The 121,946-nt window shown below is 69.8% G+C and overlaps 17 protein-coding genes across 17 annotated transcripts; 9 read left to right on the forward strand and 8 right to left on the reverse strand.

Annotated features, from left to right (window-relative positions):
• The first annotated feature begins 6,391 nt into the window (after window positions 1–6,391).
• ZBTB7B (zinc finger and BTB domain containing 7B) lies at window positions 6,392–8,287 on the forward strand. Its single transcript, XM_075724524.1, has 2 exons — window positions 6,392–7,410; window positions 7,867–8,287. Exons 1-2 carry the CDS (start codon window positions 6,413–6,415, stop codon window positions 8,285–8,287), a joined length of 1,419 nt encoding a protein of 472 aa, XP_075580639.1. The 5' UTR covers window positions 6,392–6,412.
• A 1,793-nt stretch (window positions 8,288–10,080) lies between these two features.
• Window positions 10,081–14,014, reverse strand: DCST2 (DC-STAMP domain containing 2; the record flags this gene model as incomplete). The annotated part of the gene is given in 17 exon segments (XM_075724578.1): window positions 10,081–10,180; window positions 10,268–10,507; window positions 10,603–10,696; window positions 10,778–10,893; window positions 11,065–11,195; window positions 11,275–11,375; window positions 11,478–11,645; window positions 11,760–11,924; window positions 12,027–12,184; window positions 12,272–12,485; window positions 12,588–12,653; window positions 12,746–12,940; window positions 13,051–13,152; window positions 13,285–13,455; window positions 13,553–13,932; window positions 13,934–13,989; window positions 13,991–14,014. Coding segments are annotated over 17 exon segments (2,481 nt in total), but the record flags the coding sequence as incomplete, so codon positions are not given.
• Window positions 14,015–14,049: 35 nt separating this feature from the next.
• DCST1 (DC-STAMP domain containing 1) lies at window positions 14,050–17,816 on the forward strand. Its single transcript, XM_075724579.1, has 16 exons — window positions 14,050–14,128; window positions 14,215–14,340; window positions 14,421–14,495; window positions 14,596–14,724; window positions 14,811–14,950; window positions 15,039–15,216; window positions 15,378–15,521; window positions 15,677–15,798; window positions 15,875–16,032; window positions 16,194–16,293; window positions 16,389–16,484; window positions 16,563–16,689; window positions 16,819–16,935; window positions 17,056–17,198; window positions 17,315–17,428; window positions 17,571–17,816. Exons 1-16 carry the CDS (start codon window positions 14,050–14,052, stop codon window positions 17,814–17,816), a joined length of 2,094 nt encoding a protein of 697 aa, XP_075580694.1.
• Window positions 17,817–19,454: 1,638 nt separating this feature from the next.
• ADAM15 (ADAM metallopeptidase domain 15) lies at window positions 19,455–27,136 on the forward strand. The gene is made up of 25 exons (XM_075724426.1): window positions 19,455–19,536; window positions 20,238–20,341; window positions 21,152–21,228; window positions 21,595–21,673; window positions 21,786–21,862; window positions 21,937–22,120; window positions 22,189–22,251; window positions 22,335–22,403; window positions 22,511–22,680; window positions 22,758–22,842; window positions 22,914–23,062; window positions 23,142–23,319; window positions 23,486–23,578; window positions 23,678–23,873; window positions 23,948–24,056; window positions 24,130–24,280; window positions 24,351–24,428; window positions 24,499–24,610; window positions 24,718–24,856; window positions 25,224–25,277; window positions 25,534–25,639; window positions 26,090–26,158; window positions 26,440–26,511; window positions 26,680–26,801; window positions 27,094–27,136. Exons 1-25 carry the CDS (start codon window positions 19,455–19,457, stop codon window positions 27,134–27,136), a joined length of 2,661 nt encoding a protein of 886 aa, XP_075580541.1.
• A 1,614-nt stretch (window positions 27,137–28,750) lies between these two features.
• Window positions 28,751–32,958, forward strand: EFNA4 (ephrin A4). Its single transcript, XM_075724440.1, has 5 exons — window positions 28,751–28,860; window positions 31,555–31,847; window positions 32,487–32,555; window positions 32,726–32,785; window positions 32,870–32,958. Exons 1-5 carry the CDS (start codon window positions 28,751–28,753, stop codon window positions 32,956–32,958), a joined length of 621 nt encoding a protein of 206 aa, XP_075580555.1.
• An 8,153-nt stretch (window positions 32,959–41,111) lies between these two features.
• EFNA3 (ephrin A3) lies at window positions 41,112–54,469 on the forward strand. Its single transcript, XM_075724580.1, has 6 exons — window positions 41,112–41,190; window positions 45,013–45,442; window positions 53,102–53,391; window positions 53,914–53,979; window positions 54,137–54,214; window positions 54,348–54,469. Exons 1-6 carry the CDS (start codon window positions 41,112–41,114, stop codon window positions 54,467–54,469), a joined length of 1,065 nt encoding a protein of 354 aa, XP_075580695.1.
• A 5,134-nt stretch (window positions 54,470–59,603) lies between these two features.
• EFNA1 (ephrin A1) lies at window positions 59,604–62,377 on the forward strand. Its single transcript, XM_075724438.1, has 5 exons — window positions 59,604–59,716; window positions 61,279–61,574; window positions 61,654–61,719; window positions 61,991–62,041; window positions 62,249–62,377. Exons 1-5 carry the CDS (start codon window positions 59,604–59,606, stop codon window positions 62,362–62,364), a joined length of 642 nt encoding a protein of 213 aa, XP_075580553.1. The 3' UTR covers window positions 62,365–62,377.
• A 3,647-nt stretch (window positions 62,378–66,024) lies between these two features.
• On the forward strand, window positions 66,025–67,515 carry SLC50A1 (solute carrier family 50 member 1). Its single transcript, XM_075724439.1, has 5 exons — window positions 66,025–66,101; window positions 66,237–66,360; window positions 66,438–66,599; window positions 66,669–66,788; window positions 67,414–67,515. The coding sequence occupies exons 1-5, from the start codon at window positions 66,040–66,042 to the stop codon at window positions 67,513–67,515; spliced, it is 570 nt and encodes a 189-aa protein (XP_075580554.1). The 5' UTR covers window positions 66,025–66,039.
• A 2,975-nt stretch (window positions 67,516–70,490) lies between these two features.
• On the reverse strand, window positions 70,491–70,769 carry DPM3 (dolichyl-phosphate mannosyltransferase subunit 3, regulatory). Its single transcript, XM_075724442.1, has one exon. It carries the CDS (start codon window positions 70,767–70,769, stop codon window positions 70,491–70,493), a length of 279 nt encoding a protein of 92 aa, XP_075580557.1.
• A 1,189-nt stretch (window positions 70,770–71,958) lies between these two features.
• KRTCAP2 (keratinocyte associated protein 2) lies at window positions 71,959–73,372 on the reverse strand. Its single transcript, XM_075724441.1, has 5 exons — window positions 73,340–73,372; window positions 72,914–73,068; window positions 72,770–72,833; window positions 72,374–72,440; window positions 71,959–72,125 (listed from the first exon to the last, which is right to left on the reverse strand). Exons 1-5 carry the CDS (start codon window positions 73,341–73,343, stop codon window positions 72,005–72,007), a joined length of 411 nt encoding a protein of 136 aa, XP_075580556.1. The 5' UTR covers window positions 73,344–73,372; the 3' UTR covers window positions 71,959–72,004.
• A 612-nt stretch (window positions 73,373–73,984) lies between these two features.
• TRIM46 (tripartite motif containing 46) lies at window positions 73,985–79,262 on the forward strand. The gene is given in 12 exon segments (XM_075724427.1): window positions 73,985–74,047; window positions 74,910–75,089; window positions 75,091–75,166; window positions 75,270–75,613; window positions 75,730–75,873; window positions 76,015–76,110; window positions 76,230–76,483; window positions 76,600–76,721; window positions 76,976–76,982; window positions 78,058–78,350; window positions 78,447–78,744; window positions 78,887–79,262. Coding segments are annotated over 12 exon segments (2,253 nt in total).
• Window positions 79,263–83,123: 3,861 nt separating this feature from the next.
• On the reverse strand, window positions 83,124–87,401 carry MUC1 (mucin 1, cell surface associated). The gene is given in 10 exon segments (XM_075724582.1): window positions 83,124–83,197; window positions 84,296–84,377; window positions 84,379–84,420; window positions 84,526–84,644; window positions 84,955–85,097; window positions 85,209–85,282; window positions 85,509–85,556; window positions 85,558–86,205; window positions 86,395–86,486; window positions 87,350–87,401. Coding segments are annotated over 10 exon segments (1,374 nt in total).
• A 2,289-nt stretch (window positions 87,402–89,690) lies between these two features.
• THBS3 (thrombospondin 3) lies at window positions 89,691–97,515 on the reverse strand. Its single transcript, XM_075724425.1, has 23 exons — window positions 97,419–97,515; window positions 96,136–96,342; window positions 95,694–95,950; window positions 95,480–95,582; window positions 95,185–95,211; window positions 94,786–94,868; window positions 94,625–94,676; window positions 94,392–94,540; window positions 94,048–94,188; window positions 93,793–93,870; window positions 93,557–93,709; window positions 93,321–93,431; window positions 93,088–93,195; window positions 92,702–92,861; window positions 92,468–92,586; window positions 92,270–92,322; window positions 91,883–92,076; window positions 91,629–91,807; window positions 91,465–91,513; window positions 91,086–91,282; window positions 90,837–91,009; window positions 89,929–90,068; window positions 89,691–89,749 (listed from the first exon to the last, which is right to left on the reverse strand). Exons 1-23 carry the CDS (start codon window positions 97,513–97,515, stop codon window positions 89,691–89,693), a joined length of 2,889 nt encoding a protein of 962 aa, XP_075580540.1.
• Window positions 97,516–98,669: 1,154 nt separating this feature from the next.
• Window positions 98,670–102,160, forward strand: MTX1 (metaxin 1). The gene is made up of 8 exons (XM_075724437.1): window positions 98,670–98,750; window positions 98,847–98,916; window positions 100,078–100,157; window positions 100,307–100,399; window positions 100,796–100,978; window positions 101,163–101,239; window positions 101,697–101,851; window positions 101,934–102,160. The coding sequence occupies exons 1-8, from the start codon at window positions 98,670–98,672 to the stop codon at window positions 102,158–102,160; spliced, it is 966 nt and encodes a 321-aa protein (XP_075580552.1).
• A 1,970-nt stretch (window positions 102,161–104,130) lies between these two features.
• LOC142595671 (lysosomal acid glucosylceramidase-like) lies at window positions 104,131–106,697 on the reverse strand. The gene is made up of 10 exons (XM_075724435.1): window positions 106,631–106,697; window positions 106,284–106,475; window positions 106,049–106,195; window positions 105,786–105,919; window positions 105,433–105,605; window positions 105,099–105,336; window positions 104,795–105,019; window positions 104,555–104,718; window positions 104,339–104,464; window positions 104,131–104,260 (listed from the first exon to the last, which is right to left on the reverse strand). Exons 1-10 carry the CDS (start codon window positions 106,695–106,697, stop codon window positions 104,152–104,154), a joined length of 1,575 nt encoding a protein of 524 aa, XP_075580550.1. The 3' UTR covers window positions 104,131–104,151.
• A 3,418-nt stretch (window positions 106,698–110,115) lies between these two features.
• LOC142595670 (lysosomal acid glucosylceramidase-like) lies at window positions 110,116–113,581 on the reverse strand. Its single transcript, XM_075724434.1, has 10 exons — window positions 113,515–113,581; window positions 113,136–113,327; window positions 112,907–113,053; window positions 112,649–112,782; window positions 112,133–112,305; window positions 111,797–112,031; window positions 110,784–111,008; window positions 110,543–110,706; window positions 110,333–110,458; window positions 110,116–110,255 (listed from the first exon to the last, which is right to left on the reverse strand). Exons 1-10 carry the CDS (start codon window positions 113,579–113,581, stop codon window positions 110,150–110,152), a joined length of 1,569 nt encoding a protein of 522 aa, XP_075580549.1. The 3' UTR covers window positions 110,116–110,149.
• A 4,419-nt stretch (window positions 113,582–118,000) lies between these two features.
• LOC104026514 (lysosomal acid glucosylceramidase) lies at window positions 118,001–120,893 on the reverse strand. Its single transcript, XM_075724429.1, has 10 exons — window positions 120,830–120,893; window positions 120,450–120,641; window positions 120,227–120,373; window positions 119,973–120,106; window positions 119,714–119,886; window positions 119,375–119,612; window positions 118,979–119,203; window positions 118,516–118,679; window positions 118,237–118,362; window positions 118,001–118,103 (listed from the first exon to the last, which is right to left on the reverse strand). The coding sequence occupies exons 1-10, from the start codon at window positions 120,891–120,893 to the stop codon at window positions 118,001–118,003; spliced, it is 1,566 nt and encodes a 521-aa protein (XP_075580544.1).
• Window positions 120,894–121,946: the final 1,053 nt, after the last annotated feature.

The following is a 121,946-nucleotide window of genomic DNA, read 5'->3' on the forward strand; positions in this document are numbered from 1 at the left end:
GGCCACCCACGGGCGAGCGGGTGGCTGTGGGACCCCCCTGTCCTGGCAGGTCGGGGTCCCCTGCGTCGGGACGCGGTGCGGGAGATGGGGATGTCTGTGGCCGGGGTGCCTGTCCTGCCAGTGGGAGAGGGACGGGAGCCAGGATGCTGCCAGAGCCCGTCCCGGCTGCGTGCGGGATGGGGCCACGTCCCATCGCTGGTGACGCTGGTGAGGGTGCCGCTGGCCGAGGCATGGGCGGAGCGCAGAGGAGGATGGATGACGGTCAGCCCATCCTCCCCAAAGGCTGGCACCTCAGCAGCTCGGTCCCCCCTGGGTGGGCACCCTGGGTGAGCAGCAGTTTGCGGCCGGCATGGGCGGTTGCGACACCCCCAGGGTGGGGGGGGACACGTGGTGACTCACCCCAGCGGGGCCTGGCCACCAGCGGGAACCCTGAGTCAGGGCTGCGTGCCCATGCTGTGCCCCTCCCTGCCCGCCTCGCCCACCTTATCTCCCGCCCTTAGCACCTGGCACACCTGGGCCAGGGGGGGCTGGCGCCGTTCCCCTCCTTTATGGGGAGCAAAGGGCAGGCGGAGGGTTGGCAGGCAGGTGCCGTGTCCCTCCCTCTCTCCCGGGGACGCTGGCCTGGGGCTGTGCCCCCCGCCATGGTGGCCGGCCAGCCTGCGGCATCGCGGCGGGCGAAGCTGCCCGTGCCGCTGCTGTCTCCCGGCCTCGTGCTGCCCACGCTCCGGGCATCGGGCTGACCTGCGGCGGCACGGCCGGCCCCCACCCGGCATGTGGTCCCTCCCCGGTGACGGCGGAGGCGGGATGCCATGCCGGGGTGCATTGGCCCGCACGGGCGAGATGCCGGCACGGCTGCTGCCCCTCTGCCTGCCTGCTGGCCCCGCTGCCCGCCTGTGTGGTCGGGCTCTTGCACAACCCGGCTCTTTCCGCAAACGTTGCTGGGGCCAGAGGCCCCCTCCCTGCCCGGCTGTGCGGCCGCGCTGGCACAGGGCTCTTCCCCTTTCTGCCCGGCCTTGTGCTGTCGGCAGCACCGGCACGGCTGCCCAGAGCCCAGTGGGCCAGCCCCGCCGCAGCACCCTGGCACGGCCCCGGCCAGGCTGGTGTGGGCGGCCGGGGCGGGTGCTGGGTGCCGGCGGTGGGGTGTGGGGAGCACTCCCCGGGCTGCTAATTAATTGCTGTTTAGCTGGGGATGCAGAGGGTGTAATTACGGGGGGGGGGGGGGATTACACGAACCTGCAGCTGGCCCCAGCGGGGCTGCAGGGAGACGGGGGAGCTGTGCCCCTGCCCGGGGAGTGGAGGGGACCGGGGGACGCGCTCCAGCTGGGGCTGTCCCCGAGCCCCCTGCCTGGGTCACCACATCCCACATCCCCCCCGGGACCTCGGGGACCCGCTTTTGGCGGGGGGCAGAGCAGGACGTGCATCTGCAGGGTTGGGGGGCGGCTGTGGGGCTGGCTGGGCAGGCCATGGCATGCCGCGCCGAGCCCAGCCCTGCGGTGGCAGGCCCACTCCCGCCAAGCTCAGGCGCCCTCCCGGCTCGGCCAGGGCCAGCCGCGGCCGGCGGCGAGCACCCAGCGCCCTGCCCCGCGGCGGCAGGAGGGCGAGGGCCCCGTCCGATGCCTCGGCGCGGGGGGCCGGGGCAGGCGGCAGGGAGGTGATGCTGGTGGCGGGGAGGGGATGCCCGCGGCACAGGGCGCCCGTCGTGCCGGCGCTGGGAATTTCCTCCTGCGGGAAGGGGCTAGGGGATGCCCCCTGCCCGGTTCCGGGTTGGCGCCCCGCGGCATGGCGCCGGCCGTGAAGGGTTAATGCCGTGTGTGTTCTGGGAAGCGGGGCTGGGAGGTGCGTGACCCGGGGTGTGGGCGTCGACTCCTTTTGAGGTGGGATCCTGCGCTCAAGTGCAGCGGGGAGCAGGGCCAAGTTCACACAGCACCCTGCCTTCCCCTCCCTGCCGCTCGCGGGCCGCCGACCCGGCCGCGGCGCAGCGCTGAGCCACGCCGGGACACGCGCCAGGTGAGCTGCACACCCACCCCCCGCCCCCCCACCACCGCCAGCCATCGCAGCGGAGAAGGTGCCGGGGCGGCGGGGACCCAGCGTGGTACCGCCGGGAGTGGGGAGGGCTGGGCACGGCTGCTCTGGCACCAACCGGTAGGCTGCCGGGATGCTGGCATCGCCGGAGCCCTGCACCGCCCTCGCTGCTGGTGGGATGGGATGGGACGGGATGGGAAGGGAAGGGACGGGACGGGCGGCGAGGTCCGGGTCACTGCGGCCTGGCAGAGCAGGGCCTGCACCCTGCGGCGGCGACGACGATGCCCGGCGGTTGGACGTGCCTCTGCCTGGTCTGGGTGGTGGGGAAGGTTTTGGCAGCGGGAGGGGGCTGTGCTCCCAGCACAGGGCTGGCAGGCAGGGGGCTGGCGTGGGGGCCCGGCTGGGTGGGCGGCTGCTTGTCCCCACAGCGAGTGCCGGGGTTGGCAATGGGGACGCCACCGGTCCCGCAGCCTTTTGCTCCACCGCGGCAGGGCTGCCTGTGCCCAGCCTCCAGCCTGGCTGTTGTGCCAGGCTGGCACCGGGCCTCGGCAGCTGCGCCGGGTAGTGCTGGCCGGGCGCGGAGGCAGACCTGGGCCGTGGCGCTCGGAGCCCCTTCCCCAGAGCTGATGGCTGCCGTGCCTTGGCCGCGGCGCGCGGCCGTGCCTGCCAGGCACTTGAGGTGCCTGGGGACCAGGAGCTCTGCGGGTGGCACCGCGGGCGCCAGAACTTGGACGGCAGCGGGGGGCCGGGAGGCCAGGGTGGTGCCGTGGGGCTCGGTCCCCGGTGTCGTGGGGTGGGGGGGTCTGTTTATCCTCTTCTCTCTTCAAACCATTTCCTTTCGGCTCTGCTCGCTCTTTTCTTCTTTCAAAGAGCGGGACCGCTTTCCCCCGCTTCCTCCCCTCCAGCACCGCGACCCCCGGCACACCGCTGGCACGTGCCTGCTTCAGGGCCACCAGCCCGGCCGGACCGCAGCCCACCATCGCCCCTGCTGGGCGGGCAGAGGGGCTGTGCAGCCCCCCGCCCCGCAGCTGTGCCACCTCGCTGCACCGCAGTGGTGGGTGCCGGGGCCACCGCTGCTCCCCGCCAGCTTCGGGCAGGGTGATGGGTGGGGGGGATGCACGGCCCGGACACCTGGGTCCCCGTCGCAGCTCCCGAAGGGTGAGGGGCCCCTGCGGGGTGAGGGGCCGGGTTGGTGGCTGGCGCCGCGCTCCCCTTCCTGGGTGACTCATCCTCCCCAGTGCGGCTGTGAAGTCCCTCGACAGCGTTTGTGACTTGTGACCAAAAGCAGCGGCGCTCGGTGGCAGCCCGTGGTGGGGGCCGCGCTCCCCGGGACCCCTTCCCCCCTTCCCCGTGGGGGAGCAGGTGGAGGGACCCACCCCCCTGTGCCCCTTCCCCACCCCACATCTCCCACCGTGCCCAAGCTGGGGCCGGTGCCCGGCACAGGCTGGCACCGTGCCCGCGTGCAGGGTGCCATCCCGGCTCGGTGACGCAGAATGCAGCCAGTCCCCACGCAGGGTTGGTGTTGCAGGGCCAGGGGACCCCCCCTCCACTCCCACCCCCCCAAAACACTACATGTGGCTGTGCCGGGGCGGCCGGACCCCCAGGGCCGGGGGGGGGGGGGTTGCTGGCAGGCGAATGGGGGCTGGTCGTGGTTGTGCTGGGCAGCGCGGGCCGGCGGCGGGATGTCAGAGTGACCTGGGCAGGCATTGTTCCCGCTGCCACCTGCCCCGCTACAGGAGCCGGCTCAGCATGGGGAGCGACCCCTCCTTTTCCCCGGCCCCGTGCGGCTGCCGCAGCCGAAACAGGCCCAGCCGCAGGCATTGACGTAACTGAGAAAGCCCTGGCACAGCGGGGGCACGGGCATTGCCGCCAGCCCCTTCCCTGGCCTGTGCCCCCTGCGCCATCCGCTCCGGCGCTGGCCAGGGAACGCTGGGGGGCTGGGGGCGGCTCCGGCACCCTCACACCTCGTCCCCCCCCATTTCCTTATCGCCGCTGCGATCTCCTCGATGGCAGCACCCGCTCAGCATGTGACTTCGCTCCAGTGGGGAGGATGCGCGGGGGGGCAGGGGGTGTCGGGGAAGAAGCTGTAACGGGCGGTTTGGTGCGATGGAAAATCCCCCTCCTGCCGCTGCCTCGCCCCCGCCCTGCTCCAGCCCCGCGCCCTCGTCCGCAGGCATCCGGCCCTGTGGCCGCTGACGGGGGTCCCGGCTCCCTCGCCGGGCTGAGCCCTTGGTGAGCTCCACTGCACCAGCAGTGCCGAGGCTGCTCCCGCCTGCATCGGGGCACAGCAAGGCTGGCGGCCGTGCCGGTTCCTCAGAGCACCCCACCACCCGCTGGGGTATGGCCGGGGCCTCGGCTGCTGCGCTGGGCCCGGGCACCCCCCAGCACAGGAGCTCCCACGAGGGCACGTGCCAGCGGGTACCAGCCCAGCTGTCTCGTGGGGCTGGGGGGGACAGGGAGTCTGTCCCACTGCCATTGGGGTTTGGCCGGGGCAGGCAGTGATGGAGGATCTGGGTGAGATCCCATCCCAGGACCACTGTCTGTGACAACCCTGGGGGTCCGCAGGGCTCCGGGGTGTCCTCAGCAGGTGCCGTGTCCCTGTCATCCCCCCCCGGCTGCCCACGCTGTGGTGCAGGGCGCTCACCTCCCCTAATCCTGCCCCCGCTGCTAATCCTGCCTAATCCAACTGGGGGCTGTCGCTGCCTGTTGGCTCCCGGGGCCCTGACAGCTTAATCGCCCCTAATCCGCTCGCCCCTGCCGTGGCGGGCAGCGGGGACCCCGGCCGGCGGCAGGACAGGGCTCCTGGCAAGGGGCTGGGGTGGGCGGCCATGGGCGCTCGATGCCGGCGCCGGCATCCCGGGCGGTCGGCACTGCCCGGCTCCCAGTTTCAGGGGCGGCTGCCGCCTGCCCTGCCGGTCGGGCCTGCTCGGCAGCGGCTGGGGCGGCTCCGCAGCCGGTTGCTCCGGGGCCGTTCCCAGCCGCCTGCCGAGGCAGCCCCAGCTGGCGGCCGCCCAAGCGCAGGGAGCGGCCGGCGCGGGGATGGGCCCCTGCGCCGGGGGCCGCCGGCCGCACCGCCCCTCCACGGGCAAGAGGGGGCACGTCCCCCGCGCCCGCCGACGGCACAGCGTGGCTTGGCACGGACCAGCACGGTGTGGCAAGGTTCAGTTCAGATGGGCCTGGCGTGGCTCGGTGTGGCCTAGTGCGGCTCGGCGATGTCCAGCGCCGCATGCCACCATCCACCGAGGCTTGGCTCGGCTCAGCATGGCACAGCACGGCTCTGGCAGCACCAAGAGCCTGGATGTGGCGGTGCTGTGTGCCCGCTTCTGCCTTCTCCAGGGTGCAGGCAGGGCTGCAGCCACCGGATGGGCCTCCCGCCCCAGTGTCACCCAGCGGCACCAGACAGCCGGGAGGGCATTACCCATGGCTGGGCCTGGGGTTGCAGGCCAGGTTGCCACACCAGAGCTGCTGCTGCTGCCTGTACCCTGCCTGCGAGTCAGGAGGGCAGCAGGCTCCCTCTTTCCACGGGCTCCATCGCCCACCCGTGCCGGCTCCGTGGGGACGCGCGGGTCCCCAGTGCAGCACCGTGGTGGGGACCCCGGGTGCCACTGCCGGCAGCGCTGGGTTTATGGCTGAGGCCAAGCCCTGCCAGCACCAGCGTGGGAAAGGCCCGGCTCGCACAGGCAGGGCTTGGCTGGGCGAGGAGCGGCCCCGGGCTGGGGCAAAGGGGGAGGGAGGGGGCCGGGCCCCCACCGGGAGCGGGGGCAGGAACCGGCGGCGCGGGTGCTGATCCTAATCTGCGGTGGCAGGAAGCGTGGCCCCCGTTCCCAGCCCGGCTGGGCTCCGTGGGGCGGCCCCCGGCCCTCAGGGCCCTCTTCCCGGCACTCGCTCGCCCGCCCACCTGCGCCCGCCGCCGGCGAGGCCCGCGTTCCCAGGACGGGGCTGCCGGGAGCCGGCGGCTGCGCCCGGCCGTGCCGGGAGGCCAGGGGGCCGGGGGGGCGGGTGGGCTGGTGCAGGAAACGCTGCGCCTCGGCGCCGTTCAAAGGCGCCACGCTGAGATTTTCCCCCTTTGCTGTGGTGGCGCGGGGGGCGGCGCGGGCGGCCGGGTGCCGGCGGTGGAGGAAGCGCAGGGGGCTGCGGTGGGGGGCCCTGCAGCCCGCCAACCTTGGCACCGGGTGTGGGGAGGGTGAGGGCAGCCCCCGGGCCCCCAGCCTGCCCTGGTTCAGTCTCCCACCGAAACCCCGGTCCCTGGTGCCACTGCTGCCGACCCCCATGCGACGGAGGTTTCCTCGCACCCCGGCTGATGCTTCGGCTGCGGCGTTTCCTCCGAGCGCCGTCTTTATGCTGGTTCCTGTGCCGGTTGGCAAGCATCCCATCCTTCTCGCAGGTGAGGATGATGGCCAGCCCGGAGGACGACCTCATCGGCATCCCCTTCCCCGAGCACAGCAGCGAGCTGCTGAGCTGCCTGAATGAGCAGCGGCAGCTGGGGCTGCTCTGCGACGTCACCATCAAGACTCAGGGGCTGGAATACCGCACCCACCGCGCCGTCCTGGCCGCCTCCAGCCGCTACTTCAAGAAGCTCTTTGCCGGGCCGGGGCCGGGGCAGGAGGTCTGCGAGCTGGACTTCGTGGGGCCGGAGGCACTGGGCGCGTTGCTGGAGTTCGCCTACACGGCCACGCTCACCATCAGCAGCGCCAACATGGGCGAGGTGCTGCGTGCCGCCCGGCTGCTGGAGATCCCCTGCGTGATCGCCGCCTGCGTGGAGATCCTGCAGGGCAGTGGCATGGAGGCGCCCGGCCCCGACGACGGCGACTGCGAACGCGCCCGCCGTTACCTGGAGGCTTTCGCTGCCTTCCCCGAGGGTGAGGCGCCCGCCCCGCCGCCCCCCCGCCCCGCTGCCCGCCGCAGCAAGAAGACCCGCAAGTTCCTGCAAGCCCGCGGCGCCCAGCTCAACAACCACGCCGAGGAGCCGCCTGCCGAGGCCGAGGGCTGCGGCAGCCCCCCGCCACCCCCCCAGCCGCCCTCACCCCCCCTGCCCGAGGGGCTGCCCCTGCCCTACGAGAGCTTCGAGCTGCCCGAGGAGGAGGAGCTGCCCCCACACCCCTTCCCCTTCCCCTACCAGCCCCCGCTGTCCCCCGAGGAGGCCGCCTCCGACGAGGACACCATTGACCCTGACCTGATGGCGTACCTGAGCTCGCTGCACCACGAGTCGCTGGCGCCTGGGCTGGATACACCCGACAAGCTGGTGCGCAAACGCCGCTCGCAGATGCCCCAGGAGTGCCCCGTCTGCCACAAGGTCATCCACGGCGCCGGCAAGCTGCCCCGTCACATGCGCACGCACACGGGCGAGAAGCCCTTCGCCTGCCAGGTCTGCGGGGTCCGCTTCACACGGTGAGTGCTGCCGGACGGACCCTCCCCGCTCGCTGGGGGATCTGACAGCGTCCCCTGTGGCGCCGCCGCTGCCAGTGCTGCCACTGCCTGGCCGCGTCCCCTGCTGTGGTTCGGTGTGGGTCCGTGGGCTCTTCTGCACCCCATGAGTGCTGCCAGACCCAGCCTCCCTGCCTGCCACCCAGGGTGCCGGCAGCATCCCCTGCCACACCTCACCTGCCTGCGCAGGTTCCCGGTGCGGTACAACACAGGGACCCGTTTCCCACCACCGCCGGTGCCGCAGCCGTCCCCACATGCCTCAGCCAGGCAGCAGGGACATGGTCCCCTGCCTCGCTGGAGCACCCGGCCCCCCGTGCCCCGCGGAGCGTCCCTGCCACGCAGGGCTGCTGGCACTGGCCACGGCGCTGCTTCCCCAGGGACGCCGGCTAGCCCATGCCGACGCCTGCCTGTGTCCCCCAGGAACGACAAGCTGAAGATCCACATGCGCAAGCACACGGGTGAGCGGCCCTACTCCTGCCAGCACTGCAGCGCCCGCTTCCTGCACAGCTACGACCTGAAGAACCACATGCACCTGCACACGGGCGCCCGGCCCTACGAGTGCTACCTCTGCCACAAGGCCTTCGCCAAGGACGACCACCTCCAGCGGCACCTCAAGGGCCAGAACTGCCTGGAAGTGCGGACCCGCCGCCGCCGCCGCGACGAGCCACCCCCGCCGCCTGCCGGCCCACCTGGCCTCGACCTCTCCAACGGGCGGCTGGAGGGGCTGCGCCTCTCCATCGCCCGCTACTGGGGTTCGGGACGGCCCAAGGAGGAGGAAGAGGAGCCGGAGGGCGAGGAAGGGCCACAGCCGGACGGCGCCGTGCCGGTGGAGACGGCGTAGGGCCGCTGCGACGGCGGGTGCTGTGCCGTGGCGTGCCGTGCCAAGCCGTGCCGTGCCCACTGGGGTTTCTTTTCCCGTTTTTCCCGTCACGGTTTGTTCCCAGTTATGCAAAGGGGGAAACTTCCCCCGTGGCCGATTTGCACAATGGGGTGGGGGGGTCCCCACCGCCCCCGCCCGCCGTGCCCGGGTCCCCCACCGCCGTGCCCGGGCGGCAGAGCCCTGGTTGGGGAGGGGGGATGGGGACCAGGACCCGGGTGCATGTGTCCCCCAGAATCCCCCCCGTGGGTGCCCCCCCCCCAGCGGGGCCGGGACCGGGCAGGGGCACCCACGGACCGAGCCCCCTGCTTCCCACAACCGGGGAGAGCCCCCCCTCACGCTCTCCCCAGTTGGGGGGCAGGGGGCCACTGCCCCACGCTGTACATAGCTTGTCCCCACCCTTTCCCCATCCCAAGCAGCCCCTCCCCGGCGAGCCCCCCTCGCCCCTGCACTCCCGGCTGCTTTCTCTTGGTTGCACTATTTGGGTGAGCTCACCCGGGTGCGGGGCAGCCCCGGCCCCCGCCCGCCTCCCCCCACCCCAAAACCACCCCGGCCCTGTGGGACCCCCCCCCCTCTCCCGGGTGGCCGGGCCCCAGCGGTCACCCCTCTGCCCTTTGCACATGCCCCCCCCCAGGGTGCAGCCCCCCCAGGGGAGCAGGGGACCGGCACTATTTGCCTAAAATAAGAGTTTATCTATATTTAAAAAGATGATGTAATATATTCCACCCCCCCCCGGCCCCTCCGCTGCTGCCCGCCAGCGCTGCCCGGCCCCCGCGTGTCTGTCCCTTGCCATGGGGTGCCGGGAGGGGTGATGGGGACAAGGGGCTCGGCTCCCGTCATGGCTTTAAAGTGCCTTATGGTGAACTTGAAATTTTCGGCTACTTGAACCTTTCTGGTGTCAGGAACCAAACGAATAATCGGCGGGCGGCCGCCCCCCCGCCCTGCCGGGTCGCCTCTGTGTGTTTGTCTGTCTGTTTGTGTTTGTTTTTTTAAAAGAAGGCTGCTTGGTAATAAATGGAGAAGCAGGGACCCCCCCCGTGCCCGGCTGTCTGCCCGCCCTGTGCCCCCTCCCCAGCATAGCTCTGCTGAGGCCCAGGGCAGTCAGTGGGGCTGGGGGCACAGTGGGGCTGGGGACAGGGACACTGCAGGGCTGGGGGCTCTGAGGGGCTGGGGACAGGGACATCGAGGGGCTGGGGTCACCGTGGGGATGGAGATGGGGGCACCGTGGGGCTGGGTACAGGGACATCAAGGGGCTGGGGACAGGGACATTGAGGGGCTGGGGTCACCATAGGGATGGAGATGGGGGCACCATGGGGCTGGGGACAGGGACATTGAGGGGCTGGGGGCACCACAGGGACGGAGGTGGGGGCACCTCAGGGCTGGGGACACGGACATCAGGGGGCTGGGGGCACCACAGGGCTGGAGCTGGGGGCACCACGGGGATGGGGGCCACTGTGGGGCCAGGGCCAGGGCTGGGGGCACCCTGGGGCTGGGGACACCATGGGGCTGGGGGCACGGCAGGGATGGAGCCGGGGGCAGCCCAGGGCTGGAGGCATCATGAGGTTGGGACCACCACGGGGTACCAGCGGCCAGCTCAGGGCACCGGGACAGGGGCACCTCGAAGCCCAGGTGCTTTATTCACCAGCCCCTCCCCACCCACCCCGGCAGCTCCTGGCTTCCACCGCGCTGCTCTGGCTCCAGCCACGTCCCTGGAGCCTGGCCCCACATCCTCGCCGCCGCGTGGCACTGTCCTGCCGTCACCGGGCCCTGCCCTTGCTGCTGGGCGGCTGCAGGGCCACCACCTCCTCCAGCTCGCTGCCGCTGCTCTCGGGCTGCTCCTGGTAGCCAAAGTCCAGGCTGGAGCGGGGAGAGCGGTGTCGGGGACCGGCACCCCCAGTGCTGGGGGGTGCCAGGGCCATCGCCACCGCCATTGCCAGCCCTCACCTGGAGAGCGAGCTGTCCTCGCTGTCCACCCCGCTGCTGCCCCTGTCGCTCTCCCCGCTCATCTCCTCCTTCAGCTGGGCTCGCAGCCAGGCTGCCAGCTTGGGGGGCAGCCGCCGGCTGCCCCCCCGGCCCCCCGCCACCTCCCGGATGCGCTGCCGCAGCAGCTGCCCTTGCTCCTGGCCCTGCAGCACCCGCATGGCACTCAGCCACAGCCCCACCGTCTCCTCGTCGCTGGAGTCCCTGCAGGGATGGGGTGGGGGGTGGGCTGCAGCCCCCCTACACCCACTGCACACCCCCCCGGGTTCCAGTGGGTTCCCCTGCACCCCCCTGCTCACATCTCCTCATCCTTGGCATCCCCGTAGCTCAGGGGACCCATGCAGACGGAGCAGATGTTGCTCAGGGTTTGGTAGCACTCGCTGCAATACAACCCTGGGGAAAACGGGGCCGTGAGAGGGGCGGGAGATTTTGGATTGGGGGTACCCAATCTGGGGGGGGGGGGGGCGCTCCTACCTTTACAGTTGGGCGTGATGCACGCGATGAAGTCCGGCTGCTCCAGCATCCCACAGGCCAGGCAGCGTTTCTGCTGGATGCCGAAGAACCGAGCCAGCCGGGAAATGGTGGGCAGCCTGTGGGCAGGGAGCTGGTGCTCCATGGGGCAATGCCATCCCCCGGGGTTCCGCGGCAAGCAGACAAGGGCAAGCCCTTGCCGCGGACCCACGGGGATGTCATTGCCTTTTTGCAATGCTTATGTGGTCAGGATGGTGCCATGGATGCATCCATCCCCCAGGAGAGCTTACCTGGAAGTGAGGAAGAGGAGCAGGTTGCCTTGCCCGGCGTCAGCCGTGCGCTGCATGGCAGCTTGGCGCAGGGCACGCGCCAGCCCTGCCCGCCGTGCCAGGATGGTGGTGTGGAGGAAGGCCGTGCGCTCCTGGCATGGTGGGGACGGGGTGAGGATGGGTGGCTTTGCCAAAAAGGGTGTGGAGAGGCGGGGAGGGGGAGCTTCTCACCTGCTCACGGCACGGGTAGTAGGCAGCACACACCACCCGGCGCAGGCGTGCCACGTGGCTGCCGAAGACAGCGATGAAGAGGCAGACACCGTACAGGAGTCCTGGTGGGAAGAGGATGAGTCACGCAGGGGCTGCATCCCCCTGCACATGTCTCCCCCACCCCACCCCACCCAGCACGCTGAGGGTGCAGCACCCCCGGTCACCCATGCTGAGGTAGGTGCTGTAGTCGGGCTCCACGGGCTGGAGGAGGCAGCGCTGGGACAGCACCGAGATGTTGCCCTGCTGCAGCATGTCATAGGCAGAGACTAAATCCCGGAAAATCTCACTGGTGTAGCCCGTGCCGTTGACGCTGACGCCCAGCACCGCCGGTGCTGCGGGGAGAGCAACTTAGTCCTGCGGAGCAGAGCACCTGCCACCCCAGAACCCCAGCCCGGAGCCAGCAAAGCACCCACGGGTGCTGCTGCGGCATGGTGGGTGCCGCTCACCCCTGGCGACGATCTCCCCGCGCAGCTGGTGCTGGATGAGGTCGAGCAGCCAGAAGAGGCTGTAGTCGGCCAGGACGATGCTGACCCCCAGCAGCACGTGGCGCAGGACCCCAACCAGCTGCAGCCCGTACTGGCGCCGCTCCTGCCGCGACAGCAACAGCCCAGCTGGGTGGGCATGGGAAACACCGTGAGACCATGCCGTGCTGGGACCCCTCGGCTCCCCGCTGCGGGGTTTGGCTGGGGGATGCCCCCGAGCATGGGGCTGACCCGGGGCGATGTAGCGGCCGCTCTCCCAGGCTGTCAGCGGCAGCACAGTGGGTCTGCCTTGCTCCGCCCGCCGCAGGTCCAGCTCCACAAAGCGCCGCGTGATGTAAACGTTGTCGAAGGTCTCATCCTGCAGGTACCGGTGACGGTACCGCAGCGCCCTGGGGACACAAGGGGGGGATGCTGGGCACCAGCATGCTGGGTCCCCGTCCCCACGAGGGGCCAGAGCAGGACCCCAGCCCACTCACTGGAGGTACATGTAGAGGATGCCGCAGAAGGAGATGTGCAGGAAGAGCCCCAGGGCCTGGCGGGTGGGCTCCATGTGCTGGCGCACGCCCTCCATGATGTCCAGGGCCACCTCCCCCAGGCTCTTGCTGGCGTTGAGGCTGACGTCGAAGCGGTGTGTGGCCGAAATATTGAACTCGAACTCCTGGCGGACACGGTCCAGAGAGTTGCTGAGGGCTGCTGGGGGTGACAAGGGGCCGCACGGTGCTGGGGGTCAGGGCGAGAGCCAGGCAGAGAGGGGGCAGAGAGGGACCCCCCCTGCAGCCCCGGGATACTCACGGGCTGCGATTCTCCTCCTGAGGAAGTTCTGGATGTACTCTGGGATGATGCAGAAGACGAGGACAACTGTGGAGAGGAGGGGGTCTCTGCGGGGGGGCCCTCACAGTGGGTAGGGGTCCACCCTGCACCCCGCCCTCCCCGCAGAGGGACCCACGCACTGCTGGCCAGCCCGCAGAGGGGCTTGAAGGTGATGATGATGTAGCAGAGGAAGAAGAGGAGGGGGATGGCGCGCTCGCACTTGTCCTTGGCCTCATTGAAGATGTGCAGGCAGCGGCGGTATGGCGTGCCCAGCTCCTGGTTGCATATCCTGCCCATGTTTGCCAGCCACAGCCAGACGTTGTGCAGGGCTCGGGCTGTGGGCAGGCAGCGGGAGTTGGGGGGCAGGCGATGGGGACAGGGACAGACCAAAAGCAGGTTGGGGTGGGTGCTGGAGCCGGGGGGCCCCTCAGGGACCCCCACTCACCAATGTGGCTGACAGAGTCCATGATGGAGCGGAAGAACTTGCGGACACGGTCGCCCACCACTTTGGCTTTCTGGGCAATGTCCTTGATTTTGGACAGCACGTCTGCAGAGAGGGGGGGACCCCTGACCACACCCCGAGGGGCGAGGGCAGCCTGGGGCCAGCCAGCGCTGCTGGGGCTCCCCCGGGGAAGGGACCCCCCCCATCGCACCGCATCCCCCCAGCCCCTCCTCTCACTCAGCAGCGGCTCCTGGGCACGTTGCAGCCGCTCGGCCGTCTGGTTAAGGGCAAGCTCAGCCCCACACGACAGTGTCTCGGTGGCCCGGGAGAAGTTGTGCAGGATGTTGGTGCAGGGGCCTTGCACGGCCATGCCCAGCGCCAGCAGCAGCAGCAGCATCTTCCCCTCGTCTGCGGGGACAGGGGGGTCCTGGGGCTCAGCTGGGACCTGGCACCCCGCACCCCGGCACCTCCCTGGCTCCTGGCAGCGGGACCCATGGCTGCTTACTGGTGAAGATGTGGGGCAGCGATAGCAGCACAGTGGCCCGCGCCTTTACAGAGAATGCCATGCCCAGCCCCAGTGCCGCGCCCAGGCTGGTGGTGGTGACCACGCAGTACCAGACGTTGTGGCCCTGCGCCAGCAGCACCAGAGCCCCGTACAAGCTGGCCAGGGCCATGCCCAGCACGAAGCCACCAGCACTGCGGGCCAATTCCCGCGACTCGTTCGCCTCCCCGGGCCGGTGCATCTGCCGGGGCCGCTCGCCCCCAGACCACGGTGCCGGCTCCTTCCCCTGGCGCTTCAGCCCCTGCAGGGCTCTGCCCAGCCACGAGACCAGCCCCATGCCGCACTGGGCTCTCCTGGGCTCCTGGTGCTCGCTCAGGTGCTGGGTGTCGGAATACGGCGGGTGGAATGGGCGGCTCACAATGCGCTGGTTCCGGGGCAGCGTCCCACCGTTGTGGGTTCCAGTGGAGCAGCCCACTGTCGCCAGGACAAGGCACAGAGCCATGGAGCTGGTGACGGCTCCTGGGCAAGAGCGCTCGGCTGGGACAAAGGCACTCAGGAGGCAGAAACCACCCAACACGAGTGAGATCCCCTCCCACCCCGCTCCTGGCCAGGGCTGCCCGCAGGCAGCGGGAGAGGGCAGGGCTGACGCGTCCCTCCCCACCCAGCCCTGAAGCGAGCGGTGGTCTCGCTGCTGCCCGCCCCGTGCAGCCGGTTCCTCTGGAGCCGGCCAGACCAGTACCGCAGCAGCAAGTTCTTCCTGGGCGCTGGCATGGGGACCCTCCTTGGCCTTGGTGAGTGTGCCCTGGTGCCGGGTATGGCGGTGGGGGGCCGGTGGCACCGGGGCCTCAGGACACATCTGTGGGTGTTTCAGGGCTCTGCCAGCTCCTCATTGTCCCCATGAACATTACGGAGATGCGCAAGGTGCAGATCTCCTGTGGGCTGACGGGTGAGGACGGAGCCAGGAGGGGACTGGGGTGACGGGGGCCATCAGGACCCCCAGGGGGGATCTCTGTGGGACTGTGGGGACAACTCTCTGCTCCCCACAGGGGTGACAGCCTTGGGCTGGGCCACGTCCCCGCACTTTCGCTGTGCCAGCCTGCTCGTGGCCCCCAAATTCCTGGGCAAGGAGGGTCGGGTCTACGTCCTGTCCTTCGTCCTCGCCGCTATCTATAATGGTAGGGTCCCCCCGTGTCCCTGTCCCCCCCCCAGCAGGGTCCTGAGGGCTGAGGGGGGGGGTCTGAGCCGCCCCTGCCGGCACCAGGGCCCGTGGCCAACACATGGCACAACCTGGAGGAGGTGACGCGCTCGCTGGGCTGCGTGGCGGAGCTGCAGGTCAACCACAGCCGCCACCTCTGGCGCTTGTCGACGGCCCCGCTGCGCACGGTGATGGAGGACATGGCGGTGAGGCAGGGGGCCGGGGCGGGCAGCGGGGGAGCTGGGGGGGAGCGGGGCCGAGCCTGTGAGCCTGTGTGTCCCCCTACCCCGGCAGCGGAGCGGGCGGATGCTGAGCACCGAGATGCAGAACATCTCGCGCGCCTTCGTGGGGCTGAACGACGAGGTGGCCAGCGAGGCGGGCTATGACCTGCAGCAGCACCCACAGCCGGACACCCAGCCAGCCCCCAGCACCCAGCAGCTCTATGAGAAGAAGACCAAAATGCGCTGCATCTGTGAGTGGGGCGGGCAGGAGGCCGGCAGCGTGCAGTGCAGGCAGCTGCCAGCCAAGGGATGGGGCAGCCCCCCGCGCTGGCCTCACGGGGCACCCAGGACGGTGTTGGGGCCAGTGGGGCTGGGGGTGCACAAGCAGCTGAGGGCTCCTGTCCCCCCCCAGATATGTTCAGGCTGGGCATGCAGCGCTGCCGGGACTGGTTCAACGCCAAGCACAAGGCTTGCATGGCGCACGTGACCGTGCCCCTCATCAGCCACCTTGTCTGCCTGCCCATGACGTTCAAGTTTGTCTGCCACATTGCTGACGGTGGGTGATGTGTGGGACCCCTGCGCTGTCCTCCCACGGCGGGGCGGCTCCAGCTCTGCACCCTGCAGCCCCCGGGACGGCAGCCACAGCCCATGCCGGGGCGATTCCCCGGGGGTTTCGGCTCTGCCAGCACCGTCCCTGCTCCGTCCCCGCAGCTATGCGCAGCTGGTGCTGGGACAAGATCCCCGTGGAGGGCAACTTCGGGCAGATGTACGACCTGGTGAACAACTCCGTCAGCAAACTCAAGGAGGACTTCAGTGCCAGCGTCGTCTCCCAGGTGGGTGCCTGTCCCCTCCGCCCGGGGCTGGGGTGGGGGCTGGATCCTGCCTGGCCCCACGGTCCCTCGACCGCAGGAGATGAACCGCGAGATGCTGCTGGGCACCAATGTGTCGGCGGAGCAGCTGATGGAGGAGGTGACCTCGCACCTGCGGCAGCACGGCACCAGCCTGGGCCAGGCTTTCTCCTTCTTCCGCCTGCTGCTCTCCTGCACCTTCCTCCTCGTCTTCATCTCGTGAGCCCTGGGATGGGTGGCGGGGAGGGAGCATCCCCGTGCCAGCCGCAGGGCATGGAGGGTGGGGGCCTCCTTTGGCTGCGGGTCTGGTGGGGCACAAAGGCAAGGGGGGGGGTCCTGGGGGGCTGCAGCTGGTCCCTGGACCCCCTCCCCGTTGCCAGGGCTTTCTTCTACACCAAGCGGTACTGCCAGGACATCCGCTTCGACAACATCTACATCACCACCTACTTCCGCCAGATCGATGCCCGCCGCAGAAAGCAGGTGAGGGGCGAGAAGGGGGGAAGGACAGCCCCCCCCCCCCCCAGTGGGGGCTCCCGGGGGGCTGCACTGAGCTGCCCCGCTCCTCCCTCACCCAGCACAAGCGGACGCTGCTGCCCCTGCTCCGGGCAGAGATCTCAGCCGTCATCTTCCCGTGCCGCCTGGCCGTGCAGCGGCCCGAGCTGCAGAGCATGGTGAGGGGCTGCTGGGGGGCTGGGGGGCCGGGGGGCTGGGGCTGGGGGCCAGGCTGTGGCAGACCCTGCTCCCCACAGGTGCTGGAGCTGCTGGAGTGCATCCCGCCCCTGCTCCTCCTCCTCCTCGCCTGCGGCCTGGACCACACGCTCTTCACCATGCTCAGTGTCATCCAGCAGCACTCCTTCGTGCAGTACTCCTTCCACAGTGAGCCCCCAGCCCCACGGTGCCGGGGGGGGCAGCCCCCAGCCCCATGGCCCCACTGCGCCCTGCAGAAATGTGAGGGTGTCCCCCCCCAGCCCCGCAGCCCCCCCCAGACGTGCTCCTGTCCCACAGGCAGCCACCACTTGGCCGTGGAGGTGACAGGCACGTCCCTGATGGCTCGGCTCCTGCGGAGCACCATCGGGGCCCTCAACACCTCCTCTGACACCCAGCTGGAGATGTCCAACTTCGGTGAGCCCTCTCAGGGGGTGGGACCCCCCCCAGCGCCATGGCCTGGCCGCCCCTGCCTGAGAGAGGGGCCGGCGTGGGGGGGTTTCCCCGGGGGGCTCAGCGCTGCCGCTTTGTTCCCAGCCTGCCTGCCGCAGCCCCGGGGCATGACGAGGCAGCAGTACGTGGGCAGCTGCCTGCCCCTGGCCGTGCTGGCGCTGCTCTGCCTGGCCCAGGTCTTCACGTACCGTCTGCGCCGCGCCATCGCTGCCTTCTACTTCCCTAAGGTGAGCGGCAGCCCCGGCGCCAGCCAAAGGCCTGGCACAGCCCGGCCCGGCGTGGGGGACGGTTTTTGGGGTGGGCTGGTGCCCCCAGCCACCCCTCACGGTCTTCACTGGCACAGCGGGAGAAGAGCCGTGTGCTCTACCTCTACAACAAGCTGCTGCAGCAGCGGCAGAGCTTCGTCCGCCGGCAGCGGAGGCGCATTGCCCGGCAGGCACGGCAGCACCCGGGACTGGTGAGCAGGGACAGGGACGCTGGGCTGGGACCACACCAGGGTGCCGGGGCGCAGGGGGCTTCACTGTCCCCCGATCCCAGGTCTGTTGCCCCATGGGGCGGCCGCTCAGCCTGCGCCCCACACGGCCCTGTCCCTGCCGCAGGGGACGTCGCTGCTGGAGTGGTGCTGCCAGCGCTGGCCGCGCTTGCGCCGCTGGATGCGCCGGAGCTGCACGGTGTGCGGGGCCCCCAAGAGCCCTCGGCACCGGGTCTGCCCTGCGCCCGCCTGCGGGGCCCCGTACTGCGGGTCGTGCTGGAGGGAGGTGGGCGGCACGTGCCTCCTCTGTGCCCCCAGGGACCGCGACCTCTCCCAGGACAGCAGCGAGGAGGACACGGGGTACGCGGCCTGAGGGCACCCAGCAATAAAGGCTGCGACCCCCATGCAGGGCGCGAGGTGGGGTGTGTGGGGTGCATCTGCAGGGGTCTCCGCTGGAGTGGTGAAGGGGGGTGGGAGGGTGATGAGGGAGGGGTGGGTGGTCTTCTGCGTATGGGTTGGGGAAGGCGGGGGTCTCGAGGGTATGGGGTGATGAGGCAGGGTCTCCACTGAAGGAGGTGGTGAAGGTGAGGTCTCCAGTGTACAGGGTGATGAAGGCGGGGGTCTTTACTTTATGGGATAGTGGAGGCGGGGGTCTCTGCTGTACAGGGCAATGAAGGCGGGGGTCTCTGGAGCACAGGATGGAGAAGGCGGGGGTCTCCACTGTCCTGGGTGATGAAGGCGGGGGTCTCTGGAGCATGGCATGGAGAAGGCAGGGGTCTCTGGAGCACAGGGTGATGAGGGCGGGGGTCTCTGGAGCACAGGGTGATGAGGGCAGCGGTCTCCGTTGCACAGGGTGATGAAGGCGGGGGTCTCTGGAGCATGGCATGGAGAAGGCGGGGGTCCCCACTGTCCTGGGTGACAAAGGCAGGGGTCTCCGGAGCACAGGGTGATGAAGGTGGGGGGTCTCCGGAGCACGGGGTGACAAAGGTGGGTGTCTCTGGAGCATGGGGTGATGAGGGCAAGGGTCTTTACTGTATGGGATAGTGGAGGCGGGGGTCTCTGCTGTACAGGGCAATGAAGGCGGGGGTCTCTGGAGCACAGGATGGAGAAGGCGGGGGTCTCCACTGTCCTGGGTGATGAAGTCAGGGGACTCTGGAGCACGCAGTGATGAGGATGGGGGTCTCCACTGTCGTGGGTGACAAAGGTGGGGGGTCTCTGGAGCACAGGGTGATGAAGGCAGGGGTCTCTGGAGCATGGCATGGAGAAGGCGGGGGTCTCCACTATCCTGGGCAATGAAGGCGGGGCTTTCCACTGTCCTGGGAAATGAAGGTGGGGGTCTCTGGAGCATGGGGTGATGAGGGTGGAGGTCTCTGGTGCATGAGATGGTGAAGGTGGGGGTCTCCAGTGTACAGGGTGATGAAGGTGGGGGTCTCTGGAGCACGGCATGGAGAAGGTGGGGGTCTCCACTGTCCTGGGTGATGAAGGCGGGGGTCTCTGGAGCACGGGGTGATGAAGGCGGGGGTCTCTGAAGCATGGGATGGTGAAGGCGGGGGTCTCCGGAGCATGGGATGACAAGGGCGGGGGTCCCCACTGTCCCGGGTGACGAGGGCGGGCATCTCCATCGCATGGCACGCAGCAGGCGGGGGTCCAGCAGCAGCAGCAGCAGCAGCAGCAGCAGCAGCAGCAGCAGCAGCAGAAGCTGCCGCCGCCTCCCGGTGCTCCCGGAGCCGCCGCCGCTGCGCGGAGCCCCGGAGCCGCCCGAGGCGCGGCCGCCCGGGCCCCCCCACCGCCGCCGGCCGGGCTGGGCGTCGCCGGCGGAGCGACGGAGCGGCGGGCGGGGCCGGGCGGGGGCCGGGCAGGAAGTTCCTCCCCCCGGGCCGGGCCGGGCCGGACCGGGTGACCGGTGGCGGCGGCGGCGGCGGTGCCATGCGCGGCGGGGGCGGCCGCGGCGGGACAGCTCGGGAGCCGCCTGCCCCGGGCCGCCGGGCCCCGCTCGGGCTGCGGGAGGGCGATGGGGACGCGGGGGCTGCGGCTGCTCCTCGCCGCCGGGCTGCTCCTCGCCGCCGGCACCGGGGCCAAGGCGAGCGGCGCAGGTGAGCGGGGACCGGCGGGGGGGTCCCGGTCCGTGTCCGCCAGCCCGCGGGGGTCCGGTCCTCGCCCGCTCCGGGGCATCTCGCGGGGCCCCCCGGGGACCGGCAGCGGCCGTGCGGGGCCGTGCGGGGCGTCGGGGGCCGAGACCGGGCCGGCAGCGGGGGCCGCAGCCCCGCGGGGTGCTTGGGGGGGACGGGCGCTCCCCGGGCTTGGGGGGGAGCGGGGTCCGGCGGGGGACCCCGGCCCCTCCAGCATCCCCCGGGCCCCGGGAGGGCGGGGGTCCCCCGGGGGAGGCGGGGGCGGGCACTGAGTCAGCCGGGCCGCCCAGCCCGGCCCCGCTCCCCGCGCTGGTTGTACCGGGCAGCCGGGCCGGGGCTGACGCAAGGCCTGGCCGGGGACCCCGGGAGCCCGTCCCAAGGCGGGGGCCTGCGCTCCCCGGCCGCCTCCCGGCGCGGGGTCACCTCCAGGAGCCCCCCGGGCCCCCCTGGGAGCCGGTGCCGTGGGCGGTGCAGCCGGGGGACGCTCGGGGCTTCGCCCGGGGGCACCCCGGGAGCTGCTGGGGCGAGCGTGGGAGTCCCCGCTCCTGCTCCCCACCCCGAGCCCTGCCCTGGCCCTGAGGGGCCGGGATGCGACGGGTGACCGTGGGGGGCCGGGATGCGACGGGTGACGAAGCTGTGATGGAGTGGCTCTGGGCCCCGTGCAGGTGACAGCTCGCGGCAGCGCCGTGCCGATTTGGGACACTCCTGGCACGTGACTCCGTGGGTCCTGCGGGACGACCGGACACTCAGCCTGGCAGAGGCGACCCAGGTGAGCCCCTGCCCACGTCCCTGGGGTGCCTGCGCCACGCAGGGGCTTGTGACTGTGGGGTGGGGGCTGCCTGCACCCCGCTACCTCCCCTTGCCCCCTTCCTGAGGCAGGAAAGCTGGCGGCCAGGTCCCCTGGCCCCAGGTCCCCTGGGGTCTGAGCACCGAGAGCCTCTGGGCACCCCAGGGGCAGTGGGGAGGGGGCCCCCAGCAAATCCCCCCCTTCCCCTCCTCTCCCGGTGCCGGGAGGGACCTTGCATGGTCGGGGCACCCACCCTGCGCCCGGCACTCCTCCCGGCTGCGGCGGAAGGGCCCAGCCCGACCCGTGGCCGTTGGGAGTCTCTCCGGCGTTTCCGCCGCGCTGCACCGGGCAGGAAGCACAGGGGGTGGTGGTGGGGGGCCCGGCTCTGTCTGACACCCCCTTCCCCAGCACAATGAGCCCGGGAGGGAGGGACGCTTCCTGCGGGGCGCGAGGGTGGGGGCCAGGGCAGGCAGGGGTTCCCTTCCGCCCCCTCCCTCCAGGCACGCGCCAGGGCCAGGCGGGTCCCCCAGCCCCCCGCCAACACCCCACCAGGGGTCACAGCGTTTTGGAGGGCGTGTGGGGATGGGAGGGGACCCGGGGACGGGAGGGCACCCATGGCTTGGCCCAGGGTCAGGTCCCCCAGCCCCCTGCCAACACCCTGCCGGTGGTCACGACATTTTGGAGGGTGTGTGGGGACAGGAGGGGACCCGGGGATAGGAGGGGACCCACGGCTTGGCAGAGGGTCGAGTGTCCTGGGGCAGGGGGTCCTCCCGTAACCGCTGCCTGTGGCAGGGGGGGTTCCCCGCCCGGCTGCGGGTGCTGCTGGAGCTGGAGGGGATGCGGCTGGTGCTGGAGCTGGAGCAAAACTGGTGAGTCGGCAGCTGGCTGGGGCAGGGCAGGGGTGGGAGTGGGATGGGGGTCCCAGGGGTCCCGTATCCATGAATGGTGCATGTGGGTTGGGGGTCCCATGGGCTCCATCTCTATCCATGGCTCACAAGGGGTGGGGGTCTGGGGGACCCTCTCTCCGTCCATGGTGCACGTGGGGTGGGGGTCCCTTGTTCCCCTTCTCCATCCGTGGTACACATGGGGTGGGGGTCCCAGGGAGCCTGTCTCCATCCGAGGTGCCCCTGCAGCAGGCTGGTGGGTATGGGGGGGTCCCCATTTTTGTCAGCGGTGTGCTCAGTGTGGGGTGAGCTGGGGGGTCCTGCTGTGGGGGTGACGCGTGCCTCTGGCAGGGAGCTGGTGCTGGGCACCGGGGCGCTGCTCTACTACCTGCCCAATGGCACACGGGTGACGCAGGAGGCCGGCGAGCAGGTAGGGCCCAGGCCCGTCATGTCCCCGAGAGAGACGAATGTCCCCAAGCTGCCCCCATGCCCTGGGGGACCCCGGTATGGGGCTGGCTCCTGAGTTCCCATCTCCACTGCAGGAGCACTGCTGCTACCGGGGGACGGTGCGGGGCTTCCCCGGCTCCTGGGCCAGCCTCTGCGCCTGCGCCGGACTCAGGTGAGCCCCCAGCCCCGGCGGTCCCCGAGCCCAGCTCCCACCGTGCCGCTGATGCCTCCTCTCCCCTTCCTCAGCGGCCACCTCTGGCTGTCGGAGACCAGGAGCTACGGGCTGGAGCCGGAGGCTGGCAGCCCCCTGGGGCGGCACGTCGTGTACCGGCCACGGGAGGTCCGGCTGGCACTGCGAGCCTGCGGGCAGGGCCCCCTGGACCCCCCCCAGGCAGAGGCGGAGGAGATGGAGCCCCCCAGGCCGCAGAGGGTAGGTCACTGGTGGGTCTTGCTGCGCCAGAGAGGGTCCCCACACCCTGATGCCCTCTCCTCCCCCAGGGCAAGCGGGCGGCGGCGGAGCAGCGGTTCGTGGAGCTGGTGATGGTGGTGGACCACGCCGCGGTGAGTACCAGGCAGACGTCCCTGGCACAGGGGCCGCCCTGCTCCCCTGCCGACTCCCCTGACGCTCCTCCCTGTGTCCCCAGTTCCAGAATTACCCCAACCTGCAACACATCCGCACCCGGACCCTGGAAATCGCCAATCAAGTGGACGCGGTGAGTCACCACCACCATGCGCTGGGCACTGTGCTCCTGGTGCTCGGCTCAGCTGTGCCCTCACTGCTGTGCTGACGGGGGTCTCTGACCGCCCCCGTGCACCCCAGTTCTTCCAGCCGCTGGGAGTGCGGGTGGCCTTGCTGGCGGTGGAGGTCTGGAGTGAGGGCGACAGGTTCGTGGTGGGCGGCAGCGCCCGGGCTGCACTGGAGCGGTTCCTGCGCTGGCGTCAGGAGGAGCTGCTGCCCCGGCTGCCCCACGACAACGCCCAGCTCCTCACGTGAGTTGGGGATGGGGATGGGGGACGGGGACGGGGCATGCAGGCAGCCCTCCCCAACCCCTGCGCTCTCTCCCCAGGGGCGCCCGGTTTGACGACGTCTCGGTGGGGATGGCGGCTCAAGCCTCCATGTGCTCCCCCGCGCGCTCCGGGGGGGTCAGCATGGTGAGTACCCCCCGTCCCCGTCCCATCCCCCCCGCTGCCCGCTCGCCCTGACCCCCCGTCCCATCCCGCAGGACCACTCGGTCAGTGTCCTCGTCGTCGCCTCTACCATGGCTCATCAGCTGGGGCACAACCTGGGCATGCGCCACGACAGCGCCGGGCGCTTCTGTGACTGCAGCGACCTCCGGCAGGACCGCGGCTGCATCATGGCGTCACCCACGGGGTGAGGGCAGCGGGCAGGGCCATGAGGGGCCAGGGCCCAGCCCCCTCCCCACCTCACCAGCCCCTGTCTGGCTCCACAGGCTGACACCCGGCTTGAGCTTCAGCAACTGCAGCCAGCAGGACCTGGAGCGCAGCCTGCGGCAGGGACAGGGCTGGTGCCTCTCCAACGTCCCCGAGCCCCGGCGCCTGGCCGGGAGCCCCCGCTGCGGGAACGGCTTCCTGGAGCTGGGCGAGGGCTGCGACTGTGGCCTCAGCGTGGTATGGGGAGCTCTGGGCGGGCTGGGATCCCCGCTACAGCCACCCCACTTCTGCTGAGCCTGCTCGTGCCGTGGCTCTGCACAGGGGTGCCGTGTCCTGGCCCTGCCATGGGGCTGGCAGGGGGGACACTGGTGCCGCTTGCTCACCGCAGCCCTTCTGCCCTCAGGAGTGCGCAGATCCCTGCTGCAACAGCAGCAGCTGCCAGCTGATGCCTGGGGCCGAGTGTGCCACAGGGGATGCCTGCTGCCAGGACTGCCAGGTTCGTGGGGATGGGCAGCCGGCAGCACAGGTGCTCCGGCCGCTCCCTGGGGTGCGTTTCCCGGGGGTCCCCATTCATCTGACTGTGCCCCCCCACCAGCTGCGCCGCGCCGGACACCCGTGCCGGGAACCCCATGGCGAGTGTGACCTGCCCGAGTTCTGCGACGGGGTCTCGCCGCACTGCCCGCCTGACACCTTCCTGCAGGACGGGCAGCCCTGTGCCGGCAGACGGGCGGTCTGCTATGGTGGCTCCTGCACCACGTACGAGGGGCAGTGCCAGGAGCTGCTGGGGCCAGGTATGGCGGGGCTCGGCTGGGGGCCAGGGGCCAGGTGGGGGTGCTGAGGCTCGCTGCCCCCCTCCCCACTGCAGGCGCCAGCCCCGTCTCCAGCTCCTGCATGGCCTCCCTGAATGCGAAAGGGGACGAACGTGGGCACTGCGGGCAGCTCCCCAACGGCTCCTACATCGCCTGCGCCCAGAGGTGAGTTCTGTCCCCTGCCCCGCTGTCCCCCGCCTTGCTGTCCCCCCCTGCCCCGACCCCTCTGTCTCGGCAGGGATGCTGGCTGTGGGGCACTGCAGTGCCAGCGCGGTGCTGCCCAGGGGAGCACATTGGCAACGTCCTGCCAGGGGACCCTCCTGCCCGGGGACAAGGACGTGAGCGATGCAGCCATGGTGCTGCCTGGCACCGCCTGCGGCCCCGCAAAGGTGAGCACGGTGGCAGCGGGGAAGCGGCCGGGGGATGCTTGCCCAGTGCTGACAGCCCGTCCCCCGGCAGGTGTGCCTCCAGCACCGGTGCCAGGATGTCTCCACGCTGGGTGACCAGCACTGCCGGAACAAGTGCCACGGGCACGGGGTGAGTGCAGGGCGGCTGGGGTGGGTGCTGGAACCCTGCCAGGGGCTGAGGTTCGGTGTCGCCCACCCAGGTGTGCAACAACCACGGCCACTGCCACTGTGAGCGGGGCTGGGCCCCCCCAACCTGCGAGAGCCCCGGCGCAGGGGGCAGCCAGGACAGTGGCCCTGCCGCCCTGGAGCGAGGTGAGGGCAGAGGCAGGCAGTCGCTGCTGCAGCACGGAGAATGAGGCTTTGTGCGGCTGGAGCCGGCGTGGGGTGCGGCGGGGGGGCTGACGTGCGGCTCTCCGCAGGGGGAAGCGCCCTGCCTACCGCCCTGCTGCTGAGTGTGCTGACAGGGCTGGCCCTGGCGCTGGGGCTCTGCTGCGCCCGCCGCACCCAGCTGCACAAGCACCTCTGCCAGCTCGGCAAGGGGACGTCCTGCCAGTACAGGTAATGGAGCCGGCGGGAGCAGGTGGCACACGGGCATCACGCGCGCCTCTGTGTGTGCCATGGCAGGCACTGGAGCTGCCTGCCTGCATGTGGGCACGCACACGCGTGTGGTGGGTAAGCGGGACACGTGCATGTGATGTTTACACGCGCGCGTGCGTCCCGTGGCGGCTGACCGAGCGGAGTGCACACGTGTGTCCACGAGCAGGTGATGGTCTGTGTGTGTGTGCGCATGCGTGCATCCCCCCGGCGCAGGTAGTGGACCCTGTCGTGCATCGTCGCCCTGTGTCACTGTGTGTCACCGCGGTTCCTCCCCTCCCCCACTACCCCCCCGGCCCCAGGCTGAGCCCCCCCACTCTTCTCCCCACAGCGCTGAGACCCGGGTCCGATTCCTGGGTCCGGAAGCCCCAGACGGCTGGAGCGGGTAACGTCGCTGCCGGAGCCTGGGCGTGGGGCTGTCCCTGAGCCGTCCTGCTTCGCGAGGCCTCTGGTGCTGCAATCTTCCCCTGGCAGTGCCCGGGGGGTGTGGGGCAGCCCCAGGGTGCGGGGTGTCGCATCTTCCGGTGCCGAGGGGTTCGTTTCTCTTGGGCTTCTGCTGGTGTCTGTGTCGCTCGGTCACCGTGCGGGTTCTCCCCAACCACCCGGAGCGAGCAGGGCCCGATCCTGCCTCTCTCCTGCAGGATCTCGCAGCCAGAGCCCCGGTCGGGCAGCCAGGGCCCCCCCCAGCGCCCCCGGCCCCCACAGCGGTGTCAGGCCACGGAGCTGCGGGTCATGCACAGCAGCAAGGTGAGAGCCGGGGGGGGGGGGGGGGGGCTGAGGATGAGGGGGCTGCTGGTGAGGGTGATGCTGTCGCCGTGGTAACACACTGCGGTTGCCGTGGGTACCGGAGTTGGGTCTGGTTGTTGCCAAGGAGGCATCCCTGGGTGCCAGCTTGGAGCCATCCCCCTGTACCAGGGCTGGCCCATTCGACGCTGTGGCACCCCGGGACAGGAGCAGCCTGGCACCATGCTGGACCGCGCTGCTCTGGTGCCCTGTGCTGCGCTCGGCACTGGCTGCGCTCCTCCGGGATCTGTGCCCGGCCAGGGGCCGTGGTGGCCACCCCAGCCAGGATGCCGAGTCCCGGAGCCACTGCTGTGGGTCTCAGCTTCGCGGTGGGAGGGGGGTCTCCGCATGCTGCACGGCTTGCCCGGCTCCAGGGCTGCATGGCGCTCCTGCCCCCTCTCCCTCTCTCCGCAGCCGGCTGCCCTCGGCTCGGCCCGCCCTGACCCGCCCTCCCGGCCTCTCCCGCCGGACCCCGCTCCCAAGGTAACGCCAGGGTGGGGGTCCCGGGCAGCACCTCCCCAGCCGCCAGCCACTGCCGCACGCCTGGCTGCGCACCAGCTCTGGGGGACATGCGCGCTGCGGCCCCTCGGCAGCACGGCTCCCGAAGCCTGCTGCCCGGCACAGCCGGCTCCCCCACCATGGGAGAGCCCTGGCCCCCCCAAAAAATCCTCCTGCGCAGTGGGAGGCTCAGCCCCACGGCCGCCGGTCCCCGACCTGTCTCACTGTCCCCCAGCTGTCTCACTGTCCTTGCTTTCTCTGCCCAGGCCCCCCCCTCGGACAGGCCGCCCCCCCCCACACGCCCGCTGCCCGCGGACCCCATGGTGCCAGGCGCTCAGGTAATGGTGGCACGGCAGCGGCAGCACTGGCGTGTGGGGCAGGACGGTGTGTGCCTGGGCCGGGCCTCCCCCTGCCCCACCTGGGGCAAGGGAGGTGGTTTGGGCCCCCCCGAGCCCATCGGGGGGGTTGGCCTGAGCTGCAGCTTTGACACCCCCATTCTCCTGCAGCCCCCAGGTCTGGCCAAACCCCCCCCGCCTCAGCGGCCGCTGCCCTTGAACCCCCCGGGGCCTTCGCTGCCCTGCAGCGAGACCCCCCCCGGTCACCCCTACGTCACGGTGATTCCCTCCAGGTGAGTGGGGCTGCGGGGGCCAGAGTGGGGTGCATGTTGGGGTGGGGGCCAGGGTGGGGGTCTGGGGGGGCAGAGTGGTGTGCAGGTGGGGGCACTAGGGAGGGTAGAGGGGGGAGCGAGGAGGGATGGAGGGCTAGGGTAAGGGTCTGGGGGGGGCAGAGCAGGGTGGGGGCTGGGGGGTGTCAGTATGGGGGGCTGTGGGGGGCCAGGGTGGGGGGCTGGGGGGGTAGAGCAAGGTGCAGGCTGCTATGTTGCGGCCCCGGGCCCGTCACCGCCCGCTTCTCTCCCCCAGGCCGGCTCCCCCGCCGCCCGCGGGCACCCAGCCGGACGCCTGAGCCGCGGGCCGGGACCGCCGCAGCGCTGGAGCCGCCGGGCCGGGCCGGGCCGCGGGGAAGGCCTCGCCCAGACCCCCGTGGGGCCTCGCCGTCCGCTTGTCCCCCGCCGACGCCAATAAAGGGGCTGTGAGCTGCCTCCGCGCTGCCTCCGCGCTGCCTCCGCCGGACCGGGGGGCGCGGGCCCAGCCGCGCCGCCCCAGAGAACTACAACTCCCGGCAGCCCCCGCGGCGCCCGCCGGAAGCGCCGCCTCCCGCGCAGGAAGTGGCTCTCGGCTGCCAGCGCCCCCTGACGGGGACGGTGCGCGCAGCCGGGCGGGGCGGGGGCGGCTCCCTCGGAGCCACGTGGGCACGCGCACGTGCAGGGGCCGCCCTGTGTGCACCGACATGCGTGTGCAGGAGCCGATCTGTGTGCGTGGGCACACGTGTGCAGGACGTGCTCTGGGTGCGTGGGCACACACGTGTGCAAGAGCCACTACACCTGCACACACACGTGTGCAGGATCTCCCCCGTGTGCACAGACACGCGTGTGCAGGAGCTCCCCCGTGTGCACGCACACACGCGTGTGCAGAAGCTGCCCTATGTGCACGCACACACACGTGTGCAGGAGCCGCCCCGTGTGCACAGACACGCGTGTGCAGGAGCCGTGTGCAGGAGCCGATCTGGGTGCGTGGGCACACACGTGTGCAAGAGCCACTACACCTGCACACGCACGTGTGCAGGAGCTCCCCCGTGTGCACAGACACGCGTGTGCAGGAGCCGCCCAGCGTGCACACACGCGTGTGCAGGAGCAGCCCGGTGTGCACACACGCGTGCCCAGGAGCCGCCACGCCTGCACACACACGCGTGTGCAGGAGCAGCCCGGTGTGCACGCACACGCGTGGGCAGGAGCTGCCCCCAGTGCACGGACCAGCACCGTCCCCCCGCCGCGTCCCGCTTGGCCGGTACCGGTACCGGCGCCCGGGGGGTGCTGCTGCCCGGCGGGGGCGGGGGTGGGCGCGGGGAGCGCCCGGTGCTGCCGGTGCCGGTGCCCGGGCCGTGCCGGTCCCGCTCGAAACCCGAGGTACCGGTTGGGGCGGGGGGAACCGGGCAGGTGCCGAGGATGCTGGTCCCGGGGCGGTGCCGGTCCCGGTGCCGGATTGGGGCGGGGGGGTGTGGTGTGGTGGTGTGCCGGTCCCGGTGCCGGGGGGTGCCGGGGATGCCAGATGGTGCCGGGGTGCCGGCCCCGGTGGGTGGTGGGGTGCCGGATGGGTGCCGGGGTGCCGGTCCCGGTGCCGGGGGGTCCCGGGTGGGTTCCGAGGTGCCGGTCCCAGCGCCGGGGAGTGCCGGGTGGGTTCCGGGGTGCCGGTCCCGGTGCCGGCGGGTCCCGCGTGGGTTCCGAGGTGCCGGTCCTGGTGCCGGGTGGGTTCCGAGGTGCCGGTCCCGGCGCCGGGGGGTCCCGGTGCCGCCCCCCAAGGGTTAATGGCGCTCGGGGAAGTTGCCGGGCGGCGGCGCGGCGCGGATTGGCCCGAAGTTGGCGGGGCGGGCCGGGCCGTGCCGAGCCCCGCCGTGCCGGGCCGCCCCCGCCCCCCCGCCCCGGCCCCGGCCCCGCCGCCCCCCGCCGCCGCCGGCGGAGCCATGCGCCCCGCGCCGCTGCTCGGGCTCCTGCTCTGGGCGCCGCTGCTCTGGGCGCCGGCCCCGGTGCCCGGCCTCCGCCACGGCGTCCACTGGAACGGCAGCAACCCCAGGTAGCGCCGCCGCCCCCGCCGGCCCCGCCGCCTTTGTGCGCCCCGGGCCCCGCCGAGCCCCGGGCCCCGCCGAGCCGCCGGGAGGGTCGGGGCGGCGGGCGGTGGGCTCCCGGGAGGGGCGGAGCTGGCGGGCAGCGAGCCACCGGGCAGCCCCGGTGCTACCGGGCACCCCCAGGTGATACCAAGACGGTGAGTACCTCCCGGTGGCACCGAGACCCGGCGGCACCGAGCCGCCGGGCACCCCCGGGCGTTACTGAGGCGGTGAGTAGCTCCAGTGGTACCGAGGCACCGGGCACTGCCAGCGGCATTGAGCCCCAGGTGGGAGTGAGCAGGTGAGTATCTGCCAGTGGCACCGAGCTGCCGGGCACCCCCGGGCGTTACCGAGCCGGTGCGTACCCTGGGTGGTGCTGAGCCCCAAGCAGCACCGAGCCCCCGGGCATCCCTGGGGGTACCAAGCCGGTGAGTACCCGCAGTGGTACCGAGCCACTGGGCACCCCTGGCAGCACCGAGCCCTGGGTGTTACCAAGCCGGTGCGTACCCTGGGTGGTGCTGAGCCACAAGCAGCACCGAGCCCCCGGGCATCCCTGGGGGTACCAAGCCGGTGAGTACCCGCAGTGGTACCGAGCCACTGGGCACCCCTGGCAGCACCGAGCCCTGGGTGTTACCAAGCCGGTGCGTACCCTGGGTGGTGCTGAGCCACAAGCAGCACCGAGCCACCAGGCATCCCCGGGGGTACCAAGGGTGCCCCAGGGTGGTACTGAGCCACCGGGCACCCCCAGTGGCACTGAGCCCCGGGTGGCACCGAGCTGCCGGCCATCCCCAGGTGATACCGAGCTGGTAACAACACCCAGGTGGTCCTGAGCCACCGGGCACCAGTGGTGGCACCGAACCCCAGGCATTACCGAGCTGGTGAGTACCCCCAGGTGACGCTGAGCCCTGGGGGGGTTCCAAGCTGGTGGGCGCTCCTGGTGATGCCAAGTCCCCGGTGGTACCAAGCTGTGCTGAGCCCGGGTGTCCGGGGTGGTACCGAGCTTTGGGCATCCTCAGTGGCACCGAGCCCAGGCACGCTTGCTGGGCGTGGGGCTGGTGGGCAGCCCTGGGATGCTTGCTGCTGGTGGGCACCGCGCCTGGGGTCACCTCGGGGGGCATCAAGGCGGTGGGTGGCACTGCCAGGGCCGCGGGTCCCCATGGCCTATGGCCCTGCTGGTGGGAGCCATCGGGCACGGCCCAGCCGCTGCCTGGTCAGGGGTGCTGCCCGCATGCTCTGCCATCACTGGTGGGCCGGGGTCTGGCCCCATCCCTCCTCCTGGCCTCCTCCATTTTGGGCATTTCCCAGCTCGGGGCTGCTCAGGCCCCGGGGGAGCAGGGAGGCAGGGTCGGGTGTTGTGCCGGGGGCCCAGGGGCTGCACCCACCCCACAATGCTGGGCTGGGGCAGGTGGGCACGTTCTGGGCAGGGCTGGGGGCACCGATGCTGCCCCCGGGAGCGGGGACCCGTGGACAGGAGACGTGGAAACCCACCACCCATGGGTGCCCCAGGAAGCGGGGGGCCGTGTGCCCCTCCGCAGGGTCAGGGCAGGGCCCCAAGCCCCCGGCAGCCCTCGGCCCTGCCCGGGCTCGTCCCGGCCAGCGTCGCCCGGCGGGATGCTCTGAGTCAGTGGGGAGCCTGCGCCCGGTCCTGTCCTCGAAGAGCCCCCGGCCTGGGGGGGGGACAGCTGGGGCCCAAGCCTCCCCGGCTCAACAGCACTGCCGGCCCGGTGATTAATGCACCAACCTCTGCCGCAGCTGCCAGGAATCTGCGCCTGGTGTAAACACTGCTGGTACCTGCACCGGGGTGGGAGGACAGGGCTGGAGCCGGCCCTGGGGTCTCCCCGCCGGCCCCCTCCCCAGCGGGATGGGGCGACCCGGCCAGCCGGGCAGCAGCTCGGCAGCACCGTCCCTGCCGCAGCGCTGCCAGCGAGGCTGGGGCCTTGCCGGGCTGCTGCGTGCCCGGGCCGCGGCAGGATCCATCCGGCTGGGAGACGTGGGCGCAGGGTGGAGGCTGCCGCCCTGCTGGGGCTGGGCAGGGGGAGAGGGGGCTCCCGCTCTGTCGCCTGGCCCGGGCAGGACCAAGTGTGTGCACATACGTGTATGTGTGCACATGTGTGTGTGCGTGCACGCATGTGTGTGCCTGCAGTGGTGTCTGCTCCACCCCGGCCTGGCTGCACATGCTGTTTGCAGCTGTGAGCTCCTGCCGGCCCAGCGGCCATGCCGGTGCCCGCCTGCCTGCGCAGGTGCCCGGGCTGTGCCCTCTCCCCGCCCACCCCGCCAGCAGACCCCCCCGTGCCCCCTGCCCCAGCCAGCCGCCCCGCTGCGAGCGCTGCGCCAGTGCAGGAGGCATCACGTGGGGCAGCCCCCCGCTGTGGTGTCAGCGCTGATCAGCTTCGGGGACAGTGAGGCGGGTGCCTGGAGCGAGGGGCTTTGTGCCCCGGCCGGCGTGGCTGGGCTCCCCCTGGCCACAGTGGCCAAAGCCATTCAGCTCCAGCAGCCTGCGGCTAATCCGAGCTGATGCCTGGTTGTGTAGAGCGGCCGGGTGCCCAGTAGCTGTTTTGGCAAAAGCCCGGCCACCGGCTCTGCCGGGGTGGGAGGTGGCAGGGCGTCACTCCCGGGGACAGCGGGACCCCGGCGCCTGCTCCCCGGCTCGCCCTGCCCGGCAGGTTCCTGCGGGACGACTACGCCATCCAGGTGGCCATCAATGACTACCTGGACATCTACTGCCCGCACTACGAGGGAGCCGTGCCCGCCGGCCGGGCAGAGACCTTCACGCTCTTCATGGTGGACCTGGAGGGCTACCGCGGCTGCTACGAGACCCCCGGCGCCTTCAAGCGCTGGGAGTGCAAGTGGCCCCAGGCGCCCTTTGGGCCCGTCCGCTTCTCGGAGAAGATCCAGCGCTTCACCCCCTTCTCGCTCGGCTTCGAGTTCCAACCTGGGGAGACCTACTACTACATCTGTGAGTCACGCTGGGGCCCGGGGCGCAGCGGGGCTGGGTGCAGCCGGGGTTGGGTCCCACCAGGGTTCACCTGCACCCAGGGGTCCGGGTGGAACCAGGTTTGGGGCACGCAGGAGGGTCGGGGTGCACCGAGGACCTGGAAGCAACCAGGGTTGGGGTGCACAGGGAGGGTCTGGATGGAAGTAGGGGTTGGGGTGCAACCAGGGTTGGGGTGCGTGGGGTGGGGGGCATCCTGGATGAAAGCGGGGGTTGGGGTGCAACCAGGGTTGGGGTGCGCGGGGTGGGGGGCATCCTGGATGAAAGCGGGAGTTGGGGTGCAACCAGGGTTGGGGTGCACGGGGGGGTTGGGGTGCCCCAGGGGTCTGGAGGAAAGTGAGGGTTGGGGCAAACAGGAGGGGTCTGGATGCAACCAGGGTTGAGGTGCATGGGAGGGGGGGGTCCAGCTGCACCTGGGGGTCGGGGTGCACGGGGGGGGCGCATGCCCGGGGGGGGCGCGGGGGGTGCCGGCGCCGCCGCCCGCCGGCAGGGGGAGCCCCAGGCCTGGCCGTCGGGGGTCCCGTCCCGGGCTGGGGGGGCCGTGCCGGGGAGCGGGGGGGGACACGGACAGGGACCCCCCGCTGATGTGTCCCCTCTGCCCAGCTGTCCCCAGCCCCGAGAGCGCCGGGCGCTGCCTGAAGCTGCGTGTCTCCGTCTGCTGCAGAAGCACCAGTGAGTCCGGCCTGGGGGGTGGCTGCACCCCAAAAATCTGGGGCTCCCCCTCCCCTGCCTCTGGGGCAGCCTGGTCCCCGCTGGGGATACTGGTTTGCACTGGGGCCCTGGGGGGGGACACCTCCTCCCCCAGGGGAGCCGATCACTGACGCCGTCGGGGTTTGTTTCAGCGCCGGAGCCGGTGACAGAGATCCCCAACTCGCAGCCCCGTGGGCGCGGGGGGCCGGAGGGTGAGTATGAGGCGGGTGGGGGCACCGGGGGCCAGCGGGGGGCTGGGGGCCGCCTCGCCCTGACCTCTGCTCCTGCCCTGGCAGACGCCGTGCCTGCCCGGGGCATCGCGGCCTCGCTGCAGCCCCGTGCCCCGTGCCTGCTGCTCGTGCTCCTCGCCCTGCTCTGGATCTGACCCGTGGCGCTGCCCATGGCGGGGAGACGGGCTCCTCTGCCCCACTGCTTCCAGACTCTTCCTCTGCCACCGTCTCCCCCGAGCCCATGGGGCAGCCCTGGGCCACAGCTCACCCGCCAGACCCCCCCTGGAGCCGAGCCGGGGCCGGGAGCTCTGGGCTGGAAGGTGAGGGGGGTACGGGGGGCTGCCCAGTGGTGGGTGCCCCCGGGGGCTGGTCCCCCTTGCCGCAGCATCCCCTAATGGGGCTCTCCCCCTCCCAAGGGACCTCGCTTCCCACCGGCATCACCGCGCACCAGCCCTGCCGGCCACCCTGCCCCGGTGCTGGGCTCCCCGCGGCTCGGCGGACACCTGCTCTGCCCCAGGGCTGTCGCCTCATCTCCTGCCTTCCCCTGTGGACCCTCTGCCCCGGGGGGCCGGGGAACCCCCAGGCCCTGGAGCGGGGCGGCAGCCCCTCCAGGCGGGCGCCGGATGGAGACAGGCGCCTGGCCCCTCCGCTGCCTCGTCCTCCGGCGAGGACACACCGATCTGTCTTCTGGGAAGACGCCCTTCTCTGTGCCGTCACCGGCCCCTACGGTTTGGTTTTAACCCCTGGTAGTGACTGAGCTGAGCAATACAGTATTTGCAAGATTGCTGCGCCCTCGCACTGCCCGCGGTGCCCTCCTGCCTGTGCCCACCTGCCCGCGGTGCCTTCCCGCCTGTACCCAGCTTCCCACGGTCCCCTCCTGCCTGTACCTGCCTGCCTGTACCCACCTGCCTGCAGTCCCCATCCTTGCTGGGGCATGGGCTGGGGCAGCTGCTCCCCAGGGGTCCCTGCGCCTCTCACTGCGACCTTTCAGGCCGAGGGTTTAATTGCAGCGATTTGATACTGAGACGTCAGCTCATGTCACAGGGAGAGCTTTAATTACAGCTGAGCTGCCTGCAATTGGTGCCTGGCAGCGGGACCCAGAGCTGGCCACCAGCGCCTGCGAAGGGACAGGGATGAGGGGCGTCAGGGCTGGGGGGGTCACTCACCCAGAGCCCCCAGCCGGGCACCCTGGTCCCACTCGCTGCCCTTGCCAGGGCTCAGGCTGCCCGCGGGGGTGGCGGTCCTGCGTCCATCTGTCTGTCCCCCCCACCCCGTGTACATTGGGATGTACGGCAAAGCAGGGGGCTGCGGGGGGCCATGGTTGGGGTGCCAGCCACCCTTTGTCTCCGGGGCACCCAGGGTGCCAGGGTGCTGCGGGGGCCCTTTTGCGGTGCGGCCGGGCCCCTGCCGCCGGGGTCGCGGCTCCAGTGCAGCCGGTGGCCGTGGCACGCAACCGGTAGCGGGGTGCCCCAGGTTGCTCGAGGCTCCCGCAGCGGCCGGTGGCTCCTGGCCCCCCAGCCCGTGGGTGCAGCCCCCCCAAGTGCCCAGCCTGGGGGGCCCAGCCAGGGCTGAGCCCCCGTGGGGCCGCCGGCAGCCGGGGCCCCGCAGCCCCCTCCCCGCGCAGGCGGTGCCTGCCGCAGTGGGGCCGGGCACGCCAGGCAGGTTTTATGGCTTCTCCGGAGAAACTGCTCGGCGAGAAGCTGAGCGAAAGCATCGACCGCCGCCCCTCCCCCCCGCCGCTGCCTGCCCTTCCCCCACCGCACCCCGCACCCCATCCTCGCAGGGCAGGGGCACCCCGGCCCCGCGGGGCTCAGCGGGGCCCGGCCCCACCGCCCACGGGGCCTGGAGGCTGCCCCGGGTAGAGGGGTCTGTGCCCCGTGGGACCCCCGTGCGGGGATCCTGGGGGGGACTGTGCCCTGTGCCCCTCCCACCCCCCCGCGTGGGAATGGTGCTATTTCGGGGGGGCCGTACCCAAGGGACCCCCATGTGGGGATGCTGGGAGCAACCATGTCCCAAGGGACCCCCATGTGGGGATGCTGGTGGGGGGGGATCACCCAACAGACCCTCCATGCAGAGATTCCGGGGAATGATGCCCTGTGGGACCCCCACGCAGGGATGTTGGGAAAATGGTGCCCTGTGGGACCCCCATGTGGGGATTCTGGGGGGAATGGTGCCCTGTGGGACCCCCACGCAGGGATTCTGGGGGAATGGTGTCCTACGGGACCCCCACGCAGGGATTCTGGGGGACTGCCCATCTCGCTGCCCCAGCCCCCCGGGGCTTTCCCAGGTAAGGCCAAGGGTCCCTGCAGGGCCCCCAGGGTGGGTGCCAGGTCTCGGAGCAGTGGGGCCCTGTCCTTGAGCAGGGGTTGCTTGGTATGCGGGAGCTGCTGCCGGCTTCAAATCCCATCGACTTCCAATGAGCAATGCCATCAATAAAAGCTAATTGATGGCACGGCCGCTCCAAATCAGATTCCCCGTCCCCTGAATCGAATTGATGGCTCCGCGCCCCGCAGCCAGCCACGGCAGAAATTGAATCTATTAAAGGAATAGGCTCCATTAGCCCGTCCCTTCTGTCTCGCAATCTCCCGGCCTCGGGGCTCCCCCCCACCCCAATGCCAGCCCCCATGCTGCCACCCACGCTAGCCGGGGGGCTTGGGTGCCAGGAGACCTGGGTCCCACTGGGGAAGGGCATGCGGTGAGGGTGCTTGGGTGCCCTCAGACAGCGGGTCTGTGCCCCACGGGGCAGCTTCGGGCGCCGTGGGCAGGTGGGAGTTAAACCCTCAGAAATTGGGAAGGAAAAATTTATCACCGGGAACAGAAAATGATGCGAAACGGTAATAGGCAGCCCTGAGATGAAGAGGGGGATAAAGAGGCGGCAGGTTGTGCCAGCAGCCTGGGAGACGCGGCGGTGCGGTGGGGGGGTGAGATGGAGGCACGGTGTGGCCGTGCCCAGCCCTGTGCCCCGGCTCGCTGCCGGGATGGGAGACTGTGGGTGCACGGTGGCACCGGGGTGAGCCCAGGCACAGGCCCCAGGCTCCATGGTGCTCCCGGCAGCACGTGAAGAAGCTCCTGGCACCGCGTCCCCCAGTCCCTGCCATGCTGCTGGGGTCCCCTCACCCAGCCATGCCCGGACAGGGGAGCTGGTGCTCCCCAACACCCCTCACTGCCCCGGGGTGAGGAACAGGTCGGGCACCGTGGCCGTCCTGGGGGGCAGCCCCAGGACACACAGGGCAGGATGTGGGGCTGGCGGCCCCCCCGAAGGGCTGGAAAGGGGAGGCATGGCCCCACCCGGGGCAGCGAGGCTGTGCCTGCCTGTCTCCTATGGGCGCAGGGCAGCGGCTGCAGCCCCCACCCGAGAGCTGCCGAGAGCATCCTGGAGATGGGAAATGGCTCCGTGTCACCATGGCAACGGGGCCACCGGCTCGCCATGCCAAGGGGACACGCCGAGCAGAGGGGACATGCGTGCCGAGCCCTGAGGAGCACAGCACCGGGCGAGCCGGGCACAGGGCACCATGCACTGGGCACCGGCCACAGGCTGCCAGGCACCCTGGGGCCACGCCACAGAGCCCATCACCTGCCTCGGTCCTGCTCTTGCAGCACCCGGCATTTGCGGGCGCTCGGTGGGATGCCACCCCAGCGGGATGCCACCCCAGCCAGGCAGCTCTGCACCGCTGCACTGGTGCTCAGCACCGGGTGCACGGGGCCGGAGCTGGCTGTTCCCCAAGCAGCCGCCTGATGATGCGCATCGTCAAGGTTATAATTTAGCAAAACACTCAGCAGGGGCTTTGGAGGGAGCCGGCCCGCGCCGGCTAATTAGCCAGAGCTACACGCACTGAGCCCGCGCCTGCCATAGCAATGAGGGCGCGTGCACTGGGCGTGCTGGTTCACACCGGTGTGGCACACGCATGCAGGGGCCGTCGCATCCCACCTGCATCCCACGAGGCTGGGGCAGGGTGCCGGGTGGGCAGCTGCATCTCCGCTGGCCAATTCCCACTGCCAGGGTTGGAGCGGAGGGCACCGCTGTTTCTTTCTGCTGGCCCGGGGCCAGGGCAGCGGTCGGCGCAGCGGGGAGAGTGCATGGGAGTGTGGGGCACGTGCTCGCCAGCCCAGGCACAGGCGCCTTTGCGCACCTGGGACTACGGGCGCAGGCAGATGCTGCATGCACGCATCTCTGCCGTGTGCTGGAGTGTCTGTCCGTCCCTGCCTGTGTCTGTCTGCCCATGTCCCTGTGCGTGCCGGGGTGCTGGCAGCAGGCTTGGCAGGGCTGCCCACCACCCCCCCCACCCAGCTCACTGTAATCCTGACGGACAATAATCCTGCTGTGCCGGAGCTGGGATGGGCAGGAGCTGCCCTTGCAGCAGCAGCACGGTTCAGCTGCCGGCTCTGTTGGTGCTGCCTGCACCTGCTGCATACTAAGGGCCCTGGGTGCTGGAGCCAGCTCTGCTGCGCCCTGGGGTCCCTGCGCCAGGACCTCTCTGGATCCCTGGGGATGGGGCTGGCAGCCCACAGGAGCCCCAGCCCGCAGCGAGGGATCTGCCCCATGGGCAGGGTGCAGGCAGGGCTTCCACCTTGGTTTTAAGCCTCCCATCCTCTTGCCCCTCGTTAGTTTTAAATGGAGCCAGGTCCATCCCAGGACTATCAAGCGGCACCATCACAGCTGGTGGGAGCAGAGCGGAGCCGCAGCTCAGCAGCGGTTGCGAGGAGGATGGGGACAGGAACGGGTTGGTGCAAACAACACAGCATTGCCCCCCAATGTGCTGCAGCCAGGCTGGAGGCTGGGGTGGGTGCCCACCCATGGCAGCATCTTCCAAGGGTACCCAAAGCAGGTGCTGCAAGGGTCGGCCGTGGGGCTGGGTGCCAGGGTTTCACCACAGCCCTGGCAAGCGGTAGCTCACAAAGTGCGGCAGGCGCACGGCCCTCACTGCCGGGCACACGTCCATCTGGGAGGATGCTGGGGGTGACAGAGGGGCCCCGGCACCAAGGGCGGGAGCTGTGGGCTGTGAGCCCCCGGGGGGCTGCAGGGCAGCGGGGAGCTGGTGGGCTCCTGCACCAGGGTCCCTCCTCACACCAGGGGCCCCGGTGCAGGAGCCCTGCGGTGCCTCTGTGCCTGCTCCCCATGTTCATTGATCCACCCCTTGCTCCTTTGATCATCAGGCTGCTAACGAGCTTCCCTGGCAAAGACCTCGTTAGCCGCACAAGAGCCCCATGCTGCCTGGCCAGCATCTGGCTTTGGTGGGCACGGGGCTGGTGTGCCTGGCTCCGCTGCGGGCAACTGCCTGCATCCCTGCCAGTCCCAGCCCAGGGACGGGGACAGGCGAGTGCCAGTGGCTGGCAGGAGCGTGGCGCGGGCAGCCCGTGACCAGAAGCAGGAGCAGCAGGAGGAGGTGGATCGATGCGCTGAATTATTTAGCAAGGGAGCGCGAAGCAGCTGCGACGGCAACACCCTGCATGAGGGCACGGGGCCACGCTCGCACCCAGGCATGGGACCCCCTCGCCAGCCCAGACGGGGTGGCCAGGCACCCGCTGCCGGGCTGCAGGTTTGGTGCACCCACCCAGGGTCCTCTGCCACCCCCTTGGGCAGTGGGTGCCAGCAGCACGGGGCACCCCACTTCCCCCCCAGCACCTATCCATGCTCCGATGGCTGCGCCAGGCTGTCCCCGGGTGGTGCCACCGTCCCCAGCCATGCGCCCCTGCAGCAGCACCCAGCTGGCACCATGGGGTTGGCACAGGCCCCACCGGATCCCGGCGGCTGCAGCTGGTGGAGTGACCACCCGTTTTTGCCAGGACCCCCACCAGGCTGCCGTGCCCTGGGTGAGTGCTGAGCCGTGGCCGCCCTCACCCCGCGCCCCCGGCCCCTCTCACAAGCCTTTTATAAGCGATGCATTATTAAAACTACCCCGCGCCATCGCTCACGGCCGGCGTGACGACGGGTGCCGCATCAAACCTGATGAATATTTCAGGCCCTGAAATCTCCTGCGCCTGCATGCTTTATCCTGAGCCCCCCCGCCACCCCCGCAATTTATTAGCTCATTTGCTTCCTGTGCTTCTGCCCGGCACCAAGGGCGCAGCAGAGCGGGGTCACCGCACGCACCCGGACCCGCTCCCCAGCGCCAGGCCGGGGGGTGACCCACCTCCGCGGCTCCAGCCCAGGATGGACTGGGACAGGCTGTCCCCAAGGGGCAGGTGGGCGATGCCGGAGCTGGTTGCACATCCCCGGGGCAGAGCCAGAGCAACGCCGCACTGCCGAGCTTGATGCCAGCCAGGAGTCCCCAGGATGGCTCTCATGCCCCCCGGGACCCCTGCACCCCTCCCCAGCCCTCATTTGGCAGTGAGGGTCTGTAGTTCCCCTGGCATCATTGCCTGCGGGGTCAGGGCAGGAGCATGGGGACAACCCTGGCCAGGTCACAGCATGGACCTGTCCCCATCACCCCCAGCCTGGCACCCCCCCTGTGTCACCCCTTCCACCTCCGCCAGCACTCCCGGTCCCGGCGGCTGCAGATGCTAATTGTAGTGTGATCTATGTATGGCGGGAGCAGGATATTGATGCTGCCTGTCACCCCTCGATCAGATTAACGTCACTTAGGCACCGGTAATGGGCGGCTCACAGATCTGCCACCGGGCCTGGAGCGGGGCTGGCAGGAGCTCCGGCACCACCATCCTGCACCAGCGCAGGTGCCGGGTCCAACCTGCCACTGCGGGCCAGGTCCCTGCCCAGTCCCACGGATGCTCCGCCAGCTCCATCGCCCCTCACACCTCTCCCGGCACCCCCGGTGAGCTGCCCCATGGGGTTTCCCCCCCGGGGCCACGGCACCACGTGCACAGCTGCCAGCACAGTGATGCACCGGCGAGTCCCTGTGCACATTGACGGCCCCGGCACACGCGTTCCTGCGCACACCCACGCGCGCTCCCCCTCAGGCGGCACGTGGCGCCCTGGGTGCGGGCAGCAATGGCACAGCCGGCACAGCCTGGGCACGGGCAGCGTTTGGGGAGGGCGAGATGCCACCATGGCTGAGCCCCAGGGATGCTGTGAGCCCTGGTGAGGGTGAGACTGGGGTGCGGGGTCCCTCGGCGGGGCTGGCGTGTGCAGTGGCCCCGTGCCCGCCGTGCGCTCCTGCGGCTGCTGGAAGCAACGGGGCTCAGCGTGGGGTGTTTACGGCTCCTCGTGGCCCAGCCGCACGTGCTGTCAGCCTGGTGCTCAGCTCCCCATCACTGCTCTGCCCACCACCGCTGCTGCCTGCCTGGGTCTGACGGGGGCTGCAGCTCCCACCCCACATAGTGCCTGCTGCAGCCCCCACAGCCCCCAGCCACCGTCCAGGGGGCACCAGGGCGGCATGGCCGGGGCGAGCAGAGCGTCCGGCTCCAGCGTGGGCAGGGATGAGGCCGGCAGGGAGCTGAGTGCCAGGCCCAGCGGCTGCAGACCCAGCTCCATGTCCTTGTCCCTTCCCTGGGGAGCTGTGGCTGCCGCGCTGCAGCGGGGCCAGGTGCCAGCCCCCGCTGCGCTCGCCCTGCCCAAGCCGGACGGCTCCATCCCGGCACAGCCCTCGCAGCCACTGGTGCCTCCTTGCCATGGCCATGCCAGAGCAGGAGAGGGGCTGGGCTGGGGCCAGCGGGGCCAGGGCTGCTGCCGGTGGATGATATTGGAGTGATCTTGAGGCCGGGAGGGAGGTTTGCCATGCGAGAGAGGAGAGGAGAGGAGAGGAGAGGAGAGGAGAGGAGAGGAGAGGAGAGGAGAGGAGAGGAGAGGAGAGGAGAGGAGAGGAGAGGAGAGGAGAGGAGAGGAGAGGAGACGGCTGAGTCACCCAGTGCCGGCTGCTGACTCAGGCACTTCCTGCCAGGTAGCCCTGCCGCCGGCATGTGGGCTGCCGGGCTGCAGGATGAGGCAGAGGGAGGCAGCTGGGACCCCGGCACCACTCGGCACCCCAGTCTGGCACCCACAGTGTCACAGGGTGGTCCGAGGTGAGAGCGGTGGGCGCTAGTCCCTGCCTCGCAGCGTGGCGACCTGTTTCCACCTGGGATCACCTGCCAATGGCACAGCCACGTGCTGGGGCGGCGTGGGGGGACCACGGCTGCTGGGCCGTGGGAACCATGAGGAGCTGGCCGCCTGCACCTCCCACCCGGCACGTCTGGGTGCCCACACGCCCAGGGCTGGTGGGATTTGGCACGGCAGAGCCCGCTGGAGCCAGGCTTCCGGCAAGCAGGCGCCCGGCGCCCAGGGCAGGGACCCTGCGGCTTCCTCCCCGCCGGGCAGCGGGACCAGCCCCAGCACCGTGAGCCAGCCCGGGGCTGCCAGGCGGCGGGGCCGAGCGCCATGCACAGCTTCATCCGGCGGCTCCGCGAGGAAGCTGATTTCCTCCGACAGCCCGGCTCTGCACCGCCGCCGCCACCCGGTGCAGCTGCCCGCTCGTGGCCGTGGCTGGGCTGCTGGCGGACGGCTTTGTGTTGGCAATTAACCCTCCTCTGCGATCCTGCTGCCGTCAAGCTCCGCATCAATTAACTCAAGCTGCTGAGGTGCTAATTAACGAATCACCCCCGTGTCCATCTGCGTAGCGGGGCTCACCTCCAGCCCCCCATGGCGTGAGGCGCTCTGGCCGGACCTGTGGCTTGCCAGGGAGGTGGTCCAGTGGCCGGTGGCACTGCCATCCATCTTCACCTCCCCTGTGCCACATCCCCGCCCTGGCTCATGCTGCCATCGCTCCACACCCAGCCCCAAAGCAGCCCCAGGAGGTCCCATGGGATGTTTCCAGGCCTGGAGGTCCCCTCTCTCCCTGGGCATTGGGGGGGGTCAGCACCCCATGCCCTCACCGGGGCGGTGCTCGCCAAGATGCTGATGCTGCGCGACCATCTGTGAGGCCTTCATTCAAATTTAAAGACAGACATGGGGATAAAAAAGGAAAAGGGCAGCGAGGAGCAGGGTGGCTGCGAGCCTGCGGGCGTGCGGTGTGCGGTGAGCCTGCCCCAGGCGTGCTGGCAGACGGCGGCGTGCCCAAGCACCAGCGCGGGTCTGCATGGGGCTGCCCAATTCGTACGGCTAAGCGCTGCCAGGAGGGGCTGGCAGGAGCCCGGGGCTGCTCGGCTCCATGCAGACATGCGGGCACCACCGGCTACCTGCTCCCCAACCCATGTGCCACGTCCCTGTGGCTTTGGCTGCCCGCTTTGCGTGCCATTAGCATGTTCTTGCCATGTCCGGCTGGACACGTGCCGGCACCTGACTCCTCCCGGCAGGTCGGGAACCCTGAGCTCAGCATGTTCAGGGCCGTGTAGGTGTGACTGGTGAATATTTCATGCCTGCGTTCACCGAGCCCTTTCTTGGTTACACTCCTGCCTCCTCCCCGCACTCTCGCCATGTTTATTTATTTAATGAATTATTTATCGGCTCCCCCTCTTGCTCGGCTGGGCGCTGCTCCGCCGCTGCCCCCCCGCTTGCCCCCCCCCCCCCGCTCCCAGCCCAGCACGATGATTTATTGAATGCCGGCTCTGCTCTGCGGTTGCGACATGCTGTCACAGGAAGCCGCGGTTAAATATTAACCAAGGCGGGCGAAGCAGGTCCCCTGCCCCGCTGGGCACGCCGCAGGACACCTGGGCCCACCCCACTCCGGGCATGGTGGCCACTGTGGCCAGTGCCTGTGGCTGCCTGCTCCGTGCGGGAGGTGGGGGGCTTTGCTCTGGTCCCCCCTGCTTTAAAGCAGAAACGTGCTGGATCTCAGTGCGATGGGCCCAGGGCAGAGGAGACGGGGGGTGTGCAGAATCGGAGGGGGCGAACCGGGGCTGCTTCACGCCCCAGTTCTCCTGAGGAGCTCGAGGCCTCTCGTGTCCCCCTGAGAGCAAAGCCACCCGGCTGGCTGTGACCCCAGCGCAGACGCCGTCTCCTGTTGTGGTTGCCAAACCCAGCCAAGCCCCTCCTGCGTGCCGGCTGCCGTGGCCAGGCTCTGTCCCCGAGCCCCAGAGGTGACGCCCGGTGGGTGTTGGCGCCGGTGCATGGGTGCACACCACGCTGCTCAGGGCACGTTCGGCTGCCTGGGTCCCCCTGTCCCCGCAGGAGCACTGGGTGCACCCCACTGCGGCCCCGCACATCGGGGTGCCCCAGTGCCGGGTCCCCCCCCAGCGAGCGCAGCCGCGTGCGGATGCTGGTGGTGGCCTGCTCGTTGCCATGAGCGGGGGGTTTCCATGTGGAGGTGTGTGTTGCCATGGGTTTGCCGAGCCAAAGCGTTTCCATGGCGGCAGCGCGGTGCTGCCGGGCCCTTCCAGAGGTGCGCAGCCCCCCGGGATGCCCCAGCGCCAGGGTGCTCTGGGAAGGAGCCGCCGCCACCGCCGCCACCACTGCACCCCGGCACCTGGGTGCCCTGCAGTCCCTCCTGCCCCTGCCCCCCCCAGCACCCCCCGCCTCCGCCCCCGGGCCAGCCGGAGCCCTTTTCCACGTGTTGTGTTTTCTTCACTTCACTTCTCCAGATGAATAATTAATAGAGGCTTTTTTTGGTCCTCCGGGCCCTTCCGCCAGCCCCCTCCCCCTTCCCGGCAGGGCTCTGGCAGGGGCTTGGCCCCCCAGTACCGCCGGTGCGGGTGGGGGCTGTGGCAGTGCCAGTGCTGGACCCCCCACAGCGCTGAGTGGGACCTGGGGGGGGCCTCAGCAAGACCCTGGCCACCGCCGTCCTCGTCCCCCTCCGCAGGCTGGGGCAGCATCCGCATGTCTGAAGGGTGTTGGGGTGCCCGAAAAGGGGCCCCAAGGGGGGAGCAGCTCCATTCCCACCCCAAGCTCCCCCGGCAGCTTTGGGGAGCTGGGGAGCCCTCTTAACCTCGGCGCTGGGCAGCAGATGCCCCAAGCCAAGGACTACACCACGTCACCGGGCCTGGGAGCCACCGTGCCTGGGCGGCGGGGCTGAGGGGATGCGGCGTTGGCCCTGCACCGCCCTGGCCATGCTCGCCGTTCCAGCGAGATGGCTCCCAGCGGGAGCAGCCAGGGCCGGCTCAGCAAGACCAGCCGTGGTTTCGATAGCCTCCCAGTTTCGTTTGCAAGCTCCTTGGGCTGCCAAGTCTCCAGGTCATGTGCAAAGCCAGCGCCGCCGGAGCAGGGGCTGTCAGGTTGGTGCCGGCGGCTTGCACACGCTCAGGCGCGCTTCCGTGTGGGAGCTCACGGTGAGCTGCGTGTGCCTGCGCTGGTACGAGCGTGCTCGTGTGTGCACACATGTGCTGGGGCACGGATCACCTGGCACACGGGACCGCCGGGCGGTGCCGCACAGCAGTTGCTAAGGGATTTTGCCAAAGATGGGCGGCTGGAGCTGGCACCCAGCTTAATTCCTTCCCACGTGGCCGGCGGGGACTGGTGTCTGGGGAGCACCCAGGGTCCCCGCGGCTGCTGCTGTCCCCCCACATGGACCCTCAGGGGGAAACGAGGCAGGGGTGTGGGAAGAGCAAGGGGACCGGCCCCACGGGTGGGTGCTCAGCCACGTGCCTCCTCCGGCACCCGGGCTGCCCTGGCACGCTGGCCACAGCCCACCCGTGCTGGTGGCGAGTGGCTGGGCGCCCACCCTGCTGCCCACTCCCGTGTCCCCGGGGCAGCCAAACCCCCCTGCAAACACGTGTGACCCCCGTGGTGCTGGCACCGTGAGGACCCTCCGGGGCCCTATGCCCCCAACCCACGGCTCTGCCAACCACAGGGACCCATGGGGACCGGTGCCCCGAGCCCCAGTGCTCCCACCCAGGGAGACCCCAATGTCAGTGGGACCCGGCCCCAGTGCCCCTACCCGTGGCGGTCCCGGTGAGACCCCAGTGTCAGTGGGACCCGATCCCAGGAGGACCCAGCCCTGGTGCCCCCACCCATGGGGGGCCCAGTGAGACCCCAAGCCTGGTGGGACCCAATCCTGGTGGGAACCAGCCCCAGTGCTCCCACCCACCGGGGCCCGGTGAGACCCCAATGTCAGTGGGACCCGATCCCAGGAGGACCCAGCCCTGGTGCCCCCACCCATGGGGGGCCCAGTGAGACTCCAAGCCTGGTGGGACCCAATCCTGGTGGGAACCAGCCCCAGTGCTCCCACCCACCGGGGCCCAGTGAGACCCCAATGGCAGTAGGTCCCGGCCCTGGTGCCCCCACCCACGGGGGGCCCAGTGAGACCCCAATGTCAGTGGGACCTGATCCCAGTAGGACCCGGCCCCGGTGCCCCCACCCACGGGGATCCCGGTGAGACCCCAATGTCAGAGGGACCCGATCCCAGTAGGACCCGGCCCCGGTGCCCCCACCCACGGGGATCCCGGTGAGACCCCAAGCCCGGTGGGACCCGATCCCGGTGGGACCCGGCCCCGGTGCCCCCACCCCCGGGTCCCCGCCGCCCGGTGCCGATGTCGGTGTTGGTGCCGGTGCAGGCGGGCCCGGGGCGGTGTCGGGCGCGCGCGCGGGGGCGCGGCGGCGGCGGCGGCGTCGGGCGCGCGCGGGGCGGAGCTGGGCGCCGGGGGCGCGGGGCGCGGGCGGCTCCGGCTCGGTTCCTCCATTCATCGGGATCGCGGCGGGCTCCGCGGCGGCGGCAGGATGGCTGCTCGGCTGCCCGCGCTCCTGCCCCTGCTCCCGCTGCTGCTGCTGCTGCCGGGCCGGGGGCCGCCGGGGGCCCTGGGCAACCGGCACGCCGTGCACTGGAACAGCTCCAACCTGCAGTGAGTGCCGGGGCGGGCGCCGGGCCGCGCGGGGGAGGCCGCCGGTACCGGTACCGGGAGGTGGTGGCGGCGGCGGGGGTGTCCCCGGGACCGGGCGGGGCGGGGGGCACCGCCGGGAAGGACGCGGCGGCGATCGCGCTGAGGGATGCGCGCAGCGGCGGCGGCGGCGGCGGCGGCGGGGGGGGGGGGCGGTACCGGGAGGAGGGGGGAGGGAGGCACCGGGCCGGGGGCGCGCGCGCCGGGACTGCGGGACCCCCCCAGTACCGGTGCCCGCGCGGCGCCCCCGTGCGGGCGGGGCTGCGGGACCCCCCCGGTACCGGTGCGCTGCCCCGCCCGGCCCCGCGCACCTCGCCCTGCCCGCGGAGGCGGGGGCCGCTCCGGTGCAGCCGCCCGCCTGGCCCGACCCGACCTGCGGCGGCGGCTCGGGGCCCCGGGGCCGCGCGACCGGGCGGGGCGCGGCGCGGGCACCGGCGGGGTCGGGGTCGCCTCTGGAGCGGGGCTCGGCGGCTCCCGGGGCGGGCGCGGGTGGGTCGGTGGCACCGGGAGCCGCTGCCCCGCCCCCGACGGCGCTGCCCCGCCCCGCGGCGGGCACCGGGGTGCAGCGGGAAGGGCACGGCCGGGCCCCCCCCCGGTGCGGCGGGCAGGGGGTCCCGCTGCGGCCCCCCCCCGCCAGACGCGCCCCCCGCCTGGCTGAGTGCGGGAGCGGCACCGGCGGCGGCGCGGCGGGGGGGTCCGCCGGGTGCCCCCGCCCCTCCCCCGGTGCGGCGAGCGGCGGTGCCATGCCCGGGGCTGCAGCCGAGGGCGGCGGGGCGGGGGGCTCCCGGGGGGGTGCGGGGGCGATGGGGGCGGGGGTACGAGCAGAGGTGTGGAAATCGCCGTCACGCCCACGACCACCGGCAGCGGAGCCGCTGGGAGCCCGGGTGGCTGGTGGCCACGGACCAGCAGCACCTCCCTCACGCCCTGCCCTCGCCCAGGCGGGCGCCGCGTGGGGCGCGTGGCCCCCACACCCGGGGCTGCCATGGCCGCACCGGAGCGGCGCGGGCACCGCACGGACTTTGGGGTGGCAATGAGCACGGCTGGGCTGGGCCCCTCCCGGGGCGGGGGGGCTGCGCGTCCGCGGCAGGTCTGTGGCCCCCTCCACGGGGATTGGGATGCTGCGCCCGCTGCGATCGCCCATCTCCCCTTCCCTTGCCGGCATGACCGCTCCGGGGCGTGGCGGGGACGTGCGCCTGGCCAGAGCATCCTCCGGTACCCGTTGGTGCCGGGGGTCCCCCAGACTCCCCCCACCCTTTGTGTGGGGAGGGAGCGTCCCCCAGCAGCTCCTTCCCCTCCCATTGAGATTGTGTCGCCAGGCGGAAGCCTGGGCCCCATAAATTGTGCATGTGTGCGACGTGCCGAGGCGCAGCACAATGGCGAGGTGCTCGGCTCGCCCCGCCGTGCTCAGGCATCCCCCCGTGCCCCGCTCCTCTGGCCGGAGCCTCGCTCGTCTGCCAGCCTCATGCCCGCGCCGTGACATTGCCAGTACCTCGGCGGGTGGGAGACTCCCTCGCCCCGCCGCGACCGAGCGGCCGCCTCTCCCCACCCCATTGCCCGCAGCCGTGCACTGTGACCCGGTGCTGCCCCGGCACCTCCTGAGGGACAGGGCGGAGGGGGTGCTGGCTGTGCCCCCCGCTGTGCCAAGCCAGGGGTGTCGCAGCCAGACGCCCGCGCCCGCTGCACACGCTTCTCTGGCGCGGCCGTGAGCGTCCGGCTCAGGGCACGGGCAGCATGGTGGGGGCGGCTGCGGCAGAGACGTGTCCCAGGGACTCCGGAGCGCTGATATTTATTGTTAGGCAGTGCGGCAGCTCGGCCGCAATTATAGCCGCGCGGCAAAGTGTCTGGATTAGATAAATTATGGGGGGAATTAGGCTCCCTGGGCCGCAGCCTGCAAATCCCAGCAACCCCGCTGCAATCAGAGCAATAAACAAGCCCTGCGCAGCCCCGTGGGGCTCTCCGGGGAGGGGGGGGGCCGCCGGCAGGCTCAGCTGCGGGCTGCTCCTCGGGGGCTGCGCCAGGCACCCCAGAAATTTATTGCATCTCCTGCCACGCCGCCCCGGGCTGGCTCCCCTCGGCAGGAGGACGAGGCGAGAGGCTGCCCTGTGGAGCCCACCTGCGGCACTCAGGGTCCCAGCAGTGCCTTGGGGAGCGGGGGGCCGGTGGTGGCTCGTCTCCCTTGGGTACACGAGCGGGCTGCTCTAGTCCCCCGGCTACCGCGGGGGACGGCTGGTGGTGCCGGGGGGCTGGGGAGGGCCACTGAGCAGGCATGACACCCTTCCACCCTTCCTGGGGCGGGTTAGGGGTGCCGATGGCAAAGCCCAGGGGAAGCGTGAAGGCAGGATTTGAGGCTCGGGGCAGCGCAGGTGCCCGCTCCTGCTCGGCCAGACTGTTGATCCAGCTGCGCTTTCTGTCTGTTCTGCTGTGTCTGCTGGCTGCAGCCCGTGAGCCCCGGGGGCGTGGGATGATCCTTATCTGGTCCCTGCCCTCCGCTCCCAAGTCCTGCCGGGAACAGGTGTGGTGGCATGGGGCAAAGGTGTGAGGCGGCCACGTCCCACCCGGCGCTCGTGTTCGGGGGGCTGCGTCCCTGGGGTGCCCCTTGGTGTGGGGCTGGGGGCTCCTAGGGGCATCCCCAGCCGAGCCAGGCCCCGGCGTGTGGGTGCACATGGATGGGATGCCACTGCCCTGATGGGTGCCCCGGATGCCGAGGTGGGAACAGCGGTTTGTCCCTGTGCACGGGCACAGGCACCTTGAGCTCCCCCCTGACGCTGCCACAGCCCCCAGGAGCCCCCCAGAGCAGGTTGGGCTGAGCCATGCTGCGCCCCTGGCTCCAGTGCGGGGACCGAGGGTGCTGGCGCCAAGGCCTTGGGTTGCCCGGTGCAGTGGAGGGCGCAGAGCGGGGTGGCTGCAAGACGGGGGTACGCGGGGTGCTGGTGCCCAGCCGCGGCAGGCGGGTTGGAGCCCACCTGTGCACAGGGAGCATCGCCTGTGGCCCCCCCACCGCCGGCACCGCCGCCACGCTTGCCTCTTCAAGGCGGCTTTTATCTGGCTGACTTTGTGTTCCAGGCGGCGAGAGCTGGAGCGGGCTCTCGAGAGCCCTTGTGCAGAGCAGCCTCTCCCAGGGGAGCATCTCGCGCAGGAGAGGAGCCGTGCTCCTGCTCTGTGCCTGCTGGTGGGGTCTGGGGGTGCCTGGACTCCTGGGTCCTCTGCAGCTGCGGGACCCCGACACGCCGGGGCTGTGCCTGGCCGGATCCTTCCATCACATCTGCTGGCACCCGTGGGGCTGGAGGTGAGGAATGTGGTGATGACACCTCTCGGCGACTGGTTACCCAGCCCCACTGGCTGTGGCATCCCCGGGCGGGCTGGGGGGCTTCACAGCCCCCCAGCTGTGCCGCTGGTCCCTGTGGGGCACAGAGCCCCTGGCCACCCGTGGGTGCTGGCTGCGGTGCTGGCGGGAGCTGCTGCCCCGGGGCAGAGGGTGCCGTGCCCCATGAGTCACCGCGCCGGGCGGCACCGAGCCCCGGCAGCGCGGCTGGGGCCCGCGGGGTTCCCGTGGGAGAAGGGGCCGTGGCGTCAGGGTGCGGGGGCTGTCGTGGGGTGCAATGGGGCCGCCCGCTCCTGCCCAGGCTGGTAATTGAGTCACTGGTTGCAGATTGATGGTTTAATTAAAAGCCAATTAGAAACCTCATTGATCTTGTTAGCAAAGTGGGAAGGTACGGGCTTTAGTGGGGATTAAAGGGATCGCGTGGCCGGCGGCAGGGGGACGGCGGGCGCGGGGGCACCTGTGGGGCAGTGCTGGGGGTCTCGGGGTGCTCGGGGGGGGCTGTGCCCCTCACCCCCGTCCCTTCGCCCGCCGCCGCATCCCTGGGGAGCAGCCCCCGTCTCCCCAGGAGCCCCGATTCCCTGAGCAGGGAGGCAGCCCTGGGGACGCCATGTGCCGGCGATGCCTTTTGCGATGCCCGCACCTTGCGGCTGCGCCAGGCGTGTTGGGGGGGGGGCCGTGCCGTGGCGCCGTGCCACCCGTGCGCGTGGGCTGCGTTGCAGGCGCTGTCTGCCGAGCCAGCGCGCGTGTGCGCGGCCGTCTGGGCGCCGTGACTGTGCAGCGCTGCCTGCGTGGGGAGGGCTGGCATGGCGGGGGGGATACACACGGGCCACCCATCTCCCCGGTGGCTGAGCAGTGGGTGCAGGCAGTCGGTCTGTCCATGCATCCCTCCGTTGGGGCGGACCGGCTGCGGCGATCGATGCGCCTTTGCCTCTCGTCGCGCGGGGTGACTGGAAGGGGATCGCGTAAATCAATGGCACTTTTTTTGTTCCCCGGCTGATCGATGGGCCCTGGACGTGCCGAAAGGGTGAAGCTGCCGGAGCCAAACAAAGGGGTTTGGCTTTTGGGGGGGGGGGGGGCAGTCCACCGTGGCCCCTGGTGCTGGGGGCACCACGCTGTCACCCGCATCGGGGGATGCCCCATGTCACCCCAGTCCTCACCAGTCACCACCAGCATGGGATGCTGAGCCTGACTCCGGTTCCACCACCCTCCAGGCCTTTCCTGCGCTGTGGGGACGAGCCTCCACGGCACAGGGGGCCAGGCGGGGGTCTGGTGTCCCCCCCCGTGCCGCTGCTGCCGGGGCCGGGGCATGCTGCAGTGCACCAGGCGCTCCCTAGCAGTGCATGAGCGAGCGTGCGGCGCTCAGCCCAGATTTATCACAGCAGATGGGAGCGGAGCAGCCGCCCAGCTCACCAGTGGCTGCGGTTTGCCAGGTAGCCAGGGTCCCGCCGGTGCGGGGCCGGTGGGCGCCGAGCCCAGCCTGCGCTCGGGATGGTTCTGCCAGGGGACATCCATCTGCCCAGTGCCGACAAGCTGCTGGAAGGTACCGCTGCCTCGCAAAGCCCTGCTCTAAAAATGCAGTCGTGCAGAAGTGATGCTGCCCATTCTGCTCCCGCGCTTAACCCTTCGGGCACTGCCGGAGCCCGCCATGCCCCACCGGCCGCACCGTGGCTGCCAGAGCCTGGGAGGCTGGGGGGGTCTGTCCTGACCCGGGTCGCCTGTCGCTGGGGCTTCCCGACAGCCGCGGCGGCTGGCAGGGACCGAGCAGCCCGAGCCTGCTCTGGGGTGGGTGTCAGTGAGAAGGGAGCTCCAGGTGTCTGTTCCCATCCTCCTGCCTGAAAACAGGGCCTGTGGGCTCCCTGCCTGCTGCTGGGGTTGGGCTGGGCGCGCAGCTCTGCCCACCCTGCACTGCCGGACAGTGCCGCAGGCAGAGCGCAGGATGCTCTGGCGATGGCTGCCAGGATCTGGGGGCACCCAGCTGTGTGGGGTGTTGCCGTGCGCCCACGGGGCTGGCGGTCACGGCGCAGGAGCCGAGCGCAGCAGGGATGCAGCATCTTGGCCGAAGCTGCTGCTGGAGTCCCCTGGACGTGCCCTGGGACATGGTGGCCCCGTGGCTCTGCCCGTGTGGGGCTGCGCTCCAGCCCCTCCCAGCCGGCCGCGATGCTCTGACGCCTGCGAGCTCCCAGCACACGGTGGCCAGCGATGCCTCTAGGGCTGGGCCGCCATGGGGAGCAGGGCAGCCAGCCCCCGCCACCCCGTCTGGGGTGCCCTGTACCTGCCCGTTGCGGTGCTGGGGTGCCCCGGGCCGGGGGGGACCACAGTGCCGCGTGGGGCAGCGCACGTTAGCGAGGCTGTTTACCAGGAGCTTCCTAATGAGCCCCAGAGCGGGGTCCCGGGGGGCATGGGGCGTGCCTCGGCGCTGGGTGCCGCAGGGGAAGGGGGCGGTTAGAGCTCCCCGGCACCCCAGGACAGGGTTTCCCCTGGCACGGTGGGCAACGGAGCCGGGTGTTGCTCCCGCGGGATGCAGAGGCCTGGGGCCCGATCCTGGGGGCTGTGCTTCCTCCCGACTCCTTGCTGCCCCGGCACAGCCATAGCCTGGCTACGGTGAGCACCAGCTGCCGGCTCGGAGTGCGCTGGTGTCCCAGCCCTGCGTCCCGCACGGAGTTAATTGCAATTTTCTCCTCAGGGCCATTTCTTTAATAACAATCCTTTTTCTCCCCCTGCTTCCCACCACATCAAAGGGGGAAGATGAAAGGTCCTGGCGCCCGGCGGAGCAAGGGTGGCTGCCTCAGCACCTTGCTGGTGGAGGAGTTGCCCGGCGGCCAGCGGGTGCCGGGCTGGGCTGGGGAATAGCGGCTGCGCGGCGAGGGAGGTGCCGCGTGGGGCTGCACTCCCTGCCCCACGGGTGACGAGGTCTGCTGTCAGCACCCCCACGGCCCCCGGTGCAGGCGGCAGCCCCGGGCGGGGAGGAGTCGCTGCTTGGGTCCCCCGTGCTGGCAGACGCCGGGTCGCCCTTTGGTTCTCTCTCCGGCACCTGGCTTCTGGGGCGCTGTGTGCTGGGGTGCCGCGGGCCCTGGCAGGGTGCCGGGGCTCCCCAAAGAGCGCCGGGGGCGTTTGGGCAGGGTGGGGTGTCTGCACGCGCAGCCCTGCCCGCTGCCTGCCCAGCCCTGCCGGGGAGACCCGAGAAGCCGGCTCCGCTGCAGGCAGGGCCCGGGGGGGCGAGGGGACCCCAAGTGCTGGGTCAGGGGCTCATGCACCCAGGTTTGCCCTGACAGGGGCCCCGAGCCGGAGCGATGCGCCGCGGGGGAGCCCGGCCACGCGTGCCGGGATGCTGCGGCCCACACCCCGGGGGAGCCTGGCGAGGGGACCCCTCCCAACACAGCGGGGTGCAGGGGCCGCAGCAGCGCGGTGCAGGGGGGCACCGCCGCTGCTGGGCTGGGCAGCGGAGCGAGGTCTGGTCGGGGTCTGGTGCTGCCGCGGCAGCTCGGTGCAGAGCCAGCACCTCGCAGCGCTGGCTTGTAATTAATTGGCAGGAGCAGTGGGTCAGCGCGGCGGTGAGGATTACCGCGGCCGGGATTTCCATCGGGCGCGGATTAGGAGCCAGCAGAGCCTCTCTTGAGTGGATCTGAGGGGATTGCTGCTCCTAATCAATGTAAATGAGGCTCCCCCAGGGCCACCCTTTACGGCATTAACGAACTAACGGGATTAGCCGGAGCAGGGTGAGAAATCCTCTCTGAGCTGCAGCGCGTGGCGGGGCTGGGGCCATGGTGGGCGGCCGCGGGGGGTCGGCTGCAGGCTGCCGGAGCCAGGGACCGCCGGGGCCCCGGGCCCCTCCCGCGTGGCCGGGACCAGGGGCTGCGTCCCACGGGGTCCCCGGTGCCTTTGGGACCCTGGTGTCCGTCAGCCCTGTGGCCGGGTTGGTCTGTCCATCCTGCATCCCGGGAGGGCCCAGCAGCGCCGTCTCACGCGTCTCTGCTCTCGCAGGTGTCCCACCCGTGCGCGTGGCTCGGCACCCGTAGCACCCGTCCCCAGCGGCGTCCCTCCCGCCCCAGGCCGCCCCGCACCCTCCGAGACGGTGACGTCTCACCCGCGCTGCGGGTCCGTGGGGCTGAGATTGCGCAGGGGTCCCGGTGTGTCGGGGGGCTCCAGATGGAGGTTAGGCAGGGGGATACTGTTGCCCCCCGGGACCCGTGCTCCAGGACCTGCCCCGTTCTTCAGCCTCCAGATCCCTTTGGAGGAGGGGCCCGTGTTTGGGAAGGCGCAGGGGGTGTCTCTGACCCCCCTGTCCCCCCCTTCCCTTGCAGCCTGCGGCGGGAGGGCTACACAGTGCAGGTGAACGTGAACGACTATCTGGACATCTACTGCCCGCACTACAACGCCTCGGTGCCCGAGCACCGGCTGGAGCAGTACGTGCTCTACATGGTGAACGCGGAGGGCTACCGCACCTGCAACACCAGCCAGGGCTTCAAGCGCTGGGAGTGCAACCGGCCCCACGCGCCCCACAGCCCCATCAAGTTCTCGGAGAAGTTCCAGCGCTACAGTGCCTTCTCGCTGGGCTACGAGTTCCGCGCGGGGCAGGAGTACTACTACATCTGTACGTGGGTCCCCTGCGTCCCACCCCAGCTGGTCCCCCTGCACCCCCCAAGCTGGGTGGCTGCAGCCCCTCCCCAGGAGTGGGCACCCTGACCTTGGGGGTGGGGGTGTGGGGAGGGTTGGGGATGCAGGGGGGGGGCGTGGGGAAAGATAGGGGTGTGGGGGAGCAGGATGGGGTTGCAGGGGGTGCTGATGCAGATGCAAAAATTAGGGTGCTGATGTAGGACTGGGGTGCTGGGGGGGTGCCGGGGCAGGACAGGGGTGCAGGGTGCTGATGCAGGCTCACCTTCAGAGTGCTGATACAGGACTGGGGTGCTGATGCAGGATGGGGATGCAAGTACAGCTTCAGGGTGCAGGATGAGGGTGCTGCTGCATCCCCCCAGCCTGGAGCGCGCCCCCGGGCAGGGGCAGAGCCAGACCCCAACATGCCCAGACCCAGCAGGTGGCAGCTCACCGGGCCGCCGGGTGCTCAGGGCTGGGGTCACCCGTTCCGGAGCCACCCCAGCCCGCTCTTGCCTTGCAGCCACCCCGACGCACAACCACCGCCGGGCCTGCCTGAAGATGAAGGTGTTTGTGTGCTGCGCCTCCAGTAAGTACCCCCCGTACCCGCCCCGGGGGCTGCGGGCGAGCGGGGGGCAGCGTGGCCTGCCGGTGGGTGCCCCATCCCTCCCGGGCGGGCTGGGGGGGCTGCGGCGCGAGGCGGCCAGGGAGCGTGACCCCCCCCATCCCCTCTCTCCCTCTTGCAGCATCGCACTCTGGGGAGAAGCTGGCACCCACCCTGCCGCAGTTCACCCTGCGGCCCGAGGTGAAGATCGAGGACCTGGGTGAGTCGGGCAGAGCCCCTGGCCCCGCAGCGCCGTGTGCCCCTCCTCCGCCGCCCGCGGGGCAGCCCCAGCCACGGGGGGGGGGTTCGGGGCTGCCCCGGTGCCACCCTCACCCTCTTGCTCTTCCCCACAGAAAACTTCAACCCGGAGATGCCCAAGCTGGAGAAGAGCATCAGCGGCACCAGCCCCAAGCGGGAACACTTGCCCCTGGCCGTGGCCGCTGCACTCTTCCTCATGACGCTGCTGGCTTCCTAGCTCCTGGTACCGGCGGGGGCCCGGCCAGCGCGGCTCTGCCGAGCGGGGACCCCCCCGAGCTGCCACCCCTCGCGAGAGCCGGCGGGGAACCACCGTGGGACTGCCTGGCCCCTCCGCACTGCCACCCCCCCTGCCCGGAGAGCCGCCCCGCGGGGCAGGGGGCCGCGGCACGCGCCGATCCCAGCCGGGACTCGCCCCCTCGCCCTGCCGATGGCCATGGCCACATCCGCGAGGATGCGGCTCGGTGCTGCCGTGTGCACCACGCCTTCCGCCAACACCATCCAGAGAGCGTGGAGTCCTGCCCGCAGCCCACCTGGTGCCCCGAGGCTGGAGGCAGGGCTGGGCTGGGGAGCCCAGTGAGGGCCGGGACCCCCAGGGCCGGGCAGCCTGTACATACCTATATAGAGATCTATACATACTGTACAGAGAGTGACTCTAGAGCTATATCTATACTGTACCATAGGCAGCAGCGCCGGCCCCGGGCTGGCTTGTACATAGTTGAACGTGTTGGATTTTCCTCGTCTTCCGTGAAGACCCGACCTATGCAAACGCACAGACACTTTTTGGGGAAAAAACAAAACAAAAAAACAAACTCAACCTTTTTTTCAAGTGCTTTGGCTGGTGATTTTCATATTCTGCTCTTAGTCTATTAAAAAAAAAAAAATAATAAAAGGATAAAAAAACTGACCCCTGTCACGGCGGCATGCAGTGCTCCCGGTCAGCCGTCAGCCAGCTCTGCTCTCCAGTGCGGTGGGCTCTGGCCAGCGTGGGGGTCAGGCGAGGGCAGCGAGAGCCAGGTGCCGACCTTCGCCGTGCCGCCCGCCTCGCCGGGCACGATGGCTCCGGTCACGGGCTCGGCGCCACTGGCAGCGAGGGCGCCCCGGGGGGCGCGGGGTCCTCCCCTGGCTCTGCTCCCCGTTGACCCCAGGCACCAACACAGAGCATCCAGGAGGGACCCGGCGCAGGAGCACGGTGCAGCGCGGACAGCAGGCAGCACCCTCAGGTAAGGGCAGTGCAGGGCCGCGGGCAGGGCCCCTGGCACGCATCACCGGGATCCCTGCGGGGTGCTGGGCTGCGGTGGCTGGGGGCAGGCCGGGGAGGAGTGGGTGCAGGAGACCCCTCCTCGCCCTCCTTGCCGGCTGCACAGAGCGAGCGGCCATGGGCGGGCACCCCGACATGCCCGGGGGCCCCGTGGGAATCCCCACGTCGCCCCCACCGGCGCGTCTGCCTCTGCCGGGCATGCCGGCTCCTGCCGGTGTCGGGGGGATCTGGCAGACGCCTGTCTGCGTGGCAGCTCCTGCGGGATGGGGGGGACACCCTCAGCTCCCCCCCCAGCGCCTCCAGTGAGGGAAGGGGATGTGTGGGGAGGGGGCTGCACCCAGGGACCCACTACAGATGGGGTCCCACCTGGGGGGCGTTGCTGAGGAGTGGGGTGCACCCAGCCCCATAGTGGCACCCCACAGCCCCGGTGGGTGCAGGGGAGCAGGCTTGTGGGTCCTGAGCCTGCTCCCCGCTGGGCTAGGGGGCCTAGTGCCCCCAGGAGGGGGGCAGCCACTCTCCCCTGCGTGGGACCAGGGGGGCTGCGGCCCTTCTCCTGGTGTGGACAGACCCGCCACGAACGCAGCCTGGCCAGGGGGTCCCCACAGCCATGACAGCGGGGTGGCCATGCTCCCCCCACCCCAGCAGGCGCTGCTGGGCGGTGGCTCGGCGTCCCGCCGGCCCGGGCTTGTCCAGGTGCAAGAGGAGCTGGCGAACCTGTCAGACAGGTCCTCGCAGCGCTCCCGGCAGGCGCCAGGCTCCCCACGTCCCGCCCTGCGCTCCCGCAGGCCTGGCCCGCTGTGGGCCCTGCCCTGGACCCCCCCTCCCCGGGGACTTGGGGGTCTCGGGGTCCCTGGGGAGCCGGCACCCAGCTGCCAACGCCAGGCTGGAGCTGCGTGGCGTGGCCAGGGTCCAGCTGGTGCAGCATCGCTCAGCGCTGCCAAGGGCCACGTCCCCTGCAGACACCAGCTGATGGGGACCAGCCACAGTCCCCATCCTGGTGCGTGGCTGTGCCGGTGGCACACGGCAAGGTGGGCTGGGGAGCCCAGTGTGGCTCTTTTGGCTGGCACATCATGGCAGGGAGCAGGGGACTGAGTCAGCCGCCCCGGCACAGTGCGGCACGGTGAGCTCCGCTTGCAAAATCCCTCCTGCCTCTTGCCTCGACCTTGGCACCGCTCCCGGTCAGGTGTGCGGCGCTGCCACCAGCGTGGTGGGGACCGGCCACCCAGCCCTGCTCTGCTCTGTGCCCTCGGGCAGGGCGCACCGGGGGCAGCCGGGACCAGCCGGGAGACTCCTGGGGTGCTGGTATGGGGGATCCCCAAGCCCTGCTGCCCCAAGGCAGGGGGAAGCCCTTGTTGGGACCCCAGCGCTGGGGCTTGGGTGCCCCCAGGGTGCTGGAGGGGGGGCTTCCGCAGCCCCCAGCAGCAGGTCCAGCTCTGGGCAAGGGGCGTGTGCCTGGACCAGCCGTGCGGCACGAGGATCGGCATCGCCCCGCGGCAGCATCTGTCCTCCATGGGCAGGGCTGGGTGCATCCCCGCTCTCCGGCCAAACGTGTACTGGCCTGGCGTGGCCAGCTAGCCTCAGGGACGCGGCTCTGCCCCTGCCACGCGCAGCCTGGCGTTGGGCCGTGCCTACCTGCTGGGCTGCACGCAGCCAGTGTGGAACGTCACTGTGGCCTTCGCTCCCAGCTGCGGACTGGACGGCTCCTCTTCCTCCCCCGGCCTCGCGGCCGGTGACGTCAGCGCAGGCAGGGGCTGGGGTGCACCTGGGTGTCCTGAGCTGAGAAACCATAAATAGTTTGTCACGAGCTCTGCGGCCTCTGGCCGGCCCCACCTGCCCCATGCCGCTCTGCCGCAAGTGTTTACGGCGCAAAACAGCTTCACCTTTGTCCTGCAAACCGCAGCTGGCGCGGCAGGAGCCCTGCCTGCGCAGGCACTGACCCCGTCCCACGGTCACCCAGCGCAGCCCCCAGCGCCACACGCACCAGGCGGTGTGACCGTGCGCACGTGTGCACCCCCAGTGCTGCTGCAGGTGGGTGCCCGCCCTGCACGGGACGCTGCTCGCCCTGCACGGGACGCTGCCCACCCTGATGGTCACCCCGTCCCCGCCATGGCTCTTTCCCCGCTGTTGAGCCCTGGGTGATCCAGTATGGGGAGGTAACGGGGCACCCTGCAGCCCCGGCTTGTCCCTCGGGCTGTCCCCAGGAGGGGACACGTGCTTCTCCTTCCTCCCTGGTCCAGCTGCCAATGCTGGCGCTGCCCTTTTGCCGCGGGCCAGGCAGGGCAGCGACGCTGGGACTCAGCCAAGTCCCCGTGGCCTCGCTCCCAGCCCTGTCCCCAGCGCTGGTGGCCCTGCCCTGGGCTGGGGACCGCAGCGGAGGGGATGGGGGAGCCCCTCGGCCAATGGCGCTCTGTACCGCGTCCTGGTCCCATGGGACGGATCCGGCGCGGTGCTCGGCGAGGCTCGTTGTCCCCCAGGGCTTGCACCAGCCCTGCCGGGGGGTGGGATGGCCTCGGGCGCTGGGCTTTGCCAGGGGCTGCACGGCCTCCCCGTCGCTGCTCCCTGCCTCAGTTTCCCCAGGCAGCTGGCATAGGCACAGCCCGTCTCTGCCATGGTGGGGGCAGTACCGGGGCGATGCCGGGACCCCGGGGAGGGAAGCAGCTGCAGTGCTGACCGGCTCCCACCCCCATCCAGCTATGCCCGTCCCCATGGCTTGCACGTGCCACGCTCTGGCTCCGTGATCCCGGCGGGCTGCGGCCCCTGGGGAGCTCCTGGGAGGTGCTCCCCTGTACAAGCCATGGCAGCACCAGCTTCCCGGGAGCGGGAGGCCTTGCGCAGTCATTAAGGTGCAGGGGATGATGTCAGGCCTGGCCGCGATGAGGGAGGATGAAAGGGAAGAAGCGGGTCTCCCTCCTGCGGGAGCCAAGGGTGGGGAGAGAGGCCGGGATATGGGGGGTGTGGGTGGGATGGAAGGCACCCAGTCCCGCAGCCTCGGCCCCGTGGGAGCCCTCGGCCACCGGAGCCAACAGCCGCTCTCCAGTTACAGCCGCGGTGCCGGCGCCTGCCCAAGCCCCTCCAGCGTGCCAGGGGAGCGCTCCTCGCACGGCTGCAGCGGCGGGCATGCAACATTACCCACAATCAATGGATCATTATGTAATAAACAAGAGGAAAGTTGTTTTGCAAATGCGGCTGAGTTATCACTTCACAACACGGCGGCAAAGCATCTCTCCGCCGAGCTTAACAAGGATGGATCGGTGTTGGGGGCAGATGGGAGCAGATAGCGAGCCGCCGCGCTTCCCGCCAGGCAGCCGGCAACGCGCCTGCTGCGCCTGCAGCCCCCCGCTCTGTGCCGGAGGGTCACGGGGGAGGGAATTTCACAATATCGAGCAAACAGCGAGTGTGGGGAGCGGCGCGCGGGGCGCGTGCGGGGTTTGTCTGGCGCTGGAGCAAAGGCCCTGGGAGAGCAGAGGCAGCTGATGAGGGCAGGAGTGTGTGTGGGGGGGCTTCCCCTGCCACCCCCAGGCCCTCCCGACCCCGGCACCCTTTTGGCAGCCGCCGCAGCTCCCCAGGCCCCACTCACCCAGGGGCTCCTGATGTCCCCCAGCATCTCCGATAAGGGGGTTCCCACGGGGAGGGCGGGGAGGGGGACAGGCCTGCAGGGTCCCCCCCCCCCTCAGCTGGCCCCCACCGACACCCATCGCCCCCCCAGCGAGGAGGGGACGGCCACAGCTCGCAGCCTTTGTCCTGAGCCCCCGGGGGCTTCCACGGCCTCCCGCGGGCAGCAGCCCGGGCATCCCCCCATCACCACCCCTATCACATCACCGGGTGCCCACGCAGGACCACGGGTGGCCGGTGCCACTGGCTTTGACCTGCGCGTGTGTGCCCCCCGCCGCCGTGTCCCGTGTCCGCCGCCCCCCCGAGCGCGGAGGCCCCTGCCCGGTGCCGGTCACGCGTGGGGCCGCCCCCCCCCCCCGCCCGTGTTGTTGTTGTGTCTCGGCCCCGCGGCGCGGGGCGGGGCGCGGGGCGGGCCCGGTGCCCGTACTTAAGGCGGGGGCCGGGCCCGGTGCCCGCCCGGCGGAGCGCGGCCGCGGAGCGCATGGAGCGGCGCTGGGTGCCCCTGGCCCTGCTGGGGCTGGGGCTGGGGCTGTGCTGGGCGGCGGCCGCCGCCGCCGAGCGCCACACCGTCTTCTGGAACAGCTCCAACCCCCGGTAAGTGCCCGCCGGGACCTCCCCCACCCCCCTTCCCTTCCCCAGCCGGGACCCCGAGGGCGCGGACGGTGCCGCTCCCTGCCGGGCTGGGCGCTCCCCGGCCGCCTTTGTCCGGGGACGGAGCCTCGGCGGGGCTGGGGGCTGGCGGGGGGTCGGGGGGGGGGTCGAGCGCGGTGTTTAACCCCGGCAGGGCTGGTGCGGAGCCCCGGCGGGGCGGCCCCCGGGGCGCAGCCCGGCAGCGGGGCGGCCGGTTCCAGGTGCGGGCCGGGGGCCGGGGACCGGGGGGGCCTTTCCGTTCCCAGGCAGCGAGGCCTCTTCCTTCCCGCGGGGGTGGCGCGGCGCCAGCCCCGGCGCCGGGGCCCAGGGCAGCGTGTTGACAAACACGGGGCTGGCGTGCAGGATGTGCAGGGGGGGCTGACCGGGACCGGCCCCCCCAGCCCCCCGGCTGTGCCCGGGCACCGGCCCCCGCCGCGGGCCGGGGCTGTGGGGGTGACCCCACCGCAGGCATCAGCCCCCCGCCCCCCGAGGCCATAGGGGTCCCCCCCCACCCTGGGCCATGCACCCCCTGCTTGTTGGGGTCCCCCCCCAAGGCGCCTAGACTGTAGGAGTGCTGCTCTTGGCTTTAGGGGTGCCCACCCAGTAGGTACCAGCCCCCCTGCCCTGGGCCATGACCCCCAGGCTGCAGGGGTGCCCCCCCCAGGCAGCAGCCCCCTAGGTTTTGGGGTTGTCCCCTCCACAGGCTGTGTCCCTGCAGCCTGTAGGGGTGCCCCCCACCAGTAGGTACCAGCCCCTCAGGCTGTAGGGGTGCCTCCCCCAGGTTTTGGGGTTGTCCCCCCCCAAGCACCAGCCCTCCAGCCTGTAGGGGTCCCCCCCCCAAGCACCAGCCCCCCAGGCTGTAGGGGTGCCCCATGCCCTGGGCAGTGCCCTCACTGTCTGTAGGGGTGCCCCCCACAGGCCCCAGCCCCCCAGGCTGTAGTGGTGCCCCCCCCCCAGGGGGTCGGGTCCCGCAGGGTTTTGAGAACCCAGGGCTGGCCCCAACGGGCGGCCGTGCCTTCCCAAGGCCACCGTGGCCGGCGAGGTGACGGGACCCCACAGAGGCCCCAGCCGGCTGCTGGCCTGTCGCCCCCCAGCCGGGCGAGGGGTGGGGAGCAGCGGGTGCTGGAGTCAGGCCGGCTGCCCCATGGGCGAGGGCTGCCCACGCCTCCTGGCTCCGGGAGCTTTGGGACGGGCAGGGCACGCACCCCAGCGGGTCCCCTCCCTGCTCCCCGGCTGCTGGGGAGTGCTGGGAGCGGGGGTGCGCTCCATACCGGCGTCAGCTGGGTGTGGGGGGGCCGATCTGGGGGGGCTTTTGCTCCCAAAGCTGGCCTGGGCACTGCCAGGCTTTGCACAGGGAAGGGTGGACCAAAGGTTGCTGGTCTTGGGCTCTGAGGAGCTGCGGTGGGCAGGAGGCCGCTCTCCCTTGGCCTTGTTCATCAGTATGGGGGATTTGGGGGTGCAGGAGAAGGGGGACCCCCCCAGGCCTCTCCCTACTGGAGCTGACCCCCACCTCCCTCTGGCCGCAGGTTCCTGCAGAGCGACTACACGGTGGAGGTGCGCCTCAATGACTACCTGGACATCATCTGCCCGCACTACGAGGAGGGGAGCGTGGACCCCCGTGCCATGGAGCGCTACACCCTCTACTTGGTGGAGCCCGAGGAGTACCAGGCCTGCAAGCCCCGCTCCAAGGAGCAGATCCGCTGGGAGTGTGACAAGCCCAGCGCCCTGCACGGCCCTGAGAAGTTCTCAGAGAAGTTTCAGCGCTTCACACCCTTCACGCTGGGCAAGGAGTTCAAGGAGGGGCACAGCTACTACTACATCTGTGAGTGCCCGTGGGGCTGGGGTCCCTGCCAGGCTTCCCCCTGCTCCCTGCCGCCCCTAACCTGCATCCTCCCTTGCAGCCAAGCCCATCCACCACCACGGGGAAGCATGCCTGAAGCTGAAGGTGACAGTGGCTGGCAAAGGCAGTGAGTATCGCCCAGACCCCCCGGCTCCCCCCCCATGCCGCCCGTGCCCCCCACTTCCCGCTTGTGGCGTTGGTGCCTGACTCGGCCTTTCCTAAGCTGAGTCACGGCCGGCCGTGGCCCCCTGCCAGCCCCAGGGTGTGGGTGCGTGCGGTTCGGCCGGGAAGGTGCTGGTGGCCCGGGGCGGGGGGGACGGCCCCCGGTAAAATCTGGCTGCGGGGGGGGGGGTCTGGGAGCTGCTGTTCACTGCCCTGACCCTGTGTTTGCTTTGCAGCTCAGGCACCGCCTGTCCCGGCCCCTACCCAGAAGGGGAGGATCCAGGCAGGTAGGTTGGTGGCTGTGGGCGGGCAGACGGGTCCGGGCGGCCGTGGGGCTGGCAGGAGAGCAGGAGAGCCGGGCTGAGCCCAGCCACTCTCCCGGGGGGGAGATTGGGCAGCGGGGTGGGTGGCAGCCCCTGCATTGGGCTGATGCGGTGCTGGCTTGGGGCACGGCACCTCCCCTGGGGACGCTCACGGCTCCTCTCTCCCCGCAGATGATGCGGCCGCTCACGTGCTGAGGAGCGTGGGGCAGAACTCGGCGATGAGGGGCAGCAGCCCCTTCACCTTCATCAGCCTCCTCCTGCCCCTCCTGGTGCCACAGGGGCTGTGAGCTGCCCACCCCGTGCCCGGACAGACTGAGGCTGCGGCCGTGGGGGACAGAGCCGGGATGCCCGGGACCCCCGTGGTCCTCGTGTGAGCCCCGGGACAGCCTTCCCTGCGCGCGTCCTGGCGAGGAAAGGATTTGTCAGTATTACAGGGCCAGAGGGCCCGAAGCTGAGCTGAGCAGCCAAAGCCCTCGGGCCGGCCCTTGCAGGCAGGATGCTGCAGCCGGAGATGGAGCGCAAGCCTGGGGCTGGAGGGGCTGCGTGCCCCGGACTGGAGGGGAGCGGGGGGCTGGCACCCCTGCCCCAGGAGCTGAGCTTGCCCATGGACAGCCCTTGGGTCTCTCTCCGTCGTGGGCGCAGACTGTGACATGTCCTGCAGGCGGGGACGCGGTGGCTGCGGCAGCACCCGGGGGCATGGTCCCTTGGCTCTGGGAGCCTAGGCGTGCTCGGGATGCCTGGCAGCCAGCGGAGCGGTCCTGTAGGAAATGGCCCCCTCCCTGCTGTGCTGCGCCCCTTCCCCACCCTTTGTCCCACTGCATATGGGGGTGGCGAGAGCAGCCCCCACCCTGGACCCCCCCCATCCCCTCCCCTCTGCCTGGTGCCGGGGGGCACCCCCCAGCAGCACCCTGCGTGGTGTTTCGCCCGCCCTCATTTGTACAGCTTTCTAACAGGAGTTTTTATACGATTGTCTGGAATAAATAACCAAGACCACGCTGAGCACCTGGGGCTGGGGGGGGGGGGGCGAGGGCTCTGCTTCAGGGGGCTGAGCGGTGCTGGCCAGGCCTGGCAGTGGAAGGAAGGTTGGCCCATATGGGCATTTGTGCTGGTTAATTAATTAATTGGCTGATGTTTGCACAGGGCTTTGAAGTGGAAAAGTGCCACAGCCGGGCTGGCGCTATCAGGTTTTTATCTGGTGATACAAAGCCCTCCCAGGGGCTGGGGGGGGGAGGGGGGGTCCTCCCTTCCCCCTGCGCTGGGATGAGCATCTAGGCCTGGGGCAGTGGCTGCAGGGATGGGCCAGACCTGGGGGGGGCTGAGCCCCCGTGGCTGGGGGCAGAGATGGCCTGGCTGCACCCCAGGACCCCCAGTGGGGTGCTGGCTCCCTGGGAATATGGGATAGAGGGATGTGGGACCTCAGGGCATTGGGATCACAGAGATTTGGGACCCCTGAGGGGTTGCAGGGTCCCTGGGAGATGACATCTTGGGGAATTGGGGTTGTGGGACGCTGTGACCCCAGGCATAGGGTACCTGGGGGTGGGGGGTCCTGGGGATGCAGGCTCCTGGGCAGGAGGGGACCCAGGGATGGGGGGGTCCCAGGGGCACAGGCTCCTGAGGAGGGGGGGGGTCCCAGGGGTGCAGGCTCCTGGGCAGGGGGGGACCTAGGGATGTGGGGTCCCAGGGGTGCAGGCTCCTGGGCAGGGGGGGGTCCCAGGGGTGCAGGCTGCTGGGGAGGGGGGGTCCCAGCGGTGCAGGCTCCTGGGGAGGGGCGCTCCCCTGCACTGGGGACACCGGTGTGGGTGTCCGCACCCGTCGTGGGGGGTGCCCCATGGGCACGACCCCTGCCCATCGCCGTGGTGTCAGGGCTGCTCGGCCCGGCGCGGCGGGGCCCCCGAGGGCTGCGGGCCCGGCTCTCCGCGGTCCGGCCCGGTGTGGCGGCCGGTCCCTCCCCGGTAGTGCGTCCCGCCCCGCCCCGCCCCGCCGCGGGCAGCGCCGCCCCCGCTCCGCGCTGCCGCCGGTGCCCGGTGCCGCGGCCCGGCATGGCCCCGCTGCCGCTGCTCGCCGCCGCCTGCCTGGCCTGCACCCTCGCCATGTTCGGGACCGGCCTGTGAGCGCCCGGGCGGCCCCGGGCCCTGCGCGGCACCGGCGGCGGCGGCGGGGGGGCAGCGGGGCCAGGCCGGGGTGCGGTGGGAGGTGCTGGGGCCAGGCTGGGGGTGCAATGGGGGCCTTCGGGGGGGTCTGGGGTGCAGTGGGGGGGTGCTGGAGCCAGGCCGGGGGTGCAATGGGGGCCGGGGGGGGGTCTGGGGTGCAGTGGGGGGGTGCTGGGGCCAGGCTGGGGTGCAATGGGGAGCCGGGGGGTCTGGGGTGCAGTGGGGGGGTGCTGGGGCCAGACTGAGGGTGCAATGGGGGCCGGGGTTTTGGGGTGCAATAGGGAGGGTGCTGGGGCCAGGCTGGGGTGCAATGGGGAGCCGGGGGGTTTGGGGTGCAGTGGGGGGGTGCTGGAGCCAGGCTGGGGTGCAATGGGGGCCGGGGTTTTGGGGTGCAATAGGGAGGGTGCTGGGGCCAGGCTGGGAGTGCAATGGGGAGCCGGGGGGGTTGGGGTGCAGTGGGGGGGTGCTGGAGCCAGGCTGGGGTGCAATGGGGGCCGGGGTTTTGGGGTGCAATAGGGAGGGTGCTGGGGCCAGGCCGGGGGTGCAATGGGGGCCATGGGGGGGTCTGGGGTGCAATGGGGGGGTGCTGGAGCCAGGCCGGGGGTGCAATGGGGGCCGGGGGGGGGTCTGGGGTGCAGTGGGGGGGTGCTGGGGCCAGGCTGGGGTGCAATGGGGAGCCGGGGGGTTTGGGGTGCAGTGGGGGGGTGCTGGGGCCAGACTGAGGGTGCAATGGGGGCCGGGGTTTTGGGGTGCAATAGGGAGGGTGCTGGGGCCAGGCTGGGGTGCAATGGGGAGCCGGGGGGTTTGGGGTGCAGTGGGGGGGTGCTGGAGCCAGGCTGGGGTGCAATGGGGGCCGGGGTTTTGGGGTGCAATAGGGAGGGTGCTGGGGCCAGGCTGGGGGTGCAATGGGGAGCCGGGGGGGTTGGGGTGCAGTGGGGGGGTGCTGGAGCCAGGCTGGGGTGCAATGGGGGCCGGGGTTTTGGGGTGCAATAGGGAGGGTGCTGGGGCCAGGCCGGGGGTGCAATGGGGGCCATGGGGGGGTCTGGGGTGCAATGGGGGAGTGCTGTGGCCAGACTGGGGTGCAGTGGGGGCCGGGGGGGGTCTGGGGTGCAATGGGGAGGGTGCTGGGGCCAGGCCAGGGGTGCAATGGGGGCCATGGGGGGGGTCTGGGGTGCAATGGGGGGAGGGCGCTGGGGCCAGGCTGGGGGTGCAATGGGGGCCGGGGGGGGGTCTAGGGGTGCAATGGGGAGGGCACTAGGGCCAGGCCGGGGGTGCAATGGCTGTCTTGGGGGGGGTCTGGGGTGCAATGGGGAGGGTGCTGGGGCCAGGCCAGGCGTGCAATGGGGGCCATGGGAGGGGTCTGGGGTGCAATGGGGGCTGTGGAGGTGTCTGGGGGTGCAATGGGGAGGGTGCTGGGGTAGTTTGGGGGGGCAATGGGGGCCAGTTTGGGTGTCCAAGGGGGAGCACACTGGGTCCAGTTCAGGCAGTGCAATGGGAGGGGAATTGAGGGCTGCAGTGTGGCAGGCACTGGGGCCAGTTTGGGGGGGGGTGTGGGGGGGTGACAAGGCTGAAGGCAAAGGATGACAGGGAACGGGGAGTCTGGGGGGACACTGAGGGTGTAGGGATTGGAGGAGGGGTGGTCACAAGTGGGGGTGGGGGGGCTGGAAGTATTTCAGGGTGCACATTTTGGGGGGGGGGGTGCCTGCTGGATGCAAAGATTGTAGCCCCCCCCAACACTGCATGCTCCCCCTGTGGAGCCGGGCACCCAGGAGGCTGCTCCGCTCTGCTCTCCCTAGGTCTGATCTGCGCCAGATGTTGGCAACCAAGAGCGTGGAAAACATCCAGTTCCTGCCCTTCCTCACCACCGATGTCAAGTACTGGGGGGGCGAGCCGTGGCTGGGGTGTCACAAGCAGTTGGCGGGGGGAGGGGGGGGGAGGTTTACATGGTGGTGGGGGAGGGCAGAAACCCTGAGCCATGACAGCAAGCGCCTGTGCCCTTCGCCCTGCAGCAACCTGAGCTGGTTGGGCTACGGCTGCCTGAAGCAGGACTGGACGCTGATCACCGTCAACACCATCGGGGCGGCCCTGCAGACCCTCTACATCCTGGCGTACCTCTACTACAGCCCGGCGAAGGTGGGCGCCGGCCCGCCTGGGTGGACAGGGGGAGCGGGGAGACCCTTGCCCTGACTGTCCCCCTCCCCTCCGCCCAGCGCCCTGTGCTGCTGCGGAGCCTGCTGCTCCTGGCCGTGCTGGCCGCAGGCTATGGCTACTTCACCCTCCTGATTGCGGATGCACGGACACGCCTGGCACGCCTGGGGCTCTTCTGCAGCGTTTTCACCATCAGCATGTACCTCTCGCCACTGGCCGACCTGGTGCGTGGGGCTGTGGGGGCTGCGCCTGGGCTGCCCAGCCCGGGACCAGCCTGACACTTGTTTCTGCAGGCCAAGATTGTCCGGACCAAGTCAACGCGCTGCCTGTCCTTTCCCCTGACTGTCGCCACCTTCCTGGCCGCCAGCAGCTGGACGCTGTACGGCCTGCAGCTCCGTGACCTCTACATCATGGTGGGTTGGGGCGGCGGGTGGCCAAGGCATGCTCTCCCGTCCCATCCTAGCCATCCCGTCCTGTCCCATCCCTTCCCTTCCTGTCCTGTGCGATCCCAGTCCATCCCATCCTATCCCGTTCTGTCCCATCCCATCCTAGCCCATCCCATCCTATCCCGTTCTGTCCCATCCCATCCCATCCCGTCCTATCCCATCCCATCCCATCCCGTCCAATCCCTTCCTATCCCATCCCATCCCTTCCCGTCCTGTCTGGTCTCAGCCCATCCTATCCTATCCCATCCCTTCCCTTCCCATTCTGTCTGATCCCATCCCACCCCCATCCCATCCCATCCCATCCAGTCCCATCCCATCTGATCCTATCCCATCCCATCCCGTCCTGTCCTGTCCCCCAGCCCGTGGTGTTCAGCTGAGCGATTGGCACTGGGCCGGCCCCGTTCGGCATCATGTGTGTCACATAGCAAAGCCCGTGACTAGGCTCAGCAAGATGACTATTGATTTTAATTAATTAGATGGTATAAGGCCAATAAATCTCCCCCGGCAACACGGGGCTGGCGGAGCGGCAGTGGGGGGAGGGCAGCGCCGCTAGCAGGGTAGATCCACCCCTCCCCACCATGTCCTCCCGCAGGTCCCCAATGTGCCGGGGATCGTCACCAGCCTCATGCGGTTCTGGCTCTTCTGGCGATACCCGCCAGGCCAGGACAAGCCCTACAGACCCCTGCACGCCTGAGGAGGCCCCGCCAGCCCCCCGAGGAAGGAGCCCAGGCGCTCCTGGACCGATGAAGGATCGCCCCCGCCACCCCCCTTGCCAGTCTGCTCCAGCGTGGACCCCGCCGCCGAGCCCCAGGTGACGCTGCAGCGCTGCCGTCCCCCTCGGCCAAGGGCCACCCAGCAGGACCAGGGCTCCAGGAGGGCACCTCCTGCCTCTGCCGCCGCGGTTCGCCCTCGCCGGCGTCCCACCAGCCTTGGGTCCTTCGGTGATGGTTGGTTTGGTCTCAGCAATGCCTTCGGGGTGCTGGGACACCTTACCCCCCACCCCCAGCACCCTGTCTGTCCCTGGGGACCCCTGGACTGTCTTCCATGCCCACAGCTCTGCCCCGGCGCTGGGCTGGGGCTGCCGGGCAGCCCTGTGTCTCTTTTGAACAAATTTAAGTGCCTTTTAATAAATCAGAGACTCTTCCCAGCGCCTGGTTGTTGTCCCCCTCCCTCCCGGTGTGCTGGCTGCGGAAGCCAGGATGGCTCTTGTCCCCACAGCCGCTTTGTCCCCAGGATGCTGGGGGGGGGGCTCATCCTCACACCCCCCCAGGCTCCGGCAAACCCTCCTCCAGCAGCACCTGCTCTCCGGCAGCAAGGCAGCGCCGGCCCCGGCCCTGGGCACAGCGCTGGACTGGGGCACCGTGGGCAGCAGCACAGCCCGGGGAGGCTGCTGTGACCCCCCCCGGAGCAGCAGCCTGGGGACACCGGTCACACTGGGAAAGAAAAGTCCGTTCTGCAGCTTGAACACAGGGCTTGCTACTCCCCCCCCCTGCCCCCCATCATACCGGCAAACTTACAATCAATTAAAATCCTCACTAAAACCACAACGATTGAGCGTACACAAATCAGGCGGCCCTTGGCATCGACCCAAACTTGATTAACAAATTAACAGTGAGCCGGAATGAAGTTATCAGGCAAGCACATCGGCAGAGGGACAGGAGCGCGTTTGGTTGACCAAATTACACAACAGACACTGGAGCCTTGTGAAACACGACCTCCCCCCGGGCCCAGGACAAGAGATCCCCCCCCGGGAGAGGAGCCCCATCCCCGCAGCTCCATCGGCGCGGGCAGGTCCTCCATCCTGGATGACGCAGGCCGGATTAAGGAAGCGGTGACGAGGACTTTGGCAGAGCCTGTGCTATGGCTCAGCCGCTCGTTTACACCTCACAACGTGGCCTGGGAAAAATCAATACAGAGGCGAGCAGCAGGAACGGGGCCGAGATGAGAGCGGCGGCTGGAGGGGAAGACGAGCTCCCGCTGCACGCCGGCGCACAGCCACAGCTGGCACGGCTGCCGGGCTCGCCTGGCATGCTCCGTCTTGCTGCTGTGTAACTGGGGCTCCCCTCACCCGCACCGGCTGCGCTTGCAGGTGTCTCTGCCCCAGGGACTCGCCCCGGGCCCACGCTCGCTCCCCCAGCTGCAGCAGCCCCATTTCCTCCCAGCTCCTCCCCCCAGCACCGGGGTGCAGCTCCCAGCCTGGGCGAAGGCGCTGCTGGAGGACTGAGCACCTTGGGAAAGGGCAGCTTTCCCCAGTGACGCACCAGGCAGAAACTTGGCTGCCGACCGGTTGGTTGGGCTGGCATGTGCCGTGAGCGGCTGGCGGGAGCGGCTGTGACGCGGCCCCACGTGCGAGGCCAGAGGCGAGCGCAGCATCTCCCGGGGACGCGAGTGCCCGCAGCGGGCACGTGTCCGTGCAGGGAGGCACTGCCGAGCTGCCGGAGGGCTGTGAGTAGCCCCTGGATGACCAGCAGTAGCCCAGACGGCTGCGAGTACCCCGTGGAAGGCTGCTGTCCTTGCCCTGTGCCAAGGCTGCGGTCCCTGCCCTGGAAAGGCGCCGCTTCACCAGATCTGGGGTGGTGCCACCCCACAAACAGCCACGCACAGGTGAGACCACGGGAGCTGCCCACCCTGCTCTGAGCTGCCATTGTTGCTCAGGAAACAGCTAATTAGTCGCTCCTGCTAATTAGCCCGAGTCCTCCCTCATGATACCAACTGCTCCTTTTTGCAGAAGGATGCACAGCCAATAATTAAAAACAAGAAAGTCCTTTGGCTGGTATGCGAAGAAGCTGGGGAGGCTGCCAGGAAGGCAGGCCCCGGCATGCGTCACCATCAGCCGCGCAGCTCTTCCAGCCGGGCCGGCAGCACCAGGTCTGAGGCACCCCCGGACAGAGGGGCACCCCCGGACAGAGGCAAACCAGGGCCCCCCCGCCCGCAGTGGGGACGCCTCCGCCGCAGGGCGCCCGTCCCCCTTCCCGCAGAAGCCCGACGCAGTGCTCCGGTGTGTCTGCCCGCCGCTGCCCGCCAAGGTGGGGGCAGAGGAGCGGCGGCTGCAGCCGCTGCGCCGGCAGGAGCGGGGAGCAGCCCCCCGGCGTGGGCTGAGCCGCCCTGGCAGGCCGGGGGAGACCACAGGCTCTGGGCACTCTGCATTTAAAAGGCTGCGCCGCCTGCTCCACCCAGCCAGCCTCTCTCCTCCTTCCCCTGGAAACCGGCCAGCAGGGACGGGATGAGTCTTCTCCAGCTCCCACCTGACGGTGCGAACCACATCTGAAGGGCAGCCGGGAATGCGCTCTGCCCGCAGCGCTACCCAGCGCCGCGGGCCTGCGGGGCGAGGCCCGATCCTGTCCCCGCCACCTCGCACTCTGGCCTCTGGAGCCGAGCTGCAAGAAGCTCAGAGAGGGAGAGGCTGGGACAGGGCAGGCTCCCTGAAGCCTCTGCGGGGTGGTGGGAGCGCTGAGAGGGGACCCGGGCCTGGGCGCAGACCCCTCCTCTGCGCCGAGCTCCCTGAACACCAGCCTCACCCTGGGGAGAGATGAGAGATTTCCCACCGACGTGGCTTCCAGCAGCGTCCCGGGGTCCTCGGCTGCCTGCTGCCCCCCGCTCCCCGCTGTGCCCCGGCCCCACGGCAGCACCGCATGCCACAGCAGCCACGGTCCTGCAGCTTTATTGGGGTCAGAAGCGCAGCCCTCGGCGGCGCAGGTCCGCCCGCGCCGCGCTGATCTGCTCCTGCAGCTCGGCGGCCGCCTCCTCGCAGTCGTTAAAGGTGGCCAGGCGGTAGCCCACGGTGGCCAGGGAGTAGCAGCCGAAGGCCACCAGCAGGTAGACGGGCAGGGGCAGCAGGGCCTGCCGGTACGGGGCCGGCAGCCGCAGCCCCGGCGGCGCCAGCGCCAGCGCGGCCCAGGCGGAGCCCAGCAGGGCGAGTCCACACAGCCACTGCCCCAGCTTGGTCATGGCGGCCTGCGGAGAGAGGGGCCGTGAGAGCCGCACCGACCCGCGCCCTGCACCCACCCCGCCCGCCCCAACCGGGCCGCGGCCGGTCCCCTCCGGGGCCTCCCGAACAGGGCCCGGCCCTGAACCCCTCCGGGCCCGGGCCCGGGCCCGGGCCCGGGCCCAGCCCATCTCCGCGCCCGCCAAAGGAACCGGTCGCGCCCCCGCCCGCCGGTACCGGCCCCCGCCCCCCACCTGGATGGGTCCCGGGCCCCGCGCCCGCGCTGCCCCCCGTCGCGAGGATGACGTCACGGCAGCGCGCCGCAGCCGCGGGGCCCGCTGGGAGCTGTAGTGCGGAGCCACGCCAGAGCGCAGAGCGCATGCGCGACGAGAGGCTGCGGGGCGCCCCTACAGGCGGGGCGGGGCGGGCCGCACCCCCCCTCCAGGCCCCGGGGCCGCGGGCAGCGCCAAGCTTTGGCAGCGGCCGGGGCCGGGGCCGCAGGAAGCATCTGGTTTCCTCCGCGTCCGGCCGCGGCGGGTGGTGCGGGGGGGACCGGCGTGGGAGCAGGCCCGGCCAGCCCTCCCACGGCTCGTGGGGCCTGGGCTCTTCCCACGGTCACCCCCCGCCCCGGGGCAGCCCCGGTGCCCGGTGGCACCCCCCCTGCCCGTCGCGGGGAGGGCACGGACGTGTCTTTGTTCCCCTGCCAAGTGCCGGCAGCCTTGGCTGCGCCGGCGCAGGGGCTCAGCAGCAGCCAGGGACAGAGCTTCACCCCCAGCAGCTCCCCCTCCCCATCGCCCGCCAGAGCCCCGAGCGCCGCTGCGTCCCGCAGCCCCCCGCCGGGACCCCCGCAGCCCCCCGCTGACTCTCTCCAGCCAGGCCAAGCCCCTGCAGCACCAGAGCCTGCTCCGACCCGCCCAGCTCCTCTGAGATTTTCCTCCCTTGCAGGTCCAGGCACACCAGACACCGTCAGCACATTTTCCCTGCGAGGTGGTGGGGGGGTCGGCAGCTGCCTCCCTGCCCTGGCCACGCTCTGCTGGCCCACGCCAAGCCCCCCCGGGCACCAGCGAGGTGGAGAACCCACCCCCCAGGCTCCACCGCAGCCTGGCCAAGCGAGCAGGACCGCTCTCAGCTGCGCCGGTACACAGCAGTGCGAGGAAACCAGGCTGAGAGCTGGCGGAGGAAACAAGCCCGAGGCAGCTGCGGACAAGAAGCTACAAAGAAATGGCTTTATTGGGCGGCTGAGAGGGACGGCAGGACATCAATTCCTCTTCCTGCCTTTGCCGACAGCCTTGGCGGGAGCAGCAACAGGCGCTGCAGACTGGTAGAGGGTGGAGGAGATCTTGTTGATGTAGTAGAGGCTGACCATGGAAAAGATGAGGCTGTGAGGAAAGAAGAGAAGAGGCTGCTCAGCTGCTGGCAGGCAGGAACACGCCAGGGCTGAACCAACACCTCCCCCTTCGATCGCACTGCACTGCGGTGCCTAACGCTGGCCACCTTGGGGGGCCCTGGCCAGCCTTGGCCCTGCCCCATGCCCCATTCCCCTCCCAATGGCAGGCACGAGCTGTTAGGGTCCCTGGTAGCAGCTGCAGCAGCACAACAGTCGCTCCAGGGCAGGCTTTGGACTCACCAGGTGGTCACACAGACTCGGTGAATGAGACCAGAGGCAAAGAGGGCCAGCAAGAGGCAGGTGAGGACTGCAGGGGAGAAACAGGAGAGGTAACAGATGCAGCCATGCTGCCTCAACATGTCAGCCTCAGAGTAGCAAGGGCCAGGGCCGCAGTGATGCAGCCGGACAAACCCACCCACAGCATGGGAAGAGCTCAGGGGAAGCTACCAGGGTGGCCCCCTCCTCCTCCAGGACAGGGCTGGGACCCTTCGGTCCCATAGGCAGGACACACAGGGGGCAGAGCCATGCTGCAGGCCCTTCGCAAACCCAACCCTGCCACGAGCCAGCACACCTGATGCCTTCAGACGACGGCATGCTCCCCCTCCTCCCTGCCCCATGCCCCTCCACAGTGCATACTCTCAGGGAATATCTTGGCCTGGAAGCCCTTGCCGAAGACGAGGTTCTCCAGGTTGTTGAAGGCCTGGCCGGAGGGTTAAGGGACAGAACGACAGAACGAGGCGCCGCACCCCTGGCCCCGCTCCCCGCAGCCCCAAAGGATACAGTGAGGGAGCAGACGAAGAGCGCAGAGCCCAGCAGCCCGCCCTGGATGGTCAGCCACTCGGTGGAGGCCAGCTGCCGGCTGTACATCTGCATCCCGGCGAAGAGCAGCAGCGAGAGCAGCGAGGAGAGCGCCAGGGAGGTGCCCGTGCCTACAGCTGGGGCCGCGGCATCACCTCAGCACGGCCGCCGGGACCGGGGCCACCGCTGCCACAGCGGCAGGGACCGCGGGGCCGAGGCCTCCTCCCGGGCCTCGGGCCCTGCCCGCCGCGGCCTGACCCCGAGCCCGGCCCCAGGCCAGCCCGGTCAGGCCCCCCCCCCGGCCCTGGCCACCCCCGGGTCCCGGCCTGCCCCGGCCCTACCGACCCTGGCAACCCCCGGGTCCCGGCCCACTCCCCAGGCCCGCCCCGTCCCCCCCGTCCCCGTTACCCATGGTGCCCCGCGGCGTCGCCCCCGGCGCTGCCCCGGCCCCGTGCCGGTGCCGCCGCTCTGCGCAGGCGCACTGCGGCCTCGCGGGCAGGGACACGCCATCAGGCGCGGGGGGGGGGAACACGGACACTGCGCATGCGCCGGCGCCCCCGCCCCGCCCCGCGGGTGCAGCGCTCCGGTGGGCTCGGGCGCCCCCTGGCGGCCGTGCGGCGCTGCAGGCACACCCCCATCGCCTCGCGCGCCCCCTGGCGGCGGGGAGAGGCACAGCGGGCGGCCCCAGGGCGGAGGCGCGGGACCCCCCGCCCCCGCAGCTTCGGTACCGGCCCCGGCCCCTCTCCCGGCGCCCTGCTCGGCCCGCCCGGGGTCCGCCCCGGGCGCCGCTCTCCGAGCCGCGCTGCCGTCCGCACGGGCCCGGCGGGGGGTGCCCGGGGGTGCGGCGGGAGCCGCCCGGGGCCGCCACCCCCCCCTCCGCCGCCGCCGCCGTTCCCCGCCACCCCCCCCGCCACCGGGGCGGGTCCCACCGAGCATGCGCGCCGCCGCCCCCCGCCCTTCCCCCGGCTCCGCCGCTCCCTGCAACAGACCGGGGCGTCCGCGGCCGCCGCTGCTGCCGCCGCGGGGACCGGCGCCGGGAGCGGGTGCGGAGCCATGGCCGAAGGCGAGGACCTGCAGACCTTCACCTCCATCATGGACGCGCTCGTCCGCATCAGCGTGAGCAGCGGCGGCGGCGGCGGGGGGGGCACCGCGGGGCGGCCGGGCCGGGGCGGGCTCCCCCGGGGACCGGCGTCGCCATGGCAACGCGGCGGGGCCCGATGGCGGAGGCGGGCGGGATGGCGGGGGTGCCCTTGAGGGCCGGACAGGCCGCGGCGAGGCCTCGGACCCGCGCTCCGACCCAGCGGGCCTGGGGCCTCCGGGCGGCGATCCCCAAAGGCCGACACCGGCCCCCCCCGCCCCGCACCGTGTCACCGCCGCGGCCGGACCCGCCGGGGCCGCGAGCGCTGGGAGCTGCCTGCACACCCGTGGGTGGGGGTCCCGGTCCCCATCCTGGCCCCGATCCTGGTGCCCATGCTGGTCTTAGCCCTGGTACTGGTCCCAGTCCTGGTGCCCCAGTCTCCATCCTGATCCCAGCCCTGGTCCCCATCCTGGTGCTGCTCCCAGTGCTGGTCCTCATCCTGGCCCAGGTCCTGGTCCCTGTCCTGGTGCTGGTCCCTGTCCTGGTGCTAATCCTGGCCCTGATGCTGGTCCCAGGCCTGATCCTGATCCTGGCCCTGATGCTGGACCCAGGCCTGATCATGGACTTGGTGCTGATTCTGGCTCTGGTCCCAGTGCCAGTCCCGATCCTGGCTCCGGTGCTGGCCTCAGCCCCAATCCCCATCCCAATCGCAGCCCTGGTCCCCATCCTGGTGCCGATCCCAGTGCTGATCCTGATCCTGGTGCTGGTGCCGGTCCCAGTGCTGGTCCTGATCCTGGTCCTGGTGCTGGTCCCAGCCCTGATCCGGTCCGATCCCAGCCTGGTCCCCATCGTGGCCCTGGTCCTGTCCGCGGCGGGTGACACTCCCCCCTCTCTCCCCAGACCAGCATGAAGAACATGGAGCGGGAGCTGGTCTGCCCGGTGTGCAAGGAGATGTACAAGCAGCCACTGGCCCTGCCCTGCACGCACAACGTCTGCCACGTCTGTGCCAGCGAGGTGCTGCTGCAGCACGGCTACCTCTGCTGTGACCCCACCTCCGAGCCCTCCTCGCCCGCCGCCACCCCCCGCCACCCGCAGCCCCCGCCTGGGACGCCGGGCCGTCCCCAAACCTGACCGCCTCGACCGCCTTCTGAAGTCAGGTGGGATGGAGGGGCCGGGGCCTGGCGGGCTCCCCCGCGGGAGGGCCGAGCGGCTCTGGAGCACCGAGCCCCGCCTGACACCCTCCCTGCCTCCCTCCCGCAGGCTTCGGCACCTACCCGGGGCGCAAGCGGGGAACCGTACACCCCCAAACCGTCAGCTTCCCCTGCCCGTCCTGCCAGCGGGACGTGGACCTGGGCGAGCGGGGCCTGGGCAGCCTCTTCCGCAACCTGACGCTGGAGCGGGTGGTGGAGCGCTACCGCCAGACCATCAACATCAGCGCCGCCATCATGTGCCAGTTCTGCAAGCCCCCGCAGCTGGAGGCCACCAAGGGCTGCACCGAGTGCAAGTCCAGCTTCTGCAACGAGTGCTTCAAGCTCTACCACCCCTGGGGTACCCAGAAAGCCCAGCACGAACCCACGCCCCCCACCCTCACCTTCCGCCCCAAGGTACGGCCTCCCCGTCGGGGTCTTCCTTCCCCGCTCGGGATTTTGTGGATGCTGGGGGGGAGCCCCTGGAAGGGGGCTGGCACGGAGCCCCGCTGAGCTCCCCTGTGCCCGTGCAGGGGCTGATGTGCCCGGAGCACAAGGAGGAGGTGACTCACTACTGCAAGACCTGCCAGCGGCTGGTGTGCCAGCTCTGCCGCGTGCGACGCACTCACACCAGCCACAAGATCACCCCGGTGCTCAGCGCCTACCAGGCCCTCAGGGTAAGGGCTGCGGGGGCCGCGCTTGGGGCAGGGACGGGGCTCGGCGGGGAGGAATTGGGGGCACCCAATGGGCACAGATGGGCTGTGCGGGTTGGGGGCGTGGGGGTTGCCGGCACCTCGCCTCACCTCCTTCCCTTGCAGGAGAAGCTGACAAAGAGCCTCGCCTACATCCTGAGCAGCCAGGACACGGTGCAGACCCAGATTGCCGAGCTGGAGGAGACGGTGAAGCACACGGAGGTGAGGGCAGAAGGTGCCTGCCTGTCCCTGACCTGTCCCTGGGCAGGGCGTGGCACTGCCAGGCGGGTCCCCTCTCTGCTCCGGGGCGTGCGGCGCGCTGACCCTGCCATGCTCGGCAGGTGAACGGCTCGCAGGCCAAGGAGGAGGTGTCACAGCTGATCCAGGGGCTGTGCGCCATGCTGGAGGAGAAGCGGGCCACCCTGCTGCAGGCAATCGAGGAGTGCCAGCAGGAGCGGCTGGCCAGCCTGCACTGCCAGATCCAGGAGCACCAGGCCATGCTGGAGAACTCGGGCATGGTGGGCTACGCCCAGGAGGTGCTGAAGGAGACCGATCACCCCTGCTTCGTCCAGGCTGCCAAGCAGCTGCACAACAGGTACCGGGATGCGGGGACCGTGGCGGGCACGGGGCTGCTGGGGGGGGTCAGGGCCCTCCGGTGCCCAAGGTGGCCACTGCGTACCACCCTGACGTCCCTGCTCTCCTGTGCCACAGGATCCTCAGGGCCACCGATGCACTGCAGAGCTTCCGTCCTGCGGCCACGGCCTCTTTCAGCCACTTCCAGCTGGACGTCAGCAGGGAGCTGAAGCTGCTCACTGACCTGGCCTTCATCCGAGGTAAAGGCAGCAGGACCCGGGCACCGGCTGTGCCCCGTGCGGAGGTGCAGCCCCTGTGGGCAGAGCGGCTCCCTGCCCGCCTTGGAGCCAGAGCTCAGCCACGGCCACGGAGGGCTGTGCTTGGGCAGGAGCTCGCGGATCTGCTGGTCCCCCCTCCCCGTCAGGGACAGCCCCCCCCCACCCCCGGCAGCCCCCAAAGCGATCCCTGCCCCTTGCCCTGCCCTGTGCCAGGGCGAGGGGGCAAGGACAGGCAGGGCCGCAGTGCCAGGTAAGGGCAGCAGGAGCGGCGGAGGGTGAGTATGGAGCGGAGGCTGCCCCGCTGCAGGGCAGGCGCTTCCCCTCAGGGCAGGAGCCGCGTGGCCCTGCCGGACCCGCTGGCAACACTTTTCAGACCTGCTTCTACCTCTCTTTGTTTATAGGCTGCGGCCGCTGCTGAGTCGTCACTGAAGTAACTGAGGCAAGTCACATCCCTGCCCCAGAGCCGGCCCCGCTCTCTCTGTCCCATCCCTCCATCCCCGCTCCCGCCCCGTCCCCGCTCCACCGCCATCCTCCATCCCCGTCCTGCCCGACAGCGGCGGCAGGCGGTGGCTCTGCCCCCCTCTGCTGCTGCTCATCCGTCCCCCTCCTCTCCCCGTTTCCGTCCCCTTCCTCTCCCCATTTCCGTCCCCCTTCTCTCCCCGTTTCCATCCCCCTCATCTCCCCATTTCCGTCCCCCTCCTCTCCCCATTTCCGTCCCCCTCCTCTCCCCATTTCCGTCCCCTTCCTCGCCCCATCTCCGTTCCCCTCCTTGCCCCATTTCCATCCCCTTCCTCGCCCCATTTCCATCCGCCTCCTCACCCCATTTCTGTCCCCTTCCTTGCCCCATTTCTGCCCTCATCCTTGCCCCATCCCCATCCCTGTCCTCTCCCCATTTCTGCCCCCCTCCCCACCCCACTTCCACCCCCTGTCCCCTCATCTCTCCGCCCTGCCTTCACACCCTGCCTCCCCACTCCTGCCGCACTGCCGGCATCTTCGCACCACCCTGCCATCCCCATCTCCTCCCCTCCTCCTCTCCTGCTGCCTCCATCCTCTCTCTTTCTCTCTCTCTCTCCTCCCTCCCTGACTTGCACTCAGCCTGTCTGGTCCCTGGAGCCCCACAGCAGCGAGCTCCTCTGTCTCCCCGACTCTCGCTCTCCTCTGGTGCCTACACACGGTCTCCGCAGTCAGATTCCCCTAGACTCCTGCTGGTTGTGCGTCCGTCCGGAATGCCCCTTCCCTGCGTCTGGCCGCCTCCCCGCCTGCCGGGGGGGGGGATGCTGCCTGATGCCCGCTGGTGCCTCTCCCCGCAGCGCCCGAGGCCCCCCGTCATCGACACGCAGCGCACCTACGCATACGACCAGATCTTCCTGTGCTGGCGGCTGCCGCAGCACTCGCCACCCGCCTGGCACTACACGGTGGAGTACCGCAAGACGGACGCCAAGGCCAAGGGGCTGAAGCTGTGGCAGCGGCGGGAGGAGGTGCGTGGCACCAGCACCCTCGTGGAGTACCTGGACACCGACAGCGTCTACGTGCTCCGGGTGAAGGGCTGCAACAAGGCGGGCTTCGGGGAGTACAGCGAGGACATCTACCTGCACACGCCGCCCGCCCCAGGTTAGGGGTGCCGGGGGCTCGGAGCACCGATCCGGAGCACCCCACTGGCCGCTGGCGCCGTCCCTCTCACCTGCTCTCCTCTCCTCCTCCCTGCAGTCCTCAACTTCTTCCTGGACAACCGCTGGGGCTTCAACCGGGACCGGCTGGCCATCAGCAAGGACCAGCGCGCCGTGCGCAGCGTCCCCGGCATCCCCATGCTCTTCGCCGCCGAGCGCCTGATGACCAGCTGCCACCTCTCCATCGACCTGGTCATTGGCGACGTGGCCATCACGCAGGGCAAGAGCTACTGGGCCTGCTGCGTGGACCCCAGCTCCTACCTGGTCAAGGTGGGCGTGGGGCTGGAGAGCAAGCTGCAGGAGTGGTTCCAGGTGCCGCAGGACGTGGTGAGCCCCAGGTGAGCGGGGGGCTCGGAGGCTGCGGGGGGCTCCTCCGCTTATTCCTGCCTCCCTGCTGGGCGCCAGCTCTGGGGCGCGGCGGGAAGCCCCAGCCTGTTCTTTGTGCGTCCGTGCTGGGACTCACCTGTCTCTCCGCTGCAGGTACGACCCCGACAGTGGCCACGACAGCGGGGCAGAGGACACGACAGTGGAGGCACCCCCACCCTACGCCTTCCTCACCATCGGCATGGGCAAGATCTTGCTCTCACACGGGTCGGCACTCACCTCTCGCGACCCCAACGGCTGCACCGTGCCCTTGCCCCCGCGCATCGGCATCTGCCTGGACTACGAGCAGGGCAAGGTGAGCTTCTATGACGCCGTCTCCTTCCGCGAGCTCTGGGAGTGCGGCGTGGACTGCTCGGGGCCCATCTGCCCTGCCTTCTGCTTCATCGGAGGGGGTGCCCTGCATCTCCAGGAGCTGGTGGCCAACAAGCAGGAGCGTAAAGTGACCATCGGGGGCTTTGCCAAGCTGGACTGAGCCGTGCCCGTGCTCCCCACGCACGTGCCAGCTGTGAGCCCTTGATTGCCCAGCGAGCTCCAGGGCCTGGGGGGGCACGCGAGGTGAGCAGGGAGCAGAGCACAGCGAGGGCAGCCCTGGCCCTGCCGCCAGCTGGGAGCAGGCGAGGTGTCTGTTTTGGGGCGGGGGGGGATGGGACAGGGACAGCTCTGACGTCCCCCTCCTCTCCCCATCCGCCTGCCCCTTTCCCCAGCTTGGCTCGAGGCCGCAGGCAGGGCTGGGCAGAGGGTGCACGCCAGCTCCTGGCAGAGGGTCGGCCCTAGATTTCGACCAGGGAGGGGGGTGTGAGCGGGACGTGGGGCTGCGCGGGGAGGGGGGCAGGTGATGGTGGGGGTGACGGTGGGAGGGGAGAGGCCGGGTGCTGGCTGGGGTGGGGGAAGCAGCTGGGCTTGGGGAGAGAGGGGCGGGGGGAGGCTGGGCTGGAACGAGGTGTGAAGACTTTTTAAAAAATGGCGCGTTTTCAATGCGGCTCACCTGGCTGCGGCGCCACGGGCCGGGCACAGCCACCACGGCCAGGTACAGCCGCCACCAGCTCCCTCCCGCGGGCTGTTGGGCTGTGGCCCCGGCTCTGCCCCGGCCCCGCGGAGCACCGCTGGCTGCTCTGCCCTGTCCCCGGGGGAGCCCTGCCTGTGCCCCTGCCTGCACGGGGCACCGGCCCGCTCGCTGCCTGCACGTGCTCCAGTGGATCACGCTCGGCCCCTGTTACACCGCTTGGTGCCAAACCGCACGCAGCCGGGGCGGGCTGAAGCCGCGGGGTCGGGATCCGACCTAGCCGGGAGCCACACGGGGCCACCATCCACCACGGGGGCCCGTGCCAGCGGTCACGTGCCAGGATCCGTCCGAGCTGCTGTAGTTTCTCCTGGGTTCTGTTAACATTTGCTGTATTTTCAATGGTTTCCTACAATAAACTGCAATGCCAGACTCCTTCAGAGCCACCCCATGGCACAGGGCAGCTGCCCCGCAGGGAGCATCAGCGCAGGGGGCTGTGGGGTGCTGGCTGCAAACTGGGGTGCGGCGCCCATTGCCAAGGCCATGGGGCTGGCCTGAGGCCATGCTGTCCTTCGGGCTGTGGCCAGCAGGGGCCAATCCTGCCCAGGGAAGGGCCGAGGGCAGCGCTGACGTGTCCGGGCCCTGCCCGCGCTCTGCCCGGCCACGTGGCCGCTGCCGCCCTGTCCCCAGGTGTCAGGGGTGCTCCTGGACCGGCTGCCAGCCGGGACCGTTCTCCCTGCTGGGCCTGGAGAAAAACCCCTGTAGCAGGCCTCAAGCTGCACCAGGGGAGGTTTAGGTTGGATATTAGGAGAAATTTCTTCATGGAAAGAGTGGTCAAGCATTGGAACAGGCTGCCCAGAGAGGTGGGAGAGTCCCTGTCCCTGGAGGGGTTAAAAAAATGGGCAGAGGTGGCACTTGGGGACATGGTTTAGTGGGCATGGGGGTGTTGGGTTGGTGGTTGGACTGATGCTCTTAGAGCTCTCTTCCAACCTTAACGATTCCTAGTTTTACTTTCATTAAAAAAATAATCCAGCCACCAAGCCAGGAAACATGAAATTAATTATGACTCTCTCCTTAATTGGTTTTGGTGGACATGGTAGAGTTAGGCCAATGGTTGGACTTGATGATCTTAAACGTCTTTTCCAGCCTAAACGATTCGATGATTAGTGGGGGGGGGGGGGGGGGGGTGTCCCAAAGGCAACTGGTCCAGCTTGGGGGGGGCTGCTGGGCGCTGGGGCATCCTTTCAGGGTGGGTAATGGGGGCTGGACTCCCCCACCCGGGTACCCGCATCCCCCAGGGCGGGGCAGGTGGAGGAGCTGCGTGCGGGGCCGGGCCCTGCCACGCTGGCGCCTGTCCCTGGGGCAGACCCAGCCCCCTCAGCTCAGGGCCGGTGGGGCCGCGGTGGCTGGGCCGGGCTCCCTGCAAACAGGCGGCTCTTTGTAGGGCCAAGCCCAGGCACCCGTTTCGATTCCTGCGGGCCCTGCCCTGGGCCACTATGCCACAGCCACTCCTCAAGGATATTTTTAGCTTTGCCCCTTCCTTCCGGCATGCCAGGGTGGCATCTGGCACTGCATCCCCCCCACCCCCCCCCCCCCCCCCCCCATCATCCTGCTAGTCATGAGCGCACAAAGATACACCCCACCCCCAAAACCCAAACCGCCCGCCCTCCTGCCCTGATCCCCCTGGGGTGCAACCCCGTCCCAGCGCCTGCCAGGCTGGAAACCTACTGGGTTTCACTGTTGCTGTTGGCAGCGCTGGCTGTAGCAACACACCCGGAAAACCAAAAGCAGCAGTGACACCCCCGCCACCACCCCACTGCCAGCCACAGGGCTTGCGTCGCCTCCTCTTGCTGGGCACCCCCGGAGACCCCCCAGCCCCTCGCCCACACCCCAGCATGGTGCAGGCACCTACTGGCACACGCTGGGGCACCCGGTGCGGCCACGTCCCCCACCCAGAGCCCATGTGCCACGGCCGAGGCACCCACCAGCCACATGCCACCGGGCTGACTGGCACCTGGCAAAACAGCTGGCTCTGCGCCTGAGCTCACAAGGGATTTCTTTGGGGAAGGTTTGTTTCCTTGTTTTCTACCTTTTCAGTGGTTGCGAAAATCCTCCCAGCCCCCGGTGTGGGCCCAGCCCAAACCAGGACTGCCAGGGGCTGTCCCCCAACTCAGGGCACGGCTGTCCCGAAGGCTTGTGGCACAGCACGGCCCAGCACACAGCCCGTGCCGGGCAGGCCAGGTCCCGCTTCAGTCCCTGGCCCTGCTGGGGCCACCCCGCTGCCCCTCGGCCCGTCCCGCAGCCCTGCCACGCTCCCCTTCCTCCCGGCACGTCCCCAAGGCCATTTTGGGGCTCACTTGGGGTTTGGAGGATGCTGAGCCTGGACCAGGCAGGGAAGGGGAGCAGGACTGGCCGAGCTCAGACACGGCTGCGTGCACGCCAGCGACGCACGTGCAGCCTTCACAGCGCTCGCCCTGCAGCTTTATGGCCCCATCGTCACCTTTACATCCTGCTTGTGTGGCCGCAGGATAACGAGTTGCGTCGAATGAGACCTGTTTGCTCACGAAACAGAAATCGAGAGTGTGGGACAGTGGACGGAATGTGAGCAAGAGGAACGGCGTCCTGGCAAGACGTGGTCACACCCAGGGGATGCAGGGGACAGGGACACCGCCCGCACCCCGGCGGCTTACGTACAACGACAGCGAGTGAGAAACGTGAGCCCCAGGTCTGCCTGGCCTGAGAAACGAGAGCAGCCCCCTGAGCCGAGGTCACCCAGGTGGGTGACGGCCACGCTGGCGACGTCCCACCAGCCAAGGAGCCAGAAGAGGGGTCACCCCCCCACAAGGGAGGCACCCCAGCCCCATGGGACACGGTGCCCGACTGCGCCCATCCTTTTATTGTGAAATGCGATAAATTTACTACAGCCGCAGATCCTGCCACCCCGCTTCCCTGACGAGCTGAGCCCAGCACCAACACCCCATATGTATATTTATATAAAATAACACCACAGAAAGAGCAATTGAACCCCCAGGGACGAGCGCAGGGGGGGTGCGAGCCTGGCCACCCACCAACGGTGTGGAGGAGGGGGTGCACAGCTGAGCGAGTGCGGGGGCCAGGGGGTGTGGGGGACCCTCCCTCCCACCCCGAATTTTTGTTTGTCCAGTTCTGTCATGCGCATGAATCCAGCTGCTCCAGAACCATCCGGCTCCCGCTGTCCGCAGCAAGGGGCCCCGCAGCACCAGGGGACGTGCCTGGGGCCGGTGCTGCTCCACCAGGATGGGGGGCCACAGCCACCCCCTCCCCTTGGCAGCTGCCCTCCGTCCAGCACATCCCTCAGAGGCTGTCGGAGGTGGCGGCAGGATTGGTGTAGGTGAAGGTGCCAGTCCCCGTGCCGTTGCTGCAGCCACCTGGGGACAGAGGGTGGGGGGGGGTGTCAGAGCCAGGCTGGGGAGGGGCTGGGCTGAGCCCCCTCCTCAGCCCCCACCCGGCGACAGCGGGGGAACCCCCAGACCCCCACCCTGGGCACCACGGACAGCCTGGCGCTGCGCCCAGCCAAAAAATGCATACCCCCTGCGCTGTGGGCAGCTGCCCCCAGCCACGGGCACCCCCAGCCCCTACGGGCACCCCCGAGCCCCCCTGGGCACCCTGAGCCCCCCAGGCCCAGGAGCTGGCAGAGGAGCCGAAGCAGCCCTGGACATGTTCCGCGCCTCCTGCGCAATCAGCCTGCCTGGCAAGAGCAAAGGTAAATATTTACCCAGGCCCCTGGTATTTGAACAGGGCGAGCTGCTCACACGGAGCCAAGCAGCTGGACACAGCCTCTGCCTGCAGCGCTGGCATGCAGGGCAGCGCAGTGCACCGGGGGACGGGGCCAGCTCCCCAAACCCCGCATCACTTGGGGGAGCCGTTGCCCTTTGTGTGTGCGGGCAGCTCCTGACGCTGCACCTACAGCTCCAGTTAGAGAGCCGGCTGGTGCAGGACACGGGGGTCAACCCCCCAGGCCCCCGCCAGCCCTGCGCTGTCCGGGCCCCAACCCCAGCCCCACTCCCTGTCCATTCCCCAACTCCGGCAGGCACGAGGGTCCGGCAGGACACAGCCGAGCCTGAGAACGGGAAGCGCGGGCAGGCAGCGAGCCCCCTGCCCATGGCCCAGGGCTGGGCAGGGGGAGCAGCCGCCCAAGGTCACGGGGAGCTCCCCGGAGCCAGGCCGGGTCTGCCAGTGCCGGCTGCACACCCAGCGCTGCTGCTCCATCCAGGCATGAAAGTTACACTCACCTCCCAGCCAGGAGGGGACCGGCGTGGGGCGGGCTCCCAGGGCCACCCGTCCCCTGCCCCACCAGCTCCGTTAGCCATTAACCCAGTGGTCAAGGGACCTGCCCAGCTAGCCAGCTGCACCGAAAAGCACCTTCCCCTGCATCACCCCAGCCCCGCAGCGGCCGGGATGCTGGGCACGAGCAACTCCGGGACAGCGGCACTCAGGCTCTCACCTGGCTGTAGGGTTGGCCTTGCTTTTGGGTGACGCGAAGCGCCCGTGGCTCTGGTACTCAGGGTACTCGGACATGGGGTGGTAGGAGTCCTTTGTGCTGAACAGGGTCCAGCTTCCCTCGGCTTCTCCGGCAGTAGGTGCAGGTGGTCTGGCGGGGAGAGGACGGGGTCAGGGGCCTGGCCGTATGGGGACGAGGACAGGGGACACAGCAGCAGAAGGCAGGAGAGGACAGGGATGGGGACAGGGGACTCACCAGCAGAAGGCAGGTGAGGATGCTCAGCAGCAGCACGATACAGACCAGGACCAGCAGAGCAATGGCCCAACCCGGGACCACAGACACTGGTGCTGGGGACGTCACCTCCACAGTGCCTGAAAGAGGACCAGAGCCATGTCTGCGCTGCTGGGCAGAGCTGCAGGGCTGGCCAGGACAAACAGCCCTGAGAGACCCCCAGGATGGGGCATGAGGGGATGAGCCCTCCTCCACAGGGTCCAGTTGGTCTTCCCAGTGCTGCCTGCCACGGGCATGGGGAAACTGCATCGGCTCTGCTGGCTGCAAGGCCTGAGCCTGTCCCAAGGAGCCTCCCTGCCCCAGCCAGGATGTGGCAGCACTTGTGGAGCCCCCCAAAGCACCCCTGCAGGGCTCCGTCCACCCTCGTGTCCCCCGCTTGAAGCTCCCACTCACTCCGGATGTCGGCCAGATGCAGGTCCATGATGAAGCCCTCCTTGTTCAGTTTGCTCCTCAGCTGCTGCTCAGCAGCATTGCTGGCGATGGTGTCATTGCTGTGCCCAAACACGAGGGTGGACTGCACCGCCACCGAGCCTTGGCTGCCCACGAGAGGAGGTGTTAGCACCCGGATCGCCGCCCCCTGCAAGGGGGTCTGCACCATGCGTCCAGGACACACCGGCCTCTGCAGTTGGAGCCGCTGGCCCCCTCACCTGAAAAGGAGCTCGGTGCATCCCTTGTAGGTCTGCCCGTCCATGCAGCCCACGCAGCCAAAGACGTATTCAAACTGGAACAAAGAATGGGGGTGATGACCACCTCCCCAGCAGACACCCCCCTCCCTCCCGTCCCCTCACTGCTTCCCCTCACGGGACCGGCCGGGGCTGCCAAAGCGGCTGGCAGAGAGGATGCTCGGGGCACTTTCACGGGGAGCCCCGATGGGAGCAGCTCCTTCCCAGCACAGACTGGGGGCTCTTTGCTGCCCAAGGCAGCCCATGGGCAGGGCTGGGACTCACCATGGCCAAGATAGCGTGGCTCAGGCTCCTGTAGTCTTTCGACGTGGGGGTCGCGCAGGCTCTCGTTGAAGCTCCTGTTGAGGATGCGGAAGGACAGCAGGACGCGGACAAGCAGCTGGACTGTGGCTCTGGTGGGGTTGGGACTGCTGCTGTTGCCCAGAACAGCTGTGGGGGTCTGCCTTGGAGCTGTGCTGCCCTGAGTGGTGACAGAGGTTTCCTGCGTGGGGATGACGTGAGTGCTGCTGCTCCCGTTGTCTTTGGTGCTGGAGGTGAGGATCACTGTGCCACCACCCGTGGGGGAGGTGGGAACCGCGGAGCTGCTGGTGGTTGTGGTGGTGCTGAAGTTGCTGCTGTTCGTGGTGATATTGGTGTGAGAGATGGTAGCGCTGCTAGAGATGGGCACTGCAGTGCTGCTGCCTGTGGGGCTGCCTGTGGGGCTGTTGCTGGACTGGAGCTTTGTGGTGTGGCCTGTAGTGGGGAAGACTGTGGTGTGGGAGGAGACAGAGGTTTCGGTCTTGTTGCCACTTGTGCTTTTGGAGATCGTGGCGTTCGAAGCAGCGGTCATAGGGGTGGTGGTTATCTTGGTGGCTGTCTCTGTGGTGGTCGTGTCAGTGGTGGTTGTCTCTGTGGTGGTTGTGTTGGTCGTGGTTGTGTTGGTCGTGGTTGTGTTGGTCGTGGTTGTGTTGGTCGTGGTTGTCTCCATGGTGGTTGTGTTGGTCATGGTTGTCTCTGTGGCAGTTGTGTCAGTGGTGCTCGTCTCTGTGATGTTTGTGTCAGTTGTGGTTGTCTCCCCGGTGGTCGTGTCAGTGATGGTTGTCTCTGTGGTGGTTGTGTTGGTCATGGTTGTCTCCATGGCAGTTGTGTCAGTGGTGGTCGTCTCTGTGACGGTTGTGTCAGTTGTGGTTGTCTCCGTGGTGGGCGTGTCAGCGGTGGTTGTGCTGGTCATGGAGCTTGTAGTGGTGCTCAGAGCATGTGGACCTAGAGGAAACACCAGGAGTTGGCAGCTGGGACAGCAGCACCAGTTTGGGAAGGTTTTACACAACCCAGCTCCTCATCTGGATGCCCCCCTGGGCCACAAGGCACCAAGAAGCACCGTGACCTACAGGAGCTGACCACCAGCAGCTTCTGCTGCCCATGAGACCAGAACGTTCAGGAACATCCCACAACTGGGGCTTGTGCTGGGCACATATGGCACCACTGAGGGTTTGGGCCGTGCCACCTGGGCAGCTGGCACCGGCTCCACGCCCAGCCCTGCAGATCCCACCCTGCTCCTCCGAGGGGACTCTGCCACGCTACAGGACTCGGGCACAGGCCCCCCACCCTGATAAAACCTCCTTTGCTGCAGGTCGCTGGGTGCCACCCGTGCCCCCCTGGACCCACATGGCCTGGCTGCCGGCCAGCGCAGGCGGCTCCTGGGCAGTTTCCCAGCGGGTGCCGCAGGAGCTGGCAGCACTGGAGGAGAGCCCGGGGTCTGGACGGCTCACCTGGACACACCTGCATACCAGCCTGCAAGCCCTGGGCGCAGCCTGCTCTGCCCGGCCCCAGCCGACCCTTTCGGACGCGGATAAGACGGGCCGCAGCCACACTGAGATCCCCAGGTCCCGGTTTATGCTAGGGACAACCAGCCCTGGGGTGCTGCACCCCGGGGCCAGACCAGGAGAGATGGCGATGTTCCCGCCACCGGGGTGCCAAGGGCTGCCGGCACTGGCATCCCCCGGTCCTCGCTCAGAAAGTAGCCCAGGGGACCCCACTCCCATCCCTCTGCCCTGTTACCTCCCTGCTCGCGTGGCTCCCAGCCCAGCTCCCTCCGGCTCGGGGTCCTGCCAGCCCCAGCCCCTCACCTGTGCCCAGCACCAGCAGCAGCAGAAGGGCAGTGAACGCCATGGGGCTCATCCCAGGGGGTCCCGCCACCTCTCAGGGCCCTGCAGCAGCTGCTCTCCCGTTAGCCGGTGGTACGCTCCGCGATCCGGGGATCAGGAACTGGCGTCTCAGCAGCGGCGGGAGCTTTATAGAGCACCTGGAACAGGTGGGGAGGCCCCACCCCGCCGCTGGCCCCAGGGAGGGGGGGGTCCTTCTGCCCCACTTGGCGCAGGGCACAGGGGTGCTGCCTTGCCGATGGGTCCCCTGCAACATCCTCCCCCCGGGTGGGGTCCCCCACGCCCCTCCAGCGTGGGGGGACAGCGCCGGCAGCGTCCCCATGCCACAGGTGGACGCAGGCTCAGGCAGGGGCACAGGGAAGGGGCGGCGGCGGGGGGTGTCCCCAGGCAGGGCTGGGGGGACAGCGTCGCCCCGGCCCCGTGGGCTGAGCCACTGACCCCGGGACCCGGTGGGGAGCACGGGGGGGCGGAGCCCCCCAGCCCCTGGCTTTGGGCGGGGGGTGGCCCTATCCTCTGGCTCAGCCTGGGGTTAATCATTACCAGCCGGCCACTGCCTCGCCCTGCACTCAAATAAACACCGGTGACACCCCCCCCCCCGAAATGCTTACGTAGGTGGGGCCCAGGGCCCCACAAACCCCCAGTACCTCCCAGTAACCTCCCCGCCAGGCCCCAGGGCCCCGCTGGGCACGAGGGCCCCAGCCAGCACGAGCCCCCCTGCCCACTCCGGCCGCGGCCCCCGCTGATGCCCGGTGCCGAGCCCGGTGCCCATGCGCTACCCCCGCGGCGCCAGGTGCCCCCGTGGAGGGGCGCACGGCCCCCGCCCTCCCGCTCCTAGCACGGCCGGACCACGGGGCCTTTCTGCCCCCTCCCTGCCCCTGCCCCGCGGGGGAGCCCCGGTTCCCGGGGAGGGCTTGGCGGGGGCCCCCCGAGCCCCGCACCCCGCCCAGCCCCGCCTGGAGCTGAACCCCCCCCCCCAGCCACGCCAGCGCACGGCAACAGCCCCCAGCACCGGGCCCGGGAGCCGTGCGGCCGGGCCGGCCCTGCCCGCACCCCACGCGTGCCCGCGGGGCTGAGTGGGGCGGGGGGGGGGGGGTCCCGGGCCGCCCCCTCCCCACGGGCCCTGCACGCGCCCCCGCCCCGCCCGGCGGCCCTTCAGCTGCGGCGCCCCCTGGCGGGCGCGGCCCCGCACAACGCCCGCCCCGCTTCCCCCCGACCGGGACCGGGACCGGGGCCCCGCGGCCGCGCCTCGCAGCCGGGGAGGCGGCACGAACGCGCACACCCCCACCCCCACCCCCCTCCCGCCGCCGTGCACCCCCCGGAGGGCGGGCGGGCCGCGCTCGGTACCGAGCTGGGATTTCACCTGCCCCGGCCCCGCACAGGTGCGCGCGCCGCCGCCGTGGCGCCCCGGTAACCCCCGGGCAGCGCCCGCCGCGGTCCCGCTGTGGCCCCGGAGCGGGAACGGGCAGCGGGCAACGCTCGCCCAGGCACCGGCACCGGCACCGGCGGGGCCGCCGCGTTGCCCTTTTAAGAGGGGGGCCCGGGGCCGCCGCGCCCATTGTCGCCGCCGCGGGGCGGGGGGTGCCGGGCCGGTGCCGGTGCCGCGCGCTCCGGGGCGGGGCGGGAGGGACCGGGGGGGGGGGGGCGGCACATTCCGCCGCGTTGCCGGGACACCCGTTGCCATGGCGACCGGGCACTGCCGCCGGGGCTCGGCGCGCGCCGCGCAGTTCCCACGGAGCGGCCCGAGCGGTGGCGGCGGCGGCGGCTCCGCTCCCTCCGGGGCGGCGGGAGGGACGGGATGCGGTGCAGTGTTGTGCTCTCGCCTACCAATATTGCACTCGTCCCGGCCTCCCGCCGCACCGGGCTACGCCGGTGGGACCGGCCGAGCACCGGGCTCCCCCCACCCTCCCCACCCCCGCGACGACCACCGGGAGGACGGCGAGGGACGGAGCCGAGAGCGCGGGGCGGGGGGGGGGGGGCAGTGCCCGCTGGGGGCAGCGGGACCCCCCAGGAACCGGGCGCAGGCTAGAAAACACGCAAAACTTTATGGCCAGCCTTCGGGCAGGGACCGCAGCAGCGGGCAGCGCCCGGGGCACGGCGGGGGGGGGGGGGGGGGCAGCCCCGCCACCCGCGGGGCCCCGCTCACCCCGCTGCCGGCCGCACGCGCCGGTACCGGCAGTGCAAAGTCCGCGGGGGGGGGTGTGGGGGGGCCGGGAGCCGGGCCCGGCCGGGAGGGGCTGCGGGGCCCGGAGCGCCCCTGGGTGCCGCTGGCGGGGGCGGAGGGGGGGGCCGGGCCGGGCGCGGCCGCTCACTCGCGTCCCTCCAGCAGGAACCGGCGGAAGGGCTCGAAGTCGGTGGGGATCGTGTCTGCGGGGCGAGAGCGGGGGGTCAGGAGCCGGGGGGGGGGGGGCAAGCCCCGGTAAAGCCCCCCCGGCCCGCAGCAGGGGGAGGGAGGCGATGCTCTGCCAGCTCTCGGCCCCCGGCCCGGTGCGGCGGGGGCCGCGGCGGGGCCGCGGCGGGGCCCCGGTGGGCAGCCCGGTGCTCACCGTTGCAGCGGTACTGCAGGTTGGACCAGATGATGTTCTCCTGGGAGAAGCAGAAGACCCCCAGCCGCCCCCCGCGCATGGTGGTGTCGATGATCACCCCGGAGTCGGCCACCAGCCGCGGGCCCTCGTACAGCCGCACCCTGCGGGGGGGGGGAACGGCCCGGCCCGACCGGTCAGCGGGGCCCCGGGACCCCACCGGGACCGCACCGGGGCCAGCGCCGGGCATCCCGACCCGGGGCTGGGGGCACCGGGCTGGGGCCGGGGCATCCCGCCCGGGGCATGGGGGGGGATGGGGGCACCGGGCTGGGGCCGGGGCATCCCGCCGGTGCTGGACCCCCAGCCCGGGGCCCCCCGTCCCGGGGCCCCCCGCCGTGGCCGGGCTGGAGCCCCCCGCGCCGCCCCCGTGCCGGCCCCGCCGCCTTTGTCGGGCGCTTTGCATGTGAAAGGCGCCGGCGGCCGGCGGGGTCGCCATGGCGACGGGACAATGGCCGCGGGGGCCCGGCGGGGCGGACGGGCCCGGCCCGAGGAGCCCCCCCTGCGGCGGCCGCCCCGACGGGATCCTTAAAGGGGAAACGCGGCCCCAGCGGGGCAGGACCCCTCCCCACGGCCGGCACCCCTTCACCCGTGTGGTCCCAGCGGGCCTGGACCCCATCCCACGGCCGGCACCCCCTCACCGTGTGGTCCCACCGGGGCTGGACCCCACCCAACAGCCAGCACCCTCCACACCAGGGTGGCCCCACTGAAGGGGAGCCCCTCCCAACGCCAGCATCCCCCACCGGGGCTGGGTCCCACCGGGGCTGGGTCCCACCGGGGCTGGGCCCCCTTCCCCCAGCCAGCACCCTCCCCCTACACCAGCCAGAGCAGCCCCCACCCCAGCAACCTCCATGTCCCCCCTGTTCCCCGCTCACCTGATGTAGCCCACCTGGGGCCTGTGCGCCAGCTGCCAGCGGTAGGACGTCTTGTCCCGCCAGCCCACGTTGCGTGGGTCCTTCCAGAGCAGGCGGACGTGGTTGGGCGTGTGGCCCGTGTGCCACAGCGCATTGCGCAGGTGCTCCCCAGGGCCCGTCGAGGACTTCACCGCCTGCGGGTGCACGGGGCATCAGGGTGGGACCCGGCCGGGGCGGCCCGGCCCGGCCCATGGGGTGGCCAGCACCCACCTTGAGCTGCAGCCCTGGCTCTGCCACAGCGCGGAAGGGGGTGGCCTGCCAGTACGTCTGCTCCGTTTGCTTCCACATCACCACGTAGAAGCTGGCGCTGTCCTGGTAGCTGAAGATGAAGCCGGCGTAGTCATCGTCGGTGACGGTGTTGACGTGGAAGGTGCCCTCGAAGTCCACCCCATTGAAGGCCGTGTAGCCTACAGACAGGCAAATGCTGCAAGGAGCCCTCTCCCCCAGCACGGGACCCCGCACCCCGGCTCCCTCCAGCCCACCCGTCACCCCTTTCCGGGGCAAAGAACCCACCCTCATCCCCCAGCGCAGGAGGATGGGAGTAGGGGGGCTGCCCCACGGGGTCTGCAGGTGGGACAGCACCTCTTACCGACAGCCAAGCCCGGGTCACTGTTCATGGTCTGCACGATCTCCATGCCCTGTGGGGCACAGCTGGGTGAGGGGCGTCCCCAGCAGCCCCGGGGACCTCCTGGTCCCCCTCTGCTCCCACCCCGGCAGCACGGTCCCCAGAAACACGGGGGGCAGCACCCACACCTGGTTGAGGACAACCCAGTTGGGATCGATCTGGGCATCCCCCTCAGGGTCGAGGATGACGGTCTGGTAGGCACGGAAGTCGGTCAGCGTCACCTCGGCGCTCTCAGGGCACACGTCCAGCTGGTCCACCACCGTGTCGTTGTCAAAGTCTTCCTCGCACACGTCACCCACGCCGTTCCCTGGGGACACGTGCCCCGGTCAGGGCCCGGCTGAGCCCAGGCGGCTCTGCCTCCTCCCCCCTGCTCCGTGCTCACCGTCCGAGTCCTTCTGGTTGGGGTTGGGGATGAGGCGGCAGTTGTCTGGGCCAGGCGCCACATAGTCAGGGATGCCATCGTTGTCATCGTCATTGTCACAGTCATCCCCCAGCCCATCGTTGTCCGAGTCCAGCTGGGAGCTGTTGGGGATCTCGGCGCAGTTGTCCTTGGTGTCCTGATGCCCATCCCCATCGCTGGGAGCGAGAACGGGGTCAGAGCAGCGCCATAAACCGGGGACCCGGCACTGCATCCCAGCACCCTTGCCAACCCCGAAAACCCCGTTGTCCCCCCTCCTGGGCCCCCAAGCTAGGAACCCAGTTCTGCCCCCAGGGACGTGATGGGACAGGACGTGACGGGGAGGTGACCCCGCAGCAGCGTGGTCCCCACCTGTCCTCGTTGGTGTCACAGATGTCTCCTACCAGGTCGCTGTCCATATCTGTCTGGAGGAGACCAGAGCCCTAGGTTCAGCAGAAACCCCGGGGCGAGGGGGCCCACCCATGCTGCAGGAGGACCCCCCCCCCGCTGGGCAGGGTCCTGCATGCCCGGGCCCCTGCCCCAGCCTGCGCTGCCTGGCCCCGGCCATACCTGAGTGGGGTTGCTCATTTCAGGGCAACTGTCACAGGCATCCCCGACACCATCCTCGTCCCGGTCCGTCTGCAGAGGGTTGGGCACCTTGGGGCAGTTATCCAGCATGTTGGGAATCCCTGCAAGGACAGCGCTGGGTGGATGCCCTCACCCCCCAGCCTGGCGTGGACAGCATCCCCGCTCCGCGAGCGGCCCCAGCTCCGTGCAGGCAGGCCAGCCCCGAGAGCCGCTCACCGTCCCCATCAATGTCATTATCGCAAGCGTCCCCCTCGCCGTTGCTGTCCGTGTCCCGCTGGTCATTATTGGGCACGTTGGGGCAGTTGTCGCAGGCATCCCCGAAGGAGTCGGTGTCTGAGTTCTGCTGGTCCTTGTTGGGGAAGAGCCGGCAGTTGTCCTGCGGGGAAGAGGACAGGGATGCCTGCGCCGCAGTGACTGGCAGACAAGAGGCCACAGTCCCACGCAGGTCAGGGCGGGAGGACATCTCCTCCAGCACACCACGTAAATCCATTCCAGAGCCTGCTGATCCCCAGGAGAAGTATCTTGAGAGCGTCAGCACCAAGCCAAAGGGAAAAGCCCTTTGCCAGAGCTGCAGGCACGTCCCGCCCACCCAGCACAGCCACCTCCACGTTCTTGATGCCATCGCCGTCGGCATCATCGTCACACTGGTCCCCAATGCCGTCGTTGTCGGCATCCTCCTGCCCCGAATTCGGCGTCAGGCGGCAGTTGTCCTGCAGACACAGGCAGTGTTAAAGACAGCGAGGGGACAAGGTCCGAAGCACAGCCCTGCCACGGGCTCCCCAAGCCCTGGCACCCCCTGTGCGGGGATGCCGCCCTCCCTCTCCGGGACACCCACCTGCTTGCAGTGCTTGTTATTGTCGATGCAGGGCAAGGGCTCGTCCGGGTAGCCATCGAGGTCTGTGTCTTGCCCACACACGTTGCCGTTGCCAGCCCAGCCCACGTTGCACTGAAGAAAGAAGAAATCAGGGGCTGGGAAGTGGGGAAGGGCCCTGGCAGAACCAACTGCTGCCCGTGCTAATACTCCCTGCACCCTCCGGCTTCGCCGTCCTCCTGCCCCTGTCCCCCACTCACCGCACAGGAAATTTCACCATTCCTCTCGAACACGCAGAAGCCGTTGATGTCACAGGGGTTGGAGGTCGGAGTGCTGCAGGACTTCTGTGGGACGCAGCCGGATGTTTGATTCCCCACAAAGCCCGACTTGCAGGGACCACACTTGTAGGAACCCTGGGAGAGAGAGGGCAGGGGCAGGATTAGGGGTATAGAGTGGCCACAGACGCCAGGCAGGGGAGCGGGGCAGCTCTGCTCACCAGCGTGTTGGTGCAGATGGAGTTGGGGTCACAGCCCCCGTTGTTTCCATCGTTGCATTCATCAACATCCGTGCAAACCTGCGAGCAGCGCGGGAGAAACGGTCACCCGGGGCCTTTCCCTGCCTGCAGCTCTGCCCATGCCTGTGCCCTGCCCAGGAAAGCTGCTCTCCTCTGGCAGGCACAGCATCCTCCGCCCATCCCTGCAGCTGAGCAGCCCGGTGGGGACTTGGCTAAGTCCTGTGGCACCACACTCACCTGCTTGCTGGCCCTCGCGTAGTCAGCCCCCACACCGGAGACGGTGTTGCCCTGATAACCGCGGGGACAGGGCTCGCAGCGGAAGCCAGGGGCTGTGTTGATGCACTTGGAGCCAGGGAAGCAGGGGTTGGCATGAGCGCACTGTGGCACGGGGAGAGAGAAAGGCTTCACCCTCGGGCACGGCGTCCTGCACGTCAGGGTGGCCGCTGCCCTGGGGCATCCTGGCAGGGCCCTTCCCTGGCTTGAGGATGCGTCCGGAGAGGGGAAGCATCGTCTGCCTGCGCTGCTCTGGCAGCGCTGGGGCTCAGGCGTCGTCTGCTGACCCGCCCCGGGTGCGTGCCCACCTCATCGATGTCGGCGCAGTGCGTGCCATTGCCCTCCAGCCCCGGCGGGCAGGGCCCGCAGCGGTACCCGGGGTACTCGTACGTCTCCATGCAGTCCACACCGCTGAAGCAGGGGCTGGGGTTGCAGCGGGACCGGTGCTCGTGGAAGCCTGAGAAGAGGAGGGCCAGGCAGGGGGTGAGCCGGGGCGGCCCTTTGCCCCCCGAGGTGGGAGCAGAGCCTTGCCAGCACTCACCGCAGACCTGGCACTCCATGATGGTGTTGCGGATCAAAGACATCTCCTTCACCTGCAAGGCAGCAGAGCACCGAGAGTCAGGGGGATGCAGTGTGCTGGCTGGCACCCTGCTCTTGGGCAAACCCAGCCCCGGGAGAGCTGACGCTGCCCCACCGCCTCACCTGGTCCCTAATGTCTTCCCGCAGCTCTGTCAAGATGCGGTTGAAGAGGGTCAGCTGCGTGACCAGCGCCTTGGTCTGCTCTCCTGCCAGGAGCAGAAAGGACAAGGTCAGCCCTGGGACAGACGCAGCCTCCCAGGGCCGTGGGCTGGGGACTGCTCTGCCCCCCAGCACTGAACTGGGAGGACAAGGCAGCTGATGGCCCTTCCTCCTCCTCCCTGGTCCACACAGGTCCCCTTCCCATGTAGCACACCCGTGCCCTCCGATCCACCCCCTCCTGGGGCCCTGCACAGGCGCTTGGGGCACTGCGACAGGCTGCGGAGGGTTTTCCGCCTCCGTGGGGCCCCAAACACTGCCATCGCCCTCACGCCAGGGAAAGGGGGAAACAGAGCAGGGACTTACCCAGGATGGATGCCAGCACGCTTGTCACTGCAAGGGGAGAGACGAGAGATTACCGGATGCTGCCATCAAAGCCCAGCAGCCTCACCTTGTGTGGTCGCTCGTGGTCAGCGTGTGCACAGCGGGAGCTGCCACCTACGTGGGGACGCCTGGACCGGGGGAGGCAGGAGCGCCCACCCCTCTGCGCAGCGTGCTGTCACCTCCCACCTCCATGTGCCACAGCACGTGGCATGCACGGGTGACCCTGTAAGCCCTCCATGCTCCCCCTGCTTGGCACAGGGCACGGACGTGCTGTTACCTGCAGCGTGAATGGACTCGTCTCCTTGGAAAGGGCACTCGCTCAGGGCCCCAACGCGGCTCATGGACCCTCCCAGGATCAGCTTCATCGACTCCACGAACCCCTGACGTACAAGGGGAGACGCAGTCAGCCGGGGGGGGGGGGGGTGTCTGCCTGTCCTCGAGGGCGTGTGGGGGGGGGGTGTCTCGGCCCCTCAAGGGGTCCCAGCACTCACCTGCATCCTCTGGTAGGCCTTCTGCCCTGTGCGCACCTCGATGGACTCCACCTCTGCCAGGGGGATCTCCGACAGCTCGGGCAGCCCCACGCTGGAGTCCGTCTGCTTGCAGTCGACGTAGAGCTCCACGCTCAGCATGTCCCCGCGCAGCCCGCTCAGGCGCACGATGACAGTGTGGCTCTGGCCATCTGCCACGTGCGCATGCTGCAGGTTGACTGAGTGCAGCTTGTTGTCTTCCCGCAGGTAGCGCACCAGGACTGCGGAGGAGCAGGAAGGGGCCGTCAGCTCTCCCCCCGCCGAGTGCCGGCAGCCCACCGGGATCCGCGTGCATCCCGCTGCTCTGCCCAGCTGGCCCCGCGCACGGCAGGAATTTGACCTTCATTTCTCTCTGAGCATCACAGCAAGGCCGGGGCCAGCACGTCCCCGCGCAGCAGGCACCCACCTTTGTTGATTTTCCCCACCACGGAGACCTCCAGCCACCTCGTATTGTCCTTCTTGGAGTAGAGGCCGAAGAGGGTCCCCCCCTGCTTGGGAGGCAGGCGGAAGGTGGAGAGGAGATAAACGTCGTTGACGGTCAAGAGCTCCATCCGGATCTTGTGCGTTATGCTGGCCATCTGCCGGGCCTCGCTCACCATCAGCAGGTCGATGACTGCGGGAGCCAAGCACGGGGGTCGCATCCTGACCGACAGCCGCGGCTCCGGCCGCAGGGGCGCGGGGATGCCCGGCGCGGGGCACCGCGGCCCAGCCCGCCGGCAAGCCCGGCCAGACCGAGGGGACGGGGACGGGGGGGCCCTGGACCGCCGGGCCCCCGGGGGGCACCGGGGAAGCCCCGAGGGCTCCGGGCCCCGCCCAGCGCCGGCCCCGCGCGGTGGCGCTCCAGGACCGGCCGCGCCGCCGAGAGCGACCCGCGGAGCCCCCGCCACCGGCGGGACCGGCGGCCCGGAGCCTGCCCGGCTCCCGCGCTCCGCAGCCGGAGCTTCCCCGCGAGGGCGGCTGCAGCGCTCCGCCGGTCCCGAGCATCCCGCAGCCGGGGCGGGCAGGGCTGGGCGAGCCGGTCGGGCCCCGCGGGATGGCGAGCGGAGCGGGGCCGCAGCTGGCGGGGGGCCGCGGGGGCAGCGCGGAGCACCCCCCCCCCCCCCGCCCCGGGGCCGGCCCCGGCGGGGAGCAGCGATCGCGGCCGCCCCGCCAAGGCGCAGCGGGACCGGGAGCCCGTGGAGGGGCGGCCTGGCCCTCGGCACCGGCCCGGGGCGCTCCGGGGAAGCACGGAGAGCCCGGTCCCGCCGCCGCTCGGCTGCCCGCCCGCTCCGTGCAACCGCGCCGGGCGGACCGGGAGGAGCCCCGCTCCCGGGGCCAGCCCCAGCCGCGCACCGCGGCCCCGGCAGCCCCCGCTGACCCCAGTCGGCACCGGGACCGGCGTCCAGGCGGCTCCCGCGGCTCCCCGCCCCGAGCTGCCCCCGGGCAGAGCCGGGCCGGGGGGTGCCGGCGGCCGCCCCGAGCTGCGGGGATGAATGCCCCTCTGTGCCCCGCCGCCCGCAGCCCGGCGGCCGGACCTCCCAGGGCGCGCAGAGCCGCTGTCAGCCGCCCCGGGCCGGGGAGCGGGGCCGGGGAGCGCGGCGGGGGCGGGGGGGGGGGGGTCCGGCCGCCGCCTCCCGGCTGGCAGCGGGGACGTCCCGTCCGCCTCGCCCCGTCGGGGCCGCCCCGCCGCCGCCCCGGGAGCAGCCTTACCTTGCAGCCCGTGCCGAGCCGCGCCGGCGGCGCCCAGCAGGAGCAGCGCCAGCAGCGCGCCGAGCGCCGGGCCCCCCGCGGCCGCCGGTGCCCCCATGCCGCCGGTGCCGCCGGTGCGGAGCGGAGCGCGGCGGGGCGGGGTGGTGCGAGCGGGGAGGGGCCGGCGCTGCCGGCGAGGAGGAAACAAAGAGCCGTCAATCACGGCCGCGCATCCCGGGGACCCCGGCGGGCGCTCGGCCGCGGCGGCCCGGCCGCAGCCCCGCCGGCGGAGAGGAGCGGGGCGGGGCGCGGCGCACCGGGCCGGGGGCTGCGGGCGAGCCACCGGCCGCCCTGGCGCTGCCCGCCCCCGGCGCAGCTCCCGCTCACAGAAATTGAGTGTGGCAGGCGCCGGTTCACCGGGAGGTCAGGCAGTCTGGGGCCGCCTTCTTGCGAGCCGGAGCCGCCCCAGCAGCGCCGGAGCATCCCAGCCCGGGAGAGCCGGGGACGGCAGCCGAGGGCGCGGGGCCGCTTTGCCAGGCGTGCCCCGGGCCGGGCCGGGCCGTGCCGCCGGGGCATGCGGAGCCCCCCGGGCCGGGCCGTGCTCCCCGTGCGGGAGCGGAGCGAGCGGAGCCAGCCCGCCTGGAGAGCGCTCAGCGGCATAAATCAGCGCCGGGAGCCGGCCCAAGCCCCGAGCAGCACAATGAGCTCATCCCGGGAGCTCCTTCCCCTCCGCCCCGGGCTGCGGGGACAGGGAGCGGGGGTCGCCGGGGGACCCCCCCTGCCCCGCCCCGGTGCCCCCGCGGGCAGCGCCCGGGCCGGGCCCCCGGAGCCCGCCGCACCGCCCGGGGATGCTCGGGCCGGCCCCGCCGCTCCCCGCTGAGCGCCGGCCAAGGCGGGCGGGCGGCCCCGGCCGTGTTTACTCCTGTTTGCCCCGGCTCCATAACAACGGGCCGGGCCCAGCCCCGCGCCAGCGGCTCGGCGCTCGCCAGGGTAACGGGGGGGCAGCTCCCGAGCCGCACACGCGGAGTTTCCCCCCGCCGCTGCCAGCGGGCTCCCGCCCCTGTTTGCTTTCCATGGAAACGCGCGGAGCGGGGCCGGGCGGGGCGGGGAGCGCGTCCCGGCCCCGGGGAGCCGGCAGGCGCAGCCACCCCCGCCCGGGGGGCTCCGCTCCGCTCCGCCGGGCACCGAGCAGCCCCGCTCCGGTGCTGCGGGAGCCGCCCCGCGCCGGGGGCGGGCGGGGCCGGCCCGTGTGGTTCCGGGTCGGGCGGGAAGATGGCGGCGCCCATGGAGCTGTTCTGCTGGGCCGGGGGCTGGGGGCTGCCCTCGGTGGACCCCGACTGCCTGGCCGTGCTGGTGAGCGCCGGGGCCGGGCCGGTGCGGGTCGGTGCGGTGCGGTGCGGTGCGGTCCGCCCGCCGAGCCGCCGCTCCCGCCGCTCCCCTCTCTTGCAGACCTACGCGCGGTTCACGGGGGCGCCGCTCAAGGTGCACCGGGTCAGCAGCCCCTGGAGGAGCCCCTCCGGTAAGGGCCCCGCCGGGGCTACCGGCAGCGGCACCGCCCGCCGGGACCGCCCCACGCTCCGCCCCGGCACCCGCCGTGCCCCCCGCCCCATTGCACCCCCACCCCATTGCACCCCCCGTGCCCCCCGCCCCATTGCACCCCCGCCCCATTGCACCCGCCGTGCCCCCCGCCCCATTGCACCCCCCGCCCCATTGCACCCGCCGTAGCCCCCGCCCCATTGCACCCCCCATGCCCCCCTGCCCCATTGCACCCCCCGCCCCATTGCACCCACCGTAGCCCCCGCCCCATTGCACCCCCCGCCCCATTGCACCCCCGCCCTATTGCACCCCCGTGCCCCCTGCCCCATTGCACCCCCCGCCCCATTGCACCCACCGTAGCCCCCGCCCCATTGCACCCCCCATGCCCCCCGCCCCATTGCACCCCCGCCCCATTGCACCCCCCGTGCCCCCCACCCCATTGCACCCCCCTGCCCCATTGCATCCTTCTACTCTATTGCACCCCCCCTGCCCCATTATACCCCCCGGTGCCCCCCGCCCCATTGCACCCCCCCGTGCTCCCTGCCCCATTGTGTCCCCCACCCGCCCCATTGCACCCCCCAGTGCCCCTGCCCCACTGCACCGTCCTACCCTATTGCATCCCCCTGCCCCGTTACACCTTCCTACCCTATTGCACCCCCCTGCCCCATTGTACACCCCAGTGCCCCCCACCCCATAGCATGCCCCATTGCACCCCCTGGTGCCTCCCACCCCATTGCATGCCCCCCTCACCCCATTGCACCTCTCCACTCCATTGCACCCCGCCTTGTCCTGTTGCCCCCCCCTTACACCACTGCACCCTTCCGACCCTATCGCCCCCTCACCCCATCGCACACCTCTACCCCATTGCACGCCCCCCTCATCCCATCGCACCCCCCTCGTCCCAGCACACTCCCCGTGCCCCATCATGCACAGCTTTCATCCTCTCACCCGCACCCCTCGTGTCACTGTGCCCCCCTGCCCCACCTTACACACCCCCCCACCCCGCCACATGCACCTCTGTCTCGCACCCCCTCACCCGAGCGTGGGGGCCCTTCACCCTGGCGCAGCCCCCCTGCAGCCCTTGCCGGCGGCGGGCTGGCACCCCGGGCACCGCTGCCTGCAGCCACCCCTCTCCTGCCCTCAGGGTGCCTGCCTGCGCTGAAGACGCGGGATGCGGGCACCATCTCCAAAACGCAGCAGATCATAACTCACCTCAGGAAACAGGTAGGGGGAGGTGAGGGGCACCCCCTGACTCGGGCTGGAGGGCACCAGAGCCCCCCTGGCAAGGAGGGGGCTTTGTGGCAGTCGCCCAAGAGGCACGGGCAGGATTTGCCACTTCCCCACCGGATCACACTGTTGCGTTTGCTCTGCAGAAGTATAACGCTGACTACGACCTCTCAGCTACGCAAGAGGCGGACACGCTGGCCTTCGTGTCCCTGCTGGAAGAGAAACTGCTGCCGGTGCTGGTGAGTCTCCCTGTGGAAACATCTCGGGGGGGCACACAGGGAAAGTGGTCTCACCGGGGACTGGATTTGCTCCCTGGAGCGGTGCCGGTGGGCCCGGGTGTGCTAGGAGAGCCAGAGAACGTTGCAGGCAGCAAAATCCCAGGGCTCTGGAGCATCAGTAGCAGGGATCAGGGTGCTGCAGGTCTTGTGGTGGGTTGTGCAGCCGGGGCTGGGGTCTGGCCTTGACCTTGATGCTCCCTCAGCCCCTCGCGGTCTCCGAGGCATCCAGTCCTGTGCTGGGCCCACGGCGCCTGTGTGAGCAGCGCCGGGCACAGGGTCCATGGCACCCGCCATGGCAAAAGGCTGCGCTGGCTCCAGCCCCACCGTGGCCTGGGCACGGATTGTTCTCTGCTGCAGATCCACACCTTCTGGGTGGACGCAAAGAACTACGTGGAGCACACGCGGAAGTGGTACGCGGAAACCATTCCCTTCCCCTTGAACTTCTTCCTGCCCAACTGCATGCACAAGCAGCACCTGGAGCGGCTGCAGCTCATGTGGGGAGATGGCTACATGGAGGACGAGGAGAAGCTGGAGAAGGAGGTGAGGGGATGTGGTCTGGGCACGGCAGGTCCTCGCCAGGTGCCCAGAGGGACCCACATGAGGCCAAAATCTTAATTGGGGTCCGGGGTTCACCCTGGCTGAGCACCCCTTCCCACTCCCCTTAGCACCGTGGCAGTCTGCTGCGTGGCTGGGTGGGTGACAGCCCTCTCTCTTCCTCCTCCAGCTCTACCGGGAAGCTCGGGAATGCCTGACGCTCCTGTCCCAGCGCCTTGGTTCCCAGAAGTTTTTCTTCGGAGACTCGTAGGTGGCCGTAGGGGGAAGGTGCTGTGGGGCCTGAGCACTCCCTACACCCAGGCAGGACCGAGACCCCGTGGTCTGCGGGGAAGCTGGAGCCCGTGCATGGTGCTTTGGGGGTGGGAGAGGCTCGCAGGGGACAGGGCTGTCCATGGTGGCACGGAGTGACGCGGGTGGCAGGAATTAAGGCTGCAGGAGCTGCCGCCACCCCTGGCAGGTCTTTCCCCATCTCTTGTTGGAGCCAGCAGAGCTGCTCCAGAATGGGATCATCCTGCTCCCCCCCATCCTCGCCTCTGGGGCTGGAAGCAAAGAGCCCTCCCGAGGAGGAGGAGGAGGAGGAGCCCCTTGCCATCCCCTGGGGTGCCGGGGCCTGGGGGTGGCCGATGTGTCCAGGTGGCTTTGGGTGGGGATGGGGGAGGAGGCGGGAGGGACCGTGACCCAGTCGCATGTCTCTGTGCCCCAGGCCGGCCTCCCTTGACGCCTTCATCTTCAGCCGCCTGGCGCCGCTCCTGAAGGCGAAGCTGCCCAACGGGAAACTGCAGCAGCACCTGAAGTCCCTGCAGAACCTGTGCAACTACTGCACCTCCATCCTCAGCCTCTACTTCCCCTGGGACGGAGGTGAGATGCGTCCCCCCCCCCCACCTCGCCCCATGGGCTCAGCGTGAGCTGTCCCCACTCCACAGCCCCGGTCTCCCCCCAGGCGAGCCCCCAGCCAGCACCCCGCGGACTGCGGGCGCCGATGGCGGCGAGGCAGAGGAGGACCCCCACAAACGACGCAACCAGCTGCTGTCAGTGCTGGTGGGGCTGGCGGCCATGCTGGGCTACGCCTTCCTGAGCGGCATCGTCTCCATCCAGCGTGGCGGCGCGGGGCCGGCTGGCCGCCAGCCCATTGCCCTGGAGGAGGAGGAAGAGGAGGAAGAGGATTGAGGAAGAGCTGCACGACTGTTCCTCCTCCGGTCACTGGAACTGACTTTTTATGCCGGGAGCCTGGCAGCATCGCTCCCTGTGGGTGCTCCGCTCTGCGTCCCACCAGGAATCGCAGTCCTCTCCATGGGGAGCGCGCCTGCCATGCCAATAAACCTCCCTCTCTCCACCTTGCGTCCTCCCAGCGAGCTCAGGGCCCTTCCCAGTTTCCCCAGTTGCACAGACTGGAGCGCTGCAGCGGGCACCAATGCGCTGCCCCGTTGCATGTCCTGCTTCGCCCCAGTACCGCACCCCGCATCCTTCCTGCAGCTCTGCCCCTCGTCCCCAGCCTTGGGGCTCTCTGGGGATGGGGCGAAGGGGAGACCTGGAGGTTTTTAGTTCCTAAAAGCATCTGCGAGCATCTCGGCAGCATCCCCCATCCTTTCTCCGGCAGCTGTGGGGCTGAGCCCTCCATCTCCCCCACCCTGCGACATCGCTGCCCTCCGGCTGCCGGGCAGAGCAGGCAGCAGGTTCTGCGGGGCTGGTCCCTACCACGCTGCTGCCAGCCCGGCTTCCCCGAGAGCCGCAGCGTGGCCGGGAACGGTCCCTGGCCAGCTGCCTGCCGCAGCAAAAACCAGCAGCAAGGGAAGCCCGGGCTCCTCGGCAGGACGCGTTCCCCAGCCCGGGAGGGCAGGAGCGCTCCGGGCTGCTGGAGGGACACCCGGAGCCCAGCTCCCCGCAGCAGCGCGAGCAGGGTGGCGAGTGGCCGCAGCTGCAGCAGGAATCCCTCCAGTGCTGACAGCAATGTTTGCATTCCTCTGCACCTGCCAGCAACGGGGAGTTCCTCGCAGCTGGCACTGCCAAAAACATGTGGCACGGTAAGCATGGCACTGCAAGCGGCGGCCAAGGGTGCGTGGGCTGCGGAGTGGGGCTGGGGGCGGCCGCCCAGGCTCCGTCTGCCCCAGCAGCCCCACGGTGCTCCCTTGGGACGCCCAGCGTGGGGCTCAGCCTCGGGGCTGGCCATGCTGCCGTGGTTTCCTCTGGCCGCTGCTGGTTTACGAGCGCGCAAATGGAAAATCGGTGTCTGGCCAGGCTGGCCTGCGTGCCGGCTGCTGGGCGGCACACAGCCCTCGCTTGTTCAGCTGCCGGCTGCTGCCGCCACCGGCATCCTGACACCGCTGCTGCGGGCATCCTCGGGGGCTGGCTGGCCCCGGGCTGAGCTCCCCCGGACACGCGCCCCACACATGAGAGCAATGGCCGGGGGCCCCCGCGTTGTGCCGGGAGCGGAGCTGCCGTGCTGTGCTGGGGCCGGCTGCGGAGCCTCCCCCATGCTGGCCCAGTTTGAGGGGCCCCACTGGGAGGGGGATGACTCAATGCAGCCCCCCCGTGCCCGCTCCCCCATCACGTCACTCGGGAAGTATGTGCCCGACGCTCCCCGTTCCCATTAGCTGGGGGGGGGCTGATGGCTGCTCCGGCAGGAGAAACCGCAGCACGCGGCCGCCTGCTCCGGCCAGGAGGCGAAACCAGGGCTGCTGACGTCGGGGCCCTGTGCTGAATCCTGGCTGCTGCCGGCGCCTGGTCCCTGCCAGCTTCTGGCCCCTGCCCTGCCTGGGGGATGCAGAGGGGAGGGAGATGCCACCCCTCGGGGTGACAGCCCCCTGCCTCCGTGCAACACCCCCCTGCTCCCCAGTCGGGTGCCCCCAGGAACCTGGGCAGAGGCGGATGGGACCCCATGGGGCTCAGCAGGTACCGGCAGACCTCCCGGCACGGTCCTGACTGCTGAGCAGGCAGCAAGGAAGGGCAGAGGGGGCACAGCCGTGGTTGTAGAAAACCTGTTTATTTTATGAAAACATCTAGAAAAGAGCAGGCTTTGCAGCCCTCAGATCTAACAGGTCCCCTGGGGCTGCAGGGGCTGTGCCGCAGCCCCAGCCCTGCTCAGGGGCCTGTCCCTGAGCCCTCCCCTGGCATCGCGCTCCTGGTGCCGGCACCTCCCTCCTCCGCCAGCCATGGCTGCGCTAGGCTGGCTGCTTCCACAGGAACGTCTGGATGGAGTCACTGGGAGCCATGGCCTCAAAGAAGCCAACCCGTGGGTCAGAGATCCCAAAGGACACATCCACATGGGAGCTGTGGGGATGCAAGAGGGGATGCAGGTCAGAGGGGGCAGCCGGGCTTGGAGCCAGGGCACAGGGCTGAGCCACTCACCGGTTGAGGACCACCAGGACGACGGTGCCGTCGGGGCGCAGGAAAGCCGAGTGCTCTAGGTCACACCAGCGGCACTTCTTGGAGACAGTCAGCCCCACGCGCTGCGAGCCCTCGGGGATGAACTTGCTGTGGGGACAAGCAGGGCATGAGCATGGTGCCTGGAGCTGGCAGGCGGAGCCAGCAGCCCCTTGCCAGCCACCCCCGGCCCCGACCCACCTGAAGTGCCCCATGTGATAGAACATGGGCTGCTTGTAGAAGACATCCTTGCTGCTGTCCACGATGACGGGGCTGTCCACGTAGTTCTTGCTCCAGTTGGGGCCCCCCTCCAGGTCCAGGGCCAGGTTCCAGTCGGTCCAGCCCGTCACGTAGTTGTTGAGATTCTGCAGGGCGGGTGACGGTGCTGAGCCGCGGGCGGGCGTAGGGGGTGGCCGCTCAGCAGTTGCCGCCGAGCCCTACCGTCAGGATGCTGTGACTGTACTTGCTCCCGCGGTCCCAGTCACCCAGCACCACCCTAGGCTCCCAGAAGTAGGAGCCGGTGGAGGCCTCCGTGGAGAGAATGAAATAGTCTGGGAAGAGGTGATGGGTGATGGAGAGCGTGAGGTCAATGGGTGCCAGGAAGTCCAGGTACCAGTGGATGCCGATGCCACTGATGTAGCTGGCGGCCACAGGGTCTTTGAGAACCTGGCAGGAGAAAGGAGTCACCAGGGGCCAGGGCTGGGAGAGCCGCCGTGGGGCGAGGAGATCCACCATGGCGACTCACCACCTGGGCCCAGTAGGGCAGCATCACCCTCTGGTCGTCCAGGATGATGAGCTGGACGTGGCGGTGGGAGCTGTTGGCCAGCACGGGGCCCAGGTCCCGTGCAATGAAGTCCCGCTGGTGCTCGGGGGAGAAGCCCAGGCACTGGAAGGGGTAGAAGACGATCTCGCCGGCTGTGGGCTCGTTCCCTGCTGTCACTGCCCAGAAGGTCAGGTTGTACTTGGCGTATTCGTCCAGGAACCTGGGCACGGGGGCAGATGGTGAATGGCCCCGTCGCGGCAGCGCCAGCCCCAGGTGTGGTGACCCCAGCACCCGCTGCGCTCCCCCGGCCCCTCACCGGATGAAGTACTTGGCCCAGGCCTGGTGGTACTTGTCCCCAGGGCTGCCCTTCAGCGTCCCCCTCCCTGTCATCGCGCCGTTTGTCTTCATCCAGACCGGGGACGTCCAGGGGCTGGCATACAGTGACAGTGGCCGCTTGGCCACCGCCTGTGCAGCCCGGAGGATGGGAATCTGGGGAGAACCGGGATGGCAGCGAGCTCTCCGGGTCTGCTGCAATGCTGGCGTGGCCGGTGGCAGGACGAGTCCTCTCCCTCCCCATCAGAGGGAAGGTGCTCCCCTTCCCCAGCCCACCCTGTCCCGTCCCACCCAGGCCACAGCCCCGGTGCCTGGGGCTCGCCCTGCGGGACCCACCTTCATCCGCGTGTCCTCCTCCGTCAGGTTGAAGTGCTTCAGCTCGAAGTCACCCTCCGCATCAGCATAGGTGTACAGGCGGACGGAGAAGTCGGTGCTGGCCATGGGGACACGCACGAGGTTGTACTCGATGCCTGGGGACAGGGCGGGCGGTGATGGGCATCCCTGGGGTGTATTCGGGCCCCTCGGCACCAGTCTCAGCAGCCAGACCCCAAACAGGGGAAGCCGGACAGACCAGCCCCATCGCCCTGCCCTAGGCTCACCTTCCTCGGAGAAATAGGAGCGGAGCAGGTGGTTCTGAGCATCCTTGGACAGGGACTGGATGTTGATGGCAGCTGAGTCTGTGACGGAGCCACCAAAGCCCTTCACCTTCTGGTACCGCTGCGCCGTGTCCAGGGTGAGATGGAAATCTGTGGGGGACAAACATCGTCGCAGCCGCCGTGCAGGGATGGACTCTGTTCCCTGGTGCGCAGGCAGGCGTCCGGCTGCAGCGGGTACCTGGGGTTTCAGCGTTGCGCTGGAAGCTCCCCTCGCTGCGCTCCAGCCGCTTGCCAGCCTTGCTGCTCTCGTACTTGACGTAGGTGCCCGGGGCCGGCAGGACCACGGGGTCCAGTGTGTCGCAGTATGTGGCGCTGCAGGCGCACACCAGCGAGCCGTGACCGAAGTCCTTGGCATCGCAGGGACGGCTGCCTGCGGCAGGAGGAGAGACCAGGCAGACACACAGGGCTGTGGCAGGAGCCCAGCTTACCCCTTCGACCCACCACGGACACCGAACCCATGGCTGTGCCGCCCCAAACTGCTGACCTCCGCAGCCCTCTGCTCAGGCACACGGCGCCAGGACTTACCTGCTGCCTGCAACGCTGCCTGCACCAGCAGGAGCCAACCCAGGACGCTGGCACACCCAGGCCCCATGGCACCTCTGCTGCACCGCGGCCTGGACGGATGCTGACGGCAAGCACCAGGGCTGGGAGCAGGGCGGCGGGCGTCAGCAACCAGCTCCTCTCGCCCTGTCCCGGCCCCGCACAGGGACAGAGACCCAGGGCAGGGGCAACCCCAGCATCCCCCTGCTCGGGAGCCTCGGGGACCACCAGCACCCGCTGCTAGGGCTGAGACCCCACCATCCTGCCTGCTCCCCACAGCCCCAGCCCAGCGTTCACCTTCCCTCCCGCCCCGCTGGTGCCCACGGACAGCTCCGGCCATGTCCCGGCTCAGGGTGCAGCCCCCGGGGGGGTGCAGCCCCCCAGGCGTGTGCTGCCCCATCCCCACTGGCCTGGTGCTCCCAGCCGCCCACACCAGCTGTACCCAGTAGCTCGGTTCACTCCCATCACCTCCCTCCCACTCCTTCCCCTTCCTTGCTCATCCCATGGCTGTGCCGTGCCGTGCCTCTCCACGTGTCCCTGGTGCCTCCCGAGCCACGGCTGGGAGCAAACAGCTCCATGCTCCCAACCCCACGAGTGTGGCGGCTGGGGCTTGCCCAGCCGGAGCGGTTTGGGGCCCGAGCCCCCAGTGCAGAGGGGTCCTGCATTTCCCTGCTCTCTGCAGGTGCTCCCACCCCGCCCTGTCCTTCCCGTGTCGCTGGGCAAGGAGCTTCTCCACGACGGCACGGGAGGAGCCACCTCCGTGCCTTGGGACCCCGGTGCCAGGCTGCTGCCCCAGGGCAGGGGGACACAAGGGTGGGACAGCACCAGCTCGCTGCTCCCCGAGACTGTGTGGGATCAGGACCAGGACCGGGGCCAGGCAGGTTGTCCCACACGCATCACCTCCCACTCCCTGCCCAGGGGCCATGCCCAGCGCCGTGGACACGGCCTTAGCATGGTCCTGCTGTCCGGGGCCATCCCTGTCCCTGTCCCTGGCGGATGAAGCTGCTCCGCAGCCGGGGTACTCACCTGCTGCCAGGAAACCTTCTTGCCGCGTCTCTGCCGCGCGCAGGGCAGTGGGGCGGCAGGAGCTGCTTTCTGGCTGTGCGTGGTAGGAGGTGACAGCGTCTGGCAGAGCAGGAAAGGTGAGTCCGGGAGAGGACAGCTCATGGGACTCTGTGCATTTGAAGAGGAGCCTGAGGATGATTTTGCAACCTCTCTCCAATGAGAACTTTCAATGCTCACCGCAGCATTTGCAAAGCTCTCCTGAAACCGGTTCCAATGGCTAGAGGGAAGCTGGGGCAGGGGGCGGGATGCCCACCAGCCTCCCAGGTGCCTCCATCGCCCCAGACAGGAGCCCCTGCAGCCACCTCCGCCCCGCCCCAGCAGCAGTGCTCCCCTTGTGAAGAGCCCCACGAAAGCAGCCTGGTCTCCCCGGGACACCCTCGGGCAGGGATGGGGCCAGCTGTGCCCACCCGGGTGTCCCTGCCGGGGTCGCGCGGCTGCTCGGCCTCGAGCCCCAGCTGGCAGCGGCTCAGCTTTGCCGCAGGTGCAGGCAAGAGCCGCCTGCAGCCAGCACTGCAGCCGCAACCCGTGACCCGCTTGTGGCTGCACCAGCAACTTTCCTGGCGTGGGCAGAGGCGCCGATGGGGCCACGGGCAAACCCACGAGCAGCCAGCCCAGCCATGGCAGGGGTGACCGCACCCCGCTTCTCGCCGCCCCCCTGAGAAGGTGATGGGCGCAGCGGGGGGGGCTGCAGGTGCTGCCCGCTGGGGCCACGCTTGCCCTTGCCGTGGGGCCGTGCCCCCCCACGCCTGAGCCCCACACCCGCAGCTGGGCTGGGTGGAGCAGGCTGCAGAAGTTTATCATCTGCAAAACAAGTCTGGGCTCCGCACCTTCTAATTTGGGATCCTTCCTAATTGCAGACACCTGCCCACCAGGAGAAGCAGGAGGGAGGCAGAGCCATGGGAGAGGCAGCATCGGCCCGGCCTGGCCCCGGTGTCCCCCTGATGCCACTTGTGTGGGTGGCCGGGGAGGCAGCCCCTCAACTGGGCACCGCTCTCCCAACTGCGGCCAGAGCAAGGACCCCCCCGGCACAGGCCGCAGCCGGTGGGGCCGATGGGGGCGATTCCTCCAGCCTCACCCCGGCCCCTCACACCCGTTGCCAGGGATGTCACATCCCTCACTTTCCCCGCCAGCTTTTCGGCGCGGAGGGAAGACACCAGCCCCGCGGCAGATGTGTTTCCAGATGGCCAGGGACCACGGAGCCCGCCCAGAGGGGCCGTGCCGAAGCATTTCCCTGCACACACATCCCCGAGCGCTGCTGAACATCTGGGGGTGCGGGGCTCCGTATGTGCCTTCCCTGCGCGGCAGAGCTTTGACGTACCTTGAGAAGCGCAGGCAGCCCAGCTGCTGTTTGGGCCAGCGCTACCCAGGAACGTCGATGAAAGCGCAGGACAGGCAGATGTGCTCCGTGAACAGGGCTGAGACAGAGCCTGGTGCCACCCTCATGCCGCACTCCAAGAAAACAGCTGTTAAACCTCTTTTTATTTTTTTTTTTTCCTTTTTCCCCAACATCAGCAACTCTGCAGCTCACACACAAGGCGAGTTTGCCAAGGAGCACTCTGGCTTTCTCATTCCAGGACTTCAAAGATGCTGGTAACGTTCCCAAAGGCTGGAGCAAGCAAATACTGCAACCGGTATTTAAAGAGAGCAAACAGGATGGCCAGGTAATTGCGGGCTGCCAGGTCGATGTCGGCCGCCGCCAGAATAGAGGGGACTCTGTCCGGGGGCCACACCAGTGGAAGGTGGCTGGGTGCGGCCGGCAGCGTGAGCTCTGGAAGAGATGGCATCAGCCTAATTTGTCTGTGAGGCTTAGTGGATGGGGACGCTGATATAATTTACTCAGCCTTTTTTACAATGTCTGTCCTGGTGCAACAGGACATTTGGATTTAAAAAAAAAAAAAAAAGTAGGCTGGGGAAAACCAACAGTACATATGAAACAAATCAAGAGCTGGCAAGTGGCTGAGGCTCCAGCTGCAGCGATAAACAAGGCAGCCACACGCGGGCCATGGGGATGGAGCCCTCCGGGGCACCCCTTGCCCTTCACTGCCTCTCCGAGGAAAACCGAGCCATTTCCGAGAGTGTAGAGGAAACACTGACGGGGACGGCGCATACCGGAGGGAGCACGTCACGGCTTTACTTGGCACCCAAGACACACGCGAAGGTTTCAAGGGAGCCACGTGTGGAAGCATGGTCCAGGAGACGGTGCAGCAGGAGTTTTCAGGGGGCTGGGGGGTGCTGGGGAGGGAGGGGGAGGCTGGGAAGCGCCAGCAGCAGCAACCCCACACCGGAAGCACACGCGGCCCCTTGCACGGTCCCTCCCGCGCCCCCAGCAGTGGGTCACCACCCACTTCCACCGCTGAAGGATGCTGGAAAGGATGGGGGGAAGAGCTGACCCTCGCAGACCCCCAGCCACTCGGCGCCGTCCCAGCGCTGCCCTGGCCATCACTGCTGGTGCCACAGGTAGGTCTGGATGGAGTTGGCTGGAGCCACGGTCTCAATGAAACCAACGGCAGGATCCCGGATCCCGAACGGCACATCCCAGCCAAACCTGGGGGGCAAGAGGGGCTGAGCAGGTTGGCACGGCTGGGGCTGAGCATCCTCACGTGCCCCCCTGCCCCTGCTGACCTGTTGAGGACCACCAGGACGAGGGCCCCGTCAGGGCGCAGGACGGCCACGTGCTCCAGCTGACAGATGAGGCATCGGCGGCTGCTGTGCAGCCCCACGCGCCGGGAGCCCTCGGGGATGAACTTGCTGCAGGGAGAGGAGCAGGAGAGGGATCGTGCCCCGCAGTCTCGGGCTGGCGGCAGCACCTGAGCCCCCCCAGCCCCGACCCACCTGAAGTGCCCCATGTGATAGAACATGGGCTGCTTGTAGAAGACGTCCTTGCTGCTGTCCACGATGACGGGGCTGTCCACATAGTTCTTGACCCAGTTGGGGCCCCCCTCCAGGTCCAGGGCCAGGTTCCAGTCGGTCCAGCCGGCCACAAAGTGGTTCAGGACCTGGGCAGGTGGGGAAGGGGCTGAGCTGGGCTGAGCCAGGCCCCCGGCCCCGGGCGGGCAGTGCCGGGGGGCCGTACCGTCAGGATGCTGTGGCTGTAGCGGTTTCCTCGCTCCCAGCAGCCCAGGCACACGGAGAACCGAAGGGTGAGGAAGCCGCTGCAGGCCTCCGTGTAGAGGAGAAAATGGTCAGGGAAGAGCTTGTGGGTGGCCTCCAGGCTGCAGCTGGCCGGGATGATGCCGTCCAGGTACCAGTGAACCCCCACGCCAGCAACATAGCGGGCAGCAGTGGCATTGCCCAGGACCTGGTGGGGCAGAGGAGATGCCTCACACCAGGGCCACCAGCACCCTGAGCCCCGCAGGGATGGACACACAGACCCCAAATGCTGGTGGGGTCTCCTAGGGCCACCTGCCTCCCCTCTTGTGTGCTGCTGTGGGCACTGCGGGCTCCCGCGCCTGCAGCCCCCTCCCTTCAGCACCTGCACCCCGAGCAGCAAGCCACAAGCAGCACCGCGATGTGGCTCTGGCACCCCGCTGGGCACAGAGCAATGGGGGGTGGGGGCAGACATGCCCCTTGGTGGGCTCCTCGCCCCCCCGCATGGCTCCTGCTGCTGCCTGGGCCTCCCTTCGCATCCCCCCGCCCAGGGTGCTCTTGCACCATGGCCCTGCCTGGTCCCCAGGTGCTGCCGGTTTGAGATGAGGGAGGGACGCGGTGCAGCTCCAGCCTCCCTCGAGGCAAGGGCAGGAGCACGTTTTATTTTCTTTCCTTTTAGTTTAAGGTAATTCCCACAAACAGCTCTTCAGCGTTGCAAAGGGTAAGCCAAATCAGCCGAAACTCTGCCTGGAGAAGGTGCTGGCATGCCGGCAGCGGGAATCCAGGATGCAGATGCCGCCTCCTGTCCCTGCTTCCAGGCACACACGGAGGTGGTTGCTACCGAATTAGCCGGCTCCGGCTGCCTCTCCGGCAGGCCCGGTTCGCCTCCTGCTCTCTCTAGGGCTGGGAGCAGCTGCTGGCTTAATTTTCAGCTAAAACCCAAGGCTTGGGTGGGACATGGAGTGGAGGAGGAGGAAAGAGCCAGGCTTTGCTCTTCACCGCTTTGGCCCAGTGCGGGAGGTGGATACGCTGGTCGTCCAGGACGATGAGCCGGGTGCGGTGGGGGCTGCGGGCCAGCGCAGGGCCCAGGTCACGGACGACGAAGTCCCGCTGTTGTGCGGCAGTGAAGACAAGGGTGGGGAACTGGGGGGGCGTGAGGATCGCTGCGAGGGGCTCATTCTGCGCCGTCACCGCCCAGAAGGTCACGTTGTACTTGGCGTATTCGTCCAGGAACCTGGTGCGGGGAAGGGGGGGCAGCGTCAGCCGTGCCTGCCCACCCTCTGCCCACCCTCGCCCCCTGCGGTCCTCGAGTGCCCCGGCTCCAGGGAACCGTACTTGATGAAGTAGTTGGCCCAGGTCTTGTGGTACTTGTCCCCCGCCTGCCCCTTCAGCGTGCCCTTCCCGCGGACGTCCCCGTTACTCTTCAGCCAGCCTGGGGAGGTCCAGGGGCTGGCGTACAGCGACAGCAGCCGCCCACTCATGGCTGAGGCTCGGTGCAGGAGCGGGATCTGCAGGAGGGGGCAGAGGGACCGGCTCAGCTCCAGGTGCAGTCCCCCAAAACCACACGGCCCAGCGCGGGAGGAAGAGGAGCACTCAGGGGTCCTCTGTGAGGAAAGGCAGCCTGCAAGCACCACCCCATAGCATGGCACCCCAGCTCCGCACCCTGCCAGCGCCAGCTGGGATGCGCCAGGACGTGCCACAGAGGAGGTGCCGGCTCCCACGGGCTGTCCCCATGCACCCTGCCACCGTGTGCGGGGCTTGGCAGCGCCTGGTCACGGGCGTCCCAGCACGCACAGGAGCTCCGGCGGGAGAGGGGACAGGGTGCTGATGGCAGTGGCTTCAGCCTCCCACCTTCATCTTCACATCCTCCTCTGCCAGCCTGAAGTGCTTCAGCTCGTAGTCGTGGGGGACATCGTCATAGCTGTAGGGGCGCACGGAGAAGTCGCTGCAAGCCATGGGGAGCCGGATGAGGTTGTACTCAATCCCTGCGGAGCAGGAAAGGCATCAAGCGGTGCTGGAGCCAGCGCCCAGGTGATGGCTGTCCCTGCAGCAAGGACAGGAGCAGCCGCCTCCAAGCTGCCCCACGCTGCTGGTGCCCTCATTGCTCACCGTTCTGAGAGAAATACGAGCACAGCAGGTTGTCCTGGGCCGGCTGCGACAGCCCCAGGATGTTCAGGGCAGCAGCATCGGAGAGGGACCCGCCGAAGCCCTTCACGTGCTGGTACAGTGTGGAGACGTTGACCGTCAGCAGCAGCCCTGCGAGGGAGACCCCAGCTCAGCTCGCAGTGCCCGGGGGTCCTGTGCTGGCACCCACTGCCCGCCCAGCCGCAGCGGGTACCTGGGGTGCGCAGGCTGTGCTGGAAGCTCCCCTCGCTGCACTCCAGCCGCTTGCCAGCCTTGCTGCTCTCGTATTTGACGTAGGTGCCCGGGGCCGGCAGGACCACGGGGTCCAGCGTGTCGCAGTACGTGGCGTTGCAGACGCACACCATGGCATCGCGGCCAAAGTACTTGGGGCTGCAGGGCCGGGCGCCTGGGGGGCATGGGCAGGTTGGGGGCAGCCGCCGGCTCGGGGACGCATCCCTGCCAGAGCTCTCCTGCTGCCCCAGAGCGCTGCCTCTGCCCCCGTGCTCTGCGCCCTGTCACCTCCCCGGGCACCCCAGCTCCTGCGCCCAAGCCACACTGTCCCACTGCCACCCCCGCGACGTCCCGGCGCTCACCTGCAGCCCGAGGCACTGCCTGCAGCAGCGGTGGCAGCAGCCAGCCCAGGACGCTGACAGCCCTCATGGCCCCTCTGTGTCCCTCCAGCTCCAGTGGGTCCCGGGGAGCAGCGCCTGCAAGCGGGGGCACCCTCAGCCGAGGCAGGCGCAGGAGGGGGTGGACGGACAGGCTGCGGTCCCCAGCCGGATCAGCACCGTCTCCTCTGCCCCCACGCCTCCTTCTGCTGCTGGGGAGCTCCTGCCACACGCTCCGTCCTCCCCCCCGCCCCCCGCAAAGACCCTCACCTTGCGGGAAGGTGCAGTGGGTCCATCCCTCCCAGGAGCCCACAGCCCACCCACCTCTGCCCTGGCTGCTCCCCGACCTGCACTGCTGCCAGCCCTCCTCCTCCTCAGGCAGCTCCAGCCTCCGTACCTCACCTTTACGGGGAGCCACTTCCAGACCTCCCTCCGCAGCACACCCTCTCCCACCCCCACAGCTCCTCCTTGCTCTCCTCCCGGCCCATACCTACCGCTGCTCTTGGACCTGGCCCGTCGTACATCTCCTCGCCACGGGGCCAGCGTCGGGGAACAGCCTTCCGCTGCCAGGCAAGGGCCTCAGCCCCCAGAGACGAGAGATGGGGACATCATGCTGGCAGCTCTGGCTATGCAAAAGGCCGCACCAGCACAGGGAGATCCAGCGCCTCTGAGAACCCACTGCAATTCCCTGAAGGAAGAGCTGATTTTTTTGTTTTGTCAGGCAGGGTCTGGATGAATCCCTGGAAGCACAGCAGAGCCCACAGGCAGGCTCACAGGCACCGCAGGCTGTCCTGCTAACGAGCAATAACAGCACCTCGGGCGATTTACCCCTGCCCATCACCCCGGTTCCTCCAGGTCCCCCCCAGGAGCTGCTGTGGTTGCGCGCCCAGCATGGGGAGAGTCCAGGACCCCCAGGCGAGGATGGCAAACGTGGCTGCACGGCCCAGCGCAGCAAAAGGACCCTCCAGGTGCAGCCACACAGGAGCCAGGGCTGCTGCCATACCCTGCTCGAGCCTTCTGCATTGCTCGTCCCACCTCAGCACACACCATGGAAGCAGCAGCAGCAGCAAGCTGGCAGTTGCCCCAGCTCCTTCACAGGCAGGGCCACGCTCTGGCCCCTGGCAATGGCGGCCATGGCTGCGCTGTCAAGTCAAACCCACAGAGGGGAACCTGCTGCCCCGAGACCAGCCGTGCCAGAAGCAGAGCTCTGCTCCTCCGTCCCTGGTGACAAACCGCTCCAGGAGCGCTCCCTGCTCCTCCGAGAGCAGCCCTCCCAGTCCGAGGAGCCAGGGCGGAACTGGGCCGGCTCACCCAGGCACACAGACACTGCCTGACCCCGGTCCCATCGCCCAGGACGTGCCCGCTCCTGCGGACACGCGTGCATGCGCCCATGGCTGCGGGGATGCCCTTGGCATCTCCCCGCAGGGCTGGCCTAGGGGGACAGCCAGGTCCCAGCCACTGCTCCTCCGGCTCAAGAGCATCGGACACAGGGGCTCGCAGTTTCCCTCCACAGAGTTAAACCACTCCGTTAGCTCTCCCTCTCCGGGTGGAGCAGCACTTCATGACTAATTTTCTCCTTTTCTGGCATATCAGATGCAGCTGCGGGGCAATTCAATTCACCAAAGTTCCTCCTACCCTCCAGTGCTGCCCTGCCATAGTCCTGTGCCTCTGCCCGCGGCGCGGGGCCAAGCCACGGGGCGCCGGGGCCTGCTGCCACCGGGGAAGGGGCGGACGGGGCTGGGCAGCCCCTGGTTACGCCTCATGGGGCAAACAGTCAGCCCTGGAAGGACGCTCCCGGTCCTGAGCTGTCCCTCTGCCCCATGGGTCTCCCACCCCCAGCTGTGACTAACATGCCAGCCGGCTGCTACACCCAGGCCTAATAAGCCCCAGTTTTGGGGAGGGGTTAATAGGTCAGCCCCTGCCACCCCACGGGGATCAGCTGCCTCCTGGCCCCCTGCCAGCCGCCCAGGACCCCCCCACCCCCATACACCCCTTCCCTCCCCGATTTACCGTCCGGCTCTGCCTGCCCACCGCCAGCCACAGCCCCGCAGCCGGCTCTGGTCCCCACAGCCCCCCCAGCTCCTGGGAGCAAAAACACTGCGGAGGCTGCTGGAGCTCATCCTGATCGACACTGGCTGATAAGAGCTTCCTGCTGAGCAGGAAAAGTGAGACCCAGGGGAAGGGCAACACCTCAGTGCAGAGCGGGTGGCACGGGAGACGCTGGGCAGCCCCACCAAATCCTCTCAAAGCCACTTCTTGCTGCTGCTCCCAGCACGCTGGCTTTCTCACAGCGCTCGCAGAGCTGCCTGGCAGCAGGCAGGGGAGCCTTGGGGGGGTAAATTTTGTCCAGCCAGTGGGGATGGGGACCCTGGGAAGACAGAGCTGAGGCTGAGCTGCTTTTACAGGGATCACAACTCCGAAAACATTGGTGCTAAAGTGGGAGTCGGGTGCGCAGCGCCTTGATGCGGTGTCGTGGCAGCAGCTCCGGCTCCAGGGTCCTGCCAGGCAGGAGCCCTTGGCCCCGAGCACGGGGAGGCCCAGCCCGTGCTGGTGGTTACTGGTTCCAGCCCAGCTACTGGGGGGTCCTGCCCTCCCAGCCCCAGCAGCCAGCACGCACCCCAAAATGAGCCAACGCTTTGCACAAGAATTACTGAGCCAAACCCCGCGACGCTGGAGGATTCGCCCCCTCTGCACTTAACCCAGAGCTGGTCGGTCCTTCAGAGCCAAGCAGAGCATGGGGACGAGGGCACGTGTCCCAGGATGGTTCAGCATCCAGACATCGGCTTTTATTACCGGGGCTGGTAAAACGTTAAAGGAAGCTGGTCAGTAGGAACCTGGGGGAGAAGCAGCAGGTGGAGGAGCAGTGCTGCCCCGGGGCACAGGGATGTGAGAGCAGGGCTCACTGTCGCTGTGATCCTGGAGAAATATTTCCCTCTTGTGGACAAACACGAAGAGCCTCGGGGCAGGAGCAGGCTGCCTGTGCCCCTTGCAGAGCCAGCTCTTGCCAGGGCTCGACAACCCGCCGTGGTGCAGGGGCCCAGGGCTCGGGGCCCAGAGCCGTGTCCCGGCGGCACCACGGCGCAGGACATGCCAGCTCCCCAGCGTGACCCTGTCATGCACTCACCCGCTGCCCCGAGCGCCGTCGGAGCCAGCGTTGGGCTGTGCCCGGCCCACGCAGCGTCGCTGCTGTCAGCCCTGACGGCGTACCCAGGCCCCAGCCCGCCTGCCTCGACCCGGCCGACCCGGCTCAGCCCAGCAGCCCCAGCCTCCCTTCCTCACCCTGCCTGCAATTGTGACCTCCCTGCCCCGATCCTTCACTCAGCACATCCCTCCGAGCTCCCAGGCTCCTTCCTGGGTGTGCCCATACTCGGCACCCACTCCTGGCCCCGTGCCCACTTGCTCAAGCTGCCCTGGCTCCGCGGTGGGTGCTGAGTCCCTGGTGCACCCTGAGCCTCCTCATCACAGCGGGAACTGCTTTGCCGCGTCCCTGTGGGGGACAGCACCTCCCAGTACAGGGCTGCTGCAGCCTGGCCGGCATCCCTCTCCCTGCAAAGCCCCGGGAGAAGCTTGCAGATACCCATGCAGAGCCGGCTCGTACCCTGAACCCACCATGCTGTGACGCTGGAGCTGGTTCTGTCTCCAGCCCCGACCCTGGGGAGCACCCTGCACCCTGGGCTGGGTGAGAGATGATCCACACACACCCCCTGCCCAGCATTTGGGCTGCAAGTGGCTCCAGCTTGGCAGGAAAAGCAGAGAAAGCTGAAGCTTGACTGCAATCCCTGCCCAGGGCTTCCAGCAAGGCAGGCGTCTGGGCGCTTCGCTCCCCACCCCTGCTCCAGGACCCAGAGCATCCATGTGGCAGGGTAAATCCTGAGCTGCCTGCTGGTTCCTAAACCTGCCCGCAAAGGCAGCGGGAAAGCACTGGGGCTCGGCTTGTCCCCCTGCCAGGCGGCACGTGCTTGAGGAGCAGATTGGAGCCTGGAGCACCGCCCTGGCAGGGTGAGCCCCGCCGCCAGTTGCGGTGGGGAGAGCAGCAGGGGTGGGCAGGGAGAGCAGCCGCCCCGCGGGGCTTCAGGTGCTCTGCGCTGCTTTTGGGACTCCCATGGGCTCCGTGCCCAGGCGGCACCCAGCCACAGCGCCCGGGAGCAGGGGAGGGACCTGGATGTTTCTCTTCCAGCCACAGACATAGAGGCAGCATGAGCGTTTAATGTTGGAGCAGCAGCAAACAGCGTTCACAGCCTGTGGGATCTCCACCCTGAGGGGCACCGGTGCTCCCGGCCCTCCTGCATGTGCGTGGCGCTCCCGGACCTGGCTCACTCCTCCAGCTCGCCCAAGCACTCAGCTCTGTCGCGGTGCAGACAGCGGTGAGCTGCCGCCTCTGCGTTCCCGGCCCGAGCCTGTGGGCAGCATGGGCCACTCTCCTGGCCCGGCTCGGGCCGGCCACTGGCCAGCCATGGGGATCCCAGCCCCGTCACTGCCGCTGCCAGAGGTAGGTCTGGATGGAGCTGGCCGGAGCCACAGCTGCGATGAGGCCAACAGTATCAGCCAGCCCGAAGGTGATGTTCTGCAGGGACCTGGAGGGAGAGGAGCAGTGGGGTCAGACCTGCAGCACCAGCGGTGCACAAGGCCCAGCGGGACGAACGACACGCACACACACGGCCCGGCAGGACGGGGTCCCAGGCTCGCAGGCCGTGCTGCATCGCTCACCGGTTCAGAACCACCACCACCACGGCACCATCGGGGCGCAGCAAAGCTGTGTACTCCAAGTCCGTCTTCTTGGACTCTTTGGAGGCAACAAGTCCCACGCGCTGGGAGCCCTCGGGGATGAACTTGCTGCACAAACAAGAAGCAACCCAAAGAAGGGAGTCAGACCCCAGAAGAGCTCCTCTCCCAACAAACCTGCCCTGCTCCCCTCCCGACAAGCTGCTACTACAACCATGGAGCTGGAGCCCGGGCAGCTGAGTGTGTTGGGGGGCCCCAACCCACCTGAAGTGCCCCATGTGATAGAACATGGGCTGCTTGTAGAAGATGCCTTCGCTGGTGTCCACGATGACGGGGCTGTCCACGTAGTTCTTGACCCAGTTGGGACCCCCCTCCAGGTCCAGGGCCAGGTTCCAGTCGGTCCAGCCGGCCACAAAGTGGTTCAGGTTCTGCAACAGGACAGCCCAGACGTCTGCCCACAGAGTGCGGTGCCGACAGGAGAGGGAACGCCCCGGCAGCCCTCTCTGGGGCCCACCGCACAGGGCGACATAGAATCATAGAATAGTTTAGGTTGGAAAAGACCTAGGTTGGATCATCCAGTCCAACCATTAACCTAACAATACCAAGTCCCCACTAAACCAATTAAAGGTAGACTAGACTAAACCATGTCCCAAAGTGCCACGTCTGCCCGTTTTTTGAACGCTTCCAGGGATGGTGACTCCACCACCTCTTGACATGGGGGCCTCACCGTCAGGATGCTGTGGCTGTACTGGTTCCCCCGCTCCCAGCAGCCCAGGATCACGTCCCTCTCCCAGAAATGGGCCCCGATGCACGCCTCTGTGGCCAGGATGAAGTAGTCAGGGAAGAGCTCATGAGTGGGCACCACTGTGTCCTGTATGGGACCGATGAAGTCCAGGTACCAGTGGATGCCAATGCCGTGGACGTAGCGAGCTGCCTCTTCATCCTCCAGGACCTGGCAGAGAGAAAAGCTGGCCACCACCGGGTCCCGTGGGGCAGAGAGCCAGCACCCCAGCCCTCACACTGTGGGACGGAGCGGCTGAGCCCTCCGCAGGGACATGCTGTGCCAGCAGGTCTAGGGCTCCGTCCCGGCTTGCCGTGCTGGCCGACCCCACGCCACGCTCACCACTTTGGCCCAGTGTGGGAGGTGGAGCCGGTTGTCGTCCAGGATGATGAGCTGGACATGGCGGTGGGAGCTGTTGGCCAGCGCGGGGCCCAGGTCCTGTGCAATGAAGTCCCGCTGCTGCTCGGCTGTGAAGCCCAGGCACTGGAAGGGGTAGTTGTTGATCAGCCCGGCTGAGGGCTCGTTCTCCGCTGTCACTGCCCAGAAGGTCAGGTTGTGCTTGGCGTATTCGTCCAGGAACCTGGGCGCCGGGGAGAGGGGTGAGCCGTGGGGTCTCCCGGGTGCCACTGCTGAGGATCCCCTGGGCGTCTCCCCCGTCCCCTCGCACCAGGCGCTCCTTACCGTACAAAGTAGTTGGCCCAGGTCTTGTGGTACTTGTCCCCCGCCTGCCCCTTCAGCGTGCCCTTCCCCACAAAGGACTCGCTGGTCTTCATCCAGGTCGGGGAGGTCCAGGGGCTGGCATACAGTGACAGCGGCCGCTTGCTCATGGCCAAGGCTCGGTGCAGGAGCGGGATCTGCAGGAGGGGGCAGAGGGACCACCTGAGCTGAGTCCCTGCACCCACCCCCCCCAGAGCCCACCCTGCTCCCTCCCACCGCTCGCCTTCAGCTTTGTGTCTTCGTCTCGCAGGCTGAAGTGGGCGAGCTCGTAGTCGAAGGGAATGTCGTCGTAGGTGTAGGCATGGAGGGAGAAGTCGCAGCTGGCCATAGGGAGCCGGACAAGGTTGTACTCCAGCCCTGCCAGGCACAGTGGGGTGGGATGGGCAGAGGTGGGCAGTGGAACAGGGGGTCTCCAAGCCCTGCCAGAGGCCCGCAAGGTCCATCCCTCCCCCCTCCCGCCTCCCCTGATGTTCTCACCTTCCTCAGAGAAGTATGAGCGCAGCAGGTGATCCTGGGCTGTTTCTGGCAGGGAAAGGATGTTCATGGCAGCCGCATCAGTGATGGAGCCGCCGAAACCCTTCACGTGCTGGTAGCGCTGCGTCGTGTCCACGGTCAGGACGAGGTCTGCAAGGAGGGAAGCCGGTCTGACGGCGGGTTGCAGGCAGGGTCCAGCCCGTCTCTGCCAGCCACAGATGGGTACCTGGGGCATGCAGGCTGTGCTGGAAGCTCCCCTCGCTGCGCTCCAGCCGCTTGCCAGCCTTGCTGCTCTCGTATTTGACGTAGGTGCCCGGGGCCGGCAGGACCACGGGGTCCAGCGTGTCGCAGTACGTGGCGTTGCAGACACACACCATGGCATCGCGGCCAAAGTACTTGGGGCTGCAGGGCCGGGCGCCTGGGGGGCATGGGCAGGGTGGGGGCAGCCGCCGGCTCGGGGACGCGTCCCTGCCAGAGCTCTCCTGCTGCCCCGGAGCGCTGCCTCTGCCCCCGTGCTCTGCGCCCTGTCACCTCCCCGGGCACCCCAGCTCCTGCGCTGCCCCCATCCCCCCGACGCCCCCCGCCCACTGCCATCCCGGTGCTCACCTGCGGCCCGGTGCAGGGCCTGCAGCAGCAGCAACAGCCAGCCCAGGGCACCGGCGGCCCCCATGGCCCCTCGGCGGCCCCCGGCGGGTCCCGGGGCGCAGGGCCTGCGAGCAGCGGCACGGTCGGAGCCCCCGGTCCTGGCGTCACCCCGAGCCGGTCCCGGCCGCCCGGCCTCTCCCGCCGCCCTGGCCCCGCTGCCGGCCTCGCCTTTAAGGGCGCCCGGGCTTCCCGTTCCGCCCACGCCCCGGGCGCCGGTGCAGGAGCGGCACCGGCACTGGGCGGGCTGGGCCCCGGTTGGGCAAGAGAGCGGGCGCGGGCCCGGCCCTACCCCCGCGACGGTAACGGGGGTGCAGGGGCGGCGGGGCCGTTCACCCCCAACCCCCCGGCACGGGGGGGACCCCGGGAGGCGCAGGCGGGCACCGGCCCGGTTGGGCAACGCGCTGCGGCCCCGCGACCAGCGCCGGTACCGGCCGTCCCCGGCTGCGGACCCGGCCGGGCCGCCCGCGCCCACGGAGCCGCTACCGGGGACCGGGGCGCCCGGGGACCCGCCCCGCCGCTCACGTGACCGGTCAGCTGACCCGCGCGCCCCGCCCCTTCCCGCCGGCGCCACCGGTCCCAGGGCCCCGGGCTGCGGCCAGCACCTTTATTCGGTCTCTAGCGAGGGGCAGCGCGGGACCGGCCCCGCTACGCGGCCCCGGGCGCAGCCGGGCGGGGGGACCGGGCGGGGGCGGGCACGGCCAGCGCGGGGGACTGGGGACCGGGCACGGCCGGTGTGGGGACGGGGCTGAGGGGCGGGACCGGGGACCAGGGACCGGGGACAAGCACGGCTGGCGCAGGGGACGGGCACGGCTGGCACAGGGGACAGGGCAGGGGACAGGCACAGCCGGCACAGGGGACAGGGCAGCGGACGGGCACAGCCAGCACCGGGGCCAGGGCATGGCCAGGACAGGGGACAGGGCAGGGGACAGGCACGACTGGCACAGGGGACAGGGCAGGGGACAGGCACAGCCATCCCAGGGTACAGACACAGCTGGCACAGGGGACAGGCACGGCCAGCGTGGGGGGGGACAGGGCAGGGGACAGGCACGGCCACCCCAGGGCAGAGGCATGGCTGGCA

Source organism: Pelecanus crispus, chromosome 22 (assembly GCF_030463565.1).
Source record: "Pelecanus crispus isolate bPelCri1 chromosome 22, bPelCri1.pri, whole genome shotgun sequence".
Taxonomy (NCBI): domain Eukaryota; kingdom Metazoa; phylum Chordata; class Aves; order Pelecaniformes; family Pelecanidae; genus Pelecanus; species Pelecanus crispus.

What these genes read in the sequence shown, in the direction of transcription:
- ZBTB7B (XM_075724524.1), top strand. Translation starts at nt 6,413, where the DNA reads ATGATGGCCAGCCCGGAGGACGACCTCATCGGCATCCCCTTCCCCGAG. An exon ending in TGCGGGGTCCGCTTCACACG is followed by an intron (nt 7,411 to 7,866) that starts GTGAGTGCTGCC and finishes TGTGTCCCCCAG; the next exon opens with GAACGACAAGCTGAAGATCC.
- DCST1 (XM_075724579.1), top strand. Translation starts at nt 14,050, where the DNA reads ATGGAGCTGGTGACGGCTCCTGGGCAAGAGCGCTCGGCTGGGACAAAG. An exon ending in GCAGAAACCACCCAACACGA is followed by an intron (nt 14,129 to 14,214) that starts GTGAGATCCCCT and finishes CTCCCCACCCAG; the next exon opens with CCCTGAAGCGAGCGGTGGTC. An exon ending in CTGCCTTCTACTTCCCTAAG is followed by an intron (nt 17,199 to 17,314) that starts GTGAGCGGCAGC and finishes TCACTGGCACAG; the next exon opens with CGGGAGAAGAGCCGTGTGCT.
- ADAM15 (XM_075724426.1), top strand. Translation starts at nt 19,455, where the DNA reads ATGGGGACGCGGGGGCTGCGGCTGCTCCTCGCCGCCGGGCTGCTCCTC. An exon ending in GCCCCAGACGGCTGGAGCGG is followed by an intron (nt 25,278 to 25,533) that starts GTAACGTCGCTG and finishes TCTCTCCTGCAG; the next exon opens with GATCTCGCAGCCAGAGCCCC. An exon ending in GTCACGGTGATTCCCTCCAG is followed by an intron (nt 26,802 to 27,093) that starts GTGAGTGGGGCT and finishes TCTCTCCCCCAG; the next exon opens with GCCGGCTCCCCCGCCGCCCG.
- EFNA4 (XM_075724440.1), top strand. Translation starts at nt 28,751, where the DNA reads ATGCGCCCCGCGCCGCTGCTCGGGCTCCTGCTCTGGGCGCCGCTGCTC. An exon ending in TGGAACGGCAGCAACCCCAG is followed by an intron (nt 28,861 to 31,554) that starts GTAGCGCCGCCG and finishes CCTGCCCGGCAG; the next exon opens with GTTCCTGCGGGACGACTACG. An exon ending in GGAGACCTACTACTACATCT is followed by an intron (nt 31,848 to 32,486) that starts GTGAGTCACGCT and finishes CCCTCTGCCCAG; the next exon opens with CTGTCCCCAGCCCCGAGAGC.
- EFNA3 (XM_075724580.1), top strand. Translation starts at nt 41,112, where the DNA reads ATGCACAGCTTCATCCGGCGGCTCCGCGAGGAAGCTGATTTCCTCCGA. An exon ending in TGGAACAGCTCCAACCTGCA is followed by an intron (nt 45,443 to 53,101) that starts GTGAGTGCCGGG and finishes CTTCCCTTGCAG; the next exon opens with CCTGCGGCGGGAGGGCTACA. An exon ending in GCAGGAGTACTACTACATCT is followed by an intron (nt 53,392 to 53,913) that starts GTACGTGGGTCC and finishes CTTGCCTTGCAG; the next exon opens with CCACCCCGACGCACAACCAC.
- EFNA1 (XM_075724438.1), top strand. Translation starts at nt 59,604, where the DNA reads ATGGAGCGGCGCTGGGTGCCCCTGGCCCTGCTGGGGCTGGGGCTGGGG. An exon ending in TGGAACAGCTCCAACCCCCG is followed by an intron (nt 59,717 to 61,278) that starts GTAAGTGCCCGC and finishes CTCTGGCCGCAG; the next exon opens with GTTCCTGCAGAGCGACTACA. An exon ending in GCACAGCTACTACTACATCT is followed by an intron (nt 61,575 to 61,653) that starts GTGAGTGCCCGT and finishes CCTCCCTTGCAG; the next exon opens with CCAAGCCCATCCACCACCAC.
- SLC50A1 (XM_075724439.1), top strand. Translation starts at nt 66,040, where the DNA reads ATGTTGGCAACCAAGAGCGTGGAAAACATCCAGTTCCTGCCCTTCCTC. An exon ending in TTCCTCACCACCGATGTCAA is followed by an intron (nt 66,102 to 66,236) that starts GTACTGGGGGGG and finishes TTCGCCCTGCAG; the next exon opens with CAACCTGAGCTGGTTGGGCT. An exon ending in TCCGTGACCTCTACATCATG is followed by an intron (nt 66,789 to 67,413) that starts GTGGGTTGGGGC and finishes GTCCTCCCGCAG; the next exon opens with GTCCCCAATGTGCCGGGGAT.
- DPM3 (XM_075724442.1), bottom strand. Translation starts at nt 70,769, where the DNA reads ATGACCAAGCTGGGGCAGTGGCTGTGTGGACTCGCCCTGCTGGGCTCC.
- KRTCAP2 (XM_075724441.1), bottom strand. An exon ending in TCTTCGTCTGCTCCCTCACT is followed by an intron (nt 72,834 to 72,913) that starts GTATCCTTTGGG and finishes CCCTCCGGCCAG; the next exon opens with GCCTTCAACAACCTGGAGAA. An exon ending in CGAGTCTGTGTGACCACCTG is followed by an intron (nt 72,126 to 72,373) that starts GTGAGTCCAAAG and finishes CTTTCCTCACAG; the next exon opens with CCTCATCTTTTCCATGGTCA.
- THBS3 (XM_075724425.1), bottom strand. Translation starts at nt 97,515, where the DNA reads ATGGGGGCACCGGCGGCCGCGGGGGGCCCGGCGCTCGGCGCGCTGCTG. An exon ending in TAATGACATTGATGGGGACG is followed by an intron (nt 92,587 to 92,701) that starts GTGAGCGGCTCT and finishes CTGTCCTTGCAG; the next exon opens with GGATTCCCAACATGCTGGAT. An exon ending in CCTGCAGTACCGCTGCAACG is followed by an intron (nt 89,750 to 89,928) that starts GTGAGCACCGGG and finishes CTCGCCCCGCAG; the next exon opens with ACACGATCCCCACCGACTTC.
- MTX1 (XM_075724437.1), top strand. Translation starts at nt 98,670, where the DNA reads ATGGCGGCGCCCATGGAGCTGTTCTGCTGGGCCGGGGGCTGGGGGCTG. An exon ending in CCCCTGGAGGAGCCCCTCCG is followed by an intron (nt 98,917 to 100,077) that starts GTAAGGGCCCCG and finishes TCCTGCCCTCAG; the next exon opens with GGTGCCTGCCTGCGCTGAAG. An exon ending in AGGAGAAGCTGGAGAAGGAG is followed by an intron (nt 100,979 to 101,162) that starts GTGAGGGGATGT and finishes TTCCTCCTCCAG; the next exon opens with CTCTACCGGGAAGCTCGGGA.
- LOC142595671 (XM_075724435.1), bottom strand. Translation starts at nt 106,697, where the DNA reads ATGGGGCCTGGGTGTGCCAGCGTCCTGGGTTGGCTCCTGCTGGTGCAG. An exon ending in ACAGTCACAGCATCCTGACG is followed by an intron (nt 104,719 to 104,794) that starts GTAGGGCTCGGC and finishes CCCGCCCTGCAG; the next exon opens with AATCTCAACAACTACGTGAC. An exon ending in TATCACATGGGGCACTTCAG is followed by an intron (nt 104,465 to 104,554) that starts GTGGGTCGGGGC and finishes TTGTCCCCACAG; the next exon opens with CAAGTTCATCCCCGAGGGCT.
- LOC142595670 (XM_075724434.1), bottom strand. Translation starts at nt 113,581, where the DNA reads ATGAGGGCTGTCAGCGTCCTGGGCTGGCTGCTGCCACCGCTGCTGCAG. An exon ending in ACAGCCACAGCATCCTGACG is followed by an intron (nt 110,707 to 110,783) that starts GTACGGCCCCCC and finishes CCACCTGCCCAG; the next exon opens with GTCCTGAACCACTTTGTGGC. An exon ending in TATCACATGGGGCACTTCAG is followed by an intron (nt 110,459 to 110,542) that starts GTGGGTCGGGGC and finishes CTCTCCCTGCAG; the next exon opens with CAAGTTCATCCCCGAGGGCT.
- LOC104026514 (XM_075724429.1), bottom strand. Translation starts at nt 120,893, where the DNA reads ATGGGGGCCGCCGGTGCCCTGGGCTGGCTGTTGCTGCTGCTGCAGGCC. An exon ending in GGCCCTGCACCGGGCCGCAG is followed by an intron (nt 120,642 to 120,829) that starts GTGAGCACCGGG and finishes CATGCCCCCCAG; the next exon opens with GCGCCCGGCCCTGCAGCCCC. An exon ending in CTCATACTTCTCTGAGGAAG is followed by an intron (nt 120,107 to 120,226) that starts GTGAGAACATCA and finishes TGTGCCTGGCAG; the next exon opens with GGCTGGAGTACAACCTTGTC.